Raw genomic sequence first — 144,179 nt, forward strand, 5'->3', positions numbered from 1 at the left:
TGCTTCTAATTTAGCTGAACTGGTGGCTTTCTGATTTCAGAAGCAATCATCCTAGGTCAATAATTCCAAATTTTCTTGCGTTAGTGAATTCATTGTTTTTGTGCCCTGATGATGCCTTTTTTTTTTTTTTTTTTGAGATGGAGTCTCGCTCTGTCACCAGGCTGGAGTGCAGTGGCACAATCTCGGCTCATTGCATGATGTTGCCTTTCTTTTTGATATTTCCCCCTTATTTTGCTGCAGCATATTGTATCTGTTAGAGTTAAATCGGAGAAGCATAATCACCATAGAAGAAAGAACATTGTTGGAATCAGAACATATACAATTGTGGGAGCTGGCAAAGAAGTCTACAGAAGGCTGTTGTCACTGTATCTGGCAGTGGATCTGAAGTTGCTATAGATAGTCAAGGCTGGTAGTTCAGAAAAAAAGTTAGACATGGAATAGGAGACACAGCAAGGACAAACTGGAATCCATAAGGAAAAACTGGGAAGTGTCTGAATCTTACCTCCTCCAGTCTTGATGATATGAGTGTCCTGTGTTAGGAAGAGCTAGCTACTCTCTACCTGGGAGCAACAACTAAACCTGAAGCTCTAGCAGGATCTGAAAAAGTTGTAGGTCTGGCTGCTCCCACATGCCTAGCAGGTCAGTAACAATGTATGTGAGCTACATGGGTACCTGGTACCCTACACTGACCTTTAGAGATTATAGCCATTCTTTCACGTCTACCATTCCATTCTTGTGCAGTTTCTCTTTTGGCTCACCCTAATGCAGAAATACATAGAAAATAGAATTATGGAAGACTTAGTTTTAGTTTAACTAAATTGACATTGTACAAAGCTGTCACAGTTTGCCCCTTGTCAACCTGATATTCATATAAAAGCCTTTCGACTTCCAAATAAAGACATAGTGAAATCATGTTTCTGCCTAATAACTGAACAGATACTAACTAACCATCTCACCACAAGAGAACACAAAGTCCTTTTGGCTGTCTTTGGCTGATGCTCTTTTCTAGCTGAGACATACTTACTCCTGGATATCCTGGAGCTTAAATACTGAAATATCAAGTTAATTACTATTAAACATTTTATAATAGTATGGAAATAGGGGATGGAAATTTAAAATATCAGTTAATGTAGACACAAATATGTTCATGTCTCAATAATAAATATTTATATTTATTATTGTATTTATTATTATTATTATTATTATTATTTTTTGAGATAGAGTCTCGCTCTGTCACCAGGCTGGAGTGCAGTGGCGCAATCTTGGCTTATTGCATGATGTTGCTTTTCTTTTTGATATTTCCCCCTTATTTTGCTGAAGCATATTGTATCTGTATTTAATATTGATACAATATGTATCTGTAAATAATATTGTATGTTTATTATTTATAATAATGAATACCACCATAGTTCTCATTTCTACAACATATCATGCTGTCATTGCGTACTTGGAAATGATATTGTAATCTTTCTTACCAGAACATATGCTCTGTGAAAGGAGGGACTGTTTCTCAATTACTTACTCCTCTATCTCTAGTTCTGAGCACAGTGACAAACACAGAGCAGACATTAAATTAGTATTTAATTAGCATTCAATAAATGCAGACTAGTGTGTGTATCTGTGTTTGCATGTGTGTGTATGTACATGTGCATGCATGCACACACACATACCAAGATGACCCTGGGTGTTTTAATAAGAACATCTTCCAAGTTGAATGCTTTCTGAGGAAATTTACCTGTAATACAGATATCATTTCACATATTATTCCCCTTCATTTGCACTAACAAATGTCTCCTCTTGCTCTTTTGTGCTAGTTCAGTCTCCAGCTACATCCACTTGGAGTTTCACTGTTCAAGGGTTTCATTACCACTTTGGTGTGAATCTACTTAATAAACATTTTCTTTCTTTTGTTCCTTAGAGCTATCCTGTGAGGCACCCAGAACAGCTATTATTACTATTTTAATTTACAAATAAGGAAAGTGAGATTCAGAAAAAATGTAATGCATTGTGATGTCAGTGGTAGTTAAGAACTCGAATTTGCAGCTTGTTACTCTTAGTCCAGTACTCCTACTATTAAGACATGCTGGTATTTAAAAATGTAAAGTGGTTAGTAATGGACTGAACTTGAATAATACACTAATGGAAACATCAACTGAATTTCTTCTTATAGCTATAGTTTTGAAACCGCATAATATTGCTCAAGCGACAAATTAAATGTAGAGTTTTCTGCTTTAGTTCAGTCTTACGGATTATGATTAGAGGCATAAAAATTTACCAGTATTACTGAAAGAATTTCTGACTTTAGACATAACCTGTTTTAGTATTGTAAGCTATTTTTGATATTTGATCTTTATTGTATAAAATTTGACTCTGTATTTCTGGCCCCTATATCACTTAATGGTCTCTGGGTGTGTGCCTCAGGGCCCCTCCCTCAAATCCTTGTGGTTTAGAAAACCAAAAGTGGCATCTCGTTTTCTCTACTTAAAGACCTTCTTCATCATTTTGAAATTCTGATGACATTTATTGGGTACAACCATGAAAAGGAGAATGGCCATATGCTTTTAGTTTGCCAAGGTATTACCCAAAGCAGGTGTTCAGTATGCAAAGAGATACTTTTAAAGTGCCAACATTGTCATTTTTAATTAGTGGACATTCTTTGTCAGGAAAGTAAAGTTTCACATTTCTTTGGGTGTGAAGTTGCATATTAATATGTTTTAGTTTCTTCTGAAAAACAAAAAAAAATCCATTTTAGGAATAAAACTTAGGAATAACTTAAGCTTCAATTTCTGATACTCAGATTATTGTTTGGGAACAAGTCATCATTGTATTAAATCTGTTTCTCATCACAAAGGGAGTATCTATTACCTGAATAAATACTTTTAAGGTATTTTTGCATATAATGTAAGTCATGCCCTTACCATGAGCCAGGGTACCACACATTAACAGATTATTCAGAGGAGCTCAGAAACAGCAATGATTAAGAAATTTTAAGTAGATTTGTAGCACAGTAATGGGTTTTTAATCCTTTAATTTTACTTACCATCTCTACAAAGAAGTTTTGAGATTGACTTTGACTTCACGTATTTTCATATTTTCAAAATTACAGAAATGGATCTTTTTTGCTAGTCGAACATCCAGAATTAAAGTGAGCGGCTTATGAAACAGGCAAAGAAAACACAGTGAATCAATCAACTTAGTATTAAATCTTGTGGGTAAAAAGCCAGTACTAAGCAAGTGGCCACCAGGAATTTGATTGTTCCCACTCATAATGGAATTTGGAAAGGGCTACTAATCACATAGTTTTGCCTTCCCTGAGCTCCAGCATATTGATTGTAACAGTCAGGTAACTTTATCCTCTGTAACCACCATAGCTCATGCTAATTTAGTTAGTCTTCATCTTCTCTGTGGTTTGATCTTTCTTGTCTCAGTAAAATTATTCCATTCTGTGTTCTCTCACATGAGTCATTTCCATTTCTAAAATCAATATCTCTCAATGGTATTTTGCTTCCAGAAAGATGGAATAGATATATTCCTGCTAAATCCAACTGAAAACCTTGAAAATTATATGTAAAACAAACCCAAGAAGACCTGAAAAGTGTAAAGAAGAAGGAAAACTAGCTAAGGAACTGGAGGACCAAAGAATGGCATGGTGGTAAGTTTTCTATGTTTTTGTTTTTGCCTCATATGTTTCCGACGTGGAGATACAGAAGCTGGAAAAATCCCAGAAATGCCAGAGGATGCCAGAGGATTAAAAACAAAAATCCTTAACAAAAGCCTACTGGCTCTAGCCAAAGTTTCAGGAAAGGCATACTAGCAAGAAAGAAAGCTTCTATATAATAACTCTTCCACCCTGACCAAATACCACAGAAAAAATCTGTAGCCCAGTCCCACCTTAGCTAGCAAAAGCTAAATGACGAGCATAAAGTTTCATTCTTTTCAGACTATAAAGAGGGGTCTCAGACTCTCTCCAGGGTGATGTCAGAGAAGACTGCATAGGAAGTTGTAACTTTGTTCTCTGCTAAGGGTAATGAGTCACACTTGTGGCTTCTATTGTGTCAGTGAATACACCCGAGGAGTTTTGCTTTTCACCACCACCTAGTAATGAAGAAGAATGCCTCTACCGCTTTCTGGTGGTGTTAGAAAAGGCCTAGAAGAGAGTCTGGACTTTCATCATTGCCAAGTTTCCCCTCCCTGTGGTGTCAGTGGAGTTCACACGGGGAGCAGTAATAGAAGCATGCCAGTATGATATCAGCAAACCTCTAGTGGGGACATGAAAATCCCTCACTTGTCCAACAGTAACAAGGAGCTTTTCTCCCCTTTGACTATTAATAAAGGATAAGTAGGGAACTTGAAATTTTATCTTCACTTCCCTTCTGTCCCTGTAGAGGAAACCAACTGAGTAGATTTACATAGGATCCGGTCTCATAGTTCTAAAGGGTTCAGGTTTTGAGAGAACATCACATGTCACAAAATGGCCAGGAATATTTCTAACTGAATAAAGAAAGACAATCAAGATATGTCAACACCAATACAATGTAGATACTAGAATTATGTGACAAATCATTTAAAAAATGCTTCTGCAAGTAATTACAAATAAACTGGAAATAAATTAAAAGAGAAAAGTTTTAGTAAAGAAATAGGAGATAAAATAAGAGTGAAATGGGAATTTTAAAACTAAAAAATACACTAACCAAAATAGAAAACTCAGTGGATTAGCTCAGCAGCAGAGTAATGAGGACAGAAGGATGAGTAAGTAAACAGGGTTAGAGTTCCAGAAGGAAAGAACAAAGAAGGTAGGGCTAAAAAAATATGCAAACAAATGACCAAAGCTTCCCAAATTTAGCAAAATACATAAACTTACAGATTCAAGAAGCTTAGAAAAACCCAGACAATATAAACCCAAAAAAGTCTGCATGAAGATATATCATACTCAAACTTGTAAAAACTAAAGGCAAATACAAATGATGGAAGCAACTAGGGAGAAATGACATTTTGGCTATAGGAGTAAAACAGTTTGAATGATACTAACTTTTCAATCGGAAATCAGTACTTCAGCATTTTTTAAGTGCTAAAATAAAATAACTGTCAGTTCAAAATTCTAAATACCATTTACATTTCAATTAAGAATCAAAGCTAAATGACATTCTCTGATGAAGGAAAGCTAAGAGAATTTATCACTGGCAGACATATTCTACAAGAATGACTAAAGGAAATTATCTTTGTTAGTTAGCATAGGCTATTAATATACCATGGTCTGGATGGCTTAAACAACAGACATATTTTCTCACTATTCTGGAGGCTAGAGGTCTTGGAAAAAGACACCAGCCTGGTTGGTTCTGGTGAGGTTTCTCTTTCCTTCTTGTAGACAGTTGCCATATTGTTGTGTGCTCAGATAATCTCTCTCTGTGTGTGTGTGTGTGTGTGTGTGTGTGTGTGTGCGTGCGCACACAAAAAGAGAAAGAGACAGAGAGAGGGCGGGAGAGGCAGAGAGACAGTTTTCTAATCTGTCTTCTTATAAGCACACTAATCCTATTGTATGAGTGCCCTACCTTTGTAACTTTATTTAACCTTAATTACCTCCTTATAGTTCTGTCTTCAAATACAGTCACATTGGTGGTTAGGATCTCAATATATAAATTTTGAGGGGACATAATTCAGTGAGAATTCACTTCAAAATTGGGTCAGAATTTATCATTGACTAAACAGAAACAAAATGATAAAAAAAGGAATTTTGAAATATCAGAAAGAAACAAGAAACAGCAAAAATATGGATAAGCAAGAGACTTACTCATATTTTCTTCTCTTCTTGGGTTTTCTAAGTCATGATTGACAGTTGAGGCAAAAATTATGACACTGTCTGATGTGATTCTAATTGCTTAGAATATATTAAAGACAGTTATTTTATAAATGAAAGAGGAAAAAAAGATGTGAAGAGAGGAAAGCTTTAAAGCTTCACTTTAACTGGTAAAATGTAAACATCAGTAGACCATAATAAATTTTGTACATATAATATAATTATATATATAATTATATAATATATGTACATATAATGTAATTATATATAATATATAACATAATTATGTAATATACATCATATATAATTATGTAATATACATATATAATTATGTAATATACATCATATATAATTATATAATATACATCATATATAATTATATAATATACATTATATATAATTATATAATATACATTATATATAATTATATAATATAATGTCTTGAGGAATCACTGAAAATGCTATAACAAGAGATATATAAAAATTATTGTACATACATCAAAATGAAATTCTAAAAATATTGTCACATTGCTCATAATAAGGCAGGAAAAAAGAAAACAGGAACCAGGACAAAGAGAAAAGAGAAGGAGCAAAATAAGACTTAGATGGTAGACTTAAATGCCAACATGTTAATAATTACATTAAAAGTAAATAATCTAAATACGCACATTAAAAGGCAAAGATTTATAGGGTGGATTAAAAATATGTGACTGAGCTATATGCTATAAAAACTCACTTCAAATATAATATAGATAAATTAAAAATAAAAGGATGGAAAAGATATGCCATGCAAATATTATTTTAAAAAGGCAGGAGTGGCTAGATTATTGTAAAATTAAGGAGACTTCAGAACAAAGAAAATTACCAGAGACAAAGAAGTACATTACATAATGATAAAAGGTATACAAGTCAAACAATAGAAGTACAAGATATGTGGAACAAAAGCTGATATAATTAAAAAGATGGGAGAAAAAGACAAAGACCATAGTTTTGTTGGAGATTTCAGCACCTTTCTATCAACAATTGATAGACTATTTAGACAGAAAAATTAGCAAAGATGTAGAAGAACTTAACACGAATAGCTGTAAGTATCTAATCAACATTTAAGGAACATTTTACTCTTTAAAGAGCAAAATAAACATTTCTTCTAAGTACCCATGGAAAATATACCAAGATAGATCATATCTTGGGCTATAAAGCAGACCTAGACAAATTTTTTGAAAATTGAAATCATACAAGGAGTGTTCTGTAATCACAATAGAATCAAACTGGAAACCAGTATCAGAAAGTTAATAGGAAGATCTCCAAACACTTTGAAATGAAATAATGCATTTCTTTTTTTTTTTTTTTTGAGACGGAGTCTCGCTCTGTCGCCCAGGCGTGCAATGGCGTGATCTCGGCTCACTGCAAGCTCCACCTCCCAGGTTCACACCACTCTCCTGCCTCAGCCTCCCTAGTAACTGGGACTGCAGGCGCCTACATAATCCCTGGGTTAAAGAGGAAGTTTCAAGGAAAATAAAAAGGACATTCAATGAATTATAAATGAATATATAAACATATAAAGTTTTTCAGGACACAGCAAAATTAGTTCCAAGAAGATTTTTTTTTTCCTTTTTTTTTTTAAAGACCATGTCACTCTTTCACCCAGACTGGAGTGCAGTGGCATGATCACAGCTCACTGCAGCCTCACTGCTCAGGTCTCAAGGGTTCCTCCTGCCTCAGTCCCTCAAGAAGCTTGGACTAGAGCTGCATGCCACCATGTGCAGCTAATGAAAAAGTATTTTGTAGAGACAGGGTGTCACTGTAGTGTCTAGGTTGGTCTCAAATTTCTGGCCTCAAGTGATCCTCCCATTTTGGTCTCCTAACATGCTAGGTTTCAGGCATAAGCCAACACACCCGACCCCAAAAGGAAATTTCTAGTACTAAATATATACATTAGAAAATAAGTTCCAAATTAATCATCTAATCTCTGACTTCAAGAATCTAAGAACAAAATAAATCCAAAGCGAGCAGAAGGAAGAAAATATTAAAGATAATAGTTTAAATCAATGAATTTGAAAACAGAAAAGCAATAAAAAATCAAAATAAGCAAAGAACTAGCTCCTTGAAAAATAAGTAAAATTTAAAAAGCATCAAAATTGACTGAAAAAGAGGTCACAAGTTGCCAATATTGGGAGTGATACTGCTACAGCCATTACAGAGCTCAAAAGGATAATAAGAAAATACTATCAACTCCCCAAACATGTTTGTTAACTTTGATAAAAATTGGCTAGTTTTTCAAAAAGCACAAAATGTGACAACTCACCCAATATGTAGTAGATAATTTGAATAGCCCTATACTTGTTAATAAAATTAAATTATAGCTAAGTCAAATTTGAAAAACTACTAAAAAGAAATCTCCAGGCACAGATGGTTACCTGTATAATTGTACTAAATCTTTAAATAGCTAACACCAATTTTATGTAATCTCTTCCAGAAAAAATAAGTATACAGTTCCCAATTCTTTTTATGATGTTTATATCACCCTGATACCAAAAACTAAGAAAGAAACAAAAAAGAAAATTACCGATCAATGTCTCTCAGAAATATAGGCATGTAATAAACTTTATTAAAATATTATTAAATAGAATTCAGTAATGTAGAAAAAATATACATCATGATCACATGGGATTTATTCCAGTGATTTGAGGCTACTTCAATATTTGACAGCCAATGTAATCCACTGTGTTAACACTCACAAGGAGAAAAAATCACAGGTTCATATTCATTAATACAGCCAAAGCATGTGATAAAATGCAACACCCACTGATAATAACTTTCAGAAATATAACAATAGAGGGACTCTACCCTTGCTAAAGAGTATCTACAAATAGCTTATATATAACATCATACTTAATGGTAAAATACTATATTTTTTACATCTAAGATTAGAAACTGACAAGGATGTTCACTTTCACCACCAGTATCCCACATAGTGCTGGAAAATCTAGCTGATACAGTAAAATGAGCAAAGCAAATAATAGGCATGCAGACAGGAAAAGAAGAAATAAAATGGTCCTTATTTGCAAATTACATGATGGTCTATATGGAAAATCCCAAGTGATCTTCCGCTGCCCCATAAAAGAGACCAAAAACTCATAGAACTAATAAATGAGTTCAAAGTCACAGAATTAAAAAAGACGGAAATCAATTATATTTCTGCATATTAGCAATAAACACATGGATTAAAAATACAGTGCCATTACAAATGCTCAGAAAACAAAATGAAATAGGTGTAAATTGAACAAAACATCTATAGGACTTATATGCTAAAAACTATAAAACACTGATGAAAGAAATCAGTGACTAAATAAATGGAGAGACATAATCTGCTTAATGGATTCATAGGCTCGTGTGTTTGTGGACTGGAAAGCTCAACATAGTGAAGATGTCAGTTCTCCCCATATTGATATACAGTTTAAACACAATTTCTACCAAAATCCCGATAATATTTCTTTTAGGTTCAGGGGAACATGTGCAGGTTTGTTATATAGGTAAATTGAATGTCACAAGGCTTGGCATAGAGATTATTTCATCACCTAGGTAATAAGCATAGTACCTGATAGGTAGTTCTTTAATCCCCACCCTCCTTTCTTCCTCCACATCAATATTAATCCCAGCCCTTCTTCCACAAACACTGATTCGGCAGCAATTCACAGGTTAATTTCCTTTGTGAGTAATCCAAAACTAATTAAAGCGCTCCTGCACCTTGAGGGAATGTGAAACCAGAGTTACCAAAGCTGGTAGGGATATTTGGGACACCCTTGCACTGGAGACCGTGACCCCACTGTAGCACCATACAATCAGGAAGAGACACTTTAGCTCCCAGATTGATCTTAGGGAAGCAAGGTGTTTGTTCAAGTGTCCAGCACCCCAACTTTTTTGAGTGGGTTCCACAGAGAACCAACTTATGTCTTCCCAGTCTTGGAGCTCTGACAGGTTCTATGCAGTCTATCCCGCTGGAGGAGAAAGGAGGCAGTGGCTTCAGATGGTAGACACCATTAATCCCACCCCCAACTTCTCAGCATAGAGCAAAGGGCAAAAATAAAATCTCAGCTCTCAGCTTCCATATGGAGAGAGAAAGAGTTCATCCATGTTCCCAGTACCCAAGAGTCACCAGGGATTGCCAAAAATAATAGCTAATATTAAAGCTCTGCTGAGGCCGGCACAATCAAGTTGCCTTGGGAAGAATGGAGGTTGGTGGCTTGAGCTGATAGATGCTGTAGCTTCTCCCTGGCTCAGCACAGAGTGAGCAGACAATTACCACAGCTGCCTTCCCTCCCTGTGGAGGAAAGAGTGGGTAGAGGCTCCCAGAATCTCTGGTTAGGGTTGTTTATCAGGGTCTTCTTCAGAATGAGGTCAGTCTGTAAGACTGGAACAGTTGCCTGCTGTGTCTAATGGACAGACACCAACACAGAGTCAAGTAAATCAAAGAACTAGGCAAATGATACTCAAACAACAACAAAAAAGAAGGAACAGGGAACAAGATACATCTCCAGAAACTAATGCTAATGAAATGTAGTTATATAATTTACCTGACATAGAATTAATTTAATTAATAATAAAGATGCCCACTGAGATTGAGAGAACAATGCATTAATAAAGTGAAAATTTCAATAAAGAGATATAAAATACAAAAGAGTTCCAACAGAAATCATGGAGTTGAAGAATATAATAACTGAATGGAAAAAGTCACTAGAGCAGTTCAACCACAGACTATTTCAAACAGAATAAAGCCTCAGCAAATGCAAAGACAGATAGTTGGATATTATTTAGTCAGAGGAAGAAAAGTAAAACAATGAAACATAGTCAAACAATTTTTAAAGATTTAAAGAACATCATCTAAATGCATGCATTATGAAAGTCCTCAGAAAAAAAGAGAGGAGAAAGATCAGAAAGCATATTCAAAGTAGTGGCTGAAAACTTCTCAAATCTGAGGAAGGAAATGATTATCTATATCCACGGCTATAAGAAGACCCTAAATAGATGGAATCAAAAAACTCCACAGAGACACATAACAATCAGATTGTAAGAAGTCAAAAACAGAATTTTGAAAGCAGCGAGAAAAAAAGGAAATTTTTATGAATAAGAGAATCTCCATATATACAAAATCAATCCAAAATGGCTACATACTAGGGTAGTACACATATAATATTTTTGAAATAGTAAAATGTATAACAACGGAGAACAGATTAGTGATTTTCATGAGTTACACAATGGCAGAGGGAATGTGGTTATGAAGAGGCACCATGAGAAATCATTGTAGTAAAGAAAATATTTGGTAACTTAATTGTGCCAATGTCATATTGTGGTTATGATATTGAACTACAGTTTTTCAAGGTGTTATTATTACAGGAATATGGACAAAGGGTACATGGGGTGTTTCTATTATTATTTTCAACTGCATGTCAATGTATAATTTTTTAAAAATTAGTTTTAAAAAGTCATTGTAACTTATGGTAATATGTGGTTGTCTAAGTCCATTTTGTACTGTTATAACAAAATACCTGTGACTTGATAATTTACAGAAACCAGAAATTTTTTTCTCACATTTCTGGAGGCTGGAAAGTCCAAGATCAAGCCATAGGCTTGATATGATGAGAGACTTCTTGCTGTGACTTTTCATGGCAGAAGGAGAAGGGCAGAAAAGGGGGACAGATGCTGTTCTTCATATGGCAAAATAGCAAAAGAGGCAGAATGGACTTTCACAAGGCCTTTCCATAGCAGCATTAATTAATTCATGAGGGCAGACCTGTTCTGACCTAAATACCTTCTATGAAGCTCCATCTCTCAGTTTTGTTGCATTGGAGGCTAAGTTTCAATGTATATCTTTAGAGGGAAAAAAAACATTCAAACCAAAGCAATGGTTAAAATATAATAATTAAAAATAAATCAGAATGCTATGAGCACAGAGCCACATATGTTTGTTCAGGACTCAATACTCAGTTTTTAGTAGAATGCTTATATAAGTTGTCAAATTAGTATTTGAGTATAATGAACAAATACACGAATCTACAAGACATCCTGAAACAACCGATGACCTATTTCATGTGTCTATTTGCTTGGTCCTGCATTTCTCCTATTTCATCATGTTGCATATGTGCCCAGTGTCCTCACATTTTTTAGATGATAATAATATGTTATTTTACATTGCTTCTTTTATTAAAAATATGATATATCTCAGGTAACAACCATCTAGATTCTAAAATGTATGCTGCTAGATGGCAGACATTTTGCGTTTTATTTACTGCTATATCATCTGGTATCTAGAAAATGGTGCATTCTAGGAGTATAATGCATTTGTTACATTCATTATATTTACTGAGTATAAAGAATTTATCAATGTGTGGATTAATTATTGAACACTCCTCTTGTTGCACACCTGCGTGATTTTTATTTCATTCCTCCATTTTCTACTTTTGTGTTCTTTGTTAAAGAGCAAGATCAGTGACATATGTGGTCATGAAGCTGCCATATTTATGGAGTATAATGATGAATAAACATAAAACCAAAAATACCATAGTAAGTGCTTTGATGTACACAATGCCTATAATACAAGACATGTAACTTGGATTTTGAAGTCAGATGAGTTGTTTAAAGGAAATGACATTTGTAGCCAAAGAAAATGGAAGGATGGTTTTTGTGGAGGGGCCCAGCATAAACTGTGCACCTGTTTAGCCAATAAAATGCATATGTTAAATTAAAACCATGTAATTATAATGATTATGTCTATTAAATTTGGAAGACATATTCAGACTTTGTATTAGTCTGTTCTCATACTGCTATAAAGACATATCCGAGACTGCGTAATTTATAAAGAACAGACGTTTAACTTACTCAAAGTTCTGCATGACTGGGGAGGGAGGCTTCAGGAAACTCACAATCATAGCAGAAAGTGAGAGAGAAACAAAGTCACATCTGACATGGAGGCAGGCAAGAGAAAGTGTGAACAAGTGAAGAGGGATGAGCCCCTTATAACATCATTGAATCACATGAGAACTCACTATCATGAGAACAGCATGGGGGAAACCATTCCCCTCATCCAATCACCTCTCACCAGGTCCTGCCCTTGATGCATGGGGATTGTGGGGATTACAACTTGAGATGAGAATTTGGTGGGGACACAGAGCCAAACCATATCATTCCATCCCTGGCCCTTCCCAAATCTCATGTCCTCACATTTGAAAGCCAATCGTGCCTCCCCAAGAGTCCCCAAAAGTCTTAAGTCATTTCAGCATTAACTCAAAAGTCCACAGTCCAAAGTCTCATCTGAGTCAAGGCAAGTCCCTTCCACCTATGAGCCTGTAAAATAAAAAACAAGTTGGTTACTTCCAAGACACAGTGGGGTACAGGCATTGGCTAAATGTTCCTATTCCAAATGGGAGAGGCCAAAACAAAGGGATTATAGGGCTCATGTTAGTCTGAAACCAGGCATGGCAGTAATTAAATCTTTTTTTTTTTTTTGAAGGAAAATTTGTATTTTAATTATTTTTATGTACAGAAAACTCAACAGTGTACATTTAACCCAGCTTAGTGGCAAGTTCTTTAGCCTTTGCCTTTTCGAGCTTGGCGATACGAGCCACAGACTTGGGACCCAGGACATTGCCGCCCCAGGGATGGCGGATCTCATCGTATCTGTCGTTGTAATTGGTCCTGATAGCTTCCACCAGCTTAGCCAAAGCGCCTTTGTCTTCCGAGTTCACCTGTGTGAAGGCGACAGTGGTGCAGGTCTTCCTGTGGACTAGACGGCCCAGTCTGGCCTTCCCCTTGATAATGCAGTAAGGGACCCCCATTTTACAACACAGGGCAGGCAAGAAGACAACCGGCTCGATGGGATCCACGTCATGTGCAGTCACCACCAGCTGAGCCTTCTTGTTCTCCACCAAGGTGGTGATGGTGTTAACTCCTGCTCGAAGGACAGGTGGTCTCTTAGTGGGGACATCCCCTTTGCCAGCAGCTTTCTTCTCGGCCCGGGCCAACAGCCTCTGCTTCTTCTCTTGCTTTGTCTCTGGTCTGTACTTGTGGGCCAGCTTAAGCAGCTGAGTAGCTGTTTGGCGGTCCATGGCCTGGGTGAACTGGTTAATAGCAGGAGGCACTTTCAGCCGCTTATAGAAGATGGCTCTCTGCCGCTGCAACCTGATATAGCGAGGCCATTTCACAAAGCGGGTGAGGTCTCTTTTGGGCTGGATGTCCTATCCAATGCCAAAATTCTTAGGTCTTTTCTCAAACAGGGGATTCACCACTTTCTTGGCCTCCTGCTTTTTCACGACAGCAGGGGCCGGAGCCACCTTCTTTCCCTTGGCCTTCTTTCCTTTTGGCATCTTGGGCGGCGGGAGGAGAGAGCAGTAATTAAATCTTAAAGCTTAAATTGATCTCCTTGACTTCATGTCTCACATCCAGGTCATGCTGATGCAAGAGGCGGGTTCCCATGGTCTTAGATAGCTCTGCCCCTATGGCTTTGCAGGGCACAGTCGCCCTCCCACCCAGCTGCTTTCATGGGCTGTCATGGAATGTCTATGGCTTTCCAAGCTCACAATGCAAGCTGTCGGTGGATCTACCATTCTGGGGTCAGGAGGGAGGTGGCCCTCTTCTTACAGCTCTACTAGGCAGTGCTGCAGTGAGAACTCTGTGTGGTATCTCCAACCCCACATTTCCCTTATCCACTGTCCTAGCAGAGATTCTCCATGAGGGCTCCACTCCTGCAGAAAATTGCCTGGACATCCAGGCGTTTCCATACATCCTTAAATTTAGGCAGAGGTTCCCAAACCTCAATTCTTGTCATTTGTTTACCTGCAGGCCCAACACCACATGAAAGCTTCTGAGGTTTGGGGCTTGCACCCTCTGAAGCAATGGCTTGAGTTCTACATTCCCCCTTTTTAGTCATGGCTGGAGCTGGTGTGGCAATGGCTGGGACACAGAGAGCCAAGTTCCAAGGCTGCGCAGAGTGGCAGTGAGGCTCTGGGCCTGCTCCCAAGAAACAATTTTTCCCTCCTAGGCCTCCAGGCCTATGATGGGAGGGGCTGCTGTGATCTTCTCTGGTATGCCCTGGAGAGATTTTTTTCATGGTCTTGGCTATCAACTTTTGGTTCCTGGTTACTTAACGCAAATTTTTGCAACCAGCTTGAATTTCTTCCCAGAAAATAGGTTTTGCTTTTCTGCTGCATGGTCAGGTTGCACAATTGCCAAACTTGTATGCTTTACTTTCTCTTTAAACATAAGTTCCAATTTCAGACAATCTTTCTCAAGTTCAGAGTTCCACAGATCTCTAGGGCAGCAGCAAACTACTGACAGTCTCTTTGCTAAAGCATAGCAAGGGTCACCTTTGCTGCAGTTTCCAAGGAGTTCCTCATTTCCATCTGAGGCAACCTCAGCCTAGACTTCATTGTCGATATCACTATCAACATTTTGGTCAAAACCATTCAACAAGTATCTAGGAAGTTCTAAACTCTCCCACAAGTTCTTGTCTTCTTCTGAGCCCTCCAAACTGTTCCAACCTCTACCTGTTAGCCAGTTCCAAAGTCGCTTCCACATTTTCAGGTATCTTTATAGCAGCACCCCGCTCTACCAGTACCAATTTATGGCGTAAGTCTCTTCTCACACTGCTATAAAGACCTACCTGAGACTGGGTGGTTAATAAAGGAAATAGATTTAACTTACTCACGGTTCCAAATGGCTGGGGAGGCCTCAGGAAACATACCATCATGGCAGAAAGAAGCAAGATGTGTCTTACATGGTGGCAGGTGACAGTGAGAACAAACAAGCAAAGGGGAAGATCCCTTTATAAAACCATCACATCTCACGTGAACTATCTTGCTATCGTGAGAACAGCATGAGGAAAGCTGCCCCCATAATCCAGTCACCTCTCACCAGGTCCGGCCCTGGGAATTACAATTTGAGATGAGATTTGGGTGGGCACATATAACCAAACCATATCATACCTCTTAAATACTTTTGAAGTATCAGAAGTTCCCAGGAATGTAGACTGTAAAGACCTGGAAATGTGGCCTTAATTATGACTTATTAGTTAATCCAATGGTGTAATAACTATTTTTATTCAAATGAAGGTTTATGTCTTAATTTAAAAAGTGTGTAGCTTGACTGATTTTTTTCAACATTTATTTTTGGGATAAAATTTACTATTAAATGTGATAAAGATTTGACATGAAATTGGAGGTGCATATTATATACTCTTTCCTGGGAAAAATTTATGAATGTTATATTTATGTACACTTGAATATATAAAATGTTATATTTATGCACACTTGAATATATAAAAGTCTATAATTACCTTGAGCTTATTTCTGGATAAATTTGCTCAGTTAATCCAAAGTACCTGAGATTTTATTTTAGAAGCAATTATTTTATTGTTTTGATCACTCTCCCCTATTTTTGCCTTCTTTTATAGTTAATCAAGTCCTTGGTTCCAGTTAATTCCTTGGCAAATTTTTTAAACTGAAATTTTTCTTCGCTTTGAAGCCAAAAGTAGTGAAAAACTCATATAAAACATTTGATTAGCCGAGGTTTGCAATAATTACACTAACAACAAGCATACCTTAGCACCTAGACTATTAAGAACAATTTTAAGGTAGCAAAAGTCTAATTTATGAATAAAAATGAGCAGAATCCAATAAATGCTACATCTTCTAGATAGTAATATTTTCCACAGAAATTCTATTTCAGAAAATCTATACCACTAATACATATTAGAAAGATATAACCATTTTACAATTAGTATTTTTATAATATAGAAAATTGTTCTCCGTACTTTCTATAGTTACATAATGGTGTGTTACTGATGACAATAAATAGCACTTTTGCTACTTTCCAAGGATGTTTTCTGTACAAATTGTAAGAAAAGGAGTCCAAAAAGAAAAGAAAAAAAAAAAGGAATTTGATCCATGTACTGTCACGATGTGTGGAAATGTAATAGAATCCTATAAATATTTTATCTCAAAGTATTTTCTAATTTTCCTTATGTCTTCTTTGACCCATTGACTAGGAGCATGTTGTTTAATTTCTACATATTTGTAAATTCCCAAAATTCCTTTTGTTTTCCCTTTATAATTTAATTCCTTTGGTGTTGAAGAATATATTTTGTATGTTTTCAACCTTTTTAATTTTTTGTGGTTTTAATGAAGTAATATACAGTTTATCTTAGAGAATATTACCTGTGTACTTTAGAAGACTGTGGATTCTTCTGTTGTGTATAGAGTGTTCCATAAAAATCTGTTAGCTCTAGTTGGCTTATAGGTTTGTTAAATCTTCTCCTTTAATTCCCTGTTGAAATTCTTCTTAGTTTATTTTTATTCATTATTGCAGCTGAGGCTATAGAAGTGTCCCATTATTCTTGTTGACGTGGCTATGTCTCCCTGTAGTATTGTCAATTTTGGCTCCATGTATTTTGGGACTCTGTTGTTAGATGCATATATGTTTATAATTGTTATGTCTTCCTGAAGGATTGACCCTTTTATCATTATAAAACATAGTTCTCTTTTTTTCTAATAATATTTTTCTTAAAGTCTATTTTGCTTGATATTAGTATCACCATTTCAGTTGTCTTTTGAGTGCTATTTTTATGATATAATTTTTCCATCTTTTTAACTTTCCACCTACCTATTTTTGAATCTTGAGTGTATTTCTTACAGACAAGATATAGTTGGATCATATTTCTAATTCATTCTGCCAATCTCTGCCAATTGGAGTGTTTAGTATACTTTTGTTTAATGCAATATAGATATGGTTGGATTTATATCTGCCATATATGTATATATATACACGTGTATATATATACACACACACACATATATATATATGTAGGTGACTATTTTGGATTTATTTGGTGCCTGTTGGATTTGTCATATATATATGCAGTTGCCTATTTTCAGGCCTCAAAAATCACATATACGATTTTGGCCTGGAGCTGGACTCCTTATGTTCATGTGGATTTGAGTTGTTGACTAGTTTCCTTTCATTTGGTTCTGAAGGACTTGCTTCAGTATTTCATGTAGTACAGGTCTATTAGTGATGTATTTCTTTTTTAATTAATTTATTTTTTTGGTCTTGGGATATATATATGTATATAAATATATATTTAAACATATATATATAATGTTTTTTGTTTCTTCATTACTCAATTACTGCCTTGTTTGTGTTAACTATATATTTGTATTGCACTATTTTAATTCATTTTGTTACTTTTGTTATATTATTTTGCATTATTTTCTTAATGGTTGTCCTGGGCGTAAAATTTACATCTTAACTAAGACAATGTATTTTAAATTATTGTCAATTTTAATGTCAACAATGTATTTTAAATTAATGCATACCAACTTCCAGTGGTATACAAAAATTTTACTCTAATATAGCTTTGTTCCCTTACAATTCTTCTTGCTATAGTTTTCATATGAATTACACCTTTATACATTAAGGCCAAAGAACACATATTCATGATTATTGCTTTATGCATTCACCTTTTAAATCAGGGAAAGTGTTAGAAACAAAAAAATACATTTATTACATCTGTTATATTTATCGATGTAGTTACTTTTACTAGTGCTCCTTTTTTTTTTTTTTTTTTTTTTTTTTTTTGAGACGGGGTCTCATTCTGTCACCCAGGCTGAAGTGCAATGGTGCAATCTCAGCTCACTGCAACCTCCACCTCCCAGGTTCAAGCAATTCTCCTGCCTCAGCCTCCTGAGCAGCTGAGACTACAGGTGCACACCACCACGCCCAACTAATTTTTGTATTTTTATTAGAGATGAGGTTTCACCATATTGGCCAGGCTGGTCTTGAACTCTTGACCTCATGATCCACCTGCCTCGGCCTCTCAAGGTGCTAGGATTACAGGCATGAACCACTGCACAAGCTAGTGCTCTTTATTCTTTTGAAGAAAGTTGAGCTGCTGGGTGTTCATGCTAATTAAGACAATAAACTAAACTACAAATAATAATTGAGCTGTTTTTCACTTACTGTGATAGTATCAGTAAGAAGCTAAATAGCAAAGAGTGCTGGCGTGCTGGCTCCCTCAATGTTCCCATTTCCCCCATGGAATGGCAGTGTGTGAGGATCAAATGTAGCAATACATGTGGAGAAAATATGTAACTGCCAAGAGATACTTGAACAAGGGACTTCTGTCATTTTATGACCTGGGGCTAGGGAAAGTGGAAGTGTAAGGGCTCAAATTCAAGGAGTCGTAATTACTGAGTCAGAGTGGAAAAATCTTTGAGGACCCCTTATAAAAATATAGAGGTGCTTGAGGAATGTCTCAGCTGAGGCTTCCCAATAAGGAGACTTCCCAATAGAGGTCCTTTGGCTATGAATGAAAATGTACATAAGAGCATGACCAGCCAGAGGGGCCTGAGTTCTTGGCTGCAACTTTCACCAGAGACTTCAGTGCATTGACTGTATGTCAAGTTTGGTGTAGGGAGAGTAGATTTCCCTGTGAGGCCTGCCAGGTAAAGCCTTTTCAGGTGCCTATTTCCAGGCCTGAAAAAATGTTCACGTGGATTTCAATTAGTCTAACTTCTTTTCATTTGATTCTGAAGGAGTTCCTTCAGTATTTATTGCAGTGTAGGTCTGTTAGTGACAAATTTCCTTTTATTTTTATTTTTTATTTTTTTTGGCCTGGGGATATCTTAATCTCTCCTCAACTTTTGAAGGTTAGTTTTGCTGGATATTCAATTCTTGGTTGGCATTCTTTTGCTTTAAGCACTTTGAATATGTTGTTTTACTGCCTTATAACCTCCATGATTTCTGTTGAAAGTAACCTGTTAATTTTAATGAGATTCCTTTGTATCTTATAAGACTCTTTTTTTCTTGCTGCTTTCAATACCCTTTGTTTTCAGCTTTTGTCACTCTGATTATAATGTGTCTACACTTGGATCTCTTTGAGTTAATCCTACTTGGAAGTTGTTGATCTTCTTGGATGTGTAAATTAGTGTTTTCTAAATCAAAGTTTGAAAGTTTTTGCCTGTATTTTTTCAATTTTTTTCTATCTATTTCTACTTATGCTTTCCTCCTGAAACTCCAATCCCAGAGATCTTATAATTTTTTTTTCTGTTCCTCAGACAGGATAATCTCAATGGACATGTTTTCAAGGTTATTGGTTCTCCTTTTGATAACTTATATATGCTGTAAAGCCCCTGTTGTTAAAAAAAATAAGAAATATTTGTCAACTTCAGAATTTCTATTGATTCTTTTTAAAAAATAATTTCTCTCTCTTTATTGATATTGGATGAGGAATTTTTCTAACCTTATTTTCATTCTTTCCACAAGATTTTCTTAGTTATTTGAGCACATTTGGAATAGCTACTGTATGTGTCTAATAAATCCAACATCTGGGCTTCCTCAGGAAAAGTTGCTATTGACTGCTTTTTTTCTCATGTATGATAATACATTCCTGTTTCTTTGGATGTCTTATAATTACTTGTTAAAAACTGGATATTTAAAATTACATCATGTGTTAGCTTTGGTAATCAGATCTCCTCCTGTCCCTAGTTTTGTTTTTGTTGTTGCTATTTGTTTGTTTCATGTTTTTCATGAAATAATTCTCTAAAGTCTGTATTCTTGGTCATGTGCAATCACTGAAGTCACTGCTCATTTAACTTAGTGATCAGCTAATGATTCATTTCCTTGGAGTTTTTGAGCCAACTAGTCCCCTAAACTCTCCTGAGGCGCTCTGTTTGTGTGTTGGGCATGTCTTTAATGCTCTGAGAGTTTACATTTGTGCTTCAGCCATTACTTCCTATTTGGACAAAGTATCAAAATTAAGTAGAAATGAGAGGTTAGAACTTTCTCAGTTCTTTTCTGAGTGTTGTACAGCCCTTTACATGTATATGGTCTTCAGCTTCCCAAGAATGTAAATGAGCTTTTCACAGTTCAGTGGACATATTGTCTCCAAGTTTTCTTGTTAAGTTTTTTGGCCAGACTCTTGTTTACCCCAAATGATATTAACACCTCAGGCAGCTGAAATAATATATAATTGCCTGTGAAATTTGATAAAGACCTGATGAAGGGATTTTCCTCGTGAATAAGCTCTGACTTCATGTAAAGATGAGCCCCCTATGAATGGTGCCAGACACGTCAAAAAATAACAGTTCTCTCAAGATCTGGTTTTTGGAGCTCCAAACCCATTCTTCTTTCAGTGGCTGTTAGACTGCTGATTCTTACAGCTACCATGGTTGTAAGGCTGCTGGTTTTCAAGGCTGTCGCCAAGGTGCAGAGGAGCAGGGGTGGAAATAGGGGAAACTAGAAATACCACAAACCTTACTCTTCTTACTGAGATTAGTTTTTGTTTTGTTTTTTTCCATCTACTAGTTATTGCAAGTCTTTGGTTAATTTCCAGAGTTATAAAAATGTTGATTTTGAACAATTCTAGTGTTCTGTCAGCTCTTATGGAGGAATGGATTTTCGGGGTTCTTTACATTGCTGAAGTGTTTCGGCTCTTTGTGTAACAATTGCTTCTAAAAATTAGTGCCTAAGTTTCCCAATGTTTACATAAAAGACATGAATTTTATGTGTGAAACATGATTAACTATGTAAAAGGGTTTTGTCTGCAAGTGTTAAAGCCATAATGAAATATATGGTAAAGCCTATGTCACAGTTGCCAGTTGGTATTAGTAAAAATTTGTTAGTAATTTGTCCTAAGCTTATTTCTTCTCTGAGTGTCACAGCAGGAGCTATACCTGCTTATTGATACCAAAATGCCTAGAGGCACAGGATAGGAATGTACAGGAATAACAAATAGATCCATCAGAACTAAACATGCTAAGAAGGAAGATTGAGCCATTCGTAAAATTATAAATTATAGGAACTCTGTCTTTAAAAAATATGTATCTTCCAACTCTTGATTTGTTGTTGCATTTGAAGGCATTCACCAACTCCATCCCCAAGGATATAAAACTTACACATAGTAAACAACTCAGAAACTGCCAGAAAAGTGAATCTCCCTAAAGTCCAGATTCAGTGTCTCCTTTCTTATATGTAAACCCCTGTAATTCTGGATTATTTACTTTAGGAAAGTGCAAAATAGTTGTTAATTCCTGATGTGGACTATATGGTTCATATATTTACCATTTTCTCTCTCCTTTCTCCAATGTTTGGCATTAAATTTAAAAAATGTTGTACTATTTTAAACATTCTGGAAGATACAGAGAACAAGCAAAGTGTACTCAAACATATTTACAGAACATGTGCTAAAAATCTGTTTTAACCTCACTTCTCAGTCTTTTTCTCTTCCTTTCTTGCCAACTGTGAGCCCTGTGCTTCAGACATTCCACTAGGCAGAGAAACTTGCACTGGCTCTGTAGCACTGATATTGGAAGATGTGATTATTTCTTCTTGCTTCATTTGTTTACTTGCTTCTTTACACTTTGTGACTTCCACATATTTGTTGACATCTCTTATTTAGAAACCCCTCTCATTATTTTCATTTTTCCAGGTTTATACTCTTCTAAACTTCCACTTTGAACACATTTCTTGTTTTAGTGGGGTTTCTAAAGGAAAAGAGAGAAAGATGTACTTTCTTATTCTTTTATTTAAATAAATACAATCAGGCCATTCTACTTTATTTTAATATTAATTGCCCTTGTCATTCTGCCATTTTATTTTATAGGTTTTCCTTTCTTCATTTTCTGATTTTTGTATAAATTTTCTTCTTTTTTTTTTTCTTTTTAATGTTTTGGAAACTATAAACTTGGCCACAGTCCTCAACTCTTTCTCAGTTGAAATAGTACCTATTAATATTTATCTATGATCAGTGGAGCTCAAAGAGTTTATTAATCATTCATTATTAGTGAGTAACTTAATGTTCAGTACAGGAAAAAAGAGCCGCTTTAGATGCTTCAAATAGAATGAAACTTAATTCAGGGAATTAGGCACTTCAAAAATTGTAGGGATGTCTGGAAGAGCAGAAGTTCATACTATTCAGGAACATGTTTCTGCTACTGTACAAAGTTGGTGACTAGAGAGTAGAACATGAAGTTAGAACACTGAAAACATTTGTCCAATAATCACAGGAAGGTGACTTCCTTCTCATTATGATTTTGTGCTTGGCAGAATCTTATGTCCAAATACATAGCTGTGAGGGAGTCTGAGAAATGTACATTTTAGCTTTCTATCTCTCTAAATGGGAATAGGGAAATATTGATGTCTGAGAACCAATCCATGGCTAGCAAGTAGATGCTAAACCAGAGTTTAGAACTTTTGATTCCTGACTCATTTCTTCTCCTAAAACTGCACTGTGGCTTCTTTTACTTGATTTTCAAGGCATGAGTTATATAAGTCATAGCTTTGTTTGTTTATTTTCCCCATGACATATCTGATGGCTGCTCAATTTTTGTCAGAGCAAATAAAACTCAATCAAAAATGTAAAGCTGAAATTCACATATTACATTATAAATATCTACTTTTATGTTTTTCTTCATTTATATTAGAAGATTCATTTTTTAAACACATTATACACATATATATATTTGTATGCATATATATATATGCATATACATATATATGTGCATAGTCTGTTAATATTAAATAACAAAAACTAGCCAAATTACATGAAAGGAGTTTTCACCTCCGGTTTCAAATGCAAAAATGCCTTAGATATGCATCATATATTGCAGTTTATTCCGTATACACATTTTTCTTCTTACAAGAACACTTAAAATGATTTTATTAACATTGTGCTTTTCCCTGAATAAATATTATCTCTAAATAATATAACTATAATGTGGAAGATCATACTAAACTGTGGTAACAAATAGACACAAAATGATCTAAATGCTTCAAAGGCAATGAAAGTTTATTTCTAGCCCACACAATTCAAGGTGACTCTTTTCCATGGGTGACTCAGGGTCCCAGTGTTCTGGATTGGGGCTGTACCTTTCATTATATTGGCATCCACAAGTACAAGGGGAAGTGGAATGGACAAAGGCAAACCAGTTAATTACATCCTTTGCCTGGAAGTGGCTCACGTCATTTCTGTTCACCTAACTTTGTTGACAACTAATCACATGACCACATCTGAATGCAAGCAGGGTAAACAAATGCACTTCTTAACTGGGTAGCTGCTTCCCAGCTACAAGTGACTAGCAAGGTTAGTGGAGACATTGCTACTTCTACTGTCCATTTTTCTGAGCGCCAAATTCACTCTTAGTTCTTTAGGTGGGAAAATTGCACCTTTCTTCCCACTTGAAAACCACACCTATCCCATCGCTAAGGGGAAAATTCCAGATTCTGATTAAGGAACTGCATCAGCTCAAAATCCATGGTCTCTGGGAGTTTTACATTTGCTTCCATGGACCAGATGTGACTTCTATCTGTCCAGTGACCTGCTAACCAAAATGACAAGTTCTTTGCCCCTGCCTTCCTCCATACCAAATATGGTGGTAGAAGGGTAGAATATATGTTAAAAATCTCATAGTAGTCACTACTCCTTTGCCATATTCTGCTGAGCAAGCATTAAAATATCCCTATAATATATTATGGATTAGGCATTCTTTTTATAGAGAAATTCTCTAGCCCTTTGTTCTTCATGGCCCCGAGTATACCTCTAGATTGTTTATTCTTGTTCAATCCTTCATGACATCATTATTTGCAGTGGATGTCAGATATTCTGCCTCTTTGAGAACTGATCAGCTTTCATAGCTGATTACTTATTCATTCAATTTTGAGAGTCTAAGTATTAAAGCTTGCCCATTAGTCTGTGGATTTTACAACCTAGACTCATGCATTCTTTGTTAGCACAGCACTTTCAAAATTTTCAGGAATATTTGCTTCTAGTTAGTTTATTAAGACTGGAGTCATACCCTCAATTTTTTTCCTAGACTTATTTCTTATGTCTGCCTTATAATTTTGCTGTCTTTCCCTCATGGCTATTTCTTCAAATTTAATGGCCACTAAATAAAAACCATTTAAAACAATAAACTTGTGTGAGAAAACAATGCCTTTAACTTGACCTTTATCACATGGCTAAATTTTTTTTTTTTTTTAAAAGTCTTAACAGTCTCTGGAGAGCAAATGCTATGTGGGCTTCAAGAGTTCTCTGTTTCCAGCCCTGCTACCAGTTGGTCAGTCATATATGAGCTAATCTTTTTCCTGAAATACTTTGCTAATCGCAGTCTGTGTAGCCAACACACACTAATATTTTGGATCCTTCCAACAATTTCCCTAGAATCACAGTTGTATGTCTTTGGCCTTCTAACTTATCTCCGGCAACAGTTTAGCCAAATACTTTGATACTGCATAGCATAGGTCCCCAATTTCCCAGCCTGCATCAGCTACTCCTCACTGCCTGTATTAGTCAGAGTTCTCTAGAGGGACAGAGCTGACAGGATAGATGTACATACAAAGAGGAGTTTATTAAATAAGTATTAACACACAATCACAAGGTTCCATAATAGGCTGTCTGCAAGCTGAGGAGCAAGGAAGCCAGTCCGAGTCCCAAAGCTGAAGAACTTGGAGTCCGATGTTTGAGGGCAGGAAGTATCCAGCCCTGGAGAAAGACGTAGGCTGGGAGCCCAGGCTGGTCTCTCTTTTTCACCTTTTTCTGCCTGCTGATTAGATGGTGTCCACCGAGTTAAGGGTGTGTCTGCCTTTCCCAGTCCACTGACTCAAATGTTAATCTCCTTTGGCAACACCCTCGCACACACACCCAGGACCAGCATTTTGCATCTTTCAATCCAATCAAGCTGACCCTCAGTATTAACCATCACAAGTCATCTTGAACCCATACAAATCTCCTGAGATCATACATAATCTTCAAATAAACAATAAGGTCATAATTTTATCTAACATAATACAGCTATCCTTCTTACAACTGGAAATGCACCAATCCCCAATCCAAATGCTATTACATAAAGTTAACAACACTTAAGTTCTGATATGAAGTCAATAAATCTTATGGTACATGAAAAAGGAAATGAAATGATGGTATTTTCTTAGTACAAGCGTAAACATGCTCAAACATGGTACTATATATTGGACACTGATTCAGAGAATACGCAGCCTTATGAAGAACTTTGCCCCAGCCCTGCAAAGTATTGTCACCTAGTTGGCTTTGTGATTGCGACATTGAAAGGCCATTTCACCATTCTATCAATCTAGCTGCTTCAGTATGATGGGGAACATGGTAAGACCAGTGAATTTCATGAGCATGAGCCTACTGCCTACGATTATTTAGCCATAAAATGATTGCCTTGGTCAGAGGCAATGCTATGTGGAATACCATGATAGTGGATAAGGCATTCTGTGAGTTCATGGATGGGAGTCTTGGCAGAAGCTTTGAGTGCAGGATAGGCAAACCTATATCCGGAGTAAGTGTCTATTCCAGTGAGGACAAACCTCTGCCCTTTCCAAGATGGAAGAGGTCCGATATGAATCTGCCACCAGGTAGCTGGGTGATCATCCCGAGGAATGGTGCCATATTGAGGATTCAGTTTTGGTCTCTGCTGCTGGCAAATTGGGAACTCAGCAGTGGCTGTAGCCGGGTCACCCTTGGTGAGTGGAAGTCCATGTTGCTGAGCCCATATGTAACCTCCACCCCTGCCACCATGGCCACTTTGTTCATGGTCCCTTTGGGTGATGACAGAGGTGGCTGAGGAAAGAGGCTGAGTGGTGTCCACAGAACGGGTCATCCTATCCAGCACTGATTATTAAAATCCTCCTCTGCTGAGGTCACCCGTTGGTGAGCACTCACATAGGATACAAATATCTTCACAGTTTTTGACCACTCAGAGAGGTACATCCACATACCTCGTCCCCAAATTTCTTTGTCACCAATTTTCCAATCATGCTTCTTCCAAGTCCCTGACCATCCAGCCAAACGATTGGCTACAGCTCATATATCAGTATACAGTCGCACATCTGGTCATTTCTCCTTCCATGCAAAGTGCACGGCCAGGTGCACTGGTTGAAGTTCTGCCCACTGGGAAGATTTCCCTTCACCACTGTCCTTCAGGGATGTCCTTGAGAGGGGCTACAGTGCCACAGCTGTCCACTTTCGGATGGTGCCTGTGTGTTGTGCAGAACTATCTGTGAACCAGGCCCTAGTCTTCTCTTCCTCTGTCAACTGATCATAGGGAGCTCCCCATGAGGCCTCAGTGCAGGTGCAGGGAGAGAAGGCAGAGTGTCAGGAGTGGAGACCATGGGCATTTGCTCCACTTCCTCGGGTAACTTACTTTGCCTTCAGGACCTGCTCAAGCCCGATCATGTATATACCATTTCTATTTGATGATGGAATGCTGCTGTGGATGACACACTTTATGGCTGGATGGGTCAGAAAACACCCAGTTCATGATAGGCAGTTTAGGTTGCATGGTGACTTGATGATCCATAGTCAAACATTCAGTTTCCACCAAAGTCCAATAACAGACCAAAAAGCTCTCTCAAAAGGAGAGCAGTTGTCAGCATAAGATGGCAGGGCCTTGCTCCAAAATCCTAGAGGCCTCCACTGTGATTCACCTATGGAGGCCTGCCAGAGGATCCAAACAGCATCCCTATCTGCCACTGACACCTCAAGCAACATTAGATCTGCTGGGTCATATGGCTCAAGTGGCAGAACAGCTTGTGCAGCAACCTGGACCTGTTGCAGAGCCTTTTCCTGTTCTGGACCCCAGGGAGAATTGGTCAACGTCTCTGCCAACAAAATTGTGACACAAAGCTGGAGAGTTGATATACCCCTGAGGTAGGATAATAAAAGTATGTTGCTGGCTTTGCCAGCTAAAGGCAAATTGCTTCTGGTGGGCCTTATGGACAGGAATGGAGAAAAAGGCATTTGCTAAATCAATTGCTACACACCAGGTACCAGGAGATGGTTAATATGCTCAAGTGATGAAACCACATCTGGTACAGTAGCTGCAATTGGAGTCACTACTTGGTTAAGCTTATGATAATCCACTGTCATTCTCCAAGATCCATCTATCTTCTGCACAGGCCAAATGGGAGAGTTGAATGGGGACGTGGTGGGAATTACTATCCCTGCATCTTTCAGTTCCTTGGTGGTGGTACTAATCTCTGCGATCCCTCCAGGGATGCGATATTGTTTTTGATTTACTATGTTTCTAGGTAGAGGCAGCTCTGTTGTCTTTCTTCCATTTGGCGTTTCCCACCATAATAGCCTTCACCCTACCAGTCAGAGAACCAGTGTGGGGGTTCTGCCAGCTGCTAAGTATATCTATGCCAATTATGCTTTCTGGCACTGGGGAAATGACCACACGATAAGTCTGGGAACACACTGGACCCACTGTAAATTGAACCTGGGCTAAAACTCCATTAATTACCTGACCCCTATAAGTCCCTACTTCAACTGGAGGACCACAATGATGTTTTGGGTTCCCTGGAATCAGTGTCAGCTCAGAGCCAGTATCTAGTAGTCCCTGAAATGTCTGATCATTTTCCTTTCGTCAATGCACTTTTACCCTGGTAAAAGGCCAGAGGTATCTGTGGGAAGGGAAGGGAGAAAGGATAACTGCATAAATTGTCAGTAGTGTAGCGGGGTCCTTCCTCGAGGGGATCCAGCCCGCTCTTCATTCAAGGGATTCTAGGTCTTTAAACGGGTTCAAGTCTGGAAATTGATTGAGGAGCCATGATTCTGTGTTTCTATAATTCAGATTAGTCTTTTGTCCACTAGATCTGGATGTTTTCTTATATAAATTAAGTAGGAATGGAGTAGGCTTCCTATCAATTTCGCCTCTAGAAACACTGTGATTAATTAGCCAATGCCAGAGTTCTATACAAGTCAAACTGTTCTGATTGATGCTTTGCCTCTGATGTCCGTTACAGTAGCTATGCCCACCTTGCCTTTGATGGCTGAGTGTTGCCACTTGGCCCCTGCCACCTCAGGATCCAATTATTCGCATTGTATTTACATTTCGTAGTTGAGTGACTACGGTTCTCACTGTTAGATCTGGCATACAGAGAAGAGCAGTCCCTACAGAGCTCCTCAAAGATGCAGGTGCTGCTCTCACAAATCTATTTCACAAAACATTAGTCAAGGGTATATCTTCCGGACTCTCTCCCAGATGAGATGAGTAGGTCTGAAGTGACTAATCCACTCCATCTTTCCAATCTCCCTAAGGCTTTGGATCCTTTCTTCTACATTAAACCAAGGGAGGAAATCAGGCATTTCCAGCTTGCTCACAGTGGGCCATCTTTTAATCCATATTTCAGTTAACCAAGCAAATAAACATTAGAACTTTTTTTTTTACCTCCCCGAGCAGCAATATTAAATGCAGAATCCCTACTTACGGGGCCCGAATCAATAAATTCAGCCTGATCCAACTCTATGTTCCTTCCACTATTATCTCACACTCTTAATATCCATTCCCATATCTGTTCTACAGATTTCTGCTTATATAAATCAGAAAACTCAAGTAGTTCTTTTTGAATGTAGTGCACCTCTTCATGGGTCACACTCTGAATCTCATCTCTAGTGGCCTGCTGGGACTTTAGTCTACTTATAGGTCTAGAAGCAAACAGGGGTGTTAAGGGTGAGTACTGAGGAGAATCAACATTACCTTGCCTGGAAACTGCCTCAGGGGAGGCCATTACTGTTGCCTCAGGAAGCACAGGGTTTATCTCCTCAGACAAAGATGGAAAGGCTGATGGCAGTTTGGGTCGGGGAGGGGATGTTGCCACTACTGGGGATGGGAAAGCTGTTTCTTCTGGCAAAAAAGGTTCATCAGAGTTTACAATCTCAGTGTCCCCAGCTTCATCAGGGTCCTCCCACTGATCCCCATTCCAAGTTGCAGGGTCTCATTTTTTGTTCCAATCAATGCCCTAACTTTAACAGTAGACACCTGGCAAGGCTGTGCATACACCTTTGTTGCAGGTCAGTTGCTGGCACGATAAGAGCCTCTGTCTGATTTTCCACAACTTTAGTTTTTTCTCTACAGGAGATAAGACTCACTCAGGGCAATCTTAGGACATTTGTGGCTCGGTATCTGTCTCTGTAACTGGGAGTTAGAATTCCTGAGTTCATAATTTTCTTTCATCACTTTGTCCAGTGAACTTAGAAGCAACCAACCAACTTCATAATGTCCTTTGGTTCTCCACATATGGTCAAAGGTATTTGTTTTGTGGAAAGAGACAGTGAGTATGGAGGATGAATGATGTTATTACCTTGATCATAAAGTGGCATACACAATTACTTATTCTGTTGATATTAACTAGTCACTAAACTCCTTGCCTCTCATGAACAGTGATTCAGGAGTGTCAAATGCATCTACACAGTTCATGTCAAGGACTATCAGTGTTCTCCATACTATTAGAAGCAGAGTCCTTAGCATTTTTGGGTCTAATCACATGAAACAGCCAACTCCAGAAATCCCGAAATCAATGAAAGAACTCCATCCTTAATATTCTCTTCCTCTAGAACCACTCCTGGTACCAAAATCTGTATTAGTCAGTGCTCTCTAGAGGGACAGAATTAATAGGATAGGTGTATAAATAAATGTGAGTTTATTAAAGAGTATTAACTCACATGATCACAAGCTCCCATAAAAGGCCATCTGCAAGCTGAGGAGCAAGGAAGCCAGTCGAGTCCCAAAACTGAAGATCTTACAGTCTGATGTTCAAGGGCAGGAAGCATCCCAGTACAGGAGAAAGATGTAGGCTGGGAGGTTAAGCCAGTCTAGTCTTTTCACGTTCTTCTGCCTGCTTTTTATTCTAGCCGCATTGGCAGCTGATTAGACTGTGCTCATCCAGATTAAGGGTGGGTCTGCCTTTCCCAGCACACTGACTCAATTGTTAATCTCCTTTGTCAACACCCTCACAAACACACCCAGGATCAATACTTTGCATCTTCAATCCAATCAAGTTGACACTCAGTATTAACCATCACACTACCCAACTGTTATTCCCGTGTCCTATATTTTAGTGGTTTGCTAAATAGAAACACTTCACTTTAAGGTATTGGTTTCTCTACCAGTAAGAGTATACTAAGGTTTGATAAAATATACATGCAAAATAAATAATGGGTCAACACAAGAGACTATTTTCACCATCATAGTAACAGTCCAAGGTGGTTATTCCTGATCCATGAGCAGATTTATTTTCCATATTCATAATGCAGAAACCTAAGTTTCTCCCATCTTCTGTCATCCCGTGGGGCTATAACCATTTTTATTTATTTTATGGAAAGAGACAGCGAGTATAGAGGATGAATGAATGATGTGATTACCTTGATCATAAAGTGGCATACACAATTACTTATTCTGTTGATAGTAACTAGTCACAAGGCCACAGCTAGCTGCAAGGTGGTCTTGGAAATGGACCCTAGCTCCTTTAAGGAACCACAACAGTATACAAAAAAAATGGGAAGGAGATTTTGATGGACAGCCAGCTATTCCTCCCATATTACTTATTGACATTTTTAATATATCTTTACAGATTACAAAGCAATTATATAATTGCATAATGTAAATATCTTAGCAATTCTCAAACACAAAAAGTTATCTGTAGCCAAATTAGTAATTTGCCCAAGATGCATTACTTGTAAAAGTCAAAGCCTATGTGTGAACTCAGAACTTATCTTTCCAAATCTCATGCTCTTTCTGAAAAACTGGTTAGGAAATAAATAAATAAATAAATAAGTAAATAAATAAGTGACTTTGTTCAGCATGAGATAAACTTTGAAATGATTACCTTCAAGTGATCTCATAAATTTTTGATCAGTAACACATGGCCACAAATCTTAGACAGTTTAATATTATATTTTCCTCTCAATAATACAGTTATAGAATCTAATCCCATTAAAAATGACCAAAGAGAGTTCAAGTACAACTCTTTTTATCTTAAGTGGACAGGATAAAATTATTTTTTGTGAATGAGGACTCATAGTTCATATTTTAATAATTGATATATTTAGACATTTAAGACTTGAAAATAATTTTTTCTCATGGCATTGCACATCAGGAAGTTGTTTCTTATCAGATAGTCTTTTATTCCTCCCTTTTATTTTTTAAGAGTCATTGAAAAATGCTGCTTGGAAGGAAACTCTGTACTAACTGTTCCAGTGCTGAAAAGACATAAAAAGAAAGTTCAATGAAGATAAATTTTCCCTTTTTTGAGCTTCTGAAAAAAATCAAATAAATATATCCAGCATTATGGAGAGAATTTTATTTGTTTTATTTCTGCCTGATCTATATTCAGATTTAAATATACTAGACAGTCACAGAATCATAAAATTTAAAGTTGGAAAAGAGTTTTGAGATAATCTCACCCAATCTGTCTGTCATTAAACCTCAGTAGAACTTATTGGTATAGTTTGAGGAAATTAACTAATGGCATATAGTCTTCTTTTTTGTTTCACAGATTATGCAATTTGAGCTTTTTGCCCTGACCAAATTATTGTTGGTCTAACTTTCTAACTTTCTTGGCGGGGCAAGGAGAGTTCCAGTGGTCTGCCCCTCCATTAGACAATGTTATTGCCAATTGGCTCCTTACTTATATGGGCAAGGTCTTATTAATTCCATGGCACTTCTTAGCTTTTATTATTGCAATGATTTGAATATATCCTTTATGTGGAAACTATCTTTTTAAATTTATTAAAAACAAAACGTACTTCAAGAACTGCCTAGAGTAATCTTTTTTGGTGGCATCATGTCTCGATAATTGTCTGCTTTCTAAGGATGAAAAATTTAGGGCTTTTTGCACAATCTTATTGACATATGACATTTGCAGTTAGGATTATAAATTATTTTTAGAATAAACCTTGCTGTCTGGAAATCTTCAATTCCAATTAGAATTCTTCAATAAACAAGTATGACTTATCTAGACTAACATAACTTTGCTTAGGTATTGTAAGTTTGTCTAATTGAACATTCTAGACTTGGTGCATACTTAACAAATGCTGTGTAATAGTGTCAAATTAGCTTGACAATTTCCTGTACATAGCAAGATTGATTTTAGACTTTTAATATCAAATGCTTTGAATATGGCCATCTATCACAGTATATGACTATAAATATGTTCTATTTGATGAGATCTGACTTTACTAAGGATTCGTTATTCTAGTATTTTTTTGTCAATGACTTTGAGGTGAGAAATTTATTCAAGTTATGCAACCACAGAACAGCCTCTACATTGGGATTTGTGGCTCATTGTCTGAAGCACAGTCTAGACAATAGCAAATTTTTCAATTCTGAACAGGCTGCATATAATAAATTGCCAACTTGAACACTGATTTAACTAAAACATTACACTTCATATTTCAATATTGCATTCCATCTGATTGCACTAAATGTTGGACACAGCAGTAGAATTCTGGTGTCTTGATTCTGTGATCTAGCTCTGAGGCTGTGTTGCTTGGATACAACCCAGAGGACCTAAAGCCTGTCCAAAACACTGAACACCAATTTCTCCACTGCAAGCACTTGATTGTCTATGTTTCTTTCCTGTTTTCTCCTCTTAAACACCCAAGTGAAAAGCCCAGTATACAATGAGTCCAATTCTCACAGTGTATCGGTCACATCCTTGATGCTAGCTTGATCATCTTGGTAATTGAGTTAATTCTTATAATTCATTCAGAATAATTAGGACTTTATTTGTTGAAAAATGTGACTTAAAGTTATATATGTCGTTTTCAAGAAGTTTTGGCAAGGTGAAGTAATGTAATTATTTTCCTGGAAGATTAAATATAAAAATGTGATTCAATAAATGATATGTTTATTCATTCATTCAATGAAGATGTTTATTACATTTATTGCACTATTCTCAACATTGTTGAGAATATAAAAGAAGTAGTCATATGCTATATGACTTTCCTTTAAAAATTACAATTTAATTGAGATAACAAGTTATGCACATGTTTAAATGTTGATGACAGTGCAAGACAATAGCTTCCCAAAAGGTTAAAAGACAGAGTATTGTCAAGTGTCAAAGCTGGGAAAAATAGGAATTTAGGGAAAAGTCCCTGGAGTTTGAACTATTGAGTGTAGGTTTTATGGGAAAGATGTGGTTGACTCTAATCCATGATGAATGAAAACTAGTCAATTGTGGAAGAAAAAATGAGAACAAAGGGAAAGAAAGAGTTGAGAAAATAAATGATTTGAGAGATAATGAACAGCTATTCTAACAGCAGCACAGCATCTGTGAGTATGAATTCCTGTTGGAATTAGTAATAAAATAATTGGCTAGATACAGTATCTGCCTTCCAGCTTTCTAGTGTGCAAGATTAACTAATAAAGGCTGATTTCAAGGCAATGTGGAGGGAAATTGATACCATAGTTATTAATGATTTAATTCTTCGTTCATTCAGTACTGTATTTTGTCATTCCTTTAGTCAACTTAAGATGTACCTTCATTGTGTCAGAAACTGAATTCCAAAAAAGAGTGAATAAGACATATATGGCCCCTACTCTTTTAATGTTTACAGATTATTTCTCTAATTTGCTACAAATAATAAACAAATAAATTGGAAAGGGCACTAGTAAACAAGAAAATAATGTGCTGTTAAAAATTAGAGAATCTACTTAGAGAGGTTATCCATAGTAAGTCAGAAAGTAAAGGAAGAACAAGACTCAATCTTTCCAGGTCAAGGAATCCTTTGGAAAATGCTTTAGTTAACTTTTTAACTCAAGTAAGACATGGGAAATGCAGCAGGAGTGAATTCCAGACAGAGAAAATAGCCTATGTAAAGCATGTTTGAAAGAAAGGAAAGCATGATTCTTTATGACCGGAGAAGTGTAGCTGGGAGAAATGTAGTTAGAGAAAGACAAGCAAGGTCAGATGATGAAGTGTCCTGTGATATTGTCTGCTTATTTAATGTCAGTAACAATCTAGCATTTATATGGGCCGGGTGCGGTGGCTCATGCCTGTAATCCCAGCACTTTGGGAGGCCGAGGCGGGCGGATCACGAGGTCAGGAGATCGAGACCATCCTGGCTAACATGGTGAAACCCCGTCTCTACTAAAAATACAAAAAATTAGCGGGGTGCGGTGGTGGGCACCTGTACTTCCAGCTACTGGGGAGGCTGAGGCAGGAGAATGGCGTGAACCGGGGAGGTGGAGCTTGCAGTGAGCCGAGATTGCACCACTGCAGTCCAGCCTGGGAGACAGAGTGAGACTCTGTCTCAAAAAGAAAAAAAAAAAATTACTTTATACATTAGGATACTGCTTGAGAGAGAGAGGGGAAGAGATTGAGAGGGAGAGAGAGAGAGAGCTTTTCCTTTTTATAAATCTCCACAGTCCTATTAGAATAGGACCCCGCACTTATGACCGAAATAAACTTCCATCGCTTTCTAAAGGCAATGTCTCTTTGTAGAGTCATACTAGGTTTGGGCTTCAACACATTAATTAGAATGGGGCACCGTTCAGTCCATAGCAGAAGGCTACATGTGTGACCAGTGAAGGTAACTCTTGGGATTCTGTATGTGCTCATTATACGTTTATCCCTGTCACAGCCTGATGACATGCTTTATTTTTAGAGTTTTGAAAGGCATACATATTTTGAGTCAGTCCCCGCCTTTCATCATGAGGACTACTGAGAGGAGCACCACGCTTTTAGAAATAGAATGTGAAGTTTTGGTTTATTTGCTAAAAACAATCATAGAAATTTCACACATCTATCCCTTAGTGTTCAGTCTTTTAAAAGCACAAGAAATATTATGAGTAGAAAAAATGTTTATGGAAATTAAAGATTACAGTCATGTGGAAAGATCTGGGCATGTGAAGATCGGGAACAGGAAAGTGATATTCAGCAAAAGTCACTAACCATGACAGCCTGTTGTGGATGGCCAGGTCAGAGATTGCAGAAAAGTTCCAGAAGATGTGCATCCTTGGCCACTGAATTGGGACTTAAATAAGGCAGTGCTTGAAGAGAGGTCTGTTGAAGCTATCACCTTGCTAGAGCTTGGTGGTTGGCTTGGGGCTGCCATTGGTTGATGAAAACAGTAGAAAGATGAGCTGAAACTAGAGCCCAGGGAACACCCTGAGACTTCCTCTCACCCTGGCCTCCCACCGCAGTCCTCCAAAATAAAAAGAAAGCTTCTCTTTTACCTAACTCAAATCCAGACCACATATGGAAGGGGATTCCGGGATAAATTCAGTTGACCCCGAATAAGGTGGGGTTAGCGGCACCCCCTCACGGTCAAAAACCCACACATAACTTTCGACTCCCCTAAAAGTTAACTAATAGCCCCCTGTTGACTGGAAGCTTTACCGATAATGTAGGCATATTTTGTATGTTACATATATTTACTATTTATTAATTGGAAGTGATTATCCCAAAGATCTTTGTCCCCTTTGCCTTCACATTGTGTGGGCTGAGAAGGAGGAGAAAGAGTAAGTGTTGGTCTTACAGAAATGGGGAACATATTAATAACTTGGCAAGGGCAAGCAGGATGAGACTGAACATAGATTGCTAGATTTGGCAATTTGGAAGCCATTGGAGACCTTCGAAAGGGTTATTTTATTAGAGTGGTGGCGAGCAGAAAATCTGATAAGAAATGAATAAAGAAATAGAGAAAATAAAAGTGCACAAAATACATATGCACATAAACAAATGTAGGTACAAAATATTTAGAGTTATAAGTTCGTGAGCTTTACTGGCAGTAACTAGTGTCAGGAACCATGAAGGATTTGAAATTTTAACCAATCATAAGTTAGCTTGCCACAGTTGCCTCGATGCTGGAAGAAGGCAGAGTTGACTAATCTTTACTAGACTTTACTAGTCACTGGCCAGGAGGCAGAATTAAGTTCAGGTTTATATTGTTTTTTCTTGCTGCCCATTCCCCCATCCCACGGGGGTGCTGTGGAGTTGGGCTATGTGCTTCTTCCTTTGGCTGGTCCTAATTTGTATCCTAGACCTCTGATTAATGCAATTGTGAGTATAATTATTTTCAGTGAGTCCTGTAAGTCTTTCTAGTGAAATTTTGAACCCAAGATGGCTGTGGTAACCCCTGAATTTGTTACGAGCTAGTCTGAAATAAGGGTGGTCCTGGGGACATTCAAAAGCAGCTGGTACCTGAAGTGAGAATAGTCTTGTGACTGTGTTTTCAGATTGTGCAGTTTCCTTAAATCTGGGAAACTCAACTTTTTTAGGTATGGTTAAAAGCATTTGTGTTTGTTTGATATGATAACGACAAAAAGTATGACTCCCACTTTTTTCTTTACTGACTTTTGTTCCAAATTTATTTAGAGTCATTCAGAAAGGTTACTATATTCCAAGAGTCATACAACTCATCATATGAGACAAACCAAGATGTCAATTATCATGCAATATTTAAGATAAATGGCAATTTGACTTTTAATTTTTTCCCTATATAGCTGTGATCCATTTTTAAGGTGACAATGGCTTGAGGAGGCTTCACAAAGCACAGAAAAAACTCAGAGAAGAGAAATACATGTAATAAGGTGATTTTATTTGATGTTGAGAAACAAGTTAGTCTTCTTATCTTAAAACCTTTGGTTTATAGTCATGAACACTCATGCCATAAAAATTTCCAAACCAAGAATTTGTTTCCATAATGTTTTTGTTGTCCTGACAACAGGAAGTTGATACTTCAGTTTGGCTCATGTTTTAATAATTTCCTGTAGATTGCCTGCTAGTGAAAATAACATAAAATGCCATGTATAATTTTTATTTGAAATAATGTCTTTTGTGGGGTAAATTTTATTTTTCTCCAATATGAGCAGCATTTTAGTCTTTCACTGGTAAACATTAAACAAAAAGAAATTTTGGCTAAAATGATAGTGCATAATATAGCCAGAAGAAGGAAAACTTTAATATAATTTACATTTCATCACATATTAATTTATGAGAAATCATAATTTCTATGGGCCTCTGTCTTCTCTGTTTGTAAAAGAACATCTTACCTGCTAGAAGAAAGGGGTGATATTAAGGTCTATTTCCCTCCCAAGACTTTTTAAAAAAATAAATGCTATGAAAAGCAATAGTTAGATTTTATGGATATCCTGGGTGTGAGTAACAGAGAATACAGCAGAAGTAGAATGTGTTACAAAAAGCATATAATTGTTCCAATTCTATCAGTTGTTGATTTTGTGACCATTGCAATAATTCAACCTTTCTCAATTTTTCCCTGGTCAAGTAGAGACAGGGTTCTTTGAGACCTGAATACAATTATATACAGTCATTGTTTGAAGTAGAAAACATTCTACAAATGTCTGAATTCCATTAGTACTTCCGATAACTTACCTGTGAAGCCATTAGTCCAATTGTAACAACAATATTAATACAGATGAAACAAACAGGCAGTGGAAGGCAGTTAAACTCAGAGAATGCCAATAAAGTCATATAGAAAGAAATTACTAAAACAGATTTTATGACTATATATAATTTAAGCCAAACTTATACCCAAATCTGGTCATCAATATTTATGTAGTTCCAACAGATATAATTTGCTCATGACCAAATTAACAGAGGTGAATGTTTTTATTGCCGTATATTGATATTGGATTTATGAAGTGAAGTGTAAGATACATTGTTTCTTAGAATTTGTGTCAGTTTCAGAGTAAAGAAATGAATCTGAAGAATAACATAAGTGAGCAATTCCAAATATTAAAAAATAGAAAACAAAAATGTGATTTGGACTTTATTTAATTTCCTCTTAAGTCACTACATTAGAAATTCTTCAAATTCTTCTGGATAAAGGAAAAATGAGTAAACATATTTCTTATATTTAACAGTTCTTGGACAAAATTGACAAATATTTTTGAATATCAATTCAAAACTATACGACTGCCAGCTATTGGCAATTGCATGTTGCAAAATGAGTTCAGTGGTGAAAGGAGGATTCCAAGCCTCAAAGTTGTTGTACTAAAAGTCAGGATATGTCTGCAAAGCAAAACAAACACTACCTTGGAATAACAAACTGTCTGGTATTCTTCACCATTTTAAAAACATATTGGGATATCAAAAAAATTTAATCTGGTATCAATTGTGTTGTTTAAAGTAGCTTCTGGTACGTAAAACACAATGGGCGCCTATGCCAATCAAACCTCTTGTATTTGCTGTTTAATATGCCAGTGATTAAAATCTTAGCACTGAGACTGGCACATAGTAAGTCTTCAAGGAATGGTAGTTATCGCACTACTATACCTAAGGACCCAGTCCCAGAGAGCCTGTAGGGAAAGAGAAATGAGCAATTATCACACGATTCTGCAGCCTTTAGAGAATCCACAGACATCTTTTTATAATTTTGCTGTAAGTTCGTAGTAAAAAAGCAGGTTGTGAGAGGTAGTTCAGAATATATTGGAGAATCAATATCATCCACATTTCTACAATTTTAAAAAATCAACTTACGTTCTATCGTATATATCTTAGAGTTAGGAATGTGTGTTTTCTCTCTCTCTCTCTCTCTCTTTTTCATATGCATGCTTGAGTACACTGAAGAGACTGAAGTGACTGAAGCAGCAGGGAGATCTGATAATTGATCAGCATGTTTTTACTTTTTTTTTTTCCCTAGTAACAAACTGGTCATATTATAAATTCAATTTAAAAAGTTGATCATGCAGCTATGATAAAATGCATTCTTCCTTCTACTGGGTGTTTCACTATTATATGAAATCAAATAAGTTGCTAGGAATGTTTATTCCTTAACAATAGAATAGGTAAGTTTTATGATGTGGAAAAATATATTTTATAGAGAAGAAACAGTTTTGATCTTCCTAAATCATGACATTCAGCTGGAACAGGACTACAAGGAACAGCACTTATTTCTATGTAGATTGGAACTTAACTTTCATGTTGGTAACAGTCTTATTCCTCATTTTAATAATTGAGCAAGCTATTAATTCAATATTAGTACCCCTAAATATTTTGTTTCTTGAATCAATCAGAGCTGGAGTGTTAGTTTCCTAGGGCTACTGCAACAAAGTAGCACAAACTGGGTGACTTAAACAATAGATATTTACTGTCTCATAGTTCTGAAGGTCAGAAGTCTGAGATCAAGGTGTCGGCAGGGTTGACTCCTGAGGGTGCTTAGGAAGAATCTATTTCTTGCCTCTTTCCTAGCTTCTGGCAATGACCAGGAATCCTTTGCATTTTTTGGCTTGTATATGTATCACTCCAATCCTTTCCTCTTCTTCACACGGAGTTCTGTGATGGCTAATATTGAATGTCAACTTGATTGGACTGAAGAATGCAAGGTATTGTTCCTGGGTATGTCTGTGAGGGGGTTGCCAAAGGAGATTAACACTTGAGTCAGTGGACTGGGAGAGGCAGACCCACCCTCAATTGGGTGGGCATAATCCAATCAGCTGCCAGCAGGGCCAGAACAAAAGCAGGCAGAAGAATGTGGAAGGGCTAGACTAGCTAAGTCTTCTGGCCTCCATCTTTGTCCCATGCAGGTGCTTCCTGCCCTTGAACATCAGACTCCATGTTCTTCGGCTTTTGGACTCTTGGACATATATACCAGCGATTTGCCAGGAGCTCTCGGGTCTTCGGCCACAGACTGAAGGCTCCATCATTGGCTTCTCTACTTTTGAGGTTTTGAGACTTGGACTGGCTTCCTGGCTCCTCAGCTTGCGGCCTGTTGTGGGACTTCACCTTGTGATCATGTGAGTCAATTACCCTAATAAACTCCTCTTCATATATACATCTATCCTATTAGTTCTGTCCCTTTAGAGAACCCTGACTAATATAGATATCGTTACCGGGTAGCGGGGTGCTGCTGTGAAGACACCCAGAAATGTGGAAGCAGCTTTGGAACTGGGTAAGAGGCAGAGGTTGGAACAGTTTGGAAGGCTCAGAAGAAGACAGTAAGATGTAAGAAAGTTTGGAACTTTCCAGGGACTTGTTGAATAGCTTTGACCAAAATGCTGATAGTGACATGAACAGTTAAGTCCAGGATGAGGTGGTTTTAGATGGAGATGAGGAACTTGTTGAGAACTGTAATAAAGGTGACTCTTGCTATGTTTTAGCAGAGACTGGTGGCATGTTGTCCTTGCCCTAGAGATTTGTGGAATTTTGAACCTGAGAAAGATGATTTAGGGTATCTGGGAGAAGAAATTTCTAAGCAACAAAGCATTCAAGAGTTGACTTGGGTGCCATTAAAAGCATTCAGTTTTATGTATTTACAAATATATTGTTTAGAATTGGAACTTTTATTTAAAAGGGAAGCAGATCATAAAAGTTTGGAAAATTTGCAGCCTGAAGATGCAAGACAAATGAAGAATTTATTTTCTGAGGAGAAATTCACACTGGCTGCAAAAATTTGCATATGTAACTAGGAGTCAAATATTAATTGCCAAGACAGTGAGGAAAATATCTCCAGGGCATGTCAGAGATCTTCACTTCAGCCATTCCCATGACAGGCCTGGAGGCCTAGGAAGGAAAAACAGTTTCATAGGCCAGGCCCAGGGCCCCCCTGCTGTGTGCAGCCTAGGGACTTGGTGCCCAGTGTCCCAGCCACTACAGCTGTGGCTAAAAGGGGTGAAGGTTCAGTCGACCCATGGCTTCAGAAGGTGCAAGCCTCAAGCCTTGGCAGCTTTCATGTGATGTTGAGCCTGTGTGTGCACAGAAGTCACAAATTGAGGTTTGGAAACCTCTGCCTAGATTTCAGAGGATGTGTAGAAATGCTTGGATGTCCAGCAGACGTTTGCTGCAGGGAAAGAGCCCTCATAGAGAGCCTCTGTTAGGTAAGTGTGGAAGGGAAATGTGGGGTCTAAGCACAAACACAGAGTCCCCACTGGGGCACTGCCTTGTGGAGCTGTGAGAAGAGGGCCATCATCCTCCTGACCTCAGAATGGTAGATCCACCAACAGCTTCCACTCTGTGCTTGGAAAAGTCACAGACACTTAATGATAGCCCATGAAAGCAGTTGGGTGGGAGGGGGACTGTGACCTGCAAAGCCACAGGGCCAGAGCTACCCAAGGCTGTGGGAACCCACTTCTTGCATCGACGTGACCTGGATGTGAGACATGGAGTCAAAGGAGATCATTTTGAAGCTTTGAGATGTGACTGCTACTGTGGATTTCAGTCTTGCAAGGGGCCTATAGCCCATTCATTTTGGCCTATTTATTCCACTTGCAATGGATGTATTTACCCAATTCCTGTACCCCCATTGTATCTAGGAAGTAACAAACTTGCTTTAGATTTTACAGTCTCATAGGCAGAAGGGACTTGCCTTGCCTCAGATGAGACTTTGGACTGTGGACTTTTGAATTAATGCTGAAATGAGTTAAGACTTTGGGGGACTGCTAGGAAGGCATAATTTGTTTTGAAATGTGAGGACATGAGATTTGGGAGTGGGAGGAGCCAGGGATGAAATGATATGGTTTGGCTCCATGTCCCTACCCAAATCTCACCTTGAATTGTAACAATTCCCTTGTGTTATGGGAAGGACAAGGTAGGAGGTAACTGAATCATGGGGGCGAGTTTTTCTCATGCTGGTCTTGTGACAGTGAATACGTCTCACAAAATCTGCTGGTTTTATAAGGGACACTTCCTCTGCACATGCTCTCTCTTGCCTGCTACCATGTAAGATGTGCCTTTTTCCTCCTTTGCCTTCTGCCATGATTGTGAAACCTCCCCAGCCATGTAAAACTGTGAATCCTTATGAATTACCCAGTCTTGGTTATATCTTTATTAGCAGGGTGAAAATGAACTAACGTAAGTTCTCTCTGTGTTTATGTGTCTTCACGTTGTTGTCTATTTATAAGGACATCAGTTATATTGTATTAAGAACCTATCCTGGCCAGGCACTGAGGCTTACTCCTGTAATCCCAGCATTTTGGGAGGCCAAGGTGGGTGGATCACCTGGGGTCAGGAGTTTGAGACTAGTCTGGCCCACATGGTGAAATGCCGTCTCTACTAAAAATACAAAAACTTAGCTGGGCGTGGTGGTGGGCACTGTAATGCCAGCAACTTGGGAGGCCGAGGCAGGAGAATCACTTGGACCCAGGAGGCAGAGGTTGTGGTGAGCCAAGATTACATCATTGCACTCTAACCTGGGAAACAAGAGCATGCCTTCCATGCTTCCAAGAGCAAACTCCATCTCAAAAAAAAAAAAAAGAGAACCCATCCTACTCAAGTATGACTTTATCTTAACTAATAACCTTTGCAACGACCCTATTTCCAAATAAGGTCACACTCTGCATTCTGAGGTACTAGGAATTTGGTTTCTAATATATATAATCTTTAATATATATATAGAATATATTTATATATACACACATTAAATATATACATATGTGTGTATTTGTGTGTGTATTTTTTTTTGCCAGTGGTGAATGGAAGGGCACAATTTAACTTCTAACATCTGGCGACCTGATTGTAATCTTACTTTTATTTTTGCTTCTTCGTTTTCATCTGTATTCTTATTTTATGGAAAATAAAGGGGTGGATTTTATTCCTATAAATGATTAAGTTCTACAGCTTAATCAGCTAGATTAAGAAGAAATAGGAAGCATAGTTTACTACTTATTCCAGGATATGTCTTCCTGGATTAGGTATCAGAGTAAACAGTGTTGGGACTCAGTATGGCATGAATAATTCCTAGAAAGAAATGAAGAGAGTGCAACAGAGGCTTTGTGGGAAATTGCATTGTCTGTGTTAACCTAGAAACCAGAGTGGACATGGGAGGGATAATTAAATGTTTAAGAAAGAAAGCAGAAAAGCCTCATGATAATGAGCTAGGTTTGAAAGAGTATCTTTTTCTAAATGCTGAAGTTGGAGGAAGAAAATCTGTGAGTAATTGCATTCAGTGCCTATTGAACAAATTATTGGGTTAAACTACACTGGCAAGTGAAAATTAGAGTTTAGAAAAATTCTGTAACAGGCAGGTGCATGGGTCCTAGAAAAAAAAAAACAGAGAAGATAAAAAAAAAACTGCATAAAAGTCAGAAGATTGCAAGAACTTATGTGAGAGAGAAACAACTTGGACAAGCTATGCAGTCGCTGGGGAAGAAGATGTGGGCAAAAGGAATTCAGACACCAGACTAGATAAGAGCCAAAGGTGAGCAACAGGGGGACATAGATTATGGAAACCTATTGCCATTCCAGGCATGAAGTTAGAAAGACAAGACTGTTTCCGTCCTGGAACCAGAAGAGGAGAGCTAGCCCAGTGGGTTCATCTGTTAGAAAGGGGAAGCTTGATTGATACTTGAGGGTTTGCTGGAGGTGGAAGCAGGAAAGTGAAAGAAGGTATGGAACCCATGCTGGTATTATAATTTTCATTCTAGACAACTCATCACAGTCAGTGTGAATTTGGGGATTCTAGTTTGAATGAGTCCATGAGGATTCTCAAAGAGAGTAAAAACAGCCTCTCTTTTTTTCCAAAAGGGGAAAAAAAGAAAACATTCTCTCTTTCTTTTTTTCTTTCCCTCTCTCTTTAACAGTTCTCACAGTCCTTGGGCAAGCAAAACAACAATCTATTTACAATCTTTCTTCTCTCATTTATGGGACTTTGATCTTAAGGTTCTGACAGGCAGAAGTGGACTAAAATTAGTAGCTACATTTTCTATGCAGGATGTGACAGTGGCCCTCCTTCCTCTTGATTACAGTCTTAGGTTTAATGAGAGAATAGAGTGAACCCCAAGGATGTCTAGGGTAGCTGACCTGCAGGCTCCCACTTGGTACTGCAATCTCCAGCTAACAGCTTTCCAGAATTCCCCAACATCCCATTGATCTCCATCTACCTGGACATAGTCTTAACTCAGAGGGCATAAAACATGTGCGATGCCTTTTGGACAAGAACACTTAAAGATTGAGGATATCCAGATATCTGAATTATGTTTGGTAAGTGAAAAATGCCACATACTGCCCTCTGGTTAATGGAGCATTTGAAAATTACTGAAGAACCATACAGGTAAGAAGATACACTGCCAACAGAAAAAGAATATTGTACCGTGTCCAAATATGGACACCATAATTGTCCATATTTTGGGGGCAAGGTGTGGTATTTCAATACATATATACTATATGTAATGATAAAATTGGGGTAATAGCATATCCATCACCTCAAATATTTATTATTTCTTCATGCCAGAAACATTCAAAATCCTCTCCTCTATTTGAAATTATACAATAAATTATTGTTAGCTATAGTCACCCTACAATGCTATTAGTCTCTATAACTTATTCCTCCTATCTTGTTGTATTTTTTTTAATCTGTAAGCTAACTTCTTCCTATCCTTCCTTTACCCTTCCTAATCACTGGTAACCACTATTCTGTTCTTTTCTTCTTTGAGATCAACATTTGTAACTCCAACATATGAGAGAGAACATGCAGTATTCATTCTTATGTGTCTGATTTACGTAACATAAGGTCTTCTAGTTCCATCCATGTTGCCACAAATGACAGCATTTCCTACTTTTTTGGCTGAATAGTATTCTATTGTATAAACATACCACATTTAAAAAATTAATTTATCCACTGACGGAGGTTGATTGTGTATCTTGGCTATTGTCAATAGTGCTGTAATAAGCATGGGTGTACAGATTTTTTTTTGACATACTGACTTATTTTCCTTTGTATATATACTCAGTAGTGGGATTGCTGAATTATATGGTAGTTATATTTTAAATATTTTTGGAAACCATACTGTTTTTCATAGTGGTTGTACTAATTTACAGATATTTAATACAGTGTGGCTTTCCTCCACAATAGCAACAATTCATCCATCTCATTTTACTTCTGTGGCTGATCCCTGAGTTTGGATATGTGAATAAAAGACACACAAAAAGACCAAATGAAAAGAGAGTACCTATGTTCCAAAGGACAAATTCCTGCCGAATGTTTGGTTTATGTAATAACTGCACTGGAGTCTCATGTGCCCCACAATGTAGAAGAATACGCCAACATGACAAGCCAAAAAGGAAGATAAAGATTTTCTATTCATCCTTCCAGAATTCATGCTCATCCCCCATTTTTGCCTGCTCACATATTTTTAAAATTAATTCATTGATTCGTTTTGTCACTTTCACCTTTTTTCTTCAATCTTAGCTCCAATTTCCATAGACTTCCTTTGTAATGTGTTTAATATGCATCATGTTTTGCATTAGTACTTTTGCAAAATGTGCATGCTTGGTGTATGTGAAATTTTAATCTATATAAATGTATTGTATTCATATATACTTCTATTATTTTCATGCTTTTTTCACTAAAAACTATATTTTAAAATTCAATCATAGTGTTTTGAGTAATGAATCCATTGTTCGTAACTACTGATTGACATTGCATGGTGTCCATTCATCACGTTTTACCTGGTCATTCTCCCAGGTTTAGACTGCCAGGTTGCTTCCTAATTCTAGCACTGCAATAAACACCTTACAAGTATCCCCTGTGAACCCGTGTGAGACTATCTTTGAGCCATGTATCCAGCAGGAGAATTGCAGAGCAGTACAGGCTATAACCTTTGTATCCTGCATATCTAGAGAGAAATAGATTTGCTCTCAAAAATAGCATTTTCCACTAACAGTGCTTGAGGGCTCCTATGTCCTTGAATTTCCACCAATACATGACATTCTAGCTTCTTAATCTTTGTTTAAAAGGTGCAAAGTAACACCTTGTTTTAATTGACATTTCTCTCATTACTAACGATCTGGTGATTTTGAGTGTGTCTTTATGTGCTGTTAACTTTTCTTCTTTTTCATGATTTTTGCTTTTTTTCTTCAGGAGCATCTTTATTCTTGTTGATTTATAGACTTGTATAATCTTTCTTTTCGTTTCTTTTTTGAATTAAATATCTTCTGCCATTTTTCCATCTGTTTCTTAACTTTTGTCTATGTTATGATTCATAGACTATAAATCTGCATTTTGGCATATTGAAACTTACGTTTTTTTGTCTTATATTTATGTTTTTGGTATTTTTGTTTAAGATAACATTCTAAGATCCTGCTACAAAGATATTCTATTACATTTTATCTAGAAATTTTATGTTTTTTAATTGACATAGTGTACACGTGTGTGTGTGTGTGTGTGTGTAGGTGTGTATCATGTTATGTAGAAATCTAGGTTTTTCCTATTTATAGTACAAACCCTTCAGAATTCAAAGTTGATTACAATTATGTATAGGTAGAAAAGGATTTCAACAATATCAACACAAATATGGCACTGTCACTGAAAATCTTCAGTCAACATAAGTACACAAAAAGGAAAGAGAAATACTTGGAAGATCCAAACAAATTTATACCCTGCCAAAATATATCTAAGTAACACTTTTCCATTTGATATTTCTAGAATTACAGACTACTAGGAAAACCTGAGACAGCTAGCAGCAGCTAGTGGCACAGGTGAGATTTCTTTCAAATCTCAGTGGCTTTCATGTGGAGGTTGACTGACGGAAGAAGAAAAACCTCTTTTCGATAAAGTTCAAACAATTGCTTCAAGCACTCTGACTTCACCTTGACCTGTTTCCAAGTGATTAATTTCATCATATAAATAGCTATAATACAACACTGACAGGGCTTCGGCTTAGACAACCCTTCACCCCTGGCCCTCAGGCCTCAATTCCTTTACTATTTATATCTTTAGGAGCTGGCACCACTTTTTCTTGTAACAATGCAACAATGACTACTAAATCTAGATCTTTTTATGTTCTGCCCAACCTCCCCCAAAATGCTGATGTTCAGAGTATTGTACAGTAGACAGACAATCCATCATGTCAAATGTGCTGGCAGACTGGCTGACTTCTGCCTTTATGGAATTCAGTGCCTTGCCAAGTAAATAAATATAGTAAAAAAACACATCCAAAATTAGATATGCCCTTAAATAAGTTATTATAGGAAATTTGCCAAGAGCTTTTTCTTTCCTGTCTCCCAGACTGCCTGTGTGTAAGGTCAAAAGGTCAGAGTAGATTATGCCTCGCCAGTCCTAACATTACACCGTCACGAAGTTCCACTCTGCTTCATGAACCTTCCTGCTAATCAAAGCAAGCCTAGGGAGTCTGTTCGAAGTTACTGAAGGATTATTTAGCAATCCTGCCAGAGCTCCTCGCCTATTGTTCACAACCAGGAGTGTTATCTCATCTTTGGGACAGAGCACAGTTTATCTTTCCTCAGAAAGACAGATATGAAAGCGCTTAAGGAGCACACACTCTCTCTCTAGCCAATCATGAAAAATCACATCCAAAAGCTATTTTGCAACTTCTCAGCTACTGGGTCAATTTGTCCGATATCTAAATAGTTCCTCCTTTTGTTAAAGAAATTTCCTGCTTTGAAGAAAACATCAGAGATGAAAGGTTACAAAAACTTGGTGGAGTGAGAAGAACCTTGCACTGGACATAACTCATAATGAGATGCATTCCCTTTAAAATCAAACAAGAAGGAAGCTTTTGTTGCAGTTAAACTGGTCCAATTTCCATTATGTTTAAAATGATTTTTGTTCAGAAGTGTACAAACCGAAGGTGTTTGCTAAAAACTTTACCACTTAGGGTATTATTTTTTAAAAGACAAATAAACATACCTCTTCTAAATATTTAAAACTTGAAATATTTCACTCAAATGCAAATTGATTTTTGACGCTGATGATCAATTAGGGGTCTTGAATGCCGCACACTGAAGTGTAACTGCCTTTCCATGCAGGCATGACCAGAGCATAGTTAATATCCCACATATTTGAGGCACAGAGATCTAAAAATCTCTGTGTAGCACTGCCAGGAGCTTGAAATCGAGGAGCGAAAAGTATTTGAATAGCCAAAATTAACATTGCAAAGCCCTGACTTGAAAGCCAATGTAAATCCTACAAGTGAATCCCATGCCATAACTCATCTGATTAACTTGATTTTTACATTTACTTTACCCATTTTAAGCACAGAAAAGGGCAGAGAGCAGGCTGGGTCCGTATTACTTTCACTCGCGTGCTTGTGAAGAGATCACCAACCAGGCTTTGCGTGAGCAGTAAAAGCTTTTAATCACCTGGGTGCAGGCGGGCTGAGTCCGAAAAGAGAGTCAGGAAAGGGAGATAGGGATGGGGCCGTTTTGTAGGATTTGGGTAGGTAAAGGAAAATTACAGTCAAAGGGGGTTGTTCTTTGGCGGGCAGGGGCATGGGTCACAAGGTGCTCAGCTGGGGAGCTTTTGAGCCAGGATGAGCAAGGAGAAGGCATTTCACAAAGTAATGTCATCAGTTAAGGCAGGAACAGACCATTTTCACTTCTTTTGTGGTGGAATGTCATCAGTTAAGGCAGGAACTGGCCATCTGGATGTGTACGTGCAGGTCACAGGGGATATGATGGCTTAGCTTGGACTCAGAGGCCTGCCAATTACTATACTTGCTTTAAAGATGAGAAAACCACAGACTTAGTTAGGTTAACTATGTTGCCCAAGTCCAAACATTAAATATTTTAGATTTTAGGGAATATGATCATAACTTGTTTAATAAAGAAGATAAATTCAGAGATCCTTCACTATCAGAAACCTCTTTCTCAGTATGTAAAGCAGAGGCATATAAGTGTCTTTGCAGGTTGGGATCTGTCCAAGTGAGAGCTGGCTTTCTCTGGCCCTTCAGCTGCCAGCTCTGTCTGCCAGTGTTGCTCGGTCTTGGAGGTGTTTTACCAACTTGTGATAAGCTATTGAATAAGATCAGAATAGCGCTAAAGAAAGTCTATACCAGGGAAGCGGTACCAGGATTAAAATGAGAGACTGATTTGAAAGATGTTTTAGAAACAATATTTGAGACTGATCGAAAGGTAAGCATCCATCATCTATTCTATTCCTTTTTGGGAAGTACCTCATGGACGGATGATATATGATTGACAGGTATAATTTCCTATGATTTATATTCATATGACTCATAACTTTGTTTTTCATAAATAGCTTCCATTCATATTTAAACTATATGATTTTATAATAAATATTGAATTGCTCTCTATAGCTTTTATGACCAAACTGTACTGTGACTGGATTTCTGCTTTAGACAAACTGAATGTTAGATTAGGCTACATACCACCTGATGTGTCTTGATGATACCACTCTTAATGAACACAGCCCTTACGAAAATGACTAGCATCACAGATAATGCCATTGTACTAGTCCAGCCATCAGCTATTTCTCTTTATTAGATCTCCCCTGAAGGAACCAATGACTTTCATAAGTCATTCCCTTATAAAGTGACCATACAATTGTAACACATGCAAATACAGGCTACTGAGATTAGTCTTGTGTGATACTGATCTTGTAGTCTTTATGGAAATCAGAGACATGTGAAGAGGTCATAGTCTCTTCATCTGTACTCTTACTGGCAGTATCTTCTTCCTGCATTCAAAAAGAGTCTCTTGCACACAGTGTCATCAGTATACAGTTAATCTTCATTATTCCTGAATTTGCCTACTTGTTAAAATGTATTTGAAACCCCCCAAATCAACACTTGCAGTGCTTTCATAGGCATTTGTGGACATACACAGAGAGAAAAATCAAGTCACTCCATGTGCAGGTTCCCAGCTGATGTTGAAAAAGGTGATGCTCTGCTACCTCTTTGCAGCCCTGCTTTTAGTAAATGAGTGTCTTTTTCCTCATCTTTTTAGTGTCATGTTTTTCACGTTTTTGTGCTTTTTGTCGGTAATTTCTCTGTGTAAATTGGCCCCTCAAATGTAATGCCGAACTGCTATCTAGTGTTTCTAAGTGCAAAAGGTGTGCCTTCTGGAGAATATATGTATGTTAAAAAGGCTTCATTCAGGCATGTGTTATAGTACTCTTGGCTGTCAGTTCAGCGTTAATGAATCAGCAGCATGGTGTATCCAGAAAAAGGAAGAGAAAAGTTACTATCTCTATGAGAGGTTATCCTGGAAAGAGTTAAAGTTAACATTTATAGTTCATAATGAAGCCATAGAAAAGATGGAAAACTAGCTAAATTTGTGGACTCATGAGATGACAGCCAGTAAAAATGTATAGGGGATAGTTTTGTTGTGAGGCTGGAAGTCAAAAAAATCTTATGGTCATAAGTTGTGAGGCTGAAAGTCAGTTTTGTTGTGAGGCTGAAAGTCAAAAAAACCAGGGTCAGGACAATGTTAAGCTCTTTGTGGCTCATGCTGAGAGGCTTACATATTTTGAAAGGCAATGTATCATGAATATGTTAAATTTTCAGGTGAGGCAGGTTCTGCAGCTTAGGATGCTGTGAAGAATTTTAAGAATACCTGCTAAGTGGGATACAGAAGTAGGATTAGGTGGCAGAGCAGGTTACAAGACTGACTAATTTTAGGAGGATGTTGACAAACAAATACGTGTACTACAAATGGTGTTTAGGTTGAGGAAAATGTCTTGAGCAGAGGCTTGTGGGAAAGTAACTCTGGAATTACCCTAGGAGCAATAGTTTAGTATTTTCTAATTTAGTGTTCATGGTAGCTTTATAGAACCCATTACAGCAAATAGTAAGAATTGACTGTATTTGTCTTAGATATGAAAGAAATACTCTCTATTCTCCAAAACAGATTTCCCAAACTGTATCATGGAATATTAATAAGTGCTATTTAAAATGCTTAGTTCTTCGATCAAACAAATAATAAATAACTAATAACAAAAATCTGAAATCCCATAATTTTGTAAAATGCTGGCTAAAGTAAAATAATTATTTTTTCTTTCTTTCTTCTGGATTTTTATTTTTAGAAACAGGGTTTTGCTGCCATCCCAGCTGGAGTGCAGTGGTGCGATCATAGTTCACTGCAGCCTCGATTCCTGGGCTCAAGCGATCTTCCTATCTCAACCTCCAGAGTAGCTGGGACTACAGGCATGCAACCTGTAGTCCAATATCACACCAAGCTAATATATTTATTTTCTTGTAGAGATGGGGTCTCGCTGTGTTGCAGACTGGTCTTAAACTGCTAGTCTCAAGCTATCCTCTCCTGTGGCCTCTCAAAGTGCGGGGATTACACCTACCTATTTCTTTTTTTTTCCTTTTGTTTTTAAATGGACAAATAATAATTGTGCATATTCATGGCAGGTACCTAGCATTGTTTCAATACATAACAATGTTTAGTAATCAGATTAGGGTAATTAGCATACCTGTTATCTCAAACATTTATCATTTCTTTGTGTTGGGAATGTTCAATGCATTCCTCATTTTAGCCATTTCACACTATATAATATATAGTAATATATTATTGTCAACTATAGTCACCTTACAGTGGTATAGAATACCGGAATATATTCCTCCCATCTAACTGTAATTTTGTGCCCTTTAACAAATCTCTTCCTTTCCCTCTATCTTTCCCAGCCTCTGGCATTCTCTGTTCTACTTTTTACTTCTATGAAGTCAACTTTTTTTTTTTTTTTTAACTTCCACATATGGCAGAGCATGTGGTATTTAACTTTCTGTTCCTGGCTTCATTCACTTAATAGAACATCCTCCAGTTCCATTCATGTTGATACAATGACAGTATATTATTCTTTTTTATGGCTCAGTAGTACTTTTTCATCCATTTTCTTTATCCACTCATCTGCTGTTGAGCACCTAGTTTGATTCCATATCTCAGCCATTGTGAATAGTACTACAATAAACACGGAAAACAAATTTTTCCCACTAAATTTCTCCAAGCTGTTGCAATAATAATCTGTAAAGAGAAACCACATGTAGCTTTGCCTGAACTCTTTTCAACATCTGTGTTATGTGGAATAGTAAAAAACACTTCTTTAGCACTTTTTTTGTGCCAGTCTTCTAGACACTTTTCTCTATTAACACATTTAATCTTCACAGTCACTCTATTAGGATGAGATCTATATATGATCCCATTTTCAAGATGAGGAAATGAAGGCAAAGAACCAAGCAAGCTGGCTTTCCTCCCTGTACTCTTAAGTTCTATATCGTGCTAAACATTTTTGAGAAAATAATGTTTTAAACATAGAAGAATCAAATACTGATCACAGAGTGCAATGTTCAGGCTTTTCTGTGATCTGGCCTCAACCCATCTGTGCAATCACAGGTCCCTTTCCCCTTATACACTGCATTTACTAAAACCTGTCACCCACTGACCAAGCCACATGCCTTATACCATTGCCCATATTCCATATTCAGGGACTCAACATCCTCTTCTTCAACATTTCAGCTCCCACTTTTGCATTGAAGCCTTAAGCTGACTCTTCCAAAAAAGATATGGAAGAAAAACAAAACTGGAGTCTGACTTGTTATGATTGCAGTTTGGAGAATGGTTTAAAGAGAGGGTGCAGTACATTTAGGATGTTTTGGATTCAGGGATTTGTTTATGAATTGTATTTTGACCGTATATTCTGATTTCCTAACCAAACACCTTGAAAACAAGGGCTATGGATTGGATTCTTCACTTACTCCAAGCTCCAGTAAAATCTGGGAAAGTGTCTCAGATACTGTATATCTTAATTGTATATTGTACATTTTAATATCTCTGATATATACATTAGTAAGTCAAAATAAGGCAAATGTTTTTATTAATAAAATGCTTATATGTACAAATATATTTTTGTTAAACATTTATCTCTGTAAATATTTTATTTAACTCAAATAGATTATATTGAGGACTTAAAAAATTTATTTTAGGTTCAGGAGCTATGTGTGCTTGTTTCTTACATGGGTATTACATGGGTACTTGCGGGGAATGCGCTTCTAGTGCGCCCATCACCCGAGTATTAAACATTGTGCCAAACAGGCATTTTTTCAATCCTCACTCCCCTCTTGTCGTCCACGCTTTTGGAGTTCCCAATGTCTATTATTTCCATCTTGATGTTCATGTCTGCCCATTGCTAAGCTTCTCCTTATAAGGGAGAATACATGATATTTGATCTTCTGCTTCAGAGTTAGTTCACTCAGGATAATGGCCTCTAGCTCCATTCATGCTGCTGCAAAGGATATGATCTTAATGTTTATTATGGCTGTATGATATTCCATTATCCCAGCAACCATTGATGGGTACTTAGGTTGGTTCCGTGACTTCTCTATTGTGAATAGTGCTGCAACAAACATCCAAATGGAGGTGTCTTTTTAAATATAATGCTTTCTGTTTTCTTTGGGGAGATGCCAAGTAGTGTAATTGCTGGGTGGAATAGTAGTTCTATTTTTGGTGCTCTGAGATTTCTCTATACTGTGTTTCATAGAGGTTGAACTAATTTGCATTCCTACCAACATTTTTAAAACTGGAATTTGGCAATAAAAATAAAACAATGATTATTAAACAACATTTAGTAGAAAAAATAAATCTTACGTTGGTGTAACTTTGAGGCTAACCATGAGGTAACAGAATTTGAGTAAGCTTTCAGAGTTTTGTGTACATACAAAAAGATATATTGTGCTACAAGTCTTACAGAATTAGAAAACTAATTTTTATCTGTTTAGGAGGTAAGCCAACCATAGAGAAGACATTGAAAAAGACTTGAATAGTGATCAAACTTGAGTCCACAGTAAATGGATATGTCTGGTGAGAATTTAAGCTTAACAAAATTGGGTGAACAGTTTTTCTCTCTGTATTTAGAAACAGGTAGCAGTTTTTCATTCATATAGATGTATCTGCTCATTTTTTTTTCACCATTATTGGCAGCATGTTGAAAATGGCTAATTCCTGTTGAGTAGGTTGAGACACTTCCATTTTACAAGTGTGGATTTATCTATTTTCTGAGTGACTTTCCCGCTACTAAGATGAGAGAAATGACAAAACTCAGTATCAGAGATGCCTGGGTTTCAGCTGACCCTCACTAAGAAAATGAGGTCATTGAGAAAATTCCTTAATCCTTCTGTATTAAGGAATTTGTTTCCTATTGTTGCTATAACAAATCACTATAAACTTTGAAATATAAAACAATACAAATTCATTATATTATATTTCTGGAGGTCAGAGCCCTAAAATCCAAGTATTGTCAGGGCGCCATTGCTTTTAAAGGCACCAGGGCAGCATCTGTTCCCTTGCCTTTTCCAGCTTCTAGAGGCCATCTACATTCCTTGGCTCACAGCCCCACTCTCTGTCTTCAAGGGCAGCAGCGTAGCAACTTTAACTCTCTCTTACTCTTTCTCTCTGAACTCTGCTTCTCTGATCACAACTTCCTCCTCTCGTTACCTTACAAGGGATTTTGTGATAACATTGGATGATTCAAGATAACTTTTCTATCTCAAGACCCTTAATTTAAGTCATGCCTGCGATATCCATTTTGCCATGTAAAGTAATGTATTCATGAGTTCTGCGGATCAGGACAGGCATATATTTGAGAAAACATTATTCCGTGTACTATACCCTCTAAGTCTCATTTTCATCATGTATAAAATGGCAGCCATAATTAGTGCTCACTCTAGCATTGAAATACACTCTTAACATATAAACTGGCATATAGAGGGTATTCAATTCCACATAATTATTTTGTAAGTCTGTGTGGTGATGCTTTATTTGTTTCGCATCGTCTCAGAATATTTTATTTATTGCTTTCTTCTTATATGTCTCACCATGGTGAATCATCGTATTTCAGACTTTTATTTATTCAGCAAATAATTATTGACCAAATCAAATGATTGAATGTTTGTATCTCCCTCCTACCCCGAATTCATATATTGAAACCCTAATCCCAATGTGATGATATTTAGAGGTGGGGCCTTTGAGAAGTAATTAGGTCTTGAGGGTACAGCCCTCACGAATGGGTTAGTGCCATTATAAGTAGTGCAGAGAGCTAGCTCTCTTTCTGTCATAGGAGGATGCAATGAGAAGTGGGTGATCTGCAGTCTGAAAGAGGGCCCTAATCAAAACTCAACCATGCAGACATTCTGATCTCAGGCTTTCAGCCTCCAGGACTATAATAAATAAATTTATATTGTTCACAGGCCACCCAGTCTATGGTGGTCTTTTGTTACAACAAAGTCTGAGCTCAGGTATCCAGTTAGTGCCAGTGCTGGATTAGAAGCTAGTGCCTTATGCTGCATCCCTTAGGTTTTCCAAAGCCAAGTTATTTCAGATTGAGCCTTTCATCTTGAGATTTATCACGTCCTTCACTGGCCTCCCATTTTCAAAACTCTCTTTTCTAGAGTCTGGTCCCTCACTGCTTCCATCTGTGTACCTTGCTTGGCCTGGAGGAATGTAAGCCTTTCCCATGCCTCAGATGACTCTTTGACTAAGAGTGACTTCAGGCTTAATTTGGATAGGAGGATGTTGGAGCCCTCTCCTAGCATTACCAGCTCAGCACTCATCAGGAGGCCCTGCCTCATCCCTCGTTGTCTGGGGCTAGAGTCTTGTTTTGATATATACAAAAAGATAAGTCAACAATTAAAAACACTGGTGATTTGGTAATGCAGTCTAAGAGGTGAAAACATTGGAAAGAAAAATTAGGGAGGAAGAGGTATCCAGCATAGGCAGCAACGAATGAAGGAGCCCAAAGAGGGAACACAGTGGTATGCTGAGGGAGATACAGGGGTTGCATTTGACGCCGTGAACCGGGTGAGGTGAAAACAACAGGCTTGTGCAATTTCTTGAGCAATTTCACGTGCTGTGTGTGGTGGTAGATTCAGGCAGCACCTTCACCTGTTCACAAGGGCACAACTGAAAGGATTTTTTCTTTGCTCTTCTCTGAGTCCTTGGAGGTGTTAGCTGATTTCTTATACCTGTCCTCCAAGCAGGCATGTAATCAGAAACTCCCCAACAGGAGAGAGTTCTAGAGGAAGGTCTGCTAGATACAGAGTTTTTGTAATATTCTTGGTGAAGATTGACACAATGAAATGGAATGCCCAATATACTTACAAAATCTGCTTGGGCGGATGTGAAAATTTATCAGTAAGGATAGGAATTAATCAAATAGTTATATAAATATGTATCAAACTGCTAGATTCTAAAATATACACTATTCTTCTCTTTTAACATCTCTGTAATAGCATTGAATCTCACAATTATTGATGGCTTGCCAGTAGTTGTGCCATGGTAGTTACGATTAATTGCCTATGCATAAGCATGAAAAATTCCAGAATGGATGACAGCAATTTCCCAGAGACAAAAGTGGAAAACAATTTTAAGAAGTACTACACCATCAACACTCCTGATGACACAGCAGATACTATTGTATGAGCAAGCACAGACATCAACCATTCTGACTTGAAAAGTAGTGCGGATTATTTGGGCTCTGAGGGATAATGAAGACATTTTATAAATACTTTAATCAACATTTTTGTTTTTTGAACAAAGAATGCGAAGTATGCAAAAGAATGTAATGTTATAAAATATAAGCAGATGGGGCTAAACAGCTCATTCTTTAAGATAAAACAAAAATTCTAATAAGAATGTGAATGTCATAGTTTGGCAGTTTTATTAAATAATGTATCTTCAAATCAGTAGACTTAGATTGGATGAAGTATAGTGATAATTAACACAATTGCATTTGTGATATAAAGAAGTATGAAATGGAATGAAAGTAAAAAATGGAGAGATAAATTTAGGACTATAATTTAGAGCTATCCTGAAGAAGTGGCATTAAGATAAAATTAAGTAGCATTATAGACAAAACTTTACAGATAATCAGGGGTTCACTTACTGATGAAGTAGAGCAGGTGGTCATTGCAGGCCAGAGAAGCATTCTGTGTAGAGGCACATGTGAAAGAAGGTGTCATGGTCTAGAGCAAGCAGGGCTGTGTTGGGCAGTGAGCCTGGAGAGGTAGAGAGTGGTTACTTGCTGAAAGGCCATGTTATGTATTTTGGACTTTATTGTGAAATCATTGAAAAGCCATAAAGGCTTTAGGCACTTATGTGATAAAACCAGTTTTGTGTTTTGTAAGCTACTGTTTTTGCAATGTGGAGGGTAGCTTGAGGGGTGAATGATGGTGAAGCTGGGATTCATTTAGGGGCTTCCACAGTCATTCAGGTGAAAACTAATGATGACTGCACTAGAACAGTGACAGTGGAAACTAATGGAAGTGGAAAGAATTGAGAGGTAATTGAAGGTAGTAAAGGGGGAGTGATGCGGTGATGGGATCCAGACTTGTGATGATGATGATGGACACTTCATCCTGGAAGTTGCAGTGTTCTCCTTTACTTTTAGTGGATGATTTCATGTTCTAGTAGAGTGATAGCATTGAGAAAGGTTAGAAGTGGGGAAACTGGTGAAATATTGAAGAAGTATTAAATGTGGGACATCTTTGTATATGCAGATTGTGAACAAAATAATTAACATCCATAAACACATGCACAACTAGGTGAATTATGATTCAATTTCTGAGATAAGAACTGGAGGAGCAGACTCAGGGGCTTCTACAGGGAGACTCATTTTGAACAACTGTGTTAGGGATCTTTCTGATATCTAAAGGAGATGCGTAACAGGTTATCATGTTTATAAATATATAGATGTAGAACTCAGAAGAGATACTCAGAAAACTGGAGATATGAATTTCTAAACAGATGGCAATTAAATCCACAGAATAGACTATGCTGAAGTGGACTGAATGGTGTTTATGGTCAGTACCCCGAACCAAATATGTCTGTGTCCTCATCCCTAGGACTTGTGAATGTTATCTTATTTGGAAAACGGGTCTTGTAGATATAGCTAAGTGAAGGATCTTGAAATAAGATCATCTAGGATTATCCAGGTGGGCCCTAAAACTAATGCCAAGTAACTTTATAAGAGACCTAGACCCAGAGAAGAAGGCCATATGAAGATGGAAGCAGAGATTGGAGTAATACAGCCAAAAGCCCAGGAATATCTGGAGCCACCAAAGGCTGGAAGAAACAAGAAACAGAAGCTCCCTTTAAGCAGCCTCTGGAGGAAATATTCCAGGCTTCTCTCCTCCAGAGCTGTGAGGGAATTCATTTCGTGTTTTAAGCTAGCAAATGTGTGCTAATTTGTTATAGCAGCTTCAGGGAACCAACACAAATGCCTAGGATGACATTTCAAGGTGAGAAGGCAAGAGGGAGTAGGTTCTTGAGAAACTTCAACATATCAAGCCCTCTATGGGAGGTTGAATTGATGAAGAAACAAGATATAAACAGAGAAGGAGGAGAAACGTGGTGTCACAGAAGCCAAGGGAAGGAAATGTTTCAGAAAGGAGAAAGTGGACAGCTGTATCAAAAGCTGAGGAACTATGAAGTAATGGGGCTCTAAGTAGTGATTCACGAGTTTAGCTATATGCATCATATTAAAGCTCCTCTAGATATAAGACAGAAGAGTTTAACAGAAGTTAAGGTGTAGCAAAGTACCTCTCTGATTACTTCCCTTCTTGTAATGTCAGGCTTATGACTTGCTTATAACAAATAAAGGTGGTAGAAGGAATGCTGTGTGAGTTTTGTGGTTAGTTCAAAAAAGATTACTTTCACTTTAGTTGCTGGAATCCTTATGCAAGAGCCTTGAACTGTCATGCTGTGAGGAAGCCCCAAATAGCTCACATAGAGAGACCATATGAAGATGGCTTGAGAAAACATAGAAAGAAAGAGATTTCTAGGCCTACTGCTCCAGGCCCAGCTACTATCAAACTGAACATCGTGAGAGACTCCAAGCCAGAAGTGCTCAGCTGCAGCCTTTCCTCTGACCCACAAAATAAAATCCTTGAGAACTGATATTAATAAAATAAGTGTTATGTTTTAAGCCATTAAAGTATTTCATACAGGAATAATAATCAGAACATGAGGTAAGCTATTCTCATGTAACATATTGAAAAATATGTTAAATGAAAAATAACGTATTGCCATTATATAAATCCACTCTCTATAAGAACACAAAAGGGAATTTCAGAGCCAAATTATCACTTGAAAAACTTTTCCCATAAAGGTTTTGGTAACACTGCATTCAGGGAAACTTCAGAAAATTGCTTTATTTTCTCATAAAGTTAACAGTAGATCAAATATAAATGCATAACTTAATAATTTACCTTCTAATTTTCAGCACACACATAGCATTATTCCTGAGATAAGGTTGTCAAAAAGTTATGGAAAAATTAAACCTTCTGGCAAAATGTCAAATCTGAATGGATGCTTATGCTGAATCTACAAACCTTTGTCAAAAATCCCTTAAAACTAAACATGATTCAGAATTCAAATTTTTAAAAAATTACATAACACCTGTAACAGTCTGAGACAGTACCCCATAATATAAAACAATAGATACATTTAGCAAAATGTATTGCGTGTACTCTAATTTAAATAAATATAGACTCTACATGAATTCTTATCAGAAAATTGGTTTGCAGCCAAAATAATTTGGAAAAAAATGGTCTTCAGGAAATTTTGGAGTTTGGAATCATGGATAAGGAATTGTGAACCTACTTCTGCCCCATTTTTCTTCCCTCACTTATTTTCATAAGAAACTGAGTGCCGATGGAGAAAGCTGCAACCACAGGGCAAATGGTTTCATTATATATCAATAATCACAATGCTCAGAGGAGACCTTGAAACCACCTGGAATTTCTATCAAGTTTCTCTTGTGTCTCATCAAAATTCAACCAACTTTTTCTATTCATTTTTGGTAGATAAATTCATGTTGTAATTTATACTGAAAATAAAAGCCATTCGGTAGAGAATATCTCATTTTTCTGATATCAAACCTGACTCTCTTACTATAATAAAAGGATTTCCCATATACCTACTGTTTGAGGCCACTTGTACCCTGTGCTTGAGGTCCTAGCCCCTGCTACCTTCCCAGAACCCCCACACTATGTAGTGGCTCTTTCTTGTATTGAAGAGTGTAACTCTTAATTTTCTGTTTTTCATTATTGGATGGGTGATGATGATTTAGCTAGCATTGGAAGATAATAAGATCAAGCTTGTTTATGTGTTTGTGAGATATTAAGTAATTGTTGTATAGATAAATTATTTCACACATAAGTTATCGGTGAAACTTATTATTGAAGCTTTGAACATGGGTGAAATTAACACTGTTGAGAGTGTAGAGTAGAAAGGAAAGAGGGCTTAGATTGGGGCCATGAGTTCAGTGACAGGAAGAGTAGATGCTTTTAAAAGAGATAGAAAAAATAGCCAACTAGGGTGAAATCCAAGACACCATAATTCATGCAGAAATTAGACAAAGCTTTCCAGAAATTTGAAGTAAAGGGAAAAATTAAAGCTGTAAAACTGTAACTGGAGAGAAATGAGGGGAATATGTAGACATTGTTTTTCTTAATCCTTTTCATGTGGGAGCACACTGTATCATACAATTACAAGTGAGTTTCTTCCAGGGGACTAATGCACTCCTAATTATGGCTTCCTTCATTCAACCAATAAACTTTTTGAGTCCTAGGTTCTCAGTTAGGCTGGGAAACTGAAGCTGAATAAGATATACTTGATGATGTCAAAATGCACAGAGTCAAATGCAGAGCTTGACATCTGGTAATTTTTGTTGTAGGACCTTGTTACCATATCTATATGATTGTGGGGGAGTAAAAATTGAAGACATCTTTAAAAAGTGAAGAACAATATAGCTTTATAAAACAATTTGTTGTGTGATTTATGATAAAGTCTAAGGCACCTTTGAAATTAGAGAATGAGTGGGGGAAGTAGCATAAAGACAGCAAGTCACTGTAGTTATCTAAAAATGGTCACTGAATGGACAGACTGCAAACCCTGAAATTTTCGCTTTTAGACTTACGTAGTTCAAGGTATCTGATATGGTTTGGCTGTGCCCCAATCCAGATCTCATTTGAATTGTAGCTCCCATAATTCCCACATGTTGTGGGAGGAACCTGGTAGGAGATAATTAAATCATGAGGGCAATTTCCCCCATACTGTTCTCGTGGTAGTGAGTAAGTCTCACAAGATTTGATGGTTGTGTAAGGGGAAACCCCTTTCACTTGGTTCTGATTCTCTCTCTTGCCTGCTGCCATGTAAGACATGCCTTTCGCCTTCCACCGTGATTGTGAGGCCTCCACAGCCACTTGAAACTGTGAGTTCATTAAACTTAATTTCTTTATATATTACCCAGTCTTGGGTATGCCTTTATCAGCAGGCTGAAAACGGGCTAATGTAACATCTTTCTTCTAATATATTATTTTTGGCAAATAGTGGGCTCATCAATAAGTGTTTTCTCCATATTTTCACCATAAGAATCACATTTTGAGCTAAAATATCACATTATAATCAGAGGAATCAATATCATGACACAGACAAAGCACTTCTAATGTGCTGTGTATTCTGACATTCTCCAGTGAATCTGTGGGATAGTCTAACAAATGAAAAATATTATTTATCTTCCCTCACATTGGGCTCATTTAATATTGTGCTACGAACAAAGACAATTTCAGGAGAGTTATTGTATGTGAATTTATCTCTGGTTTCTTGAGTGTTCAACATTTATGTTCTAATTTATTTCTCAGTGGAACAAATATTGCTCATCTTTTGGATTTGAAGCTTTTTGAAGTAAGTGACATCAGAAAATGAGTTTCCTTTTCTGTTATCTTTAAGGAAGGATAATTATCATGTAATATATGATGTGTTTATGGTTTTCTGTGAATGTTATCTAACCTAAAAAGTGAGTGATCAGCAAGAAGGAAAGCAGATGGTAAAGTATCTGGTTTGTGTCTGAGAGCAAGGATATCAGAGGGCTATAAAGTCTTGAAGTGTGGGCCACTTGTCATGCTCACTGGCATTTGGAAAAGAGGCCCTTCAAACCTGAAATCATTAACAGGCATTTATTTGGGAAGTTTGACAGTAGAAAATATATGACAAAAATATTATCTTTCTCATGCCTTTCATTTGGATTGTTTTGCATTTAATATAGGCACACACATACACACTTAGATAAAAATACAGAGACTGCAATGAATTGATTATACCAAATTTAAAATATAGGACATTTAAACTTTAGTTACCATGAATTACAAGTTTTATAGAAATTAATGTTGAATTTTGTTTTTAAAGTTGATATGGACTTCACTTTGTGGTCACATTTTTAAGTTCTTTGGACTGGAACTGTGTTTTATAGACTTTGGCGTAGAACTCTCCATGAGCACGTAACTCTGACCCAATTTCAACATTGAATTATAATGATATTTGTGTGTCTGCTCTCTCACTATGAACCCTTTTGAGTTTAATCTCTGTCTCATTGTTGTTCCCTGACGCCTTATGCATGCCATGGTACATAATGTCTTCAATATGCATTCTAATTGAAAAATAGGTGTTTGTACAATTATTTTAAATAAATGCATACTAAACAAATATATCAATGGTTACCTTCTAACGTACAAGGTATTTTTCATTTCTTATAGTATCTGGAATGAGAATATGTAGCCTACATTTTATTTAACTGCCCTTTTTGCAGTGCTTTTATCATATCAAATTCTAAAATAAACCTGAAATCCGTTGTTTAATAGTTACTTTAAGCTTTATATATGTTTACATATGTTACCAAGTCAGTGGGCATTTATAGAGCTATCAATTCATTAAAAAACACGTTTATAATTTTATTTTTAATAAAAATATATTGTAAATATGAACTTTCTTCAGTACATTTCTTATGATGAGTGAGTAAATTGAATCTTGCCACAACTTCGTATTTAAAGTCAAGCTATGTTAAAACTACGATATCGCTAAATATAGCAACAGGAAACATCATTACCACCTGTGTGGCCTTTAACTGAAGATACTATGAATTCAAACTGTGGAGCTGAACTTACATCTGATGAAAATGTTTATGTTCTGTCTCAAAATGCCTTCCCAGATGACACGCCCAGATGATCTGCAGTATCTTCAAAGAGTTATTTGCTAATTGAGGTATCTTATGTGCATTTATGTGCCCAAATATTTAATAAACTGCCTGATTATTTTTTATATGTGTATACACTCATGTAATCACCACCCAGAGCAAGGCATAGAATATTTTAAATACCTTCGAGGGCTCCCATGTGTTCCTTCCTACTCAGTACTCCTCTCCAGACTAGTTACTTCCTGGCTAACATGGTGAAACCCTGTCTCTACTAAAAATACAAAAATTAACTGGGCATGGTGGCAGGCCTGTAGTCCCAACTACTTGGGAGGCTGAGGCAGGAGAATCACTTGAACCTGGCAGGCGAAGGTTGCAGTGAGCCGAGATCGCGCCAGTGCACTCCAGCCTGGTGACAGAGTGAGACTCCGTCTCAAAAAAAAAAAAAAAAAAAAGAATTATTCCATTCTGCTGTATGCAGCAATAATTCATTCTTTCCTGTTTTCTGCTTAACATTTCATTCTATACTACCAACGTGTGCCACAATACATTATCATATTATTCATGGATATTTGGGATGTTTCCAGTTTTGTACACAATGAATAAGCTCTATTATGAACATTACTATGCATATATTTTGTTGAACGTTAAGTACTCATTTTGTTTAGGGACATACTCAAAAGTGAAATAGCCAGGACGTAGGAAATAATTTTTTTTTTTTCAAAGTGATTGTATCAGTTTATCCTCTCATGAGCACTGTGAGAATTCTAGTTGTTTCATATCGTTGTTGACACTTGATATTGCTAGTTTTATTTTAGTCTTTTTTGTGGATGTATCTTACTATCTCACTGTGGTTGTAGTTTGCATTTTTCCGATGACTCATTATGTTGATTACCTTTTGCCTGCTTTCTGGTTTTATGATATCTCATTTTGTGCAGTGTTTGTTCAAATTTTCCATCTCTTAACTGGATTTTTTTTCTTATTTACTTATAAGAGCCCTCTATGTATTCTAGATACTATTTCTTTGTTGAATTTATGCATTGCAAATACTTTCTCCCAGTCTGTCATTTTTCTTTTCACTTTTTAAATGGTGATTTTCAGTGATCAGAATTTAATCGTAATTAAGACAAGTTACTGATAATTGTAATGAGGGCCAATTTATGAATCTTTTAAAAAATGTATGTATGTCATATGTAGAAATCTTTGTCTATTCATATATATGGATGTTTTAAAAAATACAGTAATACCCGGCCGGGCACAGTGGCCCATGATTGTAATCCCAGCACTTTGGGAGGCCGAGGCAGGCGAATCACCTAGGATCAGGAGTTCAGGACCAGATTAGCCAACATGGTGAAACCCTGTCTTTATTGCAAAAACAAACAAACAAACAAACAAAAAACCCCACAAAAATTAGTGGACGAGGTGGGCCTGTAGTTTCACCTATTTAGAGGCTGAGGCAGGAGAATTACTTGAACCCGGGAGGCAGAGGTTGCAATCAGCCGAGATTGTGCCACTGCACTCCAGCTTGGGGACACAGCAAGACTCTGTCTCAAAAACAAAACAGAACAAACCCAAAAACCAAAACAAACAAACAAATGCAGGAATATACAATTGGCCCCGTACAATTTTTGCATATATGCCACATAAAGAAATAAAATATTAATATATGCAACAACATAAATGAGTTTATAAAGAATTATACTAAATTAAAGGAGGCAGCATAAAAGACTACACACTGAATGATTTCATTTCTTTGTAATTCTAGAAAGGGAAAAACCAGAACTTTAAAATACAGAGCAGTGCTTTTCAGGGACCAAAGCATGAGAGAGGAGGGATTGCAAAGGGCCATGTAAGAACTTTTTGGAGTGATAACGATATGCTGTATCATGTTGCGGTGTAGCTGCCTGACTGTATACATTAGTTAAGACTTTGAACTATGCATTTAAAATTGGTGCATTTTACTTTCAAGCAGCAATACTTGCTAAAGAACAGTCCAGGGCATGTTACTTTATTATATTTTCTAATCTTTGAGTATTTTTTTAACATCCAATTTAAACTGGAGTGAGTATCAAATAAAGAATAAATATCACTATTGCCAACAATTAAGCTTAGGAATGAGAAAGTTAAGGTTGTCTAGGATCACACAGCTAATATGTGGAAAAATGTGAATTTGAACCTGGATATATCTTATGCAAAGGACTCAAGTCATGGATTACTAGGTGATTTTTGCAAATAGATTTTGTACCTTGATGGATACATTTTTCATATCATTCTATTGCAAAAACAAACTATTATTCATATAGCATAGAAAAACGACTTAGTTCCCTCGTATCAGACAGTAAATATTGTGGAATTTTAACTGGGCAAAGAACAAGAATGTTGGGGATTAAATATCTACTTTTTTGGATCAGTGAAATTTGTTGTTCAGATGGACTATTTTGATTTATTTTGTGTGTTAAATAAACTTAAGCCTCTTTAATGTGGATTTATCTAATTTAAACAACAGTTGATTATTTGAAAGTCATCAGCATTTTTCAATTCAAAATAGCTATACTAGTAAAAGTTATAATGTCCATATAATAATTTATTTATCTCCAGAACCTCTTAATGTCTACAAAAACATACTCAACCTGTAATTACAGCAAGACTATCTCTGGTCAGTTGTAAACTCATCAGTAGTGTTGCTGTAGGACTAAGAATGAATATATCTTTTGAAAATTATAAATCACACATTTGAAATTGGCATAAAACATTTTTTTTTCTGTTTCTAAAAGCCTCATACTATGTTAAAGATGTGTGAATTGTGAGGTAGTTTTCTATTTTTTATTTTTTCCCTTCCCTGACTTACATGCAATATTTCTGTTTTTATTATATAAGTTTTATTTATATATATTGACTTTATTATATATATATTTTTATTATTTTACTTTAAATTCTAGGGTACATGTGCACAACTGCAGGTTTGTTACATGTGTATACATGTGCCATGTTGGTGTGCTGTACCCATTAACTCGTCATTTACATTAGGTATATCTCCTATTGCTATCCCTCCCCACTCTCTCCACCCCACGACAGACCCCGGTGTGAGATGTTCCCCATCCTGTGTCCAAGTGTTCTCATCGTTATTATATTTTAGAGACAGGGTCTTGCTCTGGCACAAAGGCTGGATTGCAGCAGCCCTACTATAGCTCACTGTGACCTGAACAACTGAGCTCAATCTTGCTTTCTTAGCCTCCTGAGTATCTAGGACTACAGGAATTCACTGCCAAATCCAGCTAAAGAAATTTTTTTTTTTTTTTTTTTTTTTGGTAGAGATGTGATCTTTCTATGTTGCCCAGATTGGTTCTGAACTCCTGGCCCTACGTGATCCTCCCCTCTAGGCCTCCCAAAGCAGTTTTTGTTTGCTTTTTTTTTTTTTTTTTTTTTTAACTGAAAAGGAACTGTGTAAGTTTCTTCCAAGTTTCAAGGGAACATTTTATTGCTGCATAACAAACACTTCAAGTATTAGCCTGTAACTATTTCTGTTTGTTTGTTTGTTTGTTTTCTGAGATAGAATCTTGCTTTGTCATCCAGGCTGGAGCGCAGTGGCACAATCTCTGCTCACTGCAACCTCTCCCTCCTGGTTCAAGTGATTCTCCTGCCTCAGCCTCCCAAGTAGCTGGGATTAAAGGCACCTGCCACCATGCCTGTCTGTAGAACTATTGTTTTAATGGCTTAGTTACATAAACTGTTTTTAAATAGTTGTAACCAAAGTTTTAATTTTATTTTATTTTTATAGGAAAAAAGCTAGTGCATTGTATCTGGATTTTATTTATTTGCTAAATAAATTAAAGAGTAATGTTAGAATTATATATTTTAAATATTTATTAGAAAGCATTTACTGAGTGCTTATGACACTTTTTCAAAAACACATTGTCATGGTTAATTTTAAGTGTCAACCTGGCCAGGTTATGTTGCCCAGTTGTTTGGTTAAGCACCAGTCTAGTTATTGCTGTGAGGATATTTTTTAGATATGATTAACATTTAAATTAGTAGACTTTGAGTAAAGCAGATTCCCCTACATAATGTGGGTGGGTCTCCTATAATTATATGAAGGCCCTAAGAGCAAAAACAGGATTCCTGAATAAGGAATTCTTTGGAATGAAATAATACAAACTCTCCTTGTGTTTTAGTCTGCTGCCCTTTGGAATTTACACTCAAAGTTGCCACATCAACTCTTACCTGAAGTTTTAGCTTTCTGATCTACTCTACAGATGACAGGCTTGCCAGCCCCTACAATCACATGAGCCAATTTCTTAAAATAAATCAGTCTTCAGGTCGGGTGCAGTGGCTCATGCCTGTAATCCCAGCACTTTGGGAGGCCGAGGCAGGCAGATCACCTGAGGTCGGGAGTTCGAGACCAGCCTGACCAACATGGAGAAAACCTGTCTCTGCTAAAAATACAAAAAATTAGCCAGGCATGGTGGCACATGCTTGTAATTCCAGCTCCTTAGGAGGCTGAGGCAGGAGAATCACGACCCCAGGAGGCGGAGGTTGCAGTGAGCTGAGATCACGCCACTGCAATCCAGCCTGGGCAACAGAGCGAGACGCTCTTGCTGTCTCAAACAAACAAACAAACAAAAAGTTAGTGAGGGATAGCTTAGACCGGCTGCTGTAGCTGAAGTGAAGAATTTCTTTCCAAGTTTCTACGGGTGATTTTCCTAGAGTTCATGTTTTGGAGTCTCCACATATTATATGTATGTAAATATGAGGTTGTGGCCTCATATTTACATACGTCTAAACAGCAAAGATGTTTATAGGATAACAATGAATCTAGAGGAGCAAAACAAGATTCTTGGAAGTCATTGGTGGCACGACTCACCATTTTCAAGGGGTTTTAGGACCAAACCATATTGGTAGGAGCCACGTGAATTTGTCTGAATGTCCCTCTACATCTCTCTTGGAAAGCTTCAGCAATGGGGTGTTGAATTGGAGATTCGTGGCTATACCACTGTTTTTCTACCAGAGACATGACTAAAGTCAAAAATAAAAAAATACACCTTATTTAGTTACTTGCAAGAAATCAAAACTTGGACTCATACAGCATTCTTCTTGATTTTAATGTGATCTTAAATGTCATCTTTTTGCTGTCATAAAACTACAGCAATGCCATTTTGACAGTTCTCACAGGAACTCACTAGTTATCCATCTTCCAATTGCCACACACAGAAAAGGAAATCTCCGCTGGAAATGAACCTAATCATCTGGTCACTTCTTTATTAAAAAAACATGAAACAACTGTTAAACAAAAACCTTCAGCTGAATTACATGTAAAGGAGTTTAATTGAGCAATGAATGATTCGCGAATGGCGCAACCCCCAGAATCACAGCAGATTCAGAGAGACTCCAGGGATGACTCGTGATCGGAGCAAATTTGTAGACAAGAAAAGGGAAGTGATGCACAGAAATCCACAGTAAGGTACAGAAACAGTGGGATTGGTTACAGGTTGGCATTTGCCTTATTCGAACACAATTTGAACACTCAGCAGTCTATGAGTGGTTGAAGTATGGCTGCTGGGATGGGCTAAGATGCAGCTGTTGTTATAGGCACAACCGCCTAAGTTAGGTTTTCAATCTTTTCTGCCTATTAAGCTACGTTACAGTTTGTCCACAAGAACTCAAATATAGAAGTACGGACTCCTCCTCAGGGCATATTAGTTTGCTTTAACACAACAAAACCAAAACAATAATAAATAACAGCAACAAATGTAGATGTTCTTAACATTCCCAAAGCTGCTGATATAATTAAATCATCTTTTGAAATTATTTAAATTATTGACTGAGGTTGTTGGGTTTTCAAAGTAAATGTATCAGCTTAGTGTATTCTTATTTCTCTGAAAAAGCAATAGTTTGGGGCATTATGTTTTCTAAAATGAAACCTGACTCTCTAAGTTGGAGTTTTTAAAAAAACTGGATTTTGTGTTCCTAGTCATACTTCAGGGTTTATTTTGATTTTTAAATAAATATACCATCTGGAAGTTGATGGAGTCAAATGAAAAAGTTTAATGACTAAAGGCAAAACAAATATATCCATCAGATATTATGATATGGCTATCCTATATGATAAACTATAGGAAAAAGTTTATAATATATATTTAGTTTTATTTCAACTGGGAAAAGAGTGACTGACTATGCTTCTAGATTACTTAATACTGTAAAGTTTCATAGAAAAAAATAGCAGCTATTTAAATCAGCATGACTCAAATCCAATTTCTTTTAGTCAACTTTAATAATGCGTTTCAAAAAATAAGTAAACTATTGACCAGTTCTTGGGAAATTAATGAGTCTGTTGACAACAATTGATTTCAAAACAATCCCAATTCACTCATCAGCCAAATGACAGGAACTAATTCAAGTACCTTGGTATTTGAGGATTTGAGAAAGGTTGGGAACATTTGATTGAACTTGCTATTTCCTTTACCCTTTTCTTATTCTTTAAAGCACTGAAAATTTTTGTTAGATGCCAAATTCTTGGGGAAAAAAATCCACTTTTTATTACACATGCACATAATTTCTAATCAACTTGAACCCTTTAGGGATTGCTATGTTTATAAATAAAAATGAAACCATCGTTGCAGCTCACTCTTCTTTTGCATGATGTGTAACTTTTTGTTTTTTGGCTACAATTAGTAACAATTCACTCAGGCTTCTCTTATGTAACTGTAATTTTATTGAACTGATGACTCAGAAAGTTTTCTCTTTATGTGGTGAGGTTTAATTCTGCTTGATTAGTTCCTTTGCAAAGATTCCTTTGAAGTTTTGAATGTTCTCCCATAAATCATAATCTTAAAAAAGCTCTGCTGATCAATCATAAAACAGAAATCTAGATCATCAGTAGACTATTGAAATGATAAGATTTAATTTTATTAGACTCTAATGATCTTACTGTATATTTTGGTGATCAGAGATATAAAATTAAATAAGGTCTCTTGGGAATGAAAATTTATTTTTTTTTTTAAGAGAATGATCCATTTCTTTTGCAAATAACTCCTCCAGGACAAAGTGAATATATGGATTTATATTTATTAGGGATTTTAGGAATGTTAATAGTTATAATCATTGGCTTCATTGTTTACCAGCTTCCTATAAACAAAATTGATTCTGTAGAATCCAACATATGGAAATAAAGTAATTTCATATAGTTAAGAACATGGGTTCAAGAGTTATAATCCTGAGGCCTAATTCTGTCTTCGTCACGTACCAGCTATGTGACTTTAGGTACTTTAACTTCCTTGTGCTTCCATTGTTTTTATTCTGTAAAATGATCTGTTTCTTAGAGATAGATTTGATGATTAAATGAGACATTACAGGTGCCTGGAGTATGACAAACCTCAACTCTATGATGTGTATTATTATTACATAAAAAAACTGAAATTGTTAATATTTTCATTAGGTGAGATAACTTTTTAGCTTTGCCAACATAAGCGTAATATATTCATGTGGATAGCAATTGATTTAATTTTTATTTAACCTTCATAATAACTCTAAGTCATAATAAATGTTATCCATTAGACTCCTAACATCTTAGTGCATCATACAATGATTTTATGTCAAGAATATTAGAAATTTTAATCACTGACAAGCTATAGATATTCACTGAGCATTGCATATAAGACACCATGTTTTAACAACTTACTTTAATATTGGTTAGTTATTTGAGCACATCCTTTTGTAAAAGCCATAGTACAGAACATATATATTTTTTTAATGTCTCTAAAAGTATTGAAGAATAGATTAGCCAGTGAAGAGCAACTGGGACAAAATTGTAGGGGAAGCAGGTATCCAGATATGTGAGCAGACACATAGAAATAAACCCACTTTTGTCCCAAAGACATTGAACGATCTAAGTAGATTTGAGCTTCATATTTGTGGCCTTGAAGAATCAAGGTCTTAAACCCACAAGGTGGAAAATGTAGTAAAGACCCTCCCGTCATTAAGCTGGGTCATTAGAGTTACATGCTTAGGGCATATATGAGCTTAGGAGACAAAGGTAAAAAACAGTCCCTGAAGTTTTGCATTCTCATCCTGAGATGAGTGCTTTCAGTATCCTCAAACTAGGAACTTGAATTGAAGAATTCTCAGACTGTTAGTGTACCCAGAAGCAAAGCCAAATCATCTTGAGGGGAACCTCATCTAGTCCTTAAAGAGTCCCATAAATATTCTTTTTGTAAAATGGGTGTATCCTTCTAAGACAACTGAGCACACAATAAAACAAAATATCATGAGCCAGAAACAGCAGGAAAAAAAAAGAAACAGAAGAAACAGGTCTGCATGTATTTCAAATGTAGTGATTACAGATAATAAAAATTCACTATTCTTACTCTTCTAAAGAAATAAAACACTAGCTTTAAAATCTGGAAGAAACAGGAAATATGAAAGGAAGCATAGCAGATTTAGGGAAAAAATCAAATTGGGGGCTGGGCACAGTGGTTCACCACTGTAATCCCAGCACTTTGGGAGGCCGAGGCAGATGAATCTCGAGGTCAGGAGTTTGAGACCAGCCTGGCTAGCATGGTAAAACCCCGTCTCTACTAAAAATACAAAAAATTAGCTGGGCATGGTGGCATTCACCTGTAGTCCCACCTACTTGGGAGGCTGAGGCAGGAGAATTGCTTGAACCCAGCAGGCGGAGGTTGCAGTGAGCCGAGATTGCGCCACTGTGCTCCAGCCTAGCCTGGGTGATACAGCAAGACTCCATCTAAAAAAAAAAAAAAAAAAAAAAAAAAAATTGAATTTCTGGAAATAAAAAAAATCTCAGTGGTTTGGTTGAACATCAGAATAGCACAATTAAAGAGATAGTTGATAATCTAAGAGCTATATCCCGAATGGTGTGCAAGGAACCAAAAAAGATGGAAAATATGAAAAAGAGGTTATGAGACATGGAGTTTGTGAATATGCTTCAACATGTTTAATTGGTCTTTAAGAAGAGTAGAGAGAGGAGAAACAGTGGCAAAATGTGAAGAAGTAATAGTTAATAATTTTCCAGATGTGATTAAATATACTTGTTCACAAATTCAAAAAGCTCAGTGAACTCCAAGCAGGAAAAATAATAAGAAATCTACACTGTGATACATCATAGTGCACATCAGTACATCAAATACCTGAAGAAAGAGCTGCATCACAGTCAGAGATAGAAGGGAAGGTTTCTTTCAAATGAGTGAGTACTAAGTTGCCAGCTTATTTGTCCATAGTCGACATGTAACCCGAAGAAAACTTCCTTCCATTCTATAATTTCACACTTTGCAAAATAAATTCCAAGGATAAAGATAAAGTTAAAAGGAAAGAAAGAAAGAGAGAGAGAGAGAGAAGACAACAGCAAAAACTGAGTTTGTTAAGCATATACCCTTCATTCCAGTAGAGGGACAGTGAGCTCAGACGTAAAGTATGGGAAGCAAGAAAAGTGAAATGCAAAGAAAGTGGCAAATATGGCTAAATTGAAACCAGAGTTTCTCAAGATCAGTATGATTGACATTTTGAGCCAGGAACTCTCTGCTGTAGGGAGGTGATATGGTTTGGCTCTGTGTCCCCATGCAAATCTCATCTCTAACTGTAATCCCCATGTATCTAACGAGAGACCTGGTGGGAGGTGATTGGGTTGTGATGACAGTTTCCCCCTTGCTGTTCTTGTGATAGTGAGTTTTCATGAGAGCTGATGGTTTTATAAATGGTAATTTCCCCTGATCACTCTGTTCCTGTCCTGCTGCTGTGTAAGATGTGCCTGCTTCCTCTTCCACCATGATTGTTAGTTTCCTGAGGCATCCCCATGCATGAGGAACTGTGAGTCAATTAAACCTCTTTTCTTTATAAATTTCCCAGTCTCCAGCAGTTCTTTTTAGAAGTGTGAAAATAGACTAATACAGGAGCTGTCCTGTTTATTGCAAGACATTTAGCAGTATCCTTTTCCTCTCCCACTAGATTCCAGTGTCACCTCTTACTCTTAGCTCCCAATTGTGGCAACCAATAATGTCACTATGCTTTGCCAAATGTTCCTTGGGATCAGTTTTGAGAATTCCTTATCTAAATTTGAGAATCACTAATCAAAACAGATATTCATTTATAAAACAGTAATGAAATGTCATATAGTTAAAAAGATTGAATTAAAATTTATGACAACAGTAATACAGAAATAAGGAGCAGGAAAGAGATCCAGTAGAAGAGGATAAAAAAATAAAAATTACCCAAAGGAAAGGAAAAAGGAGAGAAAGATAAACAGAACCAGCTGGAGACAGAGAAGTCACCAATTAGGATCAGGGACCCAAGCCTGAGTAGAAGAGTATAACATTACAGGAAAACATAATAAAAACTCCTGTTAAAGACAACGATTTGTAGACTAGGCTAGCAAATAGAATAAAACTATAACATTGTCTTGCTAATGACAAACAAATCTAAAACCAAAGGAAGTAGATAATTTGAAGGTAAAGAAAGAAAGAAAAGATACCTCTTGAAAAAAGAAAAAAGGAAGCAAAGAAGCCTGATGTAAATATTATTATCAGAAAAAATAGTTTTGAAGCATTGTGGATTAATCATTTGTCTTGACTGTTTCAAATCTGTGATGCAATGGAAAGAGTTAGCCTTTTATTGTCCTTTCCTGACATGTTTGTACAGTTTGTTTTGTGCATGTAAAGCCAGAAAAGCAGCACAGCAGAGGAAGAACGGGATTTTACTTTAGCCAGGAGCAAAACTGATAACATTGATGGCCACAACACTTCCGGCAAGTCCAACACCAAAATGGACTGGCTTTCCTCTTAATGACAGAAATATAAACGTTTTGGAAAATATACATCAAAACTTATTGAATGAGAAAGCAGGACCCCTTCTTTGTATTGAAAACATTTCTTAATTAAAAAGTCACTTATAAAACTGTGCTAAGTAACTTTTAATGACTATAATTATGGTCTGTCTTTCTAACTCTCTCTCTTAGCTTTGCCTTTCTCTCTCACACACAATAATAAATAGGAACCAGCATATGGAGACATTTATTTTGTACTCTGTTCAGAAGAAATCTGAACCTGTTTAAAAAATTGTTTAGCATAACCCCACAGAATCATCTTCTTAATTTTATTTATTTTGGCAAAGATGCTGTCACAGATGTTCATTATTAAAAAAAGAAAACACGTTAGTAGAAGAAGGCTTAAAGTGGAGTAGAGGAGCGACACGTGAAGCAAAGAATCCACATAAATTTTATAAGCTAGTTTATTTGTGACCTGGTCATGGGTTAGCAAGTGTATATTAGCAACTTGTAGGAGTCTGGTTTCCTTTTAGAAGGCTGAGGTAAATTCACTTAACCCTAATAGAAGCTGTTGAGATAACTGAGTAATCTTTAATGGAAGGGGGACAAAATTGCACCTAGGTAAAAAAAGCCTTCAAAGAGATGTTCCAGAGGATCTGGGGAAGATAAAAAGCCCAGCCTGCTCTGTTATCACTTTCTCATGCCAGTTGACCTCCAACACAACCTAGGGAATTTGGACCTTGAGGTTATAGTCTCTCTTCACACTAAAATTCTGCATGACCTTGTCAACTCGGAGCAATATGATAAACAGCCCAGAACTCCTAGGAAAGACCATGTTTTAAAAATGCTATAAATAGACTCTCTGGTTACTTATTAAGCTCTCAAGTCTGTCTAGTTAATGAGCAATGAAACTAATAACCTGAAAAGCTCATTCCTATGCAGTTCCAAAGCCTCTGAAATTTGGATTAACTTTCTTCCTCATACTCATTATTAACAGAGCTTCTCAGTTTCTATCCTGTGTTACTGAAAGTGCATGCTTCTTTATATATCTTCGTACTCTTTGCATTGCTAATAAGAGCTCTGTGTATATGGGCAGCTTCAAATTTGATGAAAGCATCAAAATTACTTCCTCACATATAAATATAATTTTAATAAGGATCTAGTGTTGAACATTTCATATAGACCCACATTGTTTTAAAAATTTGTTCAGGATTGCTAAAGTGTGCAGTTTCAGTTCTATATTATATTACATTATATTATATTATGTTTTTTTATTCTAGTTTTACCACCAAATATCTTTTTTGTTACAAACATTAGCTTTTTAGTCCCTAAAGGAAGTTATTTCCACTGTTATGAGTGCCTTGGACCTTCATTCTCTTCAAACCTCAACTCCCCAAATCTCAACTCAATATTTTTTAAAAGCCTATGTAAGAATAGATTATATTATATTCAGATACACCAATCCAAGAATGATAATATTAAACAACGTCTTTGTTTTAGAGACCTGTTCCTCCATAGCAGGACTGGTGAATGCATTTGTTAGGCAGAACTTTTCATTGAATAAAGTTCACAGTAACTGGATCAGGCAACCACTGTTGCCATAGGCTACTTTCCAGGACATATTACACTTGTTATATGGAACCAGCCGTGACAATGGTTTTTATGTAGTTGAATTCTGCTTCTGGGTCCAAAAATATGCTTAGGCTCACAAAAATATCCACTCTCTTCCTGATATGAATAGGTTCTGCACATTGTTACTACACGATTTTTATCTTTTCTCTAGTCAATATCCATACTTATCCTAGCTCTAAAATGATGTCCTCTCTCATAAAAGATGATGAATTTTTCACTTATTTGTTCTGAGTTATCTTTCCAGGAATGGTGATTACTACTAAGCTAATTCTGCCGTTACCATATTATGTGAAAGGTATGCTTATATCTTACATTAAAGAAGCACTCTAAGTGTTGTGTTAGGTGTTAAGGAGCCCTGATACCTTGCCTCTATTTGTCTCACCTTGACACATACATATTGTGTTCTCTAATATTCTTGCAGAATGAAACTATTTCTGTGTGTGTGTATATATATATAGATATATGTGTATATATATACACAAGCATTTTAGTGATCAACTTTTTAGGCATTTTAGTGATCGACTTTTTATAGGTATGATGTGTAAGATCCAAACAGAATAGTATGGGCATGGTGGCGCATGCCTGTAATCCCGACTATCATGCCACTGCACTCCAGCCTCGGCAACAGAGCAAGACTCTGTCTCGAAAAGTAAATAAATAAATAAATAGGCGTAGTATTCACATATAACCTATGCATATTTTCTCATATGCTTTAAATCATCTCTAGATTACTTGTAATAACTAATACAATGTAAGTGCTATATAAGTAGCTGTTGTGGGGCTATGAGTTTAGCCCCATTGAAGGTAGGATTTAGCATTTATCTGAATTGCATGATTTCTAAAGCACTTTAACATGCATTTTGGTTAACACTAAGTCACTATATGCTCTGGATGACATATACCTTAAATGAACAGATGAAATTTTAACCTTATTATTGCCATTTAAAAATCAAAGCTAATAAAACAATGTCATTTTTTTTTTCACAGTGTAAGACCAAATGTAGACTTGAAAATTAGTCATGAAATGCCACCAGTGGCACATCTGCATAGCGTGCTGAAGGGAGGAGGCAAAAGAGGCTCAAAATACACCCTGAAATATGTCAGGGTGTCCACAGCACAATACTCCACTAAATGAAAACATTCCAGAAAGTGATAATTCTGTCCCATATCCGTAATAAGGATGGAACAAACATGCAAGGCAAAGGGGATAATTTAAAGTTTTAATTTTTTAAAAAATTATTTTCCTTGCTGTCTTCTCCTCTGGGAAAATAAGAAGTTCAGTCCATTATGGGCAAAGTCAAAATCATAATAAGGAGCCATTATATGGTTAAAAAAAAAAAAAAAAAAAAAAAAAAAAAAAAAAAAGTATGCATCATAAGTGCAGAGTATTGTTTCAAGCATTTGAATTATGTTTTTAATGTAGAGGTAATAGATTGAGAACAGTGTACGCTACAAAAATAAAATCTGAAATAGAAAAATACATCCTCCTCATGTATTTCTATGTGAAGTTTTACATAAAACTTTCAAAGATGCATTAGAAACGCTTGTAGGTTCAGAAGTAAAAATGACTCTTAATTGCTAAGTGAGCTACAACTCCATTGATAGTGTGTAAATAATCATTTTCTGGCTGTACACTTGCTTTCAACAATATCTCATGCAGTGGCTGGAATGACTGGAATGACTGCTCATCAATGAGTCATGTCTCAATTAGTTACACTCAAGAATGTTCTGAAGTTGTGAAAAATATCACTATGTACTGTGTATATTGAATTAATTCAATGACAAGTTTATATAACTAAGTTCCACTCCCATCTCTCTTCTTTTTCACACATGGAGTTAACACGCTTTTTCCCCCTTTTTCTCAGTCTGATCTTGAGATGAAAAACATGGTTTATGTCTCCCTAAGACATTTGAGAGGTCATCCATTTGCCACTTATAAGACACACTGAGATGATTTGACAGAAAAAGACACTATGAAACCCATTTTTTTTTCTAAACATCTTTAGCTTTACATTAATATTATTAAAAAAAGGAATGCATTTTAAACATGTTTACAACGCATGAGAAGAGTGGAACCAGTCACAATACTCCACTAACTAGACTTTCTTCCCCAGAATACAGAGCCAGTAAATGTTTCATGATGTTGTCAGTTTCAATGAAGTTTATGGGCACAGTCTGAATACTGACTTGAATAAGATTACCAGACTTAATGCTAGTTAAATTGGGATTTAAGATTAGTAATGACTAATTTTTCAGTAAAAAGTTCCAAGTACTGACTGGTATCCTGAGTATCGCATGAGACATACTGAAAAAGTATTATTGTTTAACTCATATACAAATTTAACTAGATTTTTTTTTTTTTTTAATCTGGCAACTCTGGAACTGAAATACACAATGAAATAAGCTATTTTCAACAATATTGATCAGAATGTCCCTCTGGAAAAGGAAGAAAAATGCCACATGTGAGAGGCTTCGATGTATGGTTGGGCCAGGACTATGGCAAATTAATTGAGACAAAGCTTAGTTTTCCAGAAAAGGCTTACTTAGCTCAGTATGTATCATTTGCTATGGTGAAAGTCTGCATACAACATTCCCCAATGAGTATATATTGTTTGCTAGTAAAAATTCATTTCATTGAACAAATATTTATTGAGTGTCTACTTTTGCCAACTCTTGTAAAAACAGTCTATGGAGTTTCTTATGAAAAAAAGAAAAAAAAAACAAATTTAGAATTGAGATGTGTTCATGTCACCATAAACTGACAATGTGGTGATATTCTCACATATCTCCTCATAACTAAACACATTGCCTTCTTTCCTCTTTATTTCTAATTTTAATTTGCTCATTATCCTATGATTTAGCTTCCCATCTGCATGAAAATGGATGATGTCATAATACTTCCACGTTTCACTATGGTTATTTTCACTATCGGAATTTCATTTTATAATCATGTATCTTAGATGATTTTGATCAGATGGTTGTACATGTAAGGTCTTGCCACACAAATAAATTACAAGTTTCTTGATTACTTTTCTTTACTTTAGTAACTTGTGGTATCTGCTTTACTGAATGTAGAATAAACTGTGAGATAGATTTTAATTTGCTTGAAATTTTACTCAGAAATGTTCAGGGTAATTGACAAGTCAGTTAACATCAGCTTTATTTTTAGAAGAGAAAATGTAACCACGGATAGCCAAGAGAGATTTTCCTCATGTTATTACTTTAATTTTTGTATTCAGATGAAATCACACACCTTCCTTATAGTTGACCTTGTAGACCAGCCTGGAACCTAGAAAGCAGATGAAAATTACATTTCATTCATTAAATAGGAATTGTCTTGATATATAATGATAACTCATTTTGATTGTTTTTAATTTTTGTGACTTCAGCAGTGACATAAATGCCCAGTGGAAACTTCAATTTTACCAATATGAAGAGTTGTCTAATAACCACAGCCATAATGTACTGCAACTGGAATAAGTAGTGTGGAAGCCTTTCATTCAGATTCCTCGTTGCATTTACAGTTGGTGACTTTCCTATAAAATTGGCAAATGCACATATACTTCTTTTTTCCATTTGGTTCTTATCACCATACCTTTACTTGTTTATTTTGTCATGCTTCTAATAAACTGTTGGATTTTCTTTAAAAGGTAGTTCATTTTTTGTTCTTTCTTGAAGCTCAATTGCATTATATGCATTGCCCTTTTACCCACATTATTCTTTAATGATAGGATTATCAATAAACTTAGTGACTTTACATTTAATAAATCATTAATTAATGTACTTTATTCTTTTGTGAAAGGACCAGAGAGTCTCATATGTTGATTAAGACTGAGTAAAATAAAGAGTAACCTGAAACTTGAAACAATTTTTAGTAGCTTTTGACCCCAAACACCAACCCAAAAGGAGATAAATCCTTTGCTGTGGTTTTAAACAGTGTGGTGCCTAAACAACATGATAAATGTACTGACATTTACAGAGGCCCCAATTAGAGCCAAGATATCTTAATGCACTCTTTGGTGTCTCAGAGCACACATACTCTATGTGTGTGCGAATGTAGCCTACCATATGGGCCACAGCCCTTTCCTGTTTAGCACTTTCTTCCAGCATCTCTTCGGACATCCTCTTTTGTTTTGATCTTTCTTAACTATATGTAGACTTCGTATTTTTTTTAACAGTCTTTTATCTATTTTTTTCTTATTCTAATCTTCCAATATCCATTTGAAATAAAGCAGGAAAGGCATTATGTCCATCTCACTATTCATAACAGTAGTTCTTACGTGTAACTAACCTGCCTACAATATTTTCCCCAATAGCACTGAATATATCTACTTACTCTAAGTTTATTTTCAGGGAGAGTGGATCGGGGATATGAACAAAAGGAGGTATATTCATTTTTTCTTAATGTTGATCTAGATAACACGTACTGTGGAGTGATTTTCACTTTGGGAAATACCACTTAAAGAAGTATAAAAATTAAATCATACAGAACAAATAACTTTCTGAGAATCATGAATATGTGTGGTAACTGTTTTGTTTTAGAGGTATTCTCAAAAACAAAACCCAGAGATTCTTTCTGAATTGAGTGTTTAGAATATGATGTGACCACCAATCATAGTGCATGGCAATCTTTATCAAACAGTTAAGGTGTTAAAATGCCATGAATGGTGGCAAGTCAATTATTTTGATAATGGATGTATTTAAATGTTTTTTGAAAGTTTCAACTGTTCTTAAACTGTTGAAAATCATACTGAATTCGAGTTAATTTTCCTTAAAACTGTCACTGACATGTTGAACTCATGTGGATTGGATATCTCTTTTAAATCCAAATGGTCAAGTGTTTACATTTAAATTTAATACATTTTGAAATGCTTTTTGATGTATAAATTTACAAGACTCCTTTCATGATATTTTGTAATTTCCCAAAATTACCTGGGTAGGAATTCTTTTTAGTATTTATTAAGTTGTAAAACTTATGATGGATTTGGAAGTAAAATGTAAAATCAAATTTGTGAAATAGATATAATTAGCATTGTGTAAATAATTCAGTCATGTTTGGTATATTTAAATTTGTTTTTTTAATTGAGTTGAATTTCATCACATCATATTAATTTCATATCCATTTCACTACAATTACATACATTTCCTATGAAACTAAAATTTATGTTTGTGATATGAACAAAAATTAGTGCTTTAAAATAAGCACGCTTCCAGAAAAAAATAGGAAGCTGATTACAAACATATAGAATACCAAGTATAAAAAAATAAGTTTAAGGGAGCTGATTCCACATATAGAATACCAAGTATTTGAATACAATTCTGGTTATTTTAGGTCACATATTTAATGTATATTTAAAATATGTTATCTTCACTGTAGTAATATTTATGTCCATTGAAGACATTGATTGACATTTTTTAAAAATAGAATAAGAATTCAGGAATATTAACACGCAATTTAAGCACAGAATTTTTCTAGGTTTTTTCTCTAACTTTTGCACTTGTCTTCTTTCCACATCTAAAATTAAAATCAATTCTTTTAGAAATTCATTTTTATTTTGTTTTCCCAAAGTATTTAATCTTTTTTCCATTGAAATGAAAAATTTTCATAATTATATTTAATCTGTTCATGTGTAAATTAATGTATATGATTATGATAACAGCTTTGAAGAGAATATCAAATGTAGGGAAAATAATTGACTTGGGAGCTATGACTCAAATGAGGAGGGGAGCAGTCTGCAAGCAAACCAGCAGAGGAAGTGTGATGGGAGAATTGAGAGGAGTGGGCAAATGGTTAAACAGAATTCCATTAAGAGAATTCCTATTCAACTGAAAAAATGTGAAGGGAAAATAAAAATGTAATTTTTCAAAAATAAATACTGGATAGTTTTGATGTTCCTTTTCAGATGTATATGAGCTATAGTTAGCTGATATTTCTTGTGTTTATCCTGTGAACTGGTGGCTAAATACTTTATTTAAATCTCAAGAAGACAGAATATACTTCAAGAATGCCTGTTTGAAATCAAATCAAATATTAGCAAAAGCTGTAGCTGAATAATATTTATTCTCTAGAATTAGTACTCAAGTTATAGGTGGCGGCAATGTTTTCAGATCAGAATATTTCTTAACCCTCATAACTTCAAAACAAAATTATCAAACTTAGAGTAACTAGATCAAAGATAAAACCTTTTCATGTATTATTATAATCATATATTGAGGTCATAAGATTATATCCAAAGTTTATTAGCATTATAAGAAAAAATTGATAAGGATTTCAATTAATCTGAGCTAGTTAATAAAACTAAGTATTTTTTGCAGAAAGCTGAAAACCTATAGAAAAGCATAAAAAAAAAAAGAGGTTCCCTATAATCCCACTATACAGTTATAATAGTGATTACTATTTTGGTCTTAATCTTTTTTTCTACATGTGTATGTATGTATGTATGCATGTAGGTGCATTTAATTTTTTTTAGTAGAACATCCTGCTATGCAGATGGTTTTGCTACATCACAGTTACCACTGTGTTTGTGTGGCTTGAGAACATATCTCAGTAATACATGGTGTTTTAAAGCTTCAATTCTGAATTCTGACTGCCTAAGATGGAGTGCTGGTTCATCTTTCGCTAGTTGTGTGGCCTTGACAAGGTCTCTTAACCCTCAGATTCTTATTTGCTAATGTGAGAATATAAGAATAATATAATACCTAGCTTATAGATTTCAATGAGAAGATGCATAAGAAATATTTGGTTTAGGAAATATTAAATTGCTCTTTTTAATGGCAACTTAGTGAGCCAAGATTATCACATGCTTTAGGTACACAAATACCTTGTCTTTTCACAGAAAATTCTTTATAAGTTAGAGGACAAATATATACATGATGATACACTAATTTTCAAAAGACTGATCATTCCATTTTTATTCTAGTCATTTATATAAAGCAGCTAAACTATGAAAGAATAAACTTTACAGTAAACAAAAAAATAACAACCAACTAAGAAGTAGTTTCTTTAGAAAATTAAACATAAATTCTCTATTATTTATGTGGACTTGTATTTTTCTATGTTATATTTACTCTTTTTAAGGAATACATGTTGCCTGTTATGACAAAGGAGACTATATCTTTAGTATTCGTAATCTGAATTTCCAGAATGTGATCATGGTTTTCAACTGGTTACTAAGCCTATGTTGATAGAAAATTTAACTGACTAACGAAGCATAAAACATTGTTGAAAATTGTCATTTCCAGTCTAACACAGTGGTTAATATTTTACTGACTTACATGTTTTTCCTGTTCATGCTTACTGAGTCCTTTAAATCCCACAATTCAAAGAAATTAATTGACTGAAAGTGTAACTATTTACAAGCATGTCACTTCTGGGAATTTTTGTGTCCACAGTAAAATCTATGTTATTTTTTGCATCAACTAATATTATTGGAAAAGATTGAGTCATACAATTTCCCTTAATTTTTAAATGCCTCAATAATGTATTACAGAACCAGTAACTTCAGATATTCCTAAAGATAACGTGGTGAAATCCCCATGGTGAGTTACCAGCTGAGTGTTCAAGTATCACAACAAACAATTATTTTAATTTCTTCTTCCTCTATTAGATCATAGCTGAGCATGTAACTTATAAGAACATCTTTCTGTTTCCATCTGCATATTCTTCTGACTTTCTTCAGTCCTGTGGGCCCATTGCCTCTTCTCAGTGTGCCTATTCACAAGTGTTATATGGAATAAGAAAGATCTGGAAGTGATATTATAAAGCATTGAAAACTTCAATAATCTCAACCATAGTGATTCATGTTGAAGGATTCAAACAATATTTTTTCCTTTGTGTAAAACATCTCTGGGCTGTAGGGATTCTCATGGAATTATCTGGAAGGCTAATGTGGGGATACCATGATCAAAGGGTCAAAAATCTCTAAGGCAGTAATGAACAGGGATGACAGCTTAATGATAAAGAAGTTTATTTTAAGCGTGCATCTATCTTGGATCAATAATCTACTAATTTATATGCTTCTTGAAGGCTGAGATGTTTTATTTTTCTTTGTGTTATGAATATATTGTCTGGCCTGTAACATCAGCACAATTAATATTTGTTGAATAGTTAAATGAGTAAAAATTAATGTTTGAATACAACTTTTCCCTTGATAAGGAATGCTTTCAATATCCTGACAAATGGTTATTCAAATTAAATTTAAATTTAGTATCAGCATGGACATAAATATGGGACCAATAGGCACTGTGGACTACTAGAGGGTGTAGGGAGGGGGTGGGGGCTAAGAAATTATCTATTGGGTACTATGCTCACTGTCGTGGTGATGGATTCCATATTCCAAACTTCAGCATCACACAATGCTCCCATGTAACAAATACGCACATGTAGCTGCTGTATCTAAAAGAAAAGTTGAAAATGTAGAAAAAAAATTAGCGTTGTGAATTTTAACATTAAACAATGAGCCCATTTTGTCTTTGGACACTGGACCCCATTCCCTTCACTATTATCTGGAAGGCCTTGGGCAGGAAATTTAAATGTCTAGAGCATCAGTTTCATTGTCTGTATGTTTACTATCACATCGTAAATATTTACTTCAAGACTATTATGAGAATTAAATTATTTAACATGTAGAAAACATTCTAGTATTGTTTTGGGCTCACAATTTGTGCTAAGTTCATTCGATGGCAAATGAATTATTTTTTCTTTTTAATTCAGTTGCTCCGAACAAAATTTCTTCATATTTCTTTTTCAATTTTTAATTTTTGTGGGCACATAATAGGCATATATATTTATGGGATATGTGAGATATTTTGATACAGTTACGTAATACATAATTATTACATCGGGGTAAATTAGGTCTCCATCACTTCAAACATTCATCTTTTGTGTTTCAAACAATCCAATTATGCTCTTTTAGTTATTTTAAAATGTATAATTACATTATTTTTTTTTACTGTAGTCACTCTGTTGTGCTAGCAAATACTAGGTCTTATTCATTTTTCCTATCTGTGTGTGTGTGTGTGCATATTAACCATCCCCACTTCTCCCTACCTTTCTGCTAACTTTCCCAGTCTCTGGTAACCATCCTTCTACTCTCTATCTCCATGAGTTCACTTGTTTAAATTTTAGCTTCAGTAAATAAGTGAGAACAGGTGAAGTTTGTTTTTCTGTGCCTGGATTATTTCACTTAACATAATGACCTTCAGTTCTGTCCATGTTGGTGCAAATTACAGGATCTCATTCTCTTTATGGCTGAATAGTACTTGATTGTGTATATGTACCACATTTTCTTTATCCACTCATCTGTTGATGGACACTTAGGTTGCTTCCAAATCTTGGCTCTTGTGAATGATGTTGCAATAAACATGCGTGCAGGTATCTCTTGGATATATTGATTTTCTTTATTTGACTACACACCTAGCAGTGGGATAGGTTTTTGGTGGATTCTTTAGGTGTTTTCATATATAAGATCACATCATCTGCAAACAGGGAAAATTTGACTTCTTCGTTTTCTGTTTGGATGCCCTTTATTTCCTTCTCTTGTCTGACTGCTCTAGCTACAACTTGCAGAACCATGTTGATAACAATAGTGACGTTAGGCATCCTTGTCTTGTTCCAGATCTTAGCTAAAGGCTTTCAGTTTTCCCCCCATTCTATATGATACTAGTTATCAGTCTGTTGTATATGGCATTTATTATGTGAGACATATGTTTTCTATACCCACTTTTTAAAGAGTTTTTATCATAAAAATGTGTAGAATTTTATCAAATGCTTTTTCAGCATCAATTGAAATGATTGTATGGCTTTTGTCGTTCATTCTGTCAGTGTGATGTATCACATAGATTGATTTGTGTATATTCAACCATCCTTGCATCCCAGGGATCTATCTCACTTGGTCATGATGAATGACCTTTTTAGTATGTTGTTGAATTTGCCTTGCTAGTATGTTCTTGAGGATATTTGCATCAATATTCACCAGAGATATTGGCCTGTAATTTTCTTTTTTTGATGTGTCTTTTCTGGTTTAGGTATCAGGAGAATCCTGGCTTCATATAATGTATTTGGAAGTATTCCTTCCTCCTATATTTTTCAGAATAATTTGAATAAAGTTTCTTTATATTTGGACTCTGCTATTCTTGAACAATTGATTTTTTTTTTACTTGGATCTTTTATTTGCCTTTATTGTTAAGAAGTTATGTATATGTATCTTTAAATTATCATTAAGAGGTGACTTAATCAAACAATTTAGGGAATGAGACCTATTTTCTTCCTGAAGAATTTTTGGTGCTATATTACCTACTGTTCAAATCACCTTGTGGTTTCTTTTCACATTACTCTTCACTTGGATCATTTTCTCATTGTCCAACTTCTTTTTTGTTTACCTAGATTATGTGTATGTGAATGTGTGTGTGTGTGTGTGTGTGTGTATATATATGTGTGTGTGTGTGTGTGTATATATATATATATATTCAGAAGATACTTGTGGACACTAGAGCTTTGCAGCCTAAAATATTTTCTTTTTAAGTTTTAAAAAATTTAATCTAGAATTCTAGATTAAATCTGTTTTTTGTTTTTCCTGACATGCAATGGTACTAATGAAAACTCTGATGTCAATCTGATTCTCTTTTCTCTGTGTTTTTTTTTTTTCTCTTGCAATATATTTTATTATTTTCTTTTGGTGTTTGGAATTCTGAAACTTCAGAATTCTCTCTCTGGCTTTCATTTTTTCTCATAATCCATGATGTCCTTCAGTTTAAATTTTCTTCTTATAGACTTGTTTTCTATTATTTCTGTAATTATTTATACTCACCATTTGTCTCTTTTCTTTCTTCTGGTTCTCCAGTAGGTGTATGTTATACTTTCTTATCATTGGCATTTAATTTCCTAATATTTTCAATATCTAAGTGTTTTAAATTTTCTATTCTGGAATATTTCCTTGTCTTTATTAATCAAGGACCACCTATTTTATTAAGTGTTCTTTTTGATTCTTTTAAAATTAATGTTGGCACTCATACTTTTCATTTCTAATAGTTCTTTTACGTTCTTTTATTGTTCTTTTATATGTCAGCCTGTTTTTATTTTAGAGATGCAATACATGCTTTAAATCTGAGTTTACTACCATGGATTAAACACATTATTCCAATTTTTTCATTATCTCTGTTGACATTTTATAACTTGAAGCTCAATGTGTCACTCACATCTGTGAATTAGCTTCTATGCTGATTGATCCCTTTGCCAGCACGGTTTGCTTTGCAGTTTTGTAGGTCTGTTGCCCTAAAGGCCCCCTCCTGTGAGGTCAGAAGCCTGATTGTGAGCCAGTCCAGTTGTCAGGCAAGCTTCTCTTTAGATTATGAGGCTGTAGGGCATGCGGGCTAGAAATACCATAGGGTGGAGGACTTAGTTCAAGGTGGTGTACTTTGATTAATTTTGTTTCAGGTAGAGCTGCTTTTCCCTTTCTCTCCCCAATAACTAGCTCCATTAAGGAGATTCAGAGCCATCTTCTTCTGTTTTCTCCTCCTCTCACCGACTGCAGCTGCCACTGTAAGACATTCAGGAAAATCTTCCGCTCAGATTAAAGGTGAGCTCTTCAGCTGGAGAAGCATCTATGCTCAGCTGCCCTGCACATGCTGAGGAGGGGGTAGAGACTGAATGACTAAGAAGGTTTGTAAATGAACCTTTACTTAAGTTCTCTCACGGTTGTCTCAAGCTCTTTCCTGATCTCTGTAACTAAAAACTCCACATTTAAAACCATTATTTTATTTTATTATTTTATTTATTTTTATTTTTATCACTGAGAAAAGTTTCAATCACCTGCAACCCTCATCCATGCATATGTTAAGATGCGATTCCTTTGATCTAGGTTATCCTTCCGTACAACTACACCCTTACTATTTTCTAAAGTCAACATTTCTTACCTTTTCATGGCATAAACTCTTTTCAACTTTTAGCACTTCCATGAATCTATTTACTTTTTTTTTGTAATATGCCTTTCTACTCATTTTAATAGTATATTGAAAAAAGATTGTTTTGTATGATATATTATAAAAGGAAAAGAAATATTTGATACATGTAATTTAATTATGGACACAATTTGCAGATGTTGACATCCGTGTATCAGACAGGTTGTTTTTTGGGTTTTTTTTTTTTTTTTTTTTTTTGTGGCGGAAAGAGATGGTAATTGAAGAAAGTTTAACACATGGTGATTACTTCCAAACCTTTGGACCAAGTACGGGGAAATCAATGTAAGATAGAGTAATCCCATTAGGCCTGGTAAAAATAGGGAGGTATTATGCCCTAAGGCCTTAAGAGGCATTAAAGTGATAAGAAAGAATGGTTATTAGAAACCAACAGATAATGGATGAAAAGTTTGTCTTGTAGGAGCTGTGGCCTTTGGTAGGTGCATGAAATCAACCCACAGGAAGGAAAAGGGGAAATAAATATTTATCCCACTCTTTTCCCTTCCTCGGATCTTCTGATGACTCCCATTAACTGAACCCCACTGGGAGCCAAAGGGCAAGAGAGCTCACTAATGTCTTTTACACTGGTCATCCTGTGGGAACACAGGGCAGGGTAGAGGAAAATGAAGAGCAGATCTGGAGGGTCAAATGGGAAGTATGAAGCAGAGCTCACCTTCTGTACTAACTCTTGTATTTTGTCCAGATGGAGTGATACGTGCCGAACATACATTCCCAGCAGCTGTGTTGTTAGCAATGCAATGATCTGTTCATCTGAAACTTAAAACAAAGGTAGCACCAGTGTTCTCAGATGAAACTTAAAACAGAAGCTAGCACCAGCGTTCTCAGATAAGGTCGGAAAGTGAGGAAAAGGGAAAGTAAAAAATACTTACAATAACATTGTCCCACTGTGGTCCCATTTCTGATGATAGTTATGAGGGCTACGTTTGATAATTATAGCTTCCTTTCTCCACTACTCAGTCTTTGTCCTTTTACCTCTGCCAGCAGCTCAGATGAATGGAACTCTTTACTTGCTGAGTGATCCTAAATGATCTGGTTCCATGGTAGTCCCTATCTTTACTGTATTTCTATAGCTGACCAGGACCCTTAGGCAAGAAAGTACTGAGAAGTACCCCAGTACATCTGGGCTCCAGGCATAGGCCTTTTTGTCCCAATTGTGTAGCAGAAACCCAAGTTCATCTTGGGAATTGGAATCAGTCACTTCAGCCAATGAGTGACTTCATTCTCTTTTTGTGGGTTCAATCATATGGGTAGCCCTGAATGGCCAAGAAGAAGTCTTAGCTTGAAAATAAACAGACTGACTGTGTTCTCTGATGGAAGTATTTCTTTCTTAAGGAGTATGACGCCAAACCCATTCAACCAAATGTTTTGGGGACTGGAAGTAAATATTTTTTTTTCAGTGAGTTATTTTGGTGATGGTAGAATGGCTCTCAGACTCTTATTTTGGTTCCTTTTCCTATAAATTCTGGTAATGGGAGTGACGGCTCCAAATACTAAGAGCTAGTTTAAGTCATATAACATCCTATAGGACAAAATTTCAACCACATTGCTCTCCATTTCTTGAGAATTTTAGTTTAGTTCTTAGTTGGCCATAACATTGTTATATCAAGCCAGCACCTTTTGGGTTTTGGTGCAACCCAATTTAAGACCAGTAATATTTATGGCTATAAACCCATTGTTATTTCCTTCACTTTAGAATAAGTCTCCTTTTAGGATGTTATTTGAGTTGGTGATGGACAAACTTCATAATGGAGACCCTTTCGGGGACAGAGCAGAGCAAAGTAGAGACTGCATGTGTAAGGGTAAATGGAATGTATTCTAGCACACAAGGAAGCTTTACTGGTTAGAAAGAGAAAGAAGAACAAGGAGGAAGAAGAGGAGGGAAAAGAAGAGGAGGAAGAAATATATTGGATTAAGGGTTGATCAGAAAATATCATTTTGTTAGGGGAAAGAGCAGATAGGTTAGCAGTAAGACAAATTCTTTTGACTTTTTTTTTTTTTTAACAATTAGAAAAAAAGACAATATGGGTTCCAGTTAAGAAGCAAACTTTAATGGAAAAAAATAATAATAGGTCAACTCTCCTAAACTTCTAAGACAACATGATAGTAACGTATCTAACATGAGAGCAATATGGTTGTTGTCCTAAAAATAGTTCTGTCAGATTGTTGTTGTCCAAGAAAGTAGTCCAAGAAATTTCCTTCAACTGTTGAAAGAATCTTCCATTCAGTCAACTGAGTACCTGTCACGTGGCATATACTGCCCAATGCTCCTGGTATACAGGAATGAAATGCCCTTGTCCTCAAGAAGCCAATAGTCTGGTAGGTAAACAGACATGCAAACCAACATACATAATACAAAGTGTTCATTACTATGTCCAAGTTGTGGTGTGACCAAAGATGGAAAAAATTAGCTCAAGGTGCTGGGATGGGAAGGGAGAAAGGTCATGTGGTGAGTTCAGGACAAGTTGTATATAATATTTGACTATTGGGGGCAAAAAGGTATTATATAAACAATAAAGGGAGAAAAAAATTACAAGCCAAGATAAAAGCAACTGGAGTCAAGAGAGATATGAAATATTCAGGCCAGCAGTTCAGTATGACCAACATAGATAATGAGAGAAAGAAAAAAAGGGAACAGGCTGTGGAGGAGGGAGAAGGCAGGAGGCTCATATAAATTGTCCTTGTTACTTCCTTCACTATTATGTACAAATGACTGGGATCTGAATGTTCTTAAAATCAATATCTATGACAATCAGAAAAGCCAGATATATATCTTCCCTCTCATTATGTGTTATAGTGAAAATAACATTCTGGTTCTTGCAATAGTTATTATGTTTATACTCAGGGACCTATTGTTTAAAATAATGTGTCGTAAGGCCCTTAAAAATTATTAGTTGAGTCATTTGGTTTGCTAAAAGCTCAATCATATTATATTCTTAAAAGCATAAATTTGTCTGTTATATTAATCACTGATAAAAGTTATTACGTTGTTTTTCAAATTGATTACAAATATTTCAGATATATAGCAAATATGAAATTACCTAATATTTGACTGGGCTATTTGTTAGTAATAGCATGAATCTAAAATAACATGTAGAATACCTAAAAGATTTGAGGCAGAGAAAATCTGGAAAATGGTGTGAGAGTTTGAATCTATTTCTAGATTTCTTTATCAAAGTCTTCAAGAACATGTAAGTATTGCTGTGAAATTATGAGGGTATTTCTATATTAGGAATGTTTAATGGAATTCACTTCTTACCATGATTTTAAATTTTTATTTCATGTAAGATTTTAAAAAGCAAAGCCAAAATGCTTTTGTGACTAGAATGTTACTGACTATGTGAAAAATAACTAAGCAGTTAATATTAAAAAGGTACTTGAAGTTCTTAGAATTTACATTTATCTCTGGCATATTTAACCTAGTCAATATGACTTGCCTATCGTGAATTTTAGCTTTGATTAATGCATTACTAAGTTTAGTGATGTTTTCTGGCTTCTATTTATAAAATTGCAATATATGGCAAAGATGAACACACAATTTACACAAAGAACTTTATTAAGTTTTGAAGAATTCCATTATATTGTTGCAAGATTTCCACCAACTACTATCTATCTTCTATGTCAAATACTTTGGATCACTGAAGACAAAACTAAGACGTGTCATTTTTGGAGAGACATGTGAAGACTGTTCATAATTTTTTCATGTTTTCATTATAAGAGTGTGAGCAGAGTCCCCAGGGCCTGAGGCTAGGATGTTTGGCCATGCTTACATTCTCCAAGAGAGCTTGAGAACAAACAGTTCAAGTGCAGACATGACATATTCCTAAACTTTATTTGGCAAGGTTGCAGAAATGTTTTTAGCAACTGCCATATTATTTAGTTTTTATTTTTTTCTGACACCATTGTTGGCAAAATATGCCTACATAACTGTTCCTATTTTCCTGTTGTAATGTCTTACATGTGAAAATATATTTTGTACAGACACAGAGCATATTTTAATCTATAAGGAAAAGCTGTAAACATGACCCTAGACTAAAGTTGTGGATTGAGTTTTCTTTTCTTCTGACACTCTAGTGCCTGAACTAACAGAGTTCAAAACATTGTAACATACAGCATTTGTGTACATATTTATGCACACATACATACACACACTCTGTCTCTCTCTCACACACACATACACAGACAAGAATTCACATATTTGCATACACAGTTAATGAACTTCACTTTCAAATGTCTGCATCAAATCAAAAGAGGGAACAAAGCTTGACTGTGAAATTATGAACATCAGGGGTAATTCTCATGAAGTAGAATGCTTTTCTAAGCTAGTTGTCCATTCAGCACCTTCCAAATTTAGATATTCTGTATAAGCAGTTTATGTTTTCCTTTTCCTTGTAATGTCTGCTCTTCGTTTCCTTTAGTGATTTTAAAGACAGAGCCAATGTGACATTAGCTTCTTTTTATGAGTTTCTCTTCAGCCATTCCTTTTCACTCTGTACCATGCACGCCGCTTGATCTGGATGGGTTTTTTTTATTTTTTATTTTTTTTCTGGAAGAAGTTGAAGTATTTATTCTTTTTTTAAAAAGTAGAAATAAGAGTTTTCTCCAAAAATATTTGATCATCAATTGTACCCTGGGAAAAGGCACTATATAACCATTTAGAACATCCTCATCTGATATATGAGCAACATAATCCTGGCAGAGGATTAATTCTCTATCCATAAAGTTTTGTCTAAGAATACTTGTGTATTCCAATAATATGCAAAATTATAACCCCTCAAATTGTACTAAAATATTATTTTAAATAAAATCTATGAATTGTATTCTTTTTCTGATTAAAATTTCAAGCTTTACATCTACTTCTTTTCTAATTAAAAATATTATGACATATTATCAGTATAATGAAACCTCAAATAACCAATATTAAATAACCATACACATTAGCTGACACAAAAGTGATTTTTAGAAGTACATGTGGGAGAGTTACGTATAACAACAAATTAACACGTTTCTATTTAAAAGTATTTTAACATCTGGACACTACAGCAATGTCAAGGTAAAACTTCAATATATTTCAGTATCTTTAACAGCGCTGTAATATAATGGAGTACAAGTAATTTCAATGCTACTAATAGGAATTTAATATAATGACAGCCATGATTGGTGAAGAAAAGAGACCTAAGAAATGACATTTCTGTATTTCTTCTGGGACCACTAGAGTATTGACTCACAGGTCTCTCCATTTGCTGCCAGGGTGGAATTTGTGAATTCAATATCGGCTTTATAAATGCTTTCAACAGAGACACTAGTAGAGATGGGTGTGTGTGTGAGTGTCTGTGTGTGGTATCACCTCTTTGTAGGTGCCCCACATTAAAGCAAGAGCATAGTATAAGGAGAGCTACTCTCTCTGACTCCCATGTCGCTGCCTTCTGGCTGAGTTGGAGGGCTGGTGGCAATGAAGAGCATCTGGATGTGCTTCATTGACTTCTGGAATATTCAGCCTCAGTCCTCTCAGTGTCACAGTTCCAAGAGTGAAGCAAGGACTTTGAAGGATGTCTGGCAGGACTTTGGATAAGTTATATAATGCAGTATGGGTTGTTTTTGTCTTTCAAGCAAAAACGTTTAGTGAGATTTTTGTCAATTATTTGTTATCTGTGCAAACTTGAGCTTTTGCCCCACTCCTGGCTGCTGATTTGGTCCTATGAATTGTCCTAACCATGCCATGGGGCACTGAGCATTCATTTATGTTCAGTATCTGGACCTACTCTATAAAACTTTGTCTCTCTCAGGGGCCAGAGAAATATGTTTGCTCCTAGCCCAGCACCTAGGGAAGCCCTTTACTTAATTGGATATGTGCTGGAGTCTGGCTCCATCAGCGATCATTTGGGCATTTATTTTTAAGGGTCAACTTTTAAAACAGACACAAAGATTACATAAATGTGGAGTTTATGATAACTGAAAAGTAGTACTTCCACTAAAGAGTGATTAGATAATCATGTATGTTGTGTTCATACATTTTACATATTTCACATACTGTAATTAAGAGACTGGACAAAGCCATTTTTTATTCTTTTTTTTTTTTTTTTTTTTTTGAGACAGGGTTTCATTCTGTTGCCCATGGGGTGATCATAGCTCACTGCAGCCTCAACCTCTTGGGCTAGGGAGGTAGTGATCTGGCAGTGATCCTCCCACCAGATTACCTCCTCGTTCCTGATTACCTGGGACTAAAGACGCACAACCACCATGCCCAGCTAATTTTTGTAGAGACTGGGCTTCCCTGTATCGATCAGGCTGGTCTCAAATTCCCTGGCTTAAGCTGTCTATCTACCTCAGCCTCCCAAAGTGCTGGGATTACAGGCATGAGCCACTATGCCTGGCCCATTCTCTATAGCAATCAATCCAACATTGGAAGAATGCTATTTCTTGCTTGAAACAATCCTGATTATCTATATCTATAATCTAGACAGATACATTTTTTGTATCTTAAAATTTTTGATATTGAAAAATTAACTTTTGTAAATTATATTTAATATGTCTAAATATGACTTTAAATGTACAAATAAGACAAGTAATAACAACATATAAAACTTGCTATGTTTTATATGTATGTACTACTTACTTAAAATCTACTACTTACTAGATGTTTTTGAGTCAATTTTACTTATACTAATTTGTTTAATCCTCACAACAACCATATGACATAGGCACCATTGTTATCTATGCTTTACTATTGAGTATTTGAGGTATAGAAAGATTATGTGAACTTCCCAAATTGCACAATTAATGAGCTATAGAGCAAAAGTTCCGAACCAGGTTGTTTAGTACCAGTGTTGATGTTTTTAATGACTGTGCTACAATGTCTCACCACAGAATGAGCGCTAACATAAAACAGAAAATTCAGTACTTGGTAAAAAATAAATAAAATAGATAAAGTCATTAATATTGGTTCTGTCCAAGTTTGACCTTTGAATGATTTGAGCTATGTCACTGTCTCTATCACACACACACAGATGTAATGTGGTTCTTAATTATGCAAACAACCTCAAGCATTGCTAATTATATAGGAAAATAAATTTAGAAAGTAAGACATACTTTGAAATATAAAGTACTTGATATTTGAAAAAGGTGATTGACAATGTTATAAAAGGTAAAAGTAAATAATATATTTTTTTACTTATTGGTTAATTAATGACTAAAGCAATCTAATTCCTATGCACATACTACTGTAGTTAGTTGAGTACTTTCAAAGTTGTTCAAACATAGTGGCAAGTGTCCAAAATGTTCATCATCTTTTAAACTTGATTCACATGTTGCTGCTTATAGAAGAATACATGTTTCTTAAGAAGTCTGAAGTAAGTTGGTATTCTTTAATGTGTCAAGTTTAATTTTCTGCATCAAACATAGCTTGAAAATTTTAAAAGCACCTCATATTAGAAATTAAGACCTAAACACCAGAAGATATTAAATTCAATACTCTGTGGTGTTTCATTTATTTGTAATAGACATCAGGCCATTTTTATGTCTTCAGAGTATCACCTTAGCTCAACGTTCCTTTTTAAAGAAGAAACTTCCCCTTTGTTATTGCAAGGATAAGCAGTTTCTGAGATATGTTCTTGGCTGACATACATCTAGGAATAATAGAGGTACATTTCTGGAAACAAATACAGTACTCAGACTTTATGCTATTTTGATATTATTTTGCATTTCATAGGTAAAAATTATTTTAAAAACTCATGAAATATATGTATACAAGATAATAAATATGTACATGAAATTAAGGAAGAATAATAAAATGAATTTTATTTCCAATTCAGAAATAAAATTGCAAATGTATTGTGTTAGTTTTTGTGTTGTCAACTTTACTTATACCCAGTATATTCTGTGATTTCTATCTTGGCTCAATATTCACCATTTTAAAATTCAGTCATTTTTGCATATGAATGAACTTCATTTACTTTTACTGGTAAGTGGTACTTGTGTGGTTATGCCACAGCTGATTTTGTTGAAATATAATGCAGTGTTTATAGTTACTGGATTTTATTAAATAAAATCTGTGACAAATGTTCTTATCATTACCTCTGAATACAAATGTATAAGAATTTGTTTTGGATATGTCTTTGTACCCATGAGTGAACTGCTTAGCATGGCAAATAACCCAATGTAGTAATACATATTACTTTTTCAAAATAGTGTTAATAATTTATATTTACATTAACTGTGGGCAAGAGTTCTTGTTGCTCCACACTCTGGTCAAAATTTGGTATTAGAAGATGTCTTTTAAAAAAATTTGTTAAACTGTAAACTAGTTTCTCTTTGAGATTACAACTTTGTTTACCTGATTAGTAGTGACATTATTATTTTTCATGTGCTTCTTGGTAAGATTTATTCACCTGTTCCAACCAAAGGTTTCCCATGAAAGATTGACCCAGAGGTCAAAGGTTACTCCAGGGTACTGGGTTAGGTCCTGTGATATCTTCAACATGGAAGTCCCAAACCACCAATAAAATGTTCATAGCAGGCGCTATGAAGTTGCCCCTGCACAAAGGTGATCAGAGCCAGCATCATGTAGGCAGCTTCAATCCTGGAGAATAATGAAAGTTGAAGCCGAGGGTGTCTGAAGTGGTGAATAAAGGATGTCTAACTCTATGACATCTTTTCTGTGTGCTGGAGGAACAGATCTGTGATTAATGTCCCAACTGGGTCACATTAGAGGTTGCTTGAAGATCTCCCAATACATCCCTCCTCCCATGGCATCACATGGATTGCACTGGATTTTATTTCAACTGCTGCTGCCTTGGCATTAATGCCACTTCTGAATTGGAAATAAAAAATGTGTAACCACTGCTTCCTCCAAGCATTATGCATGTTCTGCCTTTTGTGTTTTTGCCAAATGCAAGCTCGGCACGGTTTCCTTATCACCCTACTCCAAATTAAAATCTCATATGGCTACATTTAACTAAAGGTGAGGATCCTCTGAGTTCTAGGGACAGGATGGCTGGGAACTTGTGTTTTCCATTCTTTACTGGGGAGGTGGAACTCCCCACATACAGAATGGTTATCCAAAAGTGATAGGCAAACACGGGTGTAAGACATGACAAGCACAAAGCTGCTGAGAGAATTCTTCTTCATTCCTGAGACTAAGACCCTGGAGGCCTCTGTCTTTCCTTCCAGACTTGAATATGGGACAGTGTAATCTCAATGGCTGTTGGTGGCCAGCTTGCAAATATGAGAAGAATGATTTTAGGTGAAACTGCCAGTTTGATCAACAGAAAGCAGCATGGATGTGATGATCTAGCCCTTGGGTTAACAAAATCTGAGGCCCACATTGACCTGGATATCCAGGCATGAGAACCAAGATATTTTCTCACTGTTTACAAAACTTTGAGTTGCTTTTCATCCTCTTCACTGATGAAATAATCCTAAATTATATAGCTCCCAGCTATTTTATTTATTTTTATGTGAAAAATTACCTCAGCCTTTAAGATTATAGGAAAAAAATCTTTAACTTAGGATTTAATTTAGCATTTAATTTAATTTAAAGTATTTTCATAAAATTTTATATTCTATCAATTATTTCTTTTTCTCAGTGTTTATTTGGATAATAATCTAACTGTAAAAACAGTATCAACAACTTCCTTAATTCTTTTTAAAGTTAATTCAGTTACTAATTGACGCTATGCCCATCACAACTGACTGATGTATTAAGTTATGTTTTACTTTACTCATTTTATTTATTTATTTTTAATTTTGTGGGTACATAGTAGATGTACTTATATATGGGGTACATGAGATATTTTGATACAGACATGCAATATGTAATCATCACATTATAGAGAATGGTTATCCATCCACTTAAGCACTTATCATTTGTGCTGCAAACAATCCAGTTACACTTTTAGTTATTTTAAAATGTGCAATTAATTTATTAACTTATTATTGACTCTAATAATCTTGTTGCGCTATCAAATAGTAGGTCTTATTCTCTTTTTTTGTGTGTACTTATTAGCAATCCCCACCTCCCCCACAAGCCTGGTTATCCTTGTCAGCCTCTGATAACCATCTGTCTATGCCATATGTCCATCAGTTCAATTGTTGTGATTTTTGGATCCCAAAAATAGGTGAGAACCTAAGATGTTTGTTTTTCTGTGCCTGGCTTATTTCCTTTAACATAATGATCTCCAGTTCCGTTCATGTATATGCAAATGACAAGATCTCATTCTTTTTCATGGCTGAATAGTACTCTATTGTGTATATGTACCCCATTGCTTCCAAATCTTAGCTGTTGTGAACAGTGCTGCAAAAAACATAGGAGAGCAGATATCTCTTCGATATGCTGATTTTCTTTCTTTTGGGTGTATACCCAGCAATGTGATTGCTGGATCATATGGTAGCTCTAGTCTCAGTTTTTTTGAGGACACTCCAAGCTGTTCTGTATAGTAGTCGTACTAATTTACATTGCCACCAACAGTGTACAAAGGTTCTTTTTTTCTCCACATCCTCGCCAGCATTTGTTATTGCATGTCTTTTGGATATAAGCTATTTTAACTGGGGTAAGTTGATATCTCATTGTAGTCTTATTTGCATTTCTCTGATGATCAATGATGTTGAGCATGTTTTCATATGCCTGTTTGCCACTTGCATGTCTTTTTTAGAGGAATGTCTAAGCAAATATTTTGCCTATTTTTTTATTGGATAATTAGATTTTTTTAATATAGAGTTGTTTGAGTTCCTTATATATTGTTGTTATTAACCCATTGTCAGATAGGTGGTCTGCAAATATTTTCTCCCATTTTGTGGGTTGTCTCTTCACTTTGTTGATCTGTTGTACAGAAGCTTTTTAACTTGATGTGATCCCATTTGGCCATTTTGGCTTTGGTTCCCTGTGCTTGTGGGGTATTACTCAAGAAATTTTTGTCCAGACCAGTGTCCAGGAGAATTCCCCCCCCCCCCTTTTTTTTTTTGTAGGAGTTTCGCAGTTTGAGGTCTTAGATTTAAGTCTTTTATCTATTTTGATTTAATTTTTGTATATAATGAGACATAAGGGTCTACTTTCATTCTTCAGGGGATATCCAGTTTTCTCAGCACCATTTATTGAAGAGGCTGCTTTTCCCCAGTGTACGTTCTTGGCACCTTTGTAAAATATAAGTTCACTGTAGGTATGTGGATTTGTTTCTAGGTTCTCAATTCTGTTCCATTGGTCTATGTGTCTGTTTTTATACCAGCACAGTGCTGTTTTGGTTATTATAGCTGTGGAGTAGGATTTGAAGTCCGATCATGTAATTTCTCCAGTTTGGTTCTTTTTTCTTAGAATAACTTTGGCTATTTTTGGTCTTTTGTGGTTCCATATAAATTTTAGAATGGTTTTTTTTCTATTTTTTCAAGAATGTTCTTAGAATTTTGGTAGGGATTGCATTGAATTTGTGGATTGCTTAGGTAGCATGGACATTTTAACAATATTGATCCTTTCAATCTGTAAACATGATATATTTTTCCATTTGTTGGTGTCCTCTTCAATTTCTTTCATCAGTGTTTTATAGTTTTTATTATAGAGATCTTTTACTTTCTTGGTTAAATTAATTCCTAGATATTACATTTGTGACTATTGTAAATGGAATTTTGAAAAAATACCTTCTTTAGGTTTTTTTGCTGTTGGCATATAGAAATGCTACTGATGTTGTATGTTGATTTTGTATCCTGCAAGTTTACTGAATATGTTTATCAGGTCTAGTAGTTCTTTGATGGAGTCTTTAGGTATTGCCAAATATAAAATCATACAATCTGCTAACAGGCATAATTTAACTTCTTAAAATTATTCCTTGGTATCCATTTCGATTACCTTTCTTTCTTTCTCTTTTTGATTGCTCTAGCTAGAACTTCTAGTACTATGTTGAATAACAGTGGTGAACATGTGCACCTTTGTCTTGTTCCAGATCTCAGAGAAAAGGCTTTCATCTTTTCCGCATCTGATGTAATACTAGCTGTGATTCTGTCATATACAGCTTTTATTATGTTAATATACCTTCCTTCTGTATCCATTTTTGAGGGTTTTTATCATCAATGGATGTTGAATTTTATCAAATGCTTTTCAGCATCAGTTGAAATAATCATACAATTTTTATCCTTCATTCTGTTGATATGATGTATCATCATACTGACTGACTTCTGTATGTTGAACCCTACTTACATCCCAGGGATAAACCCCACTTGGTCATGATAAAGGACCTTTCTAATGTATTGTTGAATTTGATTTGCTAGTAATTTGTTGAGTATTTTTGCATCAATAGTCATCAGAGATACTGGCCTGCAGTTTTTTTTATATACATGTTGCTGTTTGATTTTGGTGTCAGAGAAATACTAACCTGATGGAATAAATTTTTAAGTATTCCCTCCTCATCTACCTTTTAGAATAGTTTGTGTAGGATTGGTATTAGTTTTCTTTAAATGTTTGGGAGAATTCAGCAGTGAAGACATTGGGTGTTGAATTTTCTGTACTAGGAGACATTTCATTATGTCTTAATTAGATCTCATTACTTTTTGTTGGACTCTTCAGACTCTTCTGCTTAATGGCAATAAATATGGAAACTGCTTAGGAAAAAATGTATATTTTCAAATAACCTGTCTTTAAACTCAATAATTCTTTCTTCTGCTTTATCCATTCTGCTATTTAAAAACTCTGATGCATTTTTCAGTATGCCAATGGCATTTTTCAGCTCCAGAATTTCTGCTGACTCTTTTTGTTTCAATCTCTTTGTTAAATTCATCTGACAGAATTCTGAATTCCTTCTCTGTGTTATCGTGAATTTCTCTGAGTTTCCTCAACACCGCTATTCTGAATTCTCTGTATGAAAGGTCACATAATTCTGTTTCTCCAGGATTTGTCCCTGGCGTCTTGTTTAGTTCATCTGGTGAGGTCATGATTTTCTGGATGCTGTTGGTGTTAATAGATGTTCTTTGGTGTCTAGGCATTGAGGAGTTTGATATTTATTGTAGTCTTCACTGTCTGGGTATATCTGTAGCTGTCCTTCTTGGCAAGACTTTCCAGATACTTGAAAGGACTTGGGTGTTGTGATCTAGGCTGTATCTGCTTTAGAGGGCACCCCAAACCCAAGAATGCTGTGGTTCTTGCAGACTCATAGAGGTACTGCCTTGATGGACAAGATCTTGGGGAATCCTCTGGTTTACCAGGCAGAGACTCTTACCATATTTCCTTAGTTTCTCCCAAACAAATGTAGTCTCTCTCTAGGTTCTGAGTCACTTAAAGCTGGGAGTGGAGTAACACAAGCACCCCTGTGACTACCACCATTCTGACTGCACTGGATCATGCCTGAAGGCAGCATAGCACTGGGTCTCACCCAAGGCCTGCTGTAACAGTTTCCTGGCTAATGCCTATGTTCACTCAAGACCCTGGAGCTCTACAATCAGCACATGGCAAAGCCAGACAGGCCTGTGTTCTTCCCTTCAGGGCGGCAAGGTCTCCCAGGCCCTGGGTGGGTCTAGAAGTCCAGTCTAGGAGTCAGGGACTAGAGTAAAAAACCTTAGAAGTTTACCTTGTGGCTGAGCTGGCATTCATACCATGAAACACAGCCCTTCTCACTCTTCCTTCCCCTTTCCAAAGGCAGAGGAACCTCACCCCATAGCCACCATCCCCCAGGCCACAGAGAGTACTGACAGACTACCACCTATGTTCCCTTAAGGACCAAGGTTTTAAAAATCAGCTTATGGTGAATGCTGCCAGGCCTGGGACTCACCCTAGACGGCAGTGGACTCCCTTCTGGCCCAGGGCAGCTCCATAAATGCCATCCAAGAATCAAGTCCTGGAATCAGGGAACCCAAGTGGCTGCTTGGTGCTCTACATCCCTGTGGCCATCCTGGAACCTAAGGTGCAAGAGAAAGTTCCCTTTACTTTTCCCTCTGCTTTTTGCAAGCAGAAGGAGTTTTGCCCCACAGCTACCACAGCTGTAATGTGCTGAGTCTCACCTGAAGCCAGCAACTGTCAGTGGCTCACCCAAGGTCTTTGATGTAGTACCTGGGTACACTGCTGGTTATTAAGGACCCAAGGGCTCTTCAGTTAGAAGGTGATGAATGCTGCCAGGACTGTGTTTCTCCTCAAGATAGTAGGGTCCCTTTTGACCCAGGGCATGTCTAGAAATGTTGTCCAGGAGCTAGGGCCTGGAATGGGAGCCTCATAACTCTGACTAGTGCCCTATCCTTTTGTGGCTGAGCTGGTATCCAAAATGTAAGACAAAGTCCTCCCCATTCTTCCCTTTACTCTCCTTAAGTAGAAGGAAAGAGTCTCTTGGAGCTGCAAGCTGTGCGGCCTGGGGTTAGGGAAGGGGTGATGCCAACACTTCCTTAATGATCGCAGTTGGTGTCTCAGTATGTTACCTGCCTCCTCTACTCCAGTCCTCTGTCTTTGGGTCAGGTTCGGCACTAGGACTCACCTAAGAGTTGCAGTCCTTATAGCTTAGACTGCCTTTCAAGTTTATTTGATCACAGAGCTCTTTAGCCCATGGTGATGAGGTTTGTGGGAATTCAAGTTTCAACACCTGGGATATGTGATTCCTCTCTGGCTAGGGCTGGTTTAAATGCTGCCTTGCTGGGCATGCATCAGCTGAGTTTGGTTCGGTTTTCTTTTCTACTCTAACAGGACAGTACTGAGTTCAATGTCTCACAATTGCTGTGTTCTCCCTCTTCCAGCACACAGAGATGCTCTGCACACCAAGCCATTGCTGCTTGGGGTTCAGGAGGGGTGATGGCAGGAATTCAGGACAATTTTTTCTATCTTCTCAGTGCCTCTTTCAGTGATTTGGATTTAAAACCAGGTACCATGAGGACTCACCTGATTTTTTTTTTTTTTTTTGGTTATTATAAAGGTGGTTGTTTTCTGTGTAGATAATTGTTACATTGGTGTCATTCTGAGGGGGACGATTGATTGAGCTCTCTCTTCTGCCATCTTGCTCTGCCTCCAGTTCACTTTACTCACTTTAGACCTAGAAAACTGTAGCTTAGAAAAATTATTTTGTGTTTCTGAGCTAGTAGAGTTAACAAGTGAATGAATTGCTTTGAGAGGCTACATCTTCTGAGATCTAGTCAAGCAAGCAATTTATTGGAAAACATATATATATATATAAAAACTAATAAATTACATATTCATTAACAAACTACATTGAAGCTATTTAATGTTGTATACAAAGGAAATGTAACTGGTTTGGGGAGATATGTGATACGTTTCTTGTGAATTGAGGAGGTCCATGCTTATGTTATATTATGGGCATTATATGACTCTTAAAATGCAAAATGACTTAGTTTGACTCCAACCTTTTGTCTTACATTCTATACTCTTATACTATGTATATCAATAAATGTCAATCATTTTATTGAAGACTTTATTTCTTGTAATTTCTAGATTCTAATTGCTCTTTTCCCTAGATACTATAGGAAAGAATCAGAAACATCAGCAACACAATTTTTATTTTTATGTTTTTATTTATTTTATTTTATTATTATACTTTAAGTTCTGGGATATGTGTGCAGAACATGCAGGTTTGTTACATAGGTATACATGTGCCATGGGGGTTTGCCGCACCCATCAACCTGTCATCTAGGTTTTAAGCCCCACATGCATTAGGTATTTGTCCTAATGTTATCCATCCCTCTTGCCCCCAACCCTCTGACAGGCCCTGGTGTGTGATGTTCCCCTCCCTGTATCCAGGTGTTCGCATTATTCAGCTCCCACCTATGAGTGAGAACATGCAGTGTTTGGTTTTGTGTTCCTGTGTTAGTTTGCTGAGAATGATGGTTTCCAGCTTCATCCATGTCCCTGAAAAGGACATGAACTCATTCTTTTTAAAGGCTGCATAATATTCCATGGTGTATATGTGCCACATTTTCTTTATCCAGTCTATCACTGTTGGGCATTTGGGTTGGTTCCAAGTTTTTACTATTGTGAATAGTGCCGCAATAAACATACACATGCGTGTATCTTTGTAGTAGAATGATTTGCAATTTTTTGGATATGTACTCAGTAATCAGATTGCTGGGTCAAATGGTATTTCTGGTTCTAGATCCTAGAAGAATCGCCACACTGTCTTCCACAATGGTTGAACTAATTTACACTCCCACCAACAGTGTTAAAGTCTCCCACTATCATTGTGTGGGAGTCTAAGTCTCTTTGTAGGTCTCCAAGAACTTGCTTTATGAATCTGGGTGCTCCTGTATTGGGTGCATATATATTTAGGATAGTTAGCCCTTCTTGTTGCCCTGATTTCTTTAACATTATACAATGCCCTTCTTTTTTTTTTTTTTTTTCTTTTCATTTGCTTGGTAAAGATTCCCCCATCCTTTTATTCTGAGCCTATGTGTGTCTTTGCACATTAGATGGGTCTCCTGACTACAGCACACCAATGGGTCTTTACCCATACATTTAAGGTTAATATTGTTATGTGTGAATTTGATCCTGTCATCATGATGCTAACTGGTTATTTTGTACATTTGTTGATGCAGTTTTTTCATAGTGTCATTGGTCTTTATATTTTGGTATGTTTTGCAGTGACTGGTACCAGTTTTACTTTCCCATATTTAGTGCTTCCTTCAGGAGCTCTTGTAAGACAGGCCTGGTGGTGACAAAATCCCTCAGCATTTCCTTGCCTGTAAAGAATGTTATTTCTCCTTCACTTATGAAGCTTAGTTTGGCTGGGTATGAAATTCTGGGTTGAAAATTCTTTAAGAATGTTGAATGTTGGCCCTCACTCTCTTTTGGCTTGCAGGGTTTCTGCAGAGACATTCACTGTTAGTCTGATGGGCTTCCCTTTGGAGGTAACCTGACCTTCCTATCTGGCTGCCCTTAATATTTTTTCCTTTGTTTCAACCTCAGAGAATCTGATGATTATGTGTCTTGGGGTTGCTATTCTTGAGGAGTATCTTAGTGGTGTTCTCTTTATTTCCTAAATTTGAATGTTGATCTGTCTTGCTAGGTTGGAGAAGTTCTCCTGGATAATGTCTAGAAGTGTGTTTTCCAACTTGGTTCCATTTTCCCTGTCACTTTCAGGTACACCAATCAATCATAGATTTGGTCTTTTCACTTAGTCCAATATTTCTTGGAGGCCTTATTCATTCCTTTTCATTCTTCTTAGTCTAATCTTGTCTTCACACTTTATTTCATTAAGTTGATCTTCAATCTCTGACATTCTTTCTTCCACTGGATCAATTCTGCTATTGATACTTGTGTATGCTACACGAAGTTCTCATGCTGTGTTTTTCAGCTCCATCAGGTCATTTATGTTCTTCTCTAAATTGATTATTCTTGTTAGCGGTTCCTGTAACCTTTTATCAAGGTTCTTAGTTTCCTTGCACTGGATTAGAACATATTCCTTTAGCTCAGAGGAGTTTGTTATTACCCACCTTCTAAAGCCTACTTCTGTTAATTCATCAAACTCATTCTCCATCCAGTTTTGTGCCCTTGCTGGAGAGGAGTTACAGTCATTTGGAGGAGAAGAGGCGTTCCAGTTTTTGGAATTTTCAGCATTTTTGCACTGTTTTTTCATCATCTTCATGGATTTGTATACCTTTGATTTTTGATGCTATTGACCTTTGGATGGGATTTTTGGGCGGGCGTCCTTTTTATTGATGTTGATGTTATTGTTTCTGTTTGTTAGTTTTCTTTCTAACAGTCAGGCCGCTCTTCTGCAGATTTGCTGGAGTTTCCTGGAGGTCCACTCCAGACCTTGTTTGTTTGGGTATCACCAGTGGAGGCTGCAGAACAGCAAAGATTGCTTTCCTCTGGAAGCTTCATCCCAGAGGGGCTCGCACCTGATGACAGCAAGAGGTCTCCTATATGAGGTATCTGTCTACTTCTGTTGGGAGGTGTCTCCTAGTCAGGAAGCATGGCCATCAGGGACCCACTTGAGGCAGTCTGTCCCTTAGCAAAGCTTGAACACTGTGCTGGGAGATCCGCTGTTCTCTTCAGAGCTGACAGGCAGGAACATTTAAGTCTGCTGAAGCTGCGCTCACAGCCGCTCCTTCCCCCAGGTGCTCTGTCCCAGGGAGATGGGAGTCTTATCTATAAGCCCCTGACTGGGGCTGCTCCCTTTCTTTCAGAGATGCCCTGCCCAGGGAGGAGAAACCTAGAGAGGCAGTCTGGCTATAGCAGCTTTGTCAAGCTGCAGTGAGCTCTACCCAGTTCAAACTTCCCAGTGGCTTTGTTTACACCATGAGGGGAAAACCACCTACTCAAGCCTCAGTAGTGGTGGATGCTCCTCCCCCCACTAAGCTCGGTCATCCCAGGTTGACTTCAGACTGCTGTGCTGGCAGCGAGAGTTTCAAGCTAGTGGATCTTAGCTTGCCGGGCTCTGTGGGAGTACGACCTGCTCAGTGAGACCACTTGGCTACCTGACTTCAGCTCCCTTTCCAAGGGAGTGAATGATTCTGTCTCACTGGAGTTCTATACACCACTGGGGTATGAAAAAAAAAAACAACAACAAAAAACCAACTCCTGCAACTAGCTCCATGTCTGCCCAAACAGCTGCCCAGTTTTCCACTTGAAACCTAGGACCCTGGTGATATAGACACACGAGGGAATCTCCTGGTCTGTGGGTTGCAAAAACTGTGGGAAAAGTGTGATATCTGGGCCAGATAGCACAGTCCCTCACAGCTTCCCTTGGCTAGGGGAGGGAGTTCCCTGGTCCCTTGCACTTCCCAGGTGAGGCGACGCCCCACTCTGCTTCTGCTTGCCCTCTGTGGGCTGCACCCACTTTCTAACCATTCCCAATGAGATGAATCGGATACCACAGTTGAAAATGCAGAAATCACCCATCTTCTGTGTTGGTCTCACTGGAAACTGCAGACAGGAGCTGTTCTTATTCGGCCATCTTGCCAGATCCCAACACAATTTTTAAATTATGAAACATTTTCAAGCAAATCTACAAACATTACTTCTGATACTTTCTCATGCAAAAGGCTTATTCATTCATGATTTCAGTGAACCAATCAACACATTTATTTGTCATTTATTATATGCCATGTGTCAGACAATCTGGAGATTCTGGTGAATAAAATTGCTAAGCTTTGTGCCTTCATACAAAATTCTTTTGATGGATATAAACAACTAACTGTACAATTACAATACAGTCCATTAGGAATTGTGCTTTGTAACATGGGAACATACACACAGAGTCTAGACTGGCTGGGAGGAACTGTGGGTAGAATTATCCTGTGAAGGAGGCTCTGGGAACAAGGAGAGTTTTCCAGACACTTTGAAGAATAGAGAAAGAAGGCATATTTGAAAATCCAAAGAGCAAGTCCCTTAATGCAATGGTGAGAATTAGGGTTTTGGATTTAGACTTGTCTGAGTTCAAATCTGAGCCTCATCATTTCCTAACTGATAATGGCATTGTGTGACATGACAAACATGGAAAAGGTTCCTTTTCTTTTCAAATGCTCAATTTGTGAAAAGAAAAGAAAATTCATTCTAGCTGGAACATCTTTAACAGGGATTAAAGGTGATTTGTTCCATAATGCATTAGGGACAGAATCTGTTACATACCAAGCTCTTGATGAGTTGTGGCTAAGCTGGAGAGAGCTGGTATGAAGAACTCAGAGAGGGCCGACTGGAGGGCTCGGCTGACAGTGGTCTTGTGAGTCATGTCCAGAATTTCGATGTAATCTTAAGAGTCATGTGAAGAATCTGAAGGACTTTAAGCCAAGATGTTACACAATCAGATTACTATTTTGGAAAAATTTGATATTCTGATGTAGTCACATGGCAACATAAAAATGAAAAATATTTTATTTTGTAAGAAATTATGAAGATAAAACTGAATAAAAACCAATAGGTAAATGTCAGCAAAAAGAATTAATACTGTTTAGAAATTTATACATTACATATTATTTTCCTATAAATAGAAAAGTCTTGGCAGCCAGATAGTATCTTTAGAGACCCACACATGTTAGAGGATGTCTTTGGACCACCAAACTATTACATAACTTGTTTGTAATTCTAAGAAAAGCATATTACGATTTCAGTTGTTGACATATCCACATATGCAGAAAAATAAAAGTCACATACCCAGAAGATGATCAGAAATCTTGCTTGCAGTATTGTAACATTTGCAATTTTTACATATTAATAGTTAGTTATTTTCTTACTTATATTCTGTGGTTGCTTAAACAAATATTTATTGAACCAAGGTTTACATGAAAAAAAATTTACTTTTATTTCTACTGTCACATCTTATTTATTTTATTTTTATGTGTTGTCTTACCACATAATATAAAAGTATATATTCCCTGTTGGATTGTTTGTTCTTTTCTGTTTCACTGTGTAGGATACATATTAAATATTGTTGACATTGCACTTCTGATGTGTCCACATCATAGTTCTCTGGGTTGAAATTAGTACATATTGTTTTCCTTCCATAATATATAACTTCCAGTGTTTTTCAAAAGTATGGTTCAAGGATCAATCATGTACAAAAAGCCTAGGGAAGTGGAGTCCCTATTGTAAATGGAGATTCATTATTAACCCCACAGGTTTACTGAATCAACATATTTTGGGCATGGAGTCCTGAGACCTGCATTTAGAAATTACATAAGAATCCACTAGAACTAGTTTACTGGATTCTCACCAGCTGTCTAAGGCTTGTTTAGTGGATTCTTATGCAAATTCAAGTTAGCAAACTACTTCAGAATATGTGTGCACCTCTTTTCTATTAAATAGACCTGGACTATCTCATTGTTGTTATGTCTGTAAGTCTTACTTAACTGGTAAAACAATAACCATGATAGAGTATCTTGGTTTCTAATAAGTTCATCAGAAATACAATCTCATAAATCACTGGTGGATAAGCTGATAATATATAGACTGATTAAATAATGTTTGCAAGGACAGAGAGATGAAAATTTCAACATTATCAGCTTGAAAAGCATCCTCAGATGGTACTATGGACTAAATGTTTATGTTCCCCCTAAATTCATATCCTGAAGCCCTAATCCATAATGTGATAATATTTTGAGGTGAGTCTTTTGGGAGTGATTAGGTCATGAGGGTACAGCCCTCATAAATGGCATTAGTGCCTTCATAGGAAGAGAGAGGAGAAAGATAACCGGTTTGTCTACTACATGAGGATATAGCAAGAAGGTGGCTGTCTGCAAACCAAGAAGACAGTACTCACCAGAAACCAAATGTGGCAGCACCTGGATCTCCAGAAGTGTGAGAATAAGTCTATAATTTCATCCACTCAGTCTATGGTATTTTGGTATAGCAGTCTAAACTGGCTAAGACAGATGATATGCATTTGGCATCATCTAATTTATTTGTGTGCATGTGTGTTATTTTATTTAAATAAATCACATGTAGTATTTTCATATTGCCCAAAGCTAGAAGGGATAGCTAATTTTTTAGAATATTTAAAAGGATATCCATAGGCTGAAACAAAAATGACTATATGAAAATTAAACTTCAAATGTGAAATCCCATACTATTTTGAAGACATTAGCTATATAAATCCAGGACGTGTAAAGAGGTGGACTAAGGACAGTTTATTTGCAAAAGACAGATAGATGTCTTTTGATCGATTTCAAACTGCATATGAATTAATAATATGAAGTAGTTACCAGATGTAGAGAAATTGTTTTAACTTTAATTATAATGTTTGTGCAACAGTAGGGATAAAATTATCATAATGCTATCAACATTGCATAATTCTAATTGTTGCATATTCGCTTCCAAACCCTGGAAACACAAGTACATAAGTCAAATAGTTTAATCGTAATGTATACATCATTGTTTAAATGTAGCTATGTCCATTTAATATCATATAATTAATGTGATTTTAAGCTTCATTTTTTCTAATGTAATGCTCTAGGTAAGGAAAATCATAACAGACTCTTGTGTCATGAATGACCCTGGCATAAAGAAACTTCTGGAGATGAGCTATGCAATGGCATGGAGTTTGGAAAGAAAGGAAATAGACAACATCCTGCCAGGGCAAAAAGGTTCTTAGGGAATCGTGAAAGCTGTTTCTATTAATACCTATTTGAATGATCATTTTGTGAAGGAGAAATTACCAAGTCTTTCAAACTTTTTCTTTTCCCTGTTTCTAGAAAGCATAATAAGCATCAGTTGGTTTCGATTCAACAAATTCTCATTCATCCTCTATTAAATTCCAAGCATTGGGCTTGGTGTTTAGGGCTACCTACAGGAGAACACAGATCTGTCTGACTTCATAAATATTATAGACTGATAGAAAAACAAGCATTAAAATCCTTGTCAACTCCTTTTAAGACTCCTAAGGTGAATTTCCAAATATTTCCATTTTATAATAGTATCTTAATGTATGATTAATGTCTGTTATTTTATATATTTTTTATATATTTGTCATACGTATTTCTGTTTATATAATAAAATCCATTTGCTTAAACAGTAATAATGACTCTTCAGAAATGTTCACATAGATTTATGGAGAAGATATGTTTTAGAAACAAAGGGAATTTACTACATAATTACTACAATTGGCATTAATATTAGGATGTGATAATAGTTCCAAAGGGGTTAGTAAAATTAAAATGTTAGTGCATTGATTGATATGCAGGAAAATTGAATTGGGCAATCTAGCCACTAATGACAAAACATGTTTGCATTAAGGATAATTCAGTAAAGAGTTCACTCCTGCTTAGTAACAGTTGCAATTTTATCTTTTGAGATATAAATGTGCATATTTGCTTTATAACTATTGTATGACTCAGAGTTTAAAGTTATCTTTTATCCTTAGCTTTATAAGCAGTGTATCCAATAGCAACATATGAAAGACTTGCATTTTACATTGTATACATTTTACTTTGCATTAAAATTTCAGTATGATATCATTGCAACAAAACAGATGTTCAAGAATGTAGCATGATCCTATTTTAAATATAGACTTTTGGCAGTTTTAAAAATATTTAAAATCGGTAGTTTATTGTTTTAAGAAGTCCTCAAAATACCTTACTTAGTAAATCTTCATAACTATGTTCTATCACATCTTCTATTTAAGAAAGTTGTTTTTTCAGTTTGTAATCACTCTATACAATATGTTCATTTTATGAAGCTTTTGTTAGAAATGTAAGAATTTTATATATCATAATTTAATTGCATTATTCTCATAAAGCATTAAAGGTTGACATTTCATTATCTCACAATTTGTTTTATAAAATTTTAATCTTTAATCTTTAAATTGATATGCTGATGGGATTAAATAATATTAACAAACTTGTTATGGATAAAATTCACTTAGATAAGACAATAAAATATATTTTTAAATCAACAAAGTAAAATTCCTAGAAAAATAAGCTTTGCTCTTTAAATATATTTCTGAATTGCATTCCTGTCTGATAACTTTATTTACTAGAGTTGTGGATCTATAAATGCATGATAAAATGCAAGCTAGTCAGCTTAAATTGCCACTGTAAAAATGTAGAAGGGATACATGAAGCTACTTTTTAAAAGTCTTTATAAGTATACGGCATTTACTGGATAACATTCTTCTCATGGTTCTTATATTCACTACCAACAAAAAAAGTAACAGCCAAAAGTAATTAATCAAAGAAACGCAATTTGAAATTATGTAGAGTGTATAAAAAATCACCAGTATTTTACCTTCATTGATACTGTGCACTGTATAAACGTTACCTCATTTAATCCTCACAAGAGCCAAATGAGGTAGCACCCATTATTACTTTCATGTAACCAAGAATCTTAGGCTAAGTATTTAGCTGAATGTCAAGCAGTTAGGAAGTGGTATTAACAGATAGGTCTTTTAGACCCCAGAGAATAAATTCTCCGTGTTACTTTCACATGCTTCACAGCCCTCGGGCTACTGGGCACCAAGAGGCAGCATTTAAGGCATTCGACATTCAATAAGCCTTTAATGAAGTCTTCTTTGCATTAATACCAAACTAGGAGATACCTCTGTTTCTAGTTCTCCTCCCTCCCTCTGTCACCCCATCTAACATAGGTCATCAGGATAGGTTGAAAGGGGAATTTGTAGTCATCTCTTCTAATCAGGAGATCCCTGAAAGCCAAACATTTAAATGTTATCTTCTTGAAATAAAAATACCATAGTTTTAGTTAGGAGTGTGCTATGTTGAAAATAACAGAAAAACTGACTTCTGTGGCTTAAACAAATAGGGAATTATTTTCTTCCCATAGCTGGAGGAAGGGAGGTACAGCTTTGGCTCAGCTCTTAACAGTGCAATGTCTAGTGCCTCTATGGTTCTCTTAGACACAGATGGCTGCTTTCAAAGAAGAAATAAGTGGAAAGTGATATGAGTTCTATGACGTCATCTTTCATTAGAAACAAATAGCTTTCCTAGAACTTCTTCACATTTCCTTTGAGGTTTCATTGATCGGACTGGGTACTGTGGCCATGTGTAAGCTGCTAGAAAGGATGGAAAACTGGGGATAGAGGGCAACTTTAGGCTCACACCACTGTTTCTCCATGGAAGCACTTTTGATGTTTTGAATGAATAATTCTTCAGTATGTTAGATTGTCTCATGTCATGTTCACCAAGCTAGTTTCTCTTTCCAATAATTGTGAAACGAAAAATACGTCCACAGTATTCAAATCACTCCTTAAGGGTGCAGAATTGTACCATTTGTGACTCACTAGATTACATTAATTGTCAACTATCACTTAGTTCTGGGCACTTTGCTAGCACAAATAAAATAAAATTTTGTAACAAAAGAAAAAGAAAAAAGTATATTCATAGGGGAGGCAACATTCCCTGCCTCATCTACTAGATTGTGTAGATTTCTTATTCAAGTAATAAAATGTAAAATTTTAGCGTTTTAAAGCATTTCATACCATTTATCATTATACTTAATAGAGTCCCCTCTTTTCCTCCCTCCCTCCCTTCCTCCCTCCCTTTCCTTTCCTTTCCTTTCCTTTCCTTTTTCCTTTCCTTTCTCCTTTCCTTTCTCCTTTCCTTTCTCCTTTCCTTTCCTTTCCTTTCTCCTTTCCTTTCTCCTTTCCTTTCTCCTTTCCTTTCCTTTCCTTTCCTTTCCTTTCTCCTTTCCTTTCTCCTTTCCTTTCCTTTCCTTTCCTTTCTCCTTTCCTTTCCTTTCCTTTCCTTTCCTTTCCTTTCCTTTCCTTTCCTTTCCTTTCTTTCCTTTCCTTTCCTTTCTTTCCTTTCCTTTCCTTTCTTTCCTTTCCTTTCCTTTCCTTTCCTTTCCTTTCCTTTCCTTTCTCCTTTCCTTTCTCCTTTCCTTTCTCCTTTCCTTTCTCCTTTCCTTTCTCCTTTCCTTTCTCCTTTCCTTTCTCCTTTCCTTTCTCCTTTCCTTTCTCCTTTCCTTTCTCCTTTCCTTTCTCCTTTTCCTTTCCTTTCCTTTCCTTTCCTTTCCTTTCCTTTCCCTTTCCTTTCCTTTCCTTTCTCCTTTCCTTTCTCCTTTCCTTTCTCCTTTCCTTTCTTTCCTTTCCTTTCCTTTCCTTTCCTTTCTCCTTTCCTTTCCTTTCCTTTCCTTTCCTTTCCTTTCCTTTCCTTTCCTTTCTCCTTTCCTTTCTCCTTTCCTTTCCTTTCCTTTCCTTTCCTTTCTCCTTTCCTTTCCCTTTCCTTTCCTTTCCTTTCCTTTCCTTTCTCCTTTCCTTTCCTTTCCTTTCTTTCCTTTCCTTTCCTTTCCTTTCTCCTTTTCCTCCTTTCCTTTCCTTTCCTTTCCTTTCCTTTCTCCTTTCCTTTCCTTTCCTTTCCTTTCCTTTCCTTTCCTTTCCTTTCCTTTCTCCTTTCCTTTCTCCTTTCCTTTCCTTTCCTTTCCTTTCTCCTTTCCTTTCTTTCCTTTCCTTTCCTTTCCTTTCCTTTCCTTTCCTTTCCTTTCCTTTCCTTTCCTTTCCTTTCCTTTCCTTTCCTTTCCTTTCCTTTCCTTTCCTTTCCTTTCCTTTCCTTTCCTTTCCTTTCTCCTTTCCTTTCTCCTTTCCTTTCCTTTCCTTTCCTTTCTCCTTTCCTTTCTCCTTTCCTTTCCTTTCCTTTCCTTTCCTTTCCTTTCCCTTTCCTTTCCTTTCCTTTCCTTTCCTTTCCTTTCCTTTCTCCTTTCCTTTCCTTTCTCCTTTCCTTTCCTTTCCTTTCCTTTCCTTTCTCCTTTCCTTTCTCCTTTCCTTTCCTTTCCTTTCTCCTTTCCTTTCTCCTTTCCTTTCTCCTTTCCTTTCTCCTTTCCTTTCCTTTCCTTTCCTTTCCTTTCCTTTCCTTTCCTTTCCTTTCCTTTCTCCTTTCCTTTCCTTTCCTTTCCTTTCCTTTCCTTTCCTTTCCTTTCCTTTCCTTTCCTTCTCTTTCCTTTTCTCTTTCTCTTTTATTCTTTTCTTTCTTTTCCTCTTCTCCCCTCCCTCTTGGTTTTTTTCTTTCTCCTAACAAAGCAGGCTTATTACTATTCACACTTGGGGAAAAACAGTACAAAATGATTTACTTCTGCCCTTTTTCTTGCTGTTAGTAGAACTTTCCTATGTTTTTCATGATGATCTATTATCATGAAATGAGCACTTAGTGTTAAACTCTGCAATCTATCCTTACATATGTTTCAGAATTCTTTCTTTTTCCTTCCTCCCTCTCTTTCCCTCCCTGAACATTGGGTCCTAAAAATACTGGGTGAAGCAGGACAAGCAGGACATAGACATCCACAAGGGAGTTGGGGAGAGATGTGGTGGCTCAAGGTGAGGTTTCAGAGTGAGAGGACAGCCTGTGACGGGTGGGTTGCCCTGGACTAGGTGGCGGAGCTGAGGAAGGGCCTGGCTAATTTCAGGCTGGCTGGGCATCACAGCCCAACTCAGTGCAGGGTGTCACAGCACAGCAAAGTGAGAAAGTGCGTCTCACAGAGGGTCAGCTTAGCTGGGGGAGCCAGAGCACTCAGCTGAAGGGAAGGGACATGTAAATGAAGTGAATACAAAGTCGGACCTATGCTAAGGGAAGCCTGACCTATAGTGTCAGAACACAAGACCCCCAGTTAAATTTAAACTTCAGATAAACAATGAAAGTATACTGATGCTTTTAAAGAAATAAGTTATACCTATAAGCAGTATAGCTTTTCTTGGGACACACCGATACTACAAAATAATTCGTTGTTGCTCTGAAATTCAAATTTAACTGAGCATCCTGTATGTTATCTGGCAACTGTTCTACAAGGGTATAAGGGACTTCCATGTGGCAGACAGCCCAGGCTTCCGGAGCTGGGTAAGCAGTAAACCTGCATGGATCAGGGGTCATGGCAGAGGCAGAAGTTTGGTTGTATACAGGGCATCTTATCAAATAGGTAAATATGTAAGCACAATGAGATCTGGGTTTCTCATAGTTGGAGAAGGAGTTTGCATTTATGGAAAGAAAGAAAGAGAACTAGTATAGGCCCTGTGAGGTTAGATTGGAATTAGTTATTGGTATGAACTCACAATTTTGAAGATTTATAGATCTAGAAATAAATATAGATGTAAAACCCTGTGTCTGTGTATGTGTGTGTGTCTGTATGTGCATGTGTGTATGTGTTTGTGTGTATATACGTATATTCACGAGGCTTCCTTCCTCTTGGAAGGACTGGCATAGCAATACTTCAATGACAGTAAGCACACACCATACACCCAGATCTTGGCTTCTCCAAGGGGTCTTGGAGAAATGACTGATTCCAGTGTTGGAGCCGAGCAAGTATTAGATGAACCTGGAATATCTTGTTGAGCCATGAATGTTGGAAATATGGCAAAAGAAAAAGCACCTTGAAAGAACTACTACTGTCCCAAAAAAGGTTCATTTGAAGATTAAAATAAAAATGTTGTTAAATAATTATAACCCATCTAATAAAAATTGGAAACTATCAACCAGTATAGGTATAAATAAATGATATGGTTTGACTCTGTCCCCACCCAAATCTCATCTTGTAGCACCCATAATTCCCACGTGTTGTGGGAAGGACCTGGTGGGAGGTGACTGAATCACGGGGGCAGGTCTTTCCCATGCTGTTCTTGTGATACTGAATGGGTCTCATGAGATCTGATGTTTTTTAAAAACAGGAGTTTCTATGCTCCAGCTGCCTCTTTGCCTGCTGCCATCCATGTATGATGTGACTTGCTCCTCTTTGCCTTCTGCCATCATTGTGAGGCCCCCTGCCCCAGTCATGTGGAACTGTGAGTCCAATAAACCTCCTTCTTTTGTAAATTGCCCAGTCTCGGATATGTCTTTATCAGCAGCATGTAAATGAACTAATACACTAAGTAAATGAGTAAGTTGAAATTTTGATGAGGAACAGGATGTTTACTTCCCACAAAATACTAATTACAAAGGGATAGAGAATACAATGGAGAGGCCTGGCAGACATCACTTTAGTCAAGTGATAAAGGTAATAGGATGTTGGTAAGAAGACAAATCAAACCTGGGCACAATGTGATAGAGTGAAAGGATACCTCATCACTTCTCTCTTATGCCTACCAAAGATGCTAACCTGAATCTAATATTAAGAAAACAGCAGGTAAACCCACATTGAGATAAATTCTGTAAAAGCTAGTGCTTGTAATATTCAAAAGTTCAAGGTCATCGAAAGTCAGCAAAACTGAGGAGCTGTGTCAGAGTGAAGGGGACTAAAGGAAATATAGCAGCAAAACACAACATGTCATTCTGATTTGGACTTTTTGGTGTACTGGATATTATGGGGATAATTGGTAAAATTGGATGGGTCTGAGAATGAGATTGTAGTAAGGTATTAACATTAGTGTCCTGATATTGATGGTTATACTATGAGTATGTATTCTCCCTCCCTCTCTTTCTCCCTTCCTCCCTTTCCCTTCTTTTCTTTTGTCCTTTCCTTTCCTTCCCTCCCTCCCTCCTTTCTCTCTTTCTCTCTCTCTTTCTTTCTTTCTTTCTTTCTTTCTTTCTTTCTTTCTTTCTTTCTTTCTTTCTTTCTTTCTTTCTCTCTCTCTCTCTCTTTCTTTCTTTCTTTCCTTCTTTCTCTCATTTCCTTTCTTCCTTTCTTTCTTTTTTATTTGTTTGTAAAATCCCTTTTTCTGTAGAACACACACACAAATTATCACAAATATCTGAGTATAATGAAACATCAGGATGGCAACTATTTTCAAATAATTCAGAAAAAAAGTGATTTCTACCACGCTTGCAAGTTTTCTATAGGTTTGAGATTCTTGTTCACCTAAATGTTTTAGGTGTTGACTGCTATAATTGCAGTTAAATGCTTGAACGCAGGAACAATTTGATTAACTGGAATGCATGAGGTATGGTATTTTCATTAATTGAACTTAATGGTTAACCAACAGAGAAATGGAAATTCTCTTTTCATTTAATCTTTATCTGGCACATTTCCAGATATATCAATATGCATCACTGCCTCAGAAAGTAGAGTAGAATGCTCTTGCAATAAATGTACTTGACAATCCATCTGCCTTATGGCATGTCATCTATCAGTGTCATTTATAAAGTCATTCAGAGGTACTACTCAGGTGAAACAGAGGGTGACAAATCTGTGATCCTTCAAAAGATTCGGCTTCTAAAATAGCTTTCATGGGTAAATCCTTGATACTGGCTAAGGTAAGCAGGAAATCTGGTTATAGTTCAGTGATTCAAAAAGTATGGTTTTCTTATCAAAAGTGGTGTCCAAATTTTCCTCCCATCTCAATTTGATAAAAAGCTTCTGGCAATGTAGACATTGGGTCTTCCTCTAATTCCTGAAATGGAAAGTGTTATGTGCCTTATGTTACTGGGGTTCTGTGCCTCAGGGTCTTCATTGTCAAATGAAATATTGATAGTTTTTATTTCACAGAGTTCTTATTCAGATCATGAGAATAAAGTACTTGGATTGAAGGAGCTTAGTAAAAAGTGGCAAAACTAGACAAATAAGATTAGTTGATAGAAATCACTACAAGTACCTCCACTTATGGTTTTTATCCCATTGAGGATATCAGAATCTTGTTAGTCAAGAGTTTAAGAGTCAAGATATCAGATAGTCTGATACCTGAAAAGGGTCTGTTTATAAAACTTCAAGAAAACAACAGAAGGTTTTTTTTTTTTTTTTTTTTTTTTGGATATGAGTGAACATGCTCCACAAAATAAGACCAAATTTACTGAATTCAGAATAATAAATGAATGCTGATTATGTAGAATAAGGTGAGACAATATGTAACAGGTTTTTAAGTTAATTTCTTCCTTCTTCTTTTTGGTGAAAGCACTGCAGTTGCATCATTTGATTTTTACGTAACAAAGCCTATATTCATTAGGTTGCAGAGGAGCAGTTCACTCTGCCCACACCCTGACACTTGTCTCTGTTAGCCGGGAAAGCATCAGGCCCACTCTTTGCGTGGGTTGCCCTTCAGCTGTACAGTTCTTGTTAATCTGGAGGATCTGTGATACTGCAAGTCCTTACACTGTTTGGCATGGGCTTTTGCTATCATCTGACAATAGGAATAGTGTCTTCCCCATTAAGGGCAAGCACAGGTTTACATATATTGATCCTTATCACTAATTGTTCAAAATATTAAGGGAAATTTCATGGGTAAGATTGAACAGGGTAGGGAAGTATTTTCAATTTCTGCTCTGTAGTGTGGACATTCAAGTCATTATTACTGCTGAGTTGCTAGCATTTTTCAAGCTGTCTTTTAGCCCAGAACAAGTCATAGTTTTAATGTTTAAGTCACAAAGACCAGCCCATATAAAGAGAGAGTTTTGATTAAAAAATAATACTCTTCCTATCTCTGTGGTGCCTCCCTGAAATTTTTGCTTACCACTCAGCCTCTTTCATCATTGTAGTCATCACTCAGGGATCACTGGGTGAATGAATAAGTTTTATGCCATCCCTCTCCCCCCGATACTTCCCAAAAGGAAACATCATTAGGTACTTATGCCAGTGTTTATACATTGAATTAGAGAAGCAGAAGTTCTTTGTATAATTTATAGTCATCGTTACATATTTAATAGCATACAATCTTTTCTCAAATTGAAGTTTTAAAATAACTTAATTTGTTTCAGCTTGAATTAATTTCATTGGAATTATTACAATACCATATCTGCAAAATTTAAATGTTGGAAGATGGAATTAGAGAAAAGAATAGTAAGATTTTGTTTCAAAGTTCATATAAATGCTACTGATAAATCATAAATGAAAAAAATACTCTAAACAAACTAATATAAAGTTTTTCTGGTATGACTGCATTGAACGTGTGGTAATGGAAACTTGATAAGCAGAGGCTGAATTGGAAAGTGGTTTATTTTAGATATAAAAAAAGCCCGGAAGTGGGGTGTTCAAGACTAACATGGCACATGATAGATGTTGTGAAATACCTCTGTTTCTTTCAGTTTCTCAATCAGCCACCCTTAGCATGTGGCCTTTAACCTCAGGCTTCTCTACTTCAGCCTGTCATGTCTGTGTTCCAAGGGGAGAGAGAAGGACAAAAGCTTAAAGGCTAAAGTGTAACCATCAACTGAGGCAACCTTTCTCACCAGCTTGAAGGGAAGTCACACTCAAAGATTTCTTAAATCCTGTTGGCAAGGAGTGTGGCATATGATTACTCCAGTGGCATTGAATTTTTCAAAGCTAAGTATTTTAAACTGGGAATATTTCTAACTCCAAGAAAAGTAGAATTCTCTGATTAAAAGAAAGAATAGACATCTGTCAGGGCACTAGTAGCGTTGGCCACGAATGTCTTAATTTAGATAGATCCTAATAAAAATAACAATCATCAAGTTTCAGAATCTTTCTTCAAATTTGATTAGTGAAATATGTATCCCTTCCTACTACTTACTGAATGAGAGAAATTTTCCATAGATAAGATAAAGTGTGACTTCATACAGGATCATATTTACTTGGTAATCAGAATAGTTTGTTTATAGTACTTATCATAATTCATTTCCTGATAAATGGAGAAGAAAGTACATCCAAAATGACCTCTGTTGTTTCTTTTGCATTCTTCTATTATTTAAATATTCTGTGTTTCTGGGAATAATAGATAGAAGGAGAAATTTATGTATTAAAATTATTTAATGGTAACTCAAGTATTTCCCTTTATATTATATATACTATTATTTAGATTTAGAAGGACAGCAAAATTTTAATTTTATTTGTTCCTTTATGTTGTACCAACAATACAAATTTAAATATACTTTAAAATAGATTTAAAGCTAATGTGATTCATTAGAAATACATGAAGTGTTGATTTTATAAGTGTTGCATCAATTAATATTTTTATGTGACTTACCTTTACTATCAACAGCTTTTATTCTGATTTACAAAGCAAAACAAAATAGCAAATTTGGGGTACATTTGAGCACTTATGTTGAGTTACTTCAGAAAATTATTAAATAAAGTTAGTTACTCATGTAGGAATTAATCAAATAATGTATCTCTTTTAGAAATTAATTATAAAATTAATGAACATTTTCCATTGTCTCATTTAAATATTCTAACTGACATTAAACTAAGACCTAATAAATAGAATACAGTCTAGTTTTCAGAAATAATCAATGTGTTTATGTGTGTTAGTGTGTTTTGAGGAGAGGAGGTGATATGGAAATTTGTAGTTTGATAAAAGAAAAGATAGAAAAAGAAGCAACTCTAAAGTAACAATTTAAAGCTATGATGCTATCAAAGGTGCACATATTAACTATAATAAAAAGCCATTTAAATATGCAATGTGTGTTGGGGAGGAAATGAAGTCAACAGAAAATATTACATTACAAAAATAGGGGAAGTATAAAAAAATTACAATGCCCAAAGTTAAAGAAAAAAAGGAAATAAAGGTAGTAAGTATATTTTTGAAAAAGAAAATCCTAGTTAATGACAATTGCTGTCCCTGAGATACAATACCCAAGAAAAAATAGAAAATTAGGACTGAAAGACACAATAGATGAGACTTTCCCTTACATGAAGGAAGGACTGATTTTTTTTTTTAGGTCAAAGAGAAACAATCTTCCAGAAAATATGCATAAAACAAAGGACCTTACAAGACAACTTGCATGGATACTCTGAAGCAACTTTGAGGTCTCCTTGATGAGGAAAGTTGGCTCAACCTGCTGTAGAGGTGAATCATTTGGTTAAAGTTTATTCATATTTTATGGCCTCTTTTCAGGTGTCTGACCCTCTCTCAAAAAAAAAAATCTTATTTGCTTACTTTATTGATATTCATCTGCAGTTTGAATACATTTCTTCCCACCATCTTGGCTCCCAAAATCTTTGAATCTGATACCATTTCCTATTCTGATAGTATAATACCACTCATACATGTTATATCTTTATTTCAGCATAGTGTTTGATGGGATCTTTTCTGGTATCTTTTTTCGCAATCTCTAACACTAAAACTTAGTGTGTCTTGCAATTTTTTTACAAACATATTTTTCATTTATATCAAGAGGACGTTAATTTTTGTGGTAGTATAGTATAGATTAATTTCATCAGTTCCCCTGCTGCTCCGGGTACCATTTAGAACTATTCCTAAAGTCTGCACTGAACTACAATAAATGTTTAGTCTAGTTTTAGTAGTTACTCCTTTTAAGGACAAATACCATCATGTACTGGAGTTCACACAAAATGTTTTGAGTTCTGTAGATATCTTCCTGATAAAAATTTTAAATTCCAAGGTATAATTTGGGGAGATAATTAATTACACCAACATTTTGTCCCATTGGAGGAAAGACCATTTGCCATTTTTCCCCATGCATGTTCTACCTATGCTCACCCAATTCTTAGCAACCTCCTCTTGCTAGCTTCATTCCCAACCCAAGGAAAAAAGATTAACCTGCTTATTCAAATCCATAGAGATTGATTGCACATAATTAGTAGCGGGCATTGCCACTGCATGCACAATCACTGGTTATATCTTCAAAGAGAGGAGTCTAGGTCTGGAACTTCTTGTTGTCATTTTTTTTTTTTTTTGGTATTGTGTTGTAGAATTGGTAAGCAATGTCAGGGAGTCCTCTTAAATTTTGGTGGCCTTTCTCTGTCTTTCATGCTGTGTCTGAATGGGTAAAAAAAAAAACCCTTCAGCTATACGTTTTTCTCTCATGCAGGTATACCTGAGCCTTCTGTTCTCAATATCTAAAACGTGAATGTCTTAACATGAGAGAGGTGTTTAGGAGGTCCCTTTCTGACTTAAAGCCTAAGTCAGAGGCTTCAATTTACTTTTTAACCAGCAGGATTAGTTACAGAGTCTTGCAACCAACAAAATGACCTTTATTCCTGTTCTGTTTTGTTTGTTGGTTGCCTTACTTAATAACCACTTGGGAGAGATTCTTGACAGTGACATAGGATTTAAGCTTTCCTAGCCACCTGAATGCAAAATGATCATAATACCATCAAATGCTATCTCTGACTTCTAACATTGCTTCAAACATTTGATGAGAAGGTCTGTAGTTATGTATAAGTCTATGTCTGTGTTAGCTTTTGATTCCTGAGGACAGACAGCATGCATTTTATTTCTTATCCCAGGCAGCAGGTATAGTGCTTGTACACAGAAGGTATTTTTCCAGTGAGCCAGAACATAATCCCAAGTATATAATTTTGAAATCATATTTTTCAGATATTTGAAGTTTCTTATAAGGAAACATTTAATTTATAATACCCCAAAAGGGATTATGCTAATTTTAAAGATGAAGAAATTGAGACCCCAAGAGATTAAAGGTTTAAGTTTCCATGAAGAGGAAGTGGCAGAGTTGAGATTCCAGTGGAGATATGCCCAACTCTAAAGCCAGCTCTTGGCAGAGCATCACTGTTTCTAAGCTAGCCCAAGGGTACAGGGAGTTTTCAAATTGTCATCCTTAGTCAGCCAACATTATCTCATGCGACTCCATATCAGTTCTCCTGGTTCTGGGCAGCCACTTGGACGTTCTTGATGATGAAATCCTGGTTCTGGGCAGCCACTTGGATGTTCTTGATGATGAAATATTTTGGTCTTTTGGCTGTTATGCAAGCATAGTCAACTAAAAAATATCCTTATGAGAAAGTGTCTTCTCCATTATGCTGTTTATTTACAAAAGTCTTGGAGTAAGATGAGAGAGGGAAAAGGGGTGACAGGAAGTCCAGGAGGTTCAATGAAGGCAAGGCAGGAACATTTGAGAGAAACTAAATTCCAGCATTCTATTAATATTTAAAAATTATTACATTATATTAGTAAGAAATCTCTATATTCTCAGGCTGGTCACTTCTGTATGGCAGATGTCAAAAGCTGAGTCTCCAGCTTCAGCAATTGCCTCCAGCTTGTGTAAAGTTTTCTCTCTACAAGTATTCATGACTGAAGGCTGACTAGAGAATGAGCGAGGAAGAAAATAAAAGCCAGTTCTATCTTGTGCCTTTAGTTATGTACAGTCTTAATTGCATATTAGACTTGGCTACTTTGAGATAATCTTCTCTATAGTTAAGATGAGCTAATGGAATGTAGAGGGTTGTCTTTTATTGTTAAATGAATGTTGCTAATTTTGATCATGTTTCCTTAGTCTAACCATTCTCTGAATCATTGTAAATAAGCAGAAAAGCAAGGGACTAGTAGCAAACCTTTTATTATTGTGTATTTATTTCTTTCTTGGCTGTTATATGATTGAGTGTATTTGTTTTAATTCTACAAAAACAAGCAGTTTATTCAAATGCAAGCAGTAAATAAAAGAGGGGGAAAACATAATTCAGGATGTTAAAAAATAGAAATACAAACAACACATCAGGAAAAAATTGTATAAAAATATGTATGTCATAATTTTTTTAATAGTTGCTAAAATTATGTCTACAGATTTAGCTCCAAGCACTCTGGCAGCAAAAGAAGAAATGAGAAAATACATTACTTTAAAAATTTGTATCATCTAGGAGAAGCATACAATCTTCTTTTAGTTGTTATTAGAGTGACAACCATATCTAAGGCCTATTGTTTATGTACATGAGTTCTTAATGTTTTCTCAATGAATGCTTATGATATGCAGGCTGAAGCCAGTTGAGCTCATGTTTTCTAGGGCTTTAGTCCCTTCTTCTATGAAGATTGCTCCAGACCAAATGTGCACACCTCTAGTTACTGTGGAACACAACACATGAGCCATGGCCACTAGGTTTCATTTGAGATCATGTTCCATTGAAACTCTTTAGTGATATGAGAACCAAGACTGCTTTTTGTCTTCTTTCTTCCTATTTCTGTCCCATTTCTTCTGAAATTCTAGATAATTAAGAGCTACCATTTGCCCTATCCTTCTAGATTACAATGTGATGAAGTCCTGCTGATCAATTTATATCTCAAATGCATGGCATTGTGAATTGGTACTATTTCTGTTCATTTGAAGGAACACCCAATATTTGAAATCACTCTAGAGCTAGAAAAGATAGCAAAATTAAACAGTCTGGTCCTGGGATATAGTAACTTTTTCCAGGGAACAGTAAGAGGGAAATATGCACCAAAGCAAAATTCTATTTGTTTTTAATTTTCATTATTACATACCTGAGGAAGATATTCTTATTTACAGGTGGGTAATTAACTTATAGCAATTCTAGGACATCAAGAAGCCCATCCTGCAAATTCCCTTGATTCAAAAATAATTCGAGTCAGTAGCTGAGGTTTCAATTCTTTCATTTAATTGATTGAATCTCATTGGCTTTTCTTTCCAGTCACTAACACGTTAGTATAAATCTGTTGAACAGATTCTCTCAAGGCAGAGAATTTGTTCAGAAAAATCTCTCTTATATAATGAGGGACACATGACAAATTAAATATATTTGGATGGGAAGAAGTTGGAAAAAGTGCATTTAGAATTGATTTAATGCATAACAGCTGAACCCTTAGCTATAGACCAGCTCAGCCAGGGTTCTGATTAGTATCTGATTCAATGTCAGATGCATGAATGATGAAAACTTTTGTACTTACTTCATATCTCTTGAAAGGCCTGACTTGTAAAAAGATTTGGAAATTTTGAATCATCTCAAAGCATTTCTAAATGCTCACATACAAAACTATTATTTTTTGTATTTTTAAATAGTGTAGAAGTCAAATGAAAAAATAAATGATAGAGAATATTACCTTAAGTGTGCTATGTTATTGACCTTCTTACATGAAAAGTCATTTTCTAAAAAAATACAATACAAATTGTTTCTTTAAAACAACAGGAAACTTTAAATTATTTAAATAATCGTACTTTAATATAACTAAGTGACTTACTCAAGCTTTCTTGTTAGGGATGTCTAACAACTCTACTGAGTTACATATAGACAGCTGTCTTTTATGAAGTCAAAATAAGAAAGATATTTCCATACTTCTTGTTTGTTTGCTTTATAACAACCTATATTATATAAAAATTTTATCTTTTTTTTTCTTCTTTTTTTCTGAGGCAGAGTTTTGCTCTTGTTGCCCAGGCTGGAGTGCAATGGTGCAATCATGGCTCACTACAACCTCCACCTCTCAGGTCCAAGCGATTCTGCTGCCTCAGCCTTCTGACTAGTTGGGATTACAGGTTCCCACCACCATGCCCAGCTAATTTTTGTATTTTTAGTAGAGATGGGGATTTCACCATGTTGGCCAGGCTGGTCTCGAACTCTTGACCTCGTGATCCACCTGCCTCGGCCTCCCAAAATGTTGGAATTACAAGTGTGAGCCACTGTGCCAGGCTGCAAAACCTTTATCTTTAACAGCACATGGATGGCTATTGACAGTTCATAAACAAACAAAAAATAAACATTTCACCCAAAGATGTGATCATCTGTAGGTTGCCTATGTAATATAGTCATAAAACATTATAACATTATATGAGCATTATAAATATAAATTAAACACAGTCTTTAATATGAATAATATTATCATCTGGCTTTTGTTAATAATTTTGATAACTACTGAATGGAAACAAAATGAGAATTCAAAAGTGCAAATCGTGTGCAATTTTTACAGAAGGTAAAAAACACAATTTCTTTTTTCATTTAGTAGGCTCACAGCCAAGCCATTGAGAGAAAAGTCCATGGGAGACAAATTATCTCATGCAGCTGAGATGTCCTGGAGATTTTCCACAGCACCACTTGGCCAGTGCCTGGACAAGGTAATTTACCGTATCTCTAAATGTCCTACTCCCAAGAGCACATTCATCTTGCCTCCCCTTGAAGCAGATCCCTTGAAGAGTTTCATGTTTACGAACATGGAGTAGTATTGTTTGGCCAACAAAATGAGAAAATGAATTGTGTTTTCAGTAAACTCATCTATTACCTTACTTCAGTTCAGAGTGATTAAACTAATAGTAATTGATGAAAATAACCAACTTAAAATGAGGAATGAGCATAAAATGTGGTTATGCCATCAGAGTTCTACCTGCGACAAGAAATGAAAATCAAATCAACTGGGCATTATGAAGCAAAACGATGGTAAGTAAAATAGATATAATTTTAGAATCATCATAAAATAATGAAAGAGATGTATTTTTATTGAGGTTTGTTTAGATACCAACAGGAATCTTTTTTCAAAGTCTGAATTTCATTAGAAAAAGCATGAAAATATATTGAAAGGCATTTATAGATTTAAAAAGATGTTAGAAGGCTTGAGGAACTTACAGAAAACATTATTATTTTGAAAAGAAAATTGGCCAAAACCTTCTGAAATGTTAACCTCAAGGAGAGAAATGAATAACATTAGTTAAGAGTTTTGATTCTAATCAACCTAAATGCCCATCAATGATAGACTAAATTTTAAAAAAAGTTCTACATATAATGGAATACTATGTAGCCATAAAAGTAATGAGATGGTGTCCTTTGCAGGGACATAGATGGAGCAGGAGGTCATTATTCTTAGCTAACTAATGCAGGAACAGAAAACCAAATAACACATGTTCTCATTTATAAGTGGGAGCTAAATCATAACACATGGACACATAGATAGGAGCAACACACACTGGGTCCTATCAGAGGGCGGAGGGTAGGAGAAGGGAGAGAGGATCAAGAAAAATAGCTGTTGAGTACTAGGCTTAGTACCAACAGTTGAAATAATCTGTTCAACAACCCCCCGTGACACAAGTTTACATACATCAGAAGTTTATGTATATAACCAACCTGCACATGTACCCATGAACTTGAAATAAAAGTTAAAAAGGAATTTTGATTCTTAAGAAAGTGGGAGAAAAGTTAAATAGATTAAAAATATTGATGAAATACTTTGAAAAGATATTATATAAATATGTATTAAGTTTTTGTGTGTCTAAACTTCTTAAAACTAGAAATAGTTTAATATTAGAAATTTCATAAAATATTGATACACCACAACACTCTTTTGAGTATTATTTTGTTTCCAATTTATACCCAGTTTAAAGAAATCATGGTTTCTACTTTGTACTTAGAAAACTACTTCTTTTTATCTACTCCATTGTATGTAGTCAAACTAAGTGTGTCAGATGCACATTTATAGAAATGTTAACCTTGTGGGCAAAATAAAGTATGGGAATGGTGTGTTTTTCTCCTGACACAAATAACTACTTCTTCATGATAGACATAATCATTTCTTGTGTCTTATTTATCTCCTTTTCTTTCACCTGCATGATTTTATTTGTATTTCTGATAAAATTACATTTTTTAAATTATTGAAATGTTTATCAACATATGTGTTCTAATCCAGATCAAAGATATGGATACTCATAAGGTTCTCATAGCAGAGAAATTACAATGGTTTGTGGGGAGGGGGTTACTAATAGTAGCCGCTGGAACAACCACAAAGGCATTATAGGAGGTGGGTAAAACCAGGGTTAAGGCAGGCTCTAGATCTTTTATTTATGTATAGTTCTAGAGGTTCTGATTCATTGGGCAGAAAAGCAATGAAATAAAAACATTAAGAGAGAGATACAGAGGTGGGTGTGTGGTGGGTGTGAGGAGGAGAACCAGATGGATGATGGTTCAGTCAGAAATTTGAAAATGTATTTGAATTTCAAATCCAAATGCATTCCCCTAATATGAAGAAAAATCTATTTACATTAAAAAATATCTGTAAGAATATGCAACACATCTCTTTCTTTCCTTCCAAATCAAGTAGTAACTAAAGGACCAGCAAATAAGGAACAATGCGTCCATTTTTAGAAAAGTATATTTTCTGAGTTTGTTCTTTGCCAATCCAGTATTCCTTGCTTTTCACTCTGACTTAAGGTATCTGCAACCACATTCTTCTTGTCATCCAGAAGATGGCATGGTGATATTTTCTCAAAGCCTTAGTTTAATTACTTGCATTAGTTGTTATTTACTCACACATTGGGCTTTTCTCACATTTTCTTTTGTTTCAGAAAATATATTTTAATGTAAAACATACCAGGCTATTCTTTGGTATGTGACACCTGATGGGAAGCTTGGATCATGTTGAGTATGTCACAAAGTGTCATGCATCATTCCTATGCCTAAGTGACAATCTCAGTTGAGACCTTCAGGTTTTCCCACCTTATCTATCTCAATGACTGGGTTCCTTTCCACTTTGCCATTCCTCATCTCTCCACTGACTGCCATATTGATTTTTCAAAATGTAAATATAATTATGTCACTCATCTTCCAAAAGTTCTTAAGTAATTGCTTATAACCCACAATATAGTAGAAAAACTGAGAGTGGTATAGAGGATCCTTTAGGCCTGGGGCCTGCCTACCTGCTCAGCATTATCTGATCCACCCTCATTAACCCCCTCAGCACTGGCTGTACTGAGAAATTTGGTATCCCCCAAAGTTATAACATGCTGCCCTTTAGGCTGGCCAGCTCTTTCTACCTGCTGCGAGAGAACAACTACTCTCCCTTCAAGTCCAAATGTTAGCTGTCCTGTTGATTGAGAAATATCATTAAACACATCTTTTTCCCTTCTCTGGCATCTTGTGTGTAATTCAGAACCCCAGTCATTATTGTTTTGATATTCTTCTAATCCAGCACTTTCACATAGGGGTCTTTCAATAATTCCTTGCTGAAATAAACAATCAATGAAAAAATAAATAGGTGCTTAGCAAATATTAAGAACATCAGAAGTTTTATTGCTATCTTGTACCAAGTTGCTGGAAATGTTTGAGATCACATATAATATAACCAACATCTGCATATGACTGGAAATTTTACTACCAGATCATCGTCCTACAGTGAAACATTTTTTGAAAAAGATTGTCTGTGTCAGATACACCTTAGTTTGAAAACATTTTAAACTTAATTAATCTAACTTCTATATTATATTCATGGGAAAGTCAAGTCCAGGAAGGTGAAAGGAATTCACAGTAACGCAACTGAAATTAAAGGTGGGGCAGAACTAAACCAAGGTATACAGATACTCAGGCAATCATCATAATAAAAAAATGAGGTCTTTATTATGAAAACAAATAGATGAAAAAAATTACAAACGGTTTCTTATTTTTATTCACCTAACTCGTATAATCATTAAATGTCTATTGTCACTATGTTTAGGACACCATGCTATTATGAATGTTATGGTGTTATGGATACAAAACAAATAGCATATAGATTCTTCACTTAAAAAATTCATGTTTCATCTCTTGTCTCCTTTCTGTCTCCCTTCCACTATCCTTCCTCTCTACCTAAGAACACTTTATAGTGTCCTAAGTTGGGCCTTCAGCTAAATTATCTAAGTAAATTTAATGGTGGAAAAAATAAATAAGCACAGCACAGAGAATCCTTATAGTCAGGCTGTGGATCAGACTCTAGCTCTAAGCTCTGAGGCCTTAATAAGTCAATCTATTTTTATGAGCTTTGGTTTATAACTTCGATGGGTCAGAGCGATCTCTGCTTGTCTCTGCCACAGGCTACTTTGAGAAGAAATGATGGAAATGCTTCATTTCAAAGCATTGGCTTTGGCATCAAAGAAGCTGGTTTTGAATCTCTGCTCTGTTATTTATTAGCTGTATGAGTGTCTCTTCATGTTGAAAATGGGTTATATTTTCCACCTTATCATTGTTAGGATTACCAATATCATAAGTAAGGATAAAGGTCTGACGTTTAGGACAGTCTCAATTAACATAAATCTTACTCATTTTAGGAACGTTTGGGAGAACTTTATCAGTCCTAAAGTTCTGTAGACACTTTAGAAATTATTTCTCCCCAGACACATACTATCTAAAGCCTGCCATTGATGAGATGGCTGGCTGAGTTGCCTTAGCCTGGATATTGGTGGTCTTCTGATTTCCTTCCAGAATCCACATCTTAACTGCAAAGATCAGCAATGATGCTGGGTCCACATAAATGGCCTAGGAGCCTGAGGCTATGTGAAATGAGGACTACTCTGGAGTAAATTGTCATGTTCAAAAAATAAATAATGAGTCAGACCATGCCTAATTCCACAGGAAAGAGATTAGTTGCAGCAAAAACATGTGGAGTTAATTTGGTTCGAAAAGAAAAAATTAACATCTTGAATTCCACACAAAGACTCATACTCCTTGGAGTTTGTGGGGTTATTTACAGAGCCCCATTGTAACCCTGCATAAACGTAGTAGGTACGTTATAAAGCAGCAAATCAAGGATGACTGTTGTTACAGTGAAGGGTTCTGTTTTATATACATTATAAACCTTATTCCACATATGTAGCCTTTACTGATACGGGACTTAGGGATTTTGAGGGAATTGAAACAAGAAATGAGATTTACATAATGCTCTCTCGAGTTCCATTTTGGCTAAATTTTAAAACATGATTTAAAAATAATGTATACTTGGAATGAGTCAGAAGAAAGCGCTTGTTTCTACAATGTGGACGTCAGCTGTAGCTTGCATAATATAAATCTTTTATTAATTCAGTGTCCCAATTGACTGCTAAATTTTGTCATTCAGAACTTGAAGTTGCTTTCAAGTTTGCTTTTTGGGATAGTTCCTACAATTACTATGAATTTTCATAGTTGTGTAGATCTTTGGCTTCATCACTTTTACTTTTGTATGTGATGCAGGAAGAATAGAATTTGCTTCTGGCTGATTCCATCTGTAGACTTGTCCCCAAGCCTCTGTTTTATTCTGCCATGTTCTTGGACTTTTCTTTCTCTCCAGCCTTAGACAAAAGGCATCTTTTCCAAAGCCCCATTTTCAGTGGGTTTTTTTTTGATAACTTTCTGCAAATGGCTGTCAAAGGATCTTCTATGACACGACACTGAATAGATAAAAGAAGCAGTACTTTAGAAATAACCAAATCATCACCATTATGCCCTAATTTAGCTCATCTAGAAAAAGAGTTACATAGGACTGGGTGCGGTGGCTCATGCCTGTAATCCCAGCATTTTGGGATCGTCTGAGGTCGGGAGTTCAAGACCAGCCTGACCAACATGGAGAAACCCCGTCTCTACTAAAAATACAAAATTAGCTGGGCGTGGTGGCACATGCCTGTAATCCCAGCTACTCAGGAGGCTGAGGCAGGAGAATCGCTTGAACTCGGGACGCAGAAGTTGCAGTGAGCCGAGATAGTGCCATTGCACTCCAGCCTGGCAATAAGAGTGAAACTCTGTCTCAAAATAGGAAAAAAAAAAAAGAAAAAGAAAAAAGAAAAGAAAAAGCAAAGGAGTTACATAAAGAGATTGTCTAATTTATTATATTTCAGGGTTTTCCCCATAGCTGAAGACCTTCTCATTTTCTTACAATCCAAGGTAGTAAAATCCTTTATACTTGAACTATTTTGTTGTCCTTCAATAATACATTTGGCTTTTGTAAAATGCTTTTTTTTTTGCAATCACATTGAAATTATTATTATTATTATTATTATTATTTGAGACAGAGTCTCGCTGTGTTGCCCAGGCTGGAGTGCAGTGGCACGATCTCGGCTCACTGCAAGCTCCACCTCCCGGGTTCACGCCATTCTCCTGCCTCAGCATCCCGAGTACAGGCGCCCACCACCACACCCGGCTAATTTTTTGTGTTTTTAGTAGAGACGGGGTTTCACCGTGTTAGCCAGGATGGTCTCAATCAGGATGGACCTCGTGATTCTCCCGCCTCAGCCTCCTAAAGTGCTGGGATTACAGGCCTGAGCCACTGCACCCGGCCTGAAATTAATTTTGTGTTAATCAAGAAATTTATATTTTAAGACATTAAAACTCCAGATGCATATTATTTATTCTTAAATTCTTGAAGTTTAAAATGGAAAGATTTTACAAAAATGTATTAAAATTTCATTATATAATGGTATATGTTTACATAAATATTTGTGGTCATATATGCACACACTATATACATGTACACATATACATTAATTAATGATTTAAAATCTCACAATCCAAAATAAATAGTTCTAGATTCACAATTATGTCAGTCACAATAATCTTTATGTTTTCTGTTTTCTCCAAATTCTCAAATAATACTTTAAAAATTACTATTTTTTTTCACTCTGTCGCCCAGGCTGGAGTGCAGTGGCGTGATCTCAGCTCACTGCAACCTCAGCCTCCTGGGTTCAATCGATTCTCCTGCTTCAGTCTCCTGAGGAGCTGGGATTATAGGCTCGTGCCACCACGCCTGGCTATTTTTTTTTTTATTTTGTATTTTTAGTAGAGATGGGGTTTCACCATGTTAGCTAGGATGGTTTCAATCTCCTGATCTTTTGATCTGCCTGCCTTGGCCTCCGAAAGTGATGGGATTACGGGCGTGAGCCACAGCACCCAGCCAAAAATTTCTACTTTTTTATTAGTGCCATGTAACAGATAATACATCATGTGCTTTCCACATATTCATTCATTCATTCTTCACAACAATTCTCAGTCATATGAACTATTATTCCTATTAATACCAAACTGAGAGACAAAGTAACTCAAGTTCCTACAGCTTTTGAGAAGCAGAGAGGAATTATATTCACTCCTTTATCTTAACCATTACATTGACCATTTTGTTTATCACGTTGCCTTTTATTATAATCAAAGGGATGCAATGAAAAACACCTTTAGAAACTCAACTACAATACAATCGTATTAAGCACGTAGAGTATACATCAGTAATACAGAAGGAATAAAGAACAGTAAAATATAGCTGTTTTTTATTCTAAACAAATGATGGAAAAACACTGTTTCATGAAACAGAAACATTGGGTTGAGATTAATAGTTTGAAATATGGAAAGCTTATTGGTATATTTTCAAATAGCAATTAAGATCTAGGCAGAAAAATAAAACCACTTCAGGTTTTTCAAACTGAGGTTATTTGATACAGGAATTGGGTAAAAGACTTGAGAGCGGGGCCAACCAGAAATTAGCAACAACAAGGAAGCTGTTACCATCACACCTGAAGGGCAGTGAGAGCAGGTGTTGTTACCGTTGGAATCCAGAAATCATGGCTGCCTCCCAGCTGCTTGTAAATAGGAAGGATGGGCTGGAGAAAAGAGCTAGAGGCACAGAGGAAGCAGCTACAACCAGAGACATCACAGGAAAGAGAGGGAAAGGGAAAAGCCCTATCTCCTGCCTCTAGAATTCCAATCATTGCATCAGGCCTTCTATTTCAGATCCAACCTGGAAACCTAAGGCCAAGGGCTTCTTAAGGTAAGTTCCTGAAAAAATGCAGTAAAGCTAAAGATGGGCACAATGTAGACCTGAGAGAAGGCAGTTCAGTTATCCTCCCTCCTCCATAGTTCACCAAAATTTAACGGGGTGAATTTAGATAAATCATCAAACTACTGTGAAACTGCGTCTTTATGTAGAAAATAAAAAATATTACATGCTACTTCTGCCTCATAGGAATATTGAGTGAAGCAAATGAGATGATTGGTATGAATGCTTTGTCTATGTGGCAAGGCTCAATAAAAATATAAACTTTTACCATGTGGGTATTTAATAAAGTACAACAGTTCTTGTTCTATTGATTAAAGAACTCTAGCAACAATTGCAACTGGCGGGAACTTTTATTGATCATTTTATAACAATTGTTAAAGGTACAATTATCTTTTTTAACTTTTAAGTTCAGTGCTACATGTGTAGTTTTGTTACATAAGTCAACTTGTGTCATGAGGTTTTGTGGTACAGATTATTTATCACCCAGGTATTAAGCCTAGTACCCATTTGTTATTTTTCTTGATCCTCTCTCTCCTCCCATCCTCCACTCTCCAATAAGCCCAGTGTGTGTTGCTCCCCACTATTTGTCCATATGTTTTCATTACTTAGCTCCCACTTATAAGTGAGAACATTTGGTATTTAGTTTTCTGTTCCTGTGAGTTTCTGAGAATACTGACCTCCAGCTCCATCCATACCCCTGTAAAGGACATGATCTCATTCATTTTTATGGTTGTGTAGCATTCCATGGTGTATATGTATAAGTCAATAAGTTGTAGATTTTAAAATAATTTCATGAGCTTATATACCTACAAAAAATATGATTATTTTTATTTTCAATTTTTGTGAGTACATAGTAGGTGTACGTATTTATAGGCTGAAATAAATGTTTTGATGAAAAACATGAAATGTTTTAATATATACATGGCAATATGAAATAAGCACATTATGGAATATGGTGTATCCATCCCCTCAGGCATTAATCTTTTGAGTTGCAAGCAATGCAATCACATGCTTTAAGTTATATTAAAATCTACAATTATTATTGACTATAGTCACCCTATTGTGCTATCAAATAATAGGTCTTATTCATTCTTTCTCCCTATTTTCTTTGTACCCATTAACCATCCCAAACTTTCCTCCAACCCCTCACTACCCTTCCCAGCCTCTAGAAACCATCCATCTACTCTCTATGTCCATGAGTTCAATTGTTTTGATTTTAAGATCCCACAAATAAGGGAGAACATGCATTGTTTGGCTTTTTGTGCATGGCTTATTTCACTTAATGACCTCCAGTTCTATCCATGTTGTTGCAAATGAATGGATCTCATTCTTTTTTATAGTTGAATAGTATTCCATTTTGTATGTGTACCACATTTTGTTTATCCATTTGTCTCTTGATGGACACTTAGATTGCTTCCAAATATTAGATATTGGAAAGTGTGCTACAACAAACATACAAGTGCAAACATCTATTCAACATACTGACTTTCTTTGTTTTGCTTATTTACCCAACAGTGGGATTACTAGCTTACACAGTAGCTCAGTTTTTAATTTTTGAGGAATCTCCAAACTGTTCTCCATAGTAGTTGTACTAATTTACATTGCCACCAACAGTGTACACAGGTTTCTTTCTCTCCATATCCTAGCCAGCATTTGTTATTGCCTGTCTTTTGCATATAAGTCATTTTAACTGGGGTGACATGATATCTTATTGTAATTTTGATTGGCATTTCTCTGATGATCAATGATGTTGGGCACCTTTTCGTATGCCTGTTTTCCAGTTGTATGTCCTCTTTTGAGAAATGTCTATTCAAATCTTTTGCCCATTTTTGATCAGGTTATTAGATTTTTTCCTATGGAGTTGTTTGAGCTATTTACATATTCCAGTTATTAATCTCTTGTTCAGATTTGTGGTCTGCAAATCTTTCTTCCATTTTGTGAGTTGTCTCTACACTTTGTTGATTGTATCCTTTGCTGAGCACTACAGCACTACTGTTTATTCTCACAAGCAATATATGGTTGTTCCAGTTTCTCCATATTCCTGCTTTTAAAGCTTTTTAAGCTTAAGATTTTTAACTTGATGTAATCTTATTTGTTCATATGTGCTTTGGTTGCCTGTGCTTCTAGAGTATGGCTCAATAAATCTTTGATCAGACCAATAACCTGGAGATTTCCCCAATGTTTTGTTGTGGTAGTTTCATAGTTTGAGGTTTTAGATTTAATTGTTTAATCCATTTTGATTTGCTTTATGTATATGGTGAGAGAGAGGAATTAACTTAGCCAAAGAAGTGAACAATTTGTATAATGGAAACTATGACACACTGAAGAAAGAAATCAAAGAGAACACTGAAAAATGGGAAAATAGTCTATGCTCATGGATTGGAAGAATCATATTGTTAAAATGTCCAACAATGTTCCAAATCAAACTACAAATTCAATGTAATCCTTATGCAAAATTATTCAATGTTTCATTGGTATTTTGTTTCATTCTTTCGCATGTGTATATCCAGTTTTCCCAGCACCATTTGTTGAAGAGACTATCTTTTCCCCAGTGTATGTTCTTGCACCTTTGTTTAAAATGAGTTCACTGTAGGTGTGAACTCATTTTTAACCACATTGACTATTCTGGGTATTTTCTGCTTCTATATAAATTTTCGGATTTTTTTTTCTATTTCTTTGAAGAATGTCTTTGATATTTTGATAAGGATTGCATTGAATTTATAGATTGCTTTGGAACATTGTTGTACACTATATTGATTCTTCCAATCCACAAACATAGACTATTTTCCAATTTTTTTCAGTGTTTTCTTTAATTTCTTTCTTCAGGGTCTTATAGTTTCCATTATTCAAATCGTTAACTTGTTTGGCTAAGTTAATTCCTAGGTATTTTATTTTCTGTGTGGCTATAGTAAATGGGATTACTTTTTAAATTTCCATTCCACATTGTTCACTTTGGTATATAGAAATGCAACTAATTTTTGTATGTTGATTTTGTATCCTTCAACTTTACTCAATTTATCAGTTCTAGTAGTTTTCTTTTGGAGCCTTTAGGTTTTTCCAAATATAAGATCATATCATCTGCAAACAAAGGTAATTTGATTTCTTCCTTTCCAGTGTGGATTCCCTTTATATCTTGATCTTGTCTGACTGCTCTGGCTAGGACTTTCAGTATACTATGTCGAATAACAGTGGAGACAGTGTGAATCCCTATTGTGTTCCAGATCTTAGCAGAAAGGCTTTCTGTAATTATCTTTAATGCTAGAACTAAAGGATATATAGATATATATGTTTCTATATTTATATAAACACATTAAAGTTTGAGATCTAACATGATATTATAGTTTTATTGAATATAATATACTGATTTAATATTTGTATTTTGGAGGAAATTAGACTACTTTGTAAATAACATGAATTTTGATGTCTCTACATGATTAAGTTAGACTATCTGATAACTTACATTAATAATTTTAGAAACACTTTCTGGAAAATTTGTACTGGCAATATACAGGCAATATAAATTGCATTAAAAGTTGTATTCTGTAAGTTAATGATGTCAGTTTAAGATGTATGGAGAACTTGAAATGCATTTTTGCATTAAAAAATCTCAAGACATTCTAGTAATCACAAATTTTATCCACAATGAATTATAAGTACTGTTTGAACCTAATGTAAAATCAAATGTCATTAAGTAACTTGTCTTTTAAACATAAATATGTTTAAACACACAAAAACACTACTCAACCAAAGAAACAGATGGTAACTAAGATTAGCATTTTGAGGAACTGCCAAACTTTTCCCAAAGTGACTGCATTATTGTATATTCTCACAAGCAATATATGGTTGTTCTAGTTTTTCTACATTCCTGCTAACACTTGTGATTGTCTTGTGTTTATTATAGCCACCCCACTTGGTCATGATGTATAAATATTTTTATATATTGTGAAATTCAGTTTGCTAGGATTTTTTTGAGGATTTTTGAATCTATATTGGCAAGAGTTATTTTCTTTAGGTTTGTTCTAATGTCTTCATCTGGTTTTAATATCAGTGTAATATTTGATACATAGAATAAATTGGGAAGTTAGTTTATATATTATTTACATATTTTGAATTATATATAATTTGAAAATATTTTATCCCATTCGTTTTGTAGTTGTTCTTTTCATTTTCTTTTTTTAAATAAATAATTCTTTTTAAAAAATTTTAGCTTTAGGGGATACATGTACAGGTTTGTTACATGAATATATTGTGTAATGGTGAAGTTTGGGCTTCTATAGTACCCACCACCAAAATAGTGAACACTGTGCCAATAGGTAATTTTTTAACCCTCATCCCATCTCCCATTCTGCCCCATTTTAGAGTCCCCAATGTATATTACTTTCATCTTTATGTCCATTTGTACCCATTGTTCAGATCCAAATTCTAAGAATATATAATATTTAAATTTATGTTTTTGAGTTATTTCACTTAGGATAATGGCTTCCAGTTCCACCTATGTTGCTACAAATTACATGATTTTATTCTTCTTAATGGCTGTATATTATTGCATGGTATGTGTACATTCCATGGTGTGAGACATTTTCTTTGTCCAACCAACCATTGAGAGACATTTAGGTTCATTTCATGACTTTGCTATTGAGAATAGCACTGCAATAAACATACTAATACAGGTGTCTTTTTGATATAATGATTTATTTCACTTTGGGTAGAACCCAATGGTGGGATTGCTGGATTGATTAGTAGTTCTATTTTTAATTCTTTGAAAAGTCTCCATACTGTTTTCCATTGAGGTTTTACTAATTTACATTCCCATAACTGTGTATAAGCATTACCTTTTCTCTGCATCCATGTCAATATTGTTTTTCTTTTCTTTTTAATAATAGCCATTCTTAATCATTCTTACTGCTGTAAGATGGTATCTTACTATGGTTTTAATTTGCATTTATCTGATGATTAATAATGTTGATCATATTTTCATGTTTGTTGACTGCCTGTATGTCTTCTTTTGAGAAATATCTGTTTGTTTCCTTTGTCCATATTTTAATGGGGTTATTTTTGTTGTTGTTGAGTTGTTATTGAGTTGTTGGATATTAGTCATTCATCATAGGCATAATTTGCAAATATTTTCTTGCATTCTGTAGGTTGCTCATTTATTTACTCTGTTAATTAGCAGTTTTGCTGTGTGGAATCCTTTTAGTTTAATTAAATTTCATTTGTTTATTTTTGTTGCATTTGCTTTTGAAGGCTTTGTTATAAACTCTTTGCCTAAGGCAATGTCCAGAGAAGTTTTTCTAGGTTTTCTTCTAGAAATTTTATAGTTTCTGATCTTCCATTAAAGTATTTAATCCACCTTGAATTAATTTTTGTATATGGAGAGAGATAAGGGGTCTAGTTTCATTCTTCTGCATATAGCTAACCAATTTTTCTAACATCATTTATTGAATAGGGTGTTCTTTCTACATTGTTTATTTTTGTCATCTCTGTTGAAGATCAGTTGGTTGTAGGTATGTGGCATCATTTCTGGATTTTCTGTTCTGTTTCATTTATCTGCGTGTCTATTTTTGCTTCAGTACCCTGCTGTTTTGGTTACTATATCTTTGTAGTATCATTTGAAGTCAGGTAATGTGATGCTGTCGGCTTAGTTCATTTTTGCTCAAGATTGCTTAAGGTATTTGGGCTCTTTTTTTTTTGGTTCTACATGATTTTTAGGATTGTTTCTTCTAATTCTGTAAATAATGACATTGATAATGTAAAAGGAATAATATTGAATCTATATATTGTTTTGGGCAATAAGATGATTTTAATGATATTGATTCTTCCAACCCAAGAACATGGGATGTTTTCACATTTGTTTGTTCCAAGTATGATTACTGTCATCAGTGTTTTGCTGTTTGCTTTGTAGAACTCTTTCACCTCCTTGGTGAAATGTATGTCTAGGTATGTTTTTTTTGTGGCTAATGTAAATGGGATTGCATTCTGGATTTTGCTCTCAGCCTGAACATTATTGGTGTATATAAATACTACTGATTTTATGAATTGATTTTGTATCCTGAAACTTTACTAGTCATTTATCAATTCTAGGAGTCTTTTGAAGGAATCTTTGGGGTTTTCTAGCTATAAGATAATGTCATCAGCAAACAGAGATAACTTGACTCCTTCTTTTCCAATTTGAATACCTTTTATTTTTTTCTCTTCCATAATTACACTGGCTAGGACTTCCAATATCATGTTGAATAAGAGTGGTGTGAATGTACCTGCTTCTTTTGTCCCAGGTATTTATTTGGAATGTTTTCAACTTTTCCATATTTAGAACGATCTTGGCTGTGGATTTTGTTTTAAATGATCCTTATTATTTCAAGATAAGTTCCACTGATTTGTATGTGGTGTTTATATCTAAAGAGAAGTTGAATTTTATTGAATCCTTTTTCTGCATCTATTGAGATGATTATATGGTTTTTGTTTTAAATTCTGTTTATGTGGTGTATCACATTTATTGATTTGTGTATGTTGAACTATCCTTATACTCTAGAAAAAAACCTGCTTGATTGTGATGTATTACTTTTTCATGCAGTGTTGGATTTGGTTTGTGATATAGTTTAGTTCTGTGTCCCCACCCAAATCTCATCTTGAATTGTGCTCCCATAATTCTCATGTGTTGTGGGAGGGACCCGGTGACAGATAATTTGAATCATGGGAGCGGTTTCCCTTATATTATGAGAAATCTCATGAGAGCTGATGGTTTTATCAAGGGTTTCTGCTTTTGCATCCTTCTCATTTTCTCCTGCTGCTGCCATGTAAGAAGTGCCTTTCACTTCCTGCCATGATTCTGAGGACTCCCCATGTGGGACCCTAAGTCCAATTAAACCACTTTTTCGTCTCAGTCTTGGGCATGTCATTATCAGCAGTATGAAAACAGACTAATACAGTAAATTGGTACCAGTAGAGTGGAGCGTTGCTGAAAAGATACCTGAAAATGCAGAAACAACTTTGAAATTGGGAAGAGGCAGAGGCTGGAACAGTTTGGAGGGCTCAAAAGAACACAAGAAGATGTGGGAAAGTGTAAAACTTCCTAGAGACTTGTTAAGTGGCTTTGACTAAAAGCCTGATAGTGATATGAACAATAAGGTCCAGGCTGAGGTGGTCTCTCTCAGATGGAGATGAGAAAATTGTTGGGAATTGGAACAAAGGTGACTCTTGTTTTGTTTTAGTAAAGAGACTGGCAGCATTTTACCCCTGCCCTAGAGATTTGTGAAACTTTGAACTTGAAAGAGATGATTTAGGGTATCTGGTGGAAGAAATTTCTGAGAGCAAAGCATTCAAGAGGTGACTTGGGTGCTATTAAAGGCATTCAATTTTAAAAGGGAAGCAGAACATAAAAGTTCAGAAAATTTGCAGCCTGACAATGTGATAGAAAAGAAAGTTCCATTTTCTGAGGAGAAATTCAAGCCAGCTGCAGATATTTGCATAAGCAACGAGGAGCCAGATGTTAATCCCCAAGGCAATGGAGAAAATATCTCCAGGGCACGTCAGAGACCTTTGCGGCAGCCTCTCCCATCACAGACCCAGACGTCTAGGAAGAAATAATGGTTTCATGGGCAAGGCCCAGAGTCCCTGTGCTGTGTGCACTCTAGGGGCTTAGTGCCCTGCATCCCAGCTGCTCCAGGCATGGCTGAAAGGGGCCACTGTAGAGCTCAGGCTGTGGCTTCAGAGGGGGCAAGCCCCAAGCCTTGGCAGCTTCCACATGGTGTCAAGCCTGCGGGTGCGAAGAAGTCAAGAATTGGGGTTTGAGAACCTCTGCCTAGATTTTCAAAGATGTACGGAAATGCCTGAATGCCCAGGCAGAAGCTTGCTGCAGGGGTGGGGCTCTCATAGAGAACCTCTGCTAGGGCAGTGCAGAAGGGAAATGTGGAGTTGCAGCCCCCGCACAGAGTTCCTACTAGGGCACTGCCTAGTGGAACTGTGAAAAGAGGACCACCATCCTCCAGACCCAAGAATGATAGATCCACCTACAGCTTGCACTGTGCACCTTGAAAAGCCACAGACATCAACTCCAGCACATGAAAACAGCTGGGAGGGAGGGTATACCCTGCAAAGCCACAGGGACAGAGCTGCCCAAGACCATGGGAACCCACCTCTTACATTATCATTACTTGGATGTGAGACCTGGAGTCAAAGGAGATCATTCTGGAGCGTTAAAATTTGACTGCCTCGCTGGATTTTGGACTTGCATGGGCCCTGTAGCCCATTTGTTTGGGCCAATTTCTCCCATTTGGAATGGTTTTATTTACCCAATACCTGTACCTCCATTGTATCTAGAAAGTAACTAGCTTGCTTTTGATTTTACAGGCTCATAGACTGAAGAGCCTTGCTTTGTCTCTGATGAGACACTGGACTGTCAACTTTTGGGTTAATGCTGAAACGAGTTAAGGCTTTGGGGGATTGTTGGAAAGGCATGATTGGTTTTGAAATGTGAGGACATGAGATTTGGAGGGGTCAGGGGTAAAACGATATGGTTTGGCTTTGTGTCCGCACCCAAATCTCATGTTGAATTGTACTCCTACAATTACCACATGTTATGGGAAGGTTCCCTTTGGAGATAATCTGAATTATGGGGGCAGTTTCCTCAATACTGTTCTTGTGGTAGTGAATAAGTCTCACAAGATCTGATGGTTTTATCAGGGGTTTCTGCTTTTGCATCTTTCTCATTTTCTCTTACCATCGCCATGTAAGAAGTGTCTTTCACCTCCCACCATGATCTGTTGTATCATGATTCTGAAGCCACCCCAGCCATGTGTAACTGTAAGCCCAGTTAAACCTCTTTTTCTTCCCAGTCTCAGGTGTGTCTTTATCAGCAGCATAAAAATGTACGAATACGATTTGCTAAAATTTTGTTGAGAATATTTGCATGTATGTTCATCAGGGATATTGGCTTACTGTTATCTTTTCTGTTGTGTTCTTGAGCGATTTTGTTATCAGGGTGATATTGGTTTCGTAGAATGCATTAAGGAGGAGCCTTTCTCCTCAGTGTTGTGGAATAGGTTTCAGAAATATTGGTACCAGCTCCTCTTTGACATCTGGTAAAACTCAGCTATGAATCCATCTGGTCCTAGGCTTTTCTGTTGAGAGATTTTATATAACCAATTGAATTTAATTAATCATTATTAGTTTGTTCAGGATATTTATTTCTTTCTGATTCATTCTTGATGGTCGATGTATTTCCAGGAATTTATCCATTTACTCCAGCTTTTTGGGTTTGTGTGTGTAGAGATGGAGACATGTTCATTGTAGTCTCTGATGAGCTTTCGTATTTCTGTGGTATCAGTTTATCAGTTGTAATATTACCCTTATCATTTCTTACTGTGCTTATTTGAATCGTCTTTCTCTTTATCTTGGTTAATCTAGCTTGTGGTCTATCCATTTTTTTCATTCTCTAGAAGAACCAACTTTTTATTTTCTCGATTCTTTGTTTCATTTTTCTGGTCTCAATCTCATTTAGTTCTTCTCTGATCTTTGTTATTCCTTTCTTCTGTTAGCTTCGGATTTGGTTTGCTCTTGTTTTTCTGTTTCCTTAAGGTACAACATTACGATGTCAATTTGAAATCTTTCTATCTTTTTAAAATAGGCACTTAACACTATAAACTTCTTCTTAGTACTGCTTTGGCTGTATCCCAGAGGTTTTGGTCTGTTGTATCTCTGTTTTCGTTTGTTTCAATTACTTTTTATCTCTGCTCTAATTCAGTTGTTTACTCAAAAGTCAATGAGGAGTAAGTGTTTTAGTTTTCATGTATTTGTGTAGTTTTGAAAGTTCCTCTTTGTATTGATCTCTTTTTTATTTGTTTGTTTGTTTGTTTTTTGTGAGACGGAATCTCACTCTGTTGCCCGGGCTGGAGTGCAGTGGCATGATCTCAGCTCACTATAGCCTCTGCCTCAGGATTTAAGCAATTCTCCTGCCTCAGCCTCCCAAGTAGCTGGGACTACAGGTGACACCACCACGCCCGGCTAATTGGTATTGATTTCTAATTGCACTGTGGTCTGAGATGATACTTGATGAGATTTTGATTTTTTAAATTTATTGAGACTTGCTTTATGACCAGGCATACAATGAATTTTATAGAATGTTCCATGCACAGATGGGAAAAATGTATATTCTGTGGTTGTTGGGTTGAGTGTTCTGCAAATGAATATTAGGTCCATATGGTCTAGAGTACAGTTTAAGTCCAGAGGTTTTTGTTGTTGATGATTTACTGTCTCTGTGATCTATCTAGTGCTATCGGTGAAATGTTGAAATTCTCCAGTATGATTGTGTTGCCTCTATCTCTTTTCTTAGATGTAATAGTATTTGTATTATCAATCCGTGTGCTCCAGTATTGGGTGCTTATATATTTCAGGTGGTTGAATCTGCTTGTTGTTTTCGATGTTTTATTATTATATAATGCCCTTCTCTCTTAGAAATGCCTATAAGTCATAGGTTTGGTCACTTTACATAATCCCATATTTCTCAAAATCTTTGTTCATTTAATTAAGTTCCTTTTTCTTTACTTTTGTCTGATTGGATTAATTCAAAAGACTAATCTTTAGGCTCTTTAATTCTTTCTTCTGCTTGTTCTAATCTGTTGTTAAAGTTTTTAATTGTATGTTCAAATTCCTTCACTAAATTTTTCATTTCTAGAAGTTCTGTTTTTTTTAAACTATATCTATCACATCTTTCATATCCTAAATTGCTTTTTTGGTTTATTTGTGTTGGTTTTCAACTTTCTCTTGAATCTATCTCACTGACCTTCCTTACAGTTCACATTTTGAATTCTTTATCTGCCATTTTAGAAGTTTCATTTTGATTAGGATCCATTGCCATAGAGCAGCATAATTCTCTGGCGGTGTTGAAATACTCTGTCTTTTTGTATTGTCAGAGTTTTTGTGCTGATTTCTTTTCATCTGAAGAAGCTGTCATTTCTTATTTTTGGAATTGCTATAATTCAATTGGGACTTTAAAAAAATTGTTTCTCCCTTGAGCGGCTGACTGTAGTGTATGTTGTGTATGATCATTTGGCTTTGTTTCTGGGTGCTTCCAGGGGACCAAGGCTCTGTGTGGGTTCATTTGTTAGAGATAGCTTTGCCTCATGGCTTCCTCAAATTCTACTTGTTGTAGCTATG

The 144,179-nt window shown here is 36.1% G+C and overlaps 1 protein-coding gene across 1 annotated transcript; it reads right to left on the reverse strand.

The window, feature by feature from the left end:
• Window positions 1-13,310: 13,310 nt before the first annotated feature.
• On the reverse strand, window positions 13,311-14,171 carry LOC126950743 (60S ribosomal protein L7a-like). The gene has a single exon (XM_050784735.1). The coding sequence runs from the start codon at window positions 13,894-13,896 to the stop codon at window positions 13,354-13,356; it is 543 nt and encodes a 180-aa protein (XP_050640692.1). The 5' UTR covers window positions 13,897-14,171; the 3' UTR covers window positions 13,311-13,353.
• Between the last annotated feature and the right edge of the window lie 130,008 nt (window positions 14,172-144,179).

This window comes from Macaca thibetana, chromosome 3 (genome assembly GCF_024542745.1).
Source record: "Macaca thibetana thibetana isolate TM-01 chromosome 3, ASM2454274v1, whole genome shotgun sequence".
NCBI classification, from domain to species: domain Eukaryota; kingdom Metazoa; phylum Chordata; class Mammalia; order Primates; family Cercopithecidae; genus Macaca; species Macaca thibetana.

Coding starts and splice junctions, on each gene's coding strand:
- LOC126950743 (XM_050784735.1), bottom strand. CDS start 13,896: ATGGACCGCCAAACAGCTACTCAGCTGCTTAAGCTGGCCCACAAGTAC.